Here is a 133295-nt window from a genome sequence, read left to right as displayed (position 1 = left end):
TCAACTCTAGCAGGCAAGATCTTACCTAGTTTCACACCCTCTGTTAAATGCCTTCCCCTCCCACGTTTATGAGAGGAGAGCTGCTCCGAAAACCTCTTTCCCCTCCTTGGGAACTGCATAGGAGCAAGCCCATCACCCCATCTGCCACATCCTTTTCAGTTTCTCCTTCGTCCTGTCACGCAAACATCAATGCAATAGGTCTGCCCAATGGTTCACTCGCTGAGGCTGTCTGTATCTTCTGTTCATTCCATCTCTCGCACCGAGATTGCTAGTAAGTGTTTAGCAAAAGGAGTTTGGGGATGTCAAGACAGAGGCTCTAATATGTCAAAAGGAAACTGTTTCCCTGGGAACGTTTCTTCCTTCTCAAAACCAAGTGAGAAAATGGTCGTTTTGCTTTTGCTTCAAGGCTCACTTGGATGGCCCAATAGAAGGAAGGTGGCCAGCTTCCTTTTTAAAGTGCTGACCTCTAGTGGCCAGTAACAGTAACTACTCTACTAGAGAACAAAATTCCAGTGTGAGCTTGGGGCGGCTTTAGAGATCACCTTCCCCAACTCACTCCAGGTTCCGGAAGAGGAAAGAGATCCATGCAAAACGAGGAACTTCTCAGTGGTCACGAAGATGGGACTGGAGCCTGGAACTGGTTTGTTCTTTCAATCATTGAACACAAATGTACTGAGTGTTTACTGTGTGGCAATAATTGTTTTTATTGGGGGGTGAGGTATGGGAGGCCCTGTCCTGTGCATTGTAGGAGGTTAGCAGCATCCTTCGTCTCTAACTACTCGGTGCCAGTAGCATGTCCTTCCACGTTGTGACAGCCAATAATGCCACCAATCTTTGCTAAATATCTCCCGGGAGGGAAAAATGCACACTGGTTGAGAAGCACTGGAATAAAGTGAAGAGTGTAACCTTAGAATCTCAAATAGGAGGGATCTGGGGTGAGCATGGAGACTCCTAGGCCCATCAAGGCAGCGTTTCCTGCAGTAACCAGCTGGATACCTGTCTGTCACCATTGGCATTTGGACACAGAACCACCGTGTGATCTGAGTAAGCCTCAAGATTTATGAACAACGCCAGGTGAAAATGAGCCCTCCAGGGGGAGACACTGGGTGCCCTGCTAATAAAAGCAAGCATGTTTTCAAACAAGTAATTAGAAAATGAACGCATTGTGATGATATTTGTACTCTATGCTGGTGAAGCAGGTCACACCAATGAGACACACTTACTAGTAAGGGAAGCAGCTGGAGAGAAGAGAATGAAAAGCTTGTAAAAGAAGAACCTTTCGGCAAGAAAAATATGAGAATCCACTCCTCATACTAGAGCAGCAGTTTCCTCTGCATAAGAGTGTCTCCAGATATTTCTAATGATGACATGAGTCCCTAAAGAAAATGAATCTTATAGCATTTTATTCTCAATAGCTCAGGCAGCTCTCAGGAGGCGAAAATGCTGTGAAATGAAGCAAATGAGCACAGTTGTTGCAAATGAAAACAGGTTGACAGTCATAGCCCTGGACAAGAAAATTAAATGCCTTAATATGGATCATATAAAAACAGGCTACACGGCCAATATATCTGAGTCAGTAAGTGTTTCTCTCCATTCACTATAGAAACAAGAGGTTCAAATTTGCTGGAATTCAAGTTCCACTTCAGGGGAAGATGCATATAATTCAGTAAACTAAGAAATATAAACCAACTATTGAAAAGCATGGTTTTATCAAATTCATGATTCAAAAGTGATTCCTCAGCTTCCAAGTAGAGCCTTATTTTAGTGATGTGTTTTTCCTTGTGATATGTTTGTTTTTTATGGAGAATGAATCAGCTACAACAAAAAAAATATTATAAAATCCCAAGAACCGAGTAAGAAGAACACATTTATCTAAAGCTGCAATTGTGTTTCATGTGATCAGGTGTGAAAAGCATATTTTTAACATTTACTGACCTAAATAACATACTATTGCAGCTTTCCTCTGAAGAGAATACAGCATGGTAGTCTCATTGCAGGTCCTACAGTTGTCCCATGTTTATTCTAGTGTCTTAATCTCCCATCAAGGCTTCAAATGCATCATGCTTTCGGAACATTGCCATCGAAGGCATTAAATGCATTTGCCTATTTTTTTTTTTAGCAATACATGTAAAAATTAATATGCCTCAGAGTCCTGTGTAAAAAAAAATAATGACTATATTTTATTCATTCACATATTTATTAATTTATTTAAAATGTGACTGTGACAGTTATTATTGCTGCATAATAAATGCAGTGGCTTACACAATCATTTTATTACGCACATGGATTATGTGAGTCAGGAATTTGAACAGAGCACAACTGGTTGACTGATCTCTATTCTACCATATCTGGGGCCTCAGCTGGGAAAACTTGAACCCTGGGCGGTAACTCAATGTCTAGGGGCTGGAATCATCCAAAGGTTTGTTCTACACCTGTCTGGAGCCTTGGTTAGGATGACTCAAAGACAAGGACTGTGGCCCTAACTGGTTTGGCTCAGTGGATAGAGCGTCGGCCTGCAGACTGAAGGGTCCCAGGTTCAATTCCGGTCAAGGGCATGTACCTTGGTTGCGGGCACATCCCCAGTAGGGGGTGTGCAAGAGGCAGCTGATGGATGTTTCTCTCTCACCGATGTTTCTAACTCCCTAGCCCTCTCCCTTCCTCTCTGTAAAAAAATCAATAAAATATATTTAAAAAAATAAAAAAGACAAGGACTGTGGAACAGAGCGTGTCCACTTGGCCTTTCTGTGTGGCCTGCCTCCCTCACAGATGGTGTCCTTCAGTAGATCAGTGGATACACAAAAGTGATATATCCACACAAGGGAATGATGTACCAGCACAGGCTACAAAATGGATAAACCACAAAAACATGCCGAGTGAATTAAGTCAAATACAAAAGGAAAAATATTGTATGAGTCCACTTACATGAAATAACTAGAATAAACAAATTTATAAAGACAGAAAGTGGGTTAGAGGTTGCCAGGAGCTGAGCTGGGTTACCAGAGGGAAGAATGTAGAGTTACTGTTTAATGGGTACAGAGTTTCTATCTGGAGTGATGAAGAAGTTATGGAAATAGGTAGTACTTTGGGTTGTACAACATTGTGAATGTTCTCAGCACAAAATAAATAATCTGTAACTATGTGAGGCGACAGAGGTACTAGTAACTAAACTTATTGTGGTAATCATTTTGCAATATGTAGACATATTAATAACTAAATATCAAATTTTTATGCTGTACACCTAAAACTAATACAATGTTATGTATCAATTATATCTGAAAAATCATTAAAATAGCAAATGTTATGATATATGTATACATATTTCATCACAATAAAAAATCTAATCAGATCCACAGTTTTATAGACAAGTTCACAGTACAGATTGTGTGTGTGTGTGTGTGTGTGTGTGTGTGTGTGTGTGTGTGTGTGAGACAGAGAAAGAGAGAGAGAGAGAGACAGAAGGATAGAGAGACAGAGGGACAGAGACATAGAGAGGGATAGAGAGAAATTAGTCTGCTTTTTGAAATTGGAAATATCCTTTATGCAGTACTAAAATAAAATAAGAGCAATACAAAACAGGAAAAGGCAATAGTGCAATCTCAGTTACAAGCATAAAGGCAAAAAATATCTAAATATTTAAATAACTAAATCCAACAATTATTTTTTAATATTTCAACCAAGTTTAGTATACTCCAGAAATGCTAGAAAAGTTTGACTCGAGAAGCCTAATGTAATTCACCACATTAAAAGATGAAAAAAGAAAAATCATATTTGATTCTCTCAAAAGCTGCAGGGGAAAAACTTGCGGTATGTGATTCAACACTTGTTCTTCATTTAAAGTTCTTTCGCCAGCTAGACAAATATACTATAAGAATGAGAATTTTGCATTTTGATTTAAAACAAATCTGCTAGATTTCATTTATTTTGCTTGCATGAGAATTTTCACAAGAAATGATGTTTTTGAATTATGCTTTTTAATAACTTCAGAAGATTATGAGGCAATGTATAATTCTTATGAGCTGGTTTAGCGAAATGTTGAAAGATAAAGGAGGTTATAATCAGAAGGTTAATTAGCACACAAGTGGTGAACAAATTCCACCTCTTAGGACAGTTAATCACTTCAAGTGACTGATCTCTTACAATAAACATCTGCTATACACTGAACTGTGCCCCCGCCCCCCAAATCTCACAGGTTGCTGCCCTAACCCTCAATGTAACTATATTTTGAAATAGGGATTTTATGAGGTAATTAAGGTTAAATGAGGTAGTAAGAGTTGAGTCCTAATCCAATGGAGGATGCCCAATAGGAAGAGTGATCTCTCTCTCCATCTGAATGCATCAAGCAAAGGCCATGTGAGGACACGGCAAGACACAAAGAAAGCCCTCACCAAAAACTGAATCAACTGGCACCTTGACCTTGGATTTCCCGCCCTGCAGAACCGTGAGAAAATCTATTTATATTGTTTAAGCCACCCAGTCTATGGTATTTTATTAAAGGTGTCTGAGGTAAGACAACATTCAATTTTTTTTTTTTTTTTAGTAAAACCTATGGCATTTGCTATCTACCAGGACTTGATAAACATCATTAACTTAATAAATCATCCTCTGTAGTAGTTACTATTTTGTTGTTGTTGTTGTTACTCTTCACCCAAGGATATTTTTTCCATTGTTTTTTGTTTTTAGAGAGAGTGGAAGGGGGTGGGGAGAGAGAGAGAGAGAGAACATCTATGTGAGAGAGGCACATTGATTGGTTGCCTCCCACACATGCCCCAACTGGGGCCAGGGATAGAACCTGCAACCCAGATATATGCTCTTGACCAGGAATCAAACCAGAACAGTAATTACTGTTATTAATCTCATTTTATAGATGAGAAAATTGAGACTTAGGGGAGTTAAGGAAGTTGACCAAGATCCCTCAATTTTAAGATCCAGCATTTATCTTCTTTTGCTCATATCTCTTCCTGAGACTCATAGATCTCCTTGATTTCTCCCCTAAGACTTTCATCCACTCTTTTCAATTTTCCATATCTCTGTGCCACATTTTAATTCTATTTTCTAATCTTTATTGTTGAAAGTATTACATATGTTCCCCTTTTTCCCCCAATTGACCATCTCCAGGCCATCCCTGTCCCTGCCCCAGCCCCAGGCCCTCGCTGCTCCATTGTCTGTGTCCATGGGCCATGCATATATGCATGCAAGGTTCTTGGATGATTACTTCCCACCCACTCACCTTCCCCAGCTTTCCCTCTGAGATTCCACACTCTGTTCCATGCTTCCTTGTCTCTGGATCCACTCCGTTCATCAGTTTATTTTTTACTTAGATTCCACATATGAGTGAGATCATGAGATACTTGTCTTTCTCTGACTGACTTATTTCACTTAGCATGATACTCTCCAGGGTCCTCCATGCTGTCTCAAAGGGTAAGAGAGTCTTCTTTTTTACTGCAGCATAGTATTCCAAGGTATAAATGTACCACAGCTTTTTATCCACTCATCTACTGATGGGCACTTGGGCTATTTCCAAATCTTACCTATTGTAAATTGTGCTGCTATGAACATAGGGGTGCAAACATTCTTTCTGATTGGTGTTTCGGTTTTCTTAGGATATATTCCTAGAAGTGGGGTCACTGGGTCAAATAGCAGTTCCATATTTAATTTTTTGAGGAAACTCCACAGTTTTCCATAATGGCTGCATTCCCACCAGCAGTGCACCAGTCTGCATTCCCACCAGCAGTGTACAAGGGTTCCCTTTTCTCCACATCCTCACCAGCATTTATCATTTGTTGATTTGTTGATGGTAACCATTCTGACAGGTGTGAGGTGATACCTCATTGTCATTTTATGGTAATTTGCATCTCTCTGATGATCAGTGACTTCGAGCATTTTTTCATATGTCTCTTGGCCATCTTTATGTCCACTTTGGAGAAGTGTCTGTTTAGGTCCTTTGCTCATTTTTTAATTGGATTGTTTATCTTCCTTTTGTTAAGTTGTATGATTTCCTTATATATTTTGGATGTTAACCCTTTATCAGATGTATCATTGCCAAATATGTTCTCCCATAGAGTAGACTCCCTTTTCATTTTGTTGATGGTTTCTTTTGCTGTGCACATTTTAATTCTTCAAATCTCTTCTTTACACCATTAATTCTCTTTCTAGCTTTTCCATCACAAATTTAATGTATGCTTTGCTTAAAAAAATGTAATTCATACCTGTATTATTCATTTCTGAAAGCCCTAGCTGATTCTTTCACATTTGCCTGCTCTTGCTGATGGTACCTCACTCTTCTTCATATTTTCAAATCCTCCTTTTAAGTTCTTTTTGTGGTCATCATTTTTGTTACATTCTCTCTCTGGTCATTGTGTCATCAGAAGTTCTTGGGAATGTAGCAGTGCCCTCCTGTGGCCTGCAGATCTGACTGTTTCCTCAAAATTAGGCTGTGCTGTTTAATTTTGGATTGTGAGCTCATCTTCAGCAAGATTTATCTTCACTCACCCTGAGCTGACTACTTGAATGTGTATCTCTCCGGAAATGTTTTCTATCTACTCTTGCCCGGCACCCCCTAGGGATACAATAGCCTGAGTCCACTTTTTAAAATGTGTCACATAGGGTGTTCCTAAAAGATATAACATAAATAAGACAGTATAGTGCAAGCCATAGTTATGAATTCCCTGGAGAATATTTTTCTCACCACATGCGGAGCACAAACTGAGACAGACAGAAATATGTTTGTTCTCTCCTAGTGCCAGCTTTCAATCTAAAGACGTATTCTTGCACTTTTGAGAGTTTTTCTTATATTACCTGTTTGATAAATTTTACCTTTTCATTCTTTTCGTTCTTTCTTTCTATATCAACAAGTGTGGAATTTCTTCCCCCGAGATCCCCTTACTTTCTCGGGGAGGTTTTTTGCAAGGGTGATGCGCTAATTTCTTTCAGTGGAGGATCCAAAAATGTCAGTATCTGCGATCTGTTCTTTGTGAACATTCAGTTTCCCCAGAAAATAATTTCCCGTGTGTTCTAATTTGACGCTGGTGGAGGTGGGACAAGGGAGCCAATGTGATATTTTTGTTATCTTCGTTCTGTGAGGAGAGCACCCTGTCCACCTCTCCACTTAGTCTTCAGTTTTCAACCCTGAAACACACCCACCCTCTGCCATTCCTGGGGCCTGGAGACCAGAGTGGCTGGTTCACCTTCCCTAGAAGCCTTGACTCTCCTACGTGGCAGAAGAAGAGGGGGTGGGAGGAGGCGTACCGTTCCTCAGGCTGCAGGAGTGAGGGAGGGTCCTGAGGATCTAGCCCCTCAGTAAGTAGACTTTCAACTCTCCTTGCATTTCAGCCCCATTTCTCTCTGCGCTCTCCTTGGTATCTGACTGTATTCGTTTCCTGAGGCTGCTGTAACAAAGTACCACACGGAGTGGCTTAAAGCAGCAGAAATGTATCGTCCATGATTCTGGAGGCTAGGAGAAAACGGGCATTGGCTGGGTGGTTCCTTCTGAGGGCAGTGAAGGACACTCGGTCCCTGCCTCTCCCCAGCTTCCGGCGGCCTCAGGCACTCCTCTGCCTGTAGATGCTGTCCCCCACCCCATGTCTTCTCACGGTCCTCCTTCTGCGTGTGTCTGTCTCTGTGCACTGACTCCCCTTTGCCATAAGAACACGTGATATTGGATTAGGTCTAATGACCTCGTTTTAAATTGACTCTCTCTGTCAAGTCCCATCTCTAAGTAAGGTCGCATTTTGAGGGACTGGGGTTAGGGCGCCTGCATATCTTTTTTAGAGGGACACATTCAGCCCATCACATGACTGAGCCCCATCCTGAGCCTCTGGAGTTCTGCAGAGTGACCAACTCATTTCCTCATTCTTATGCCTACCTGTCCCACACACAGAGGCACATGTATGTACACAGACACACACACACAGAGATAAACACACATGCAGAGATATATACACAGATACACAGAAACACCCAGAGAGACATGCATAGACAGAGACACACAGACATAGCTACACATACAGAGATACACTCAAACACACAGATGCACATGTATATACATGTACACATGTGGAGATATATACAGATACACAGAGAGACACGCATAGACACAGACACACAGATGCACACAAAAACACAGAGAGACCCACAGACACAGGTACACAGACACACACAAACACACAGATACACGGAAACACAGAGAGATACACGTAGACACAGACACACAGAGACACACAGGCATAGATACACGCACTTGAACACGCACACACACACGTATACTTGGCATGTGGCTTTCTTTGGTCTGTCCACTCCATACTCTTGCATCTGCTTTGCCTCTGCTCTCATTCTCTCTGCTTTTTTGAGCCATAACAGTTATATCCTCGTTCAGTGATTTCAGTGGGATTCGGAGAATACTGGGAGATTAATTTTGTACATTCACTGCCCACATTTAACTGAAACCCCCCAGAGCAACATTCCTGGGGGCCGGAGCACCTCTAGGGACCTTTGCTACAAAGAGACACCCTCACCCTGCAACGATGGCCTCTCGGGATCCTAACCAGCTGCTGTGGGCATGGCCTGTCTTTGACCAGAAACACCAGTGACCCCGGGACAAGAGGCCCTGCAGCCTGACCTAATTTCTGCCAGCTCCTCCCCCAGCTGATTTCTCTTTGTCCCTGTCCCACGGGTTGTGCCTGCCGTTCAGCGTGATTGTGTTCCACTGCGAGGATTAACCTGTCGCTTTAAAAGAAAAAAAAAAGAAAAAGAAAGAAAGCCACCGAGTGACCTTCCTTGGGAACGGGTTGCTAAGTGGGTGTTTTTGCTGGAGACTGGCTGCAGCTTCCCAGGGAGCCGCCCCGGCCCGCCCCACGCTCAGCCTTTTCCTTCGGACCCTTAGAAGATCCACAGTAAGAAGGGCCTCCTCCCCTGCCCTCCGTCCCAGAGAGCAAGCGGAACCTGCCAAGTGCTTGTAAAGTTTCTTCAGGTAAATCAGTTCCTGGGGAGCGGGGCTGCAGCGGTGGGTCCTGCTCCCAGTCCCCCCCCCCCCACCCCTCGCCACCCCCTGTGGGGTTCAGCCTCCCCCCTGGGACTGAGCAGATTTAAGGAAGAGCCAAGTTAGGGGTTGTCCACATTCTACTTTCCGGAATGGGGAGCAGTGCCCGGCTGCTTTGATTAGAGCTGCTGCCTGGAGCCTGTTTGCAGAAACGCCAGGTCAGCTCACACAGCCCCGGGTGCACTCCTCCAGTCAGGCAGCCGCTCTGCCTCCTCCTGGGACACCCAGGCCCGCCTGCTGCTTTCCAGCCCCCGGAGACATTTGCTGCTGCACGTTGCATTTCTGGGCCTTTTTGCTCAAATTGGTTCAAAGGGCTAAGTGGTAATTATTTCAAGCTTCCCTTTTCTTGGCATTAGACAGAGAAGGGCCCGCAGCAGACAGAGGGCTGAGGATTGCTGGTCCTCCCTCCCCCTTCCCCCCAAAAAAAAACACACACAAGAAAATCTGCAAGCTGCGATGTAGACGGATTGCTTCCATCCACTGCAAAGCGGTGCTGTGAGAAGCTAATAAAGTCTAATGGGAAGTACATGTATGATATTACATTTTCGGATAACTTCTGCAAATAAACTGCACCAGAAGGAAGCGTCTCTGTATGCCTCCTGGAGCTCATCTGCAGAATCATCCATTCAAACATTTATTGAGCATGAACTATGCGCCAGGCAGGTGCTGAAGCTTAAAGCACACCAAGTGATTCAGGTCAGGTCAGGAGCACCGTTTAATAGTGCAGTGAGCTAGGTGCCAGGAGAGATTTGTAAAAGGGACTCCCTGCTTAAAGCCCAGGAGGCCCCTCCAGGAGGGCCTGGGGGCACTCGGTTCATCAAGCCGGTGCACTGGGCACATATCACATAGCACAACTCAAATACTTCTATGCACGCTTTGAAGGTAATACATGTTATACCGAGCTGATTACATGATTCTCTGAAGCTATTTGTTACTAACCTTATACCCCGGGAAGCTGTGGCTGGAATAACTCATAGAATTAGGTAATGAATTAAAGAAGGGTGCCTGTGGCACCTACCTGCCCAGGGCTCCAGGCCCAGCTCTGGCAGGAAGGTCAGCACTGTCCTCAGGGAGAAAGTGCTCAGGTGTGTGAGGGCGGGGAAGGCTTCAGTCAGGCCGCCCATGGAAACAGAAAGGAAGCTGTCTGTGTGGACGACGCCTCCTCCTGCACGTGCCTTACCATTTAGCCCTAATGAATAATCTCCCATCGAGGTAGGAATTATGACCACATGTTCACAGACGTAGAAATGCATCTCAGAGAGGCGAAGGCATTGCTCCAAGGGAACACAGCTGGTGAGTGGGGCTGGACTGTGAGCGCAGGCCCATGTGATTGTTTATGGAGCCCTCACTCTTCCCGAGAGCCCGCGTGTTCCCTGTTCTGGAGCAGGATGCACCTATCGGAGCAGATTTTAAGCAGCCGAGGTTGAGATGCAGACAGTTCTGCCCTTTTCTTACGCCATCCCTTTCTCCTGCAGCCTGTTGAATATGTTCCGGGTCCTCTTAAGACTGATCCCCTGAGGACGCTCAGAGATGGTCCATTTGTCTAGATGAAGTATCAATACTTTTCCTTCAAAAATGTGTTCAGTCTTCTGCACTGAGTTAAATAAATCTTTAACCTAACATAGCCAAAGCCCTTTCTCACTGGGGCAGTGCTCCCCAGTTTCCAGTTGTAAATACTTCCAGAAACTTGGACTGGCAGAACAGTTACTGATGTTATTGAAAAACTAAGAATTGCCCAACCAATGTGGTTTAGGGGTGAGTATCCACTTAGGTTTGACTCCCAGTCAGGGCACGTGCCTGGATTTTGGGCTCGATCCCCAGTAGGGGGCATGCAGAAGGCAGCCAATCAATGATTCTCTCTCTCTCTCTCTCTCTCTCATTGATTTTTCTATCTCTCAATCCCTCTCCCTTCCTCTCTTTTTAAAATCAATAAAAACATATTTAAAAATAAGTAAAAATAAAAAAGAATAAATGATGAGGCAGACAGAGACCTAGAGTAGCTGTTGGCGGGAGGGGGGGTGGGGGGCGGGCGGGCAGGGGGAAGGACCTCTGGAGTAGCCTTGAGGTCAAATTCTGGATGTGACACTTAATACCTATAATCTTGGGCAAATCAAGTAATCTGTCAGAGGTTGACCTCAGAGGAAACCTCAGTTTCCTGACATGTGAACTGAACCAGGTACTACTAAGCCAGGAGTGTTGTAGTGAGGCCTAGCGATAACATGTATCCAGAGAGAGCACCAAATAAGTCTGCAGTAAATCATGGCTCTTGTTTTGCTATTGCCAATAGAAACGTATTAATAAGCACTCAGTGCGTATGCTGACAAGCTGTACATTGAAGCTGGGCAGTATTGATTTATCGTTTCTTAGCAGGAAAAGAAAAAATAAATTTTGTTGTCATCTGATTTCCTTCGAAACTCATTCAAAGGTAATGATCAGGAAAGAATGAGAAGAGAAGATCAACCCCGTTACATTTTTCATTTTCTATTTCTTTTTCACGGATAACATTTTTTAATTTATTGAGAACCTTTACTTAGTTACCAAAATATTTCACAGTCCTTTTTTTTTCTTTTTCCTGGTTCATAATTGCCAGTGTTGTTTATTAGAGTGTGTTTGTGTCCTTCAGAATTTCATTTTTATCATCTGCCCCTTTGTGCTCCCTCGATGACCTCCCCACCCTTTTATTTTCTTAGCTGCCGTCATCATTCCCCTTACTCTATTTGTTGCAGCCTGTGAGGAGGTCTGGGTGGGAGACCATCGAATTTCAGGCGCTTTATTTCCCTTTAACATGCTCATTCCCCAGCAGGGTCAGTGAAACCTTGAGTGCCTAGATGAACGGCTTAAATGACCAAGTCTCAGTTAGTATGTCAGGGAGGGCTTACAATTTGTCAGCCCTGATATTTCTCCCCATGTGCTCATCTAATCTTCACAGCAGCCCAAAGAGGACAGTGAAGTGTTGATGGGCTCCAGAATGTGGCCATGGACACGCAGCCAATAGTGATTTAAGTCATTCATTGGAAAAATATTTATGAAGAGTCTACTGTGTCCCGTAGTCCTAGGCTCCTGGGGTAAACAAAGAGCAAATGTTCCTGTGAAAATCAAGTTTCATCCTCAGACGAGAGGTAAAGAAGGAAAAGTCAGCCAGCTGATTTTGTTTTTAGCTTACTGCTGTCCTGGTCAGAAGAAATTATTGGCCTGTTGTTTAAATTACTAAAGACAGCAAGATAAACAACTTACAATTTTTAAAAAAAAGAACAAATGTTCCTGTCCTCTTGTGGCTTATATTCTAATGAGGAATGGGCAGACCATCACAAGTAAATATGAATGAATGTGTATGTCGACTGGTGATAAGTACCATGGGAAAATAAATCATTGTAAGGTAGTTAGCAAGTTCCAGAAGGTGAGGATAGAAGGTTATCACTGAACTGTGAGTGTTCAGGGGAGATCTTTCTGATAAAATGAAATCTGAACAGAGCCCTGAAGGAACTAAAAGAGAGAGCCACACAGATGTCTTGGGAAAGAGCATTCTCTGCAGAGAGAATAGCATGGGCCAAGGCCCGGAGGCCAGAGGATCCAAGCACAGAAGAGATAGGGCCTTGTTGTAGGCCATTGAAAGAATTTTGGGTTTTAGCCTGTTGAGAAAGGGGAGTCTTTGGAGGATTTTGTGTGGAGGAATGACATGCTTTCAGCTAAATTTTACACAATTCTGTCTGGTTTCAATGTAGAGACTAGACTGTAGGTAAGTACTAGTAAGGTGGGAATCAGAGGAGTTAGGAGGTTCTTGCATGAGGCCACATGAGACACAGCAGTGCTCAACCAGAGTGACATAGTGCAGGTACACAGAGGTGGCTGAATTATTATTATAATGTGAAGGCAAAGCCAGCAGGATGTCTGATGGGTTGGATGTGGGGTGTCATGTGAGAGTCAGAGCAGAATCCAGAATGACTCCAAGGTTTCAGGCTGAGCAAATCGAGTTCTGTTTATTAACAAGGAAGGCTGCAGGACAGGCAGGTTGGAGGTCAGGACTGGGAGCTTCAACTGGAGCATGTTAAGTGAATATCCATCTAGCACTTGGACATCTGAGTGTAGAGTTCTGGGAATACGTGAGGGCCCAGGATGTAAACTTGGAGAATCTGAGTAGATAGATGATATTTAAAGGGAAACCACAGGGTGAGACCGCCAGGGTACTGGGCAGAGGCAAGGCTGGGCCCAGGCACCCACATGGGGTGGTCGGACAATGAGGAGGCACTAGCCCAGGAGTTTGAGAAGCAGTAGCCAGTCGCAGGCCGGGGAGGGGTGGGGGAAGAGGGGGCGGGGGGGAGGTACCGAGAAGAAACATGTCCCAGAAGCCACATGAAGAAAATATTTCGAGAGAAAGAAAGCAATGGGTCACTGTCATTACTACATGGCTCTGTCGGGCCATATAAGAGGAGGACTGAGGACAGATGGTGAGATGTGGCAGCACAGGGTCTCCTTGGAGACCCTGCAGGAGCAGTTGCAGGAAGGCTGAGCTCCAAGAACTGGTTGGAAAGAGAGGGTTTGAGGAGTGTTCCTGCAGAGGGTGGAAAAGTTGAGTGGTGACTAGAAAGAAACATGAAGTCCAGAGAGCCTCTTTTTAAGGAAGGGGGGCAGTTTCAGCACTTTGTACACTGATAGCAATGAGCCGATAGAGCAGGAAGAAGTGACTGTCCAGGTGAAAGGGAGAAATGGTCCTGATCACGATGGGGGGGTGAGGGGGGGAGAGTGCAGGGCAGAGGCCCTGGCCCAGATGCCAGCAGGGATAGGCCACAGTAGCAAGTGGAAGCAGAGGAGGTGACAGGATCCAGTAGGGAAGGAAAGAGAGGTGGAAATGCTCTCTCAGTGAAATGAGGACCAAGGTCAAGGGTAGAGGCTAAGTGGGAAGGGGGAGGTTTGAAGGGAGAGAAGAAGCTGTGACGTAGCCTCCCAGAGCTGGATTCCAACCCGGGTCTTCTGACTCCCAGAGCAGAACTCCCACCTGCTGCCCAGTAAAGCCGGGCTCATTGCCAGGCTAATGGGGACAAAGGGTCTGGCATCCCTCCCTCCTGTTCCCCACGGGCTCATTGCCACCAGTCCTGGGTCTGCAGGAACCGATTCCTTGTGAACAGGACACCTACTCGGTTCAAGCACTTCTCTAACCACGGAGGTCAGTTTCCTACTTACCAATAGCAAGAAAGCTGTGGCACTGATGTCCAGAGGCCTGACTCTTTGTTCTTTGCCTGGCAGGCAGGAGCCATCACAGCAGAATGGATCCCAAGGAAGAAAAAGTGAAAATAATTACAGAGGTGAGCGGTGGCTGAGATACCCCCGAGTCTGTGCTTGTGTAGGCAGGGCACTCGGATCACACATGTTTGGGAGTGAGGGAGCTAGGCCCGCAACAAGCATCAATTGCTGGGCCACTGCACACAGAGGGGGCTATGTCAGGTGCATGATGGGGAGGGGGATGGTGAATGGAAATGCAGCTCTGAGGGCACGCTGGGGTGCCTCTACTTGTCATCTTGCCCTGAATTCTGACACAGCAGGTCTAAGGTACCACCTGCAGCTGCATCCAGCTCAGCTGAAGCACATAGAATGCTAAAGACATTCAGAATGAAGAAGGCAATCGTAGATTATAACCACGAATCAAACCCTCCATCTCATGGAGTTCTGCAACTTCTAGCTCGTTGTGTACAAAATGTCATTAACACTGGCTAGCACACAGAAGGACAGCTGTCTCCAACTGGGAGACTGGAGCCCTCCAACCAGAGGAGACATTATTCCTCCCAAACCTTGCTTCTCTCTTGGCTCCAGGACTCACTCACTGGAGACCACCGAGGCAGAAATGGAGACAGTATGCTGTTTCCAAGAGCGATTCAAAAAGCCTGAAGGAACACCAGATAAAACCACATCAAAACACCAGATAAAACCACGTCATGCTACATTCGCTTATTCACTCAGGCAGCAAATATTTACTGTTCCTCTGGTCCCTGGGGATGCAGCGGTGAATAAAACCCTGTGCCCTCATGGAGTTTACATTCTAACTTAAAGTCCTACTGGGCCGCTTTTCATTGAGGAAGGATCAAATCATGATTGAGAAGCCAAAAAGAACCTAGACTTCTCAAAAGTCCATTGTAAGCCAATAAGGACTTAGACTTATCCTGCCCTGGGCGGTGCTGCTCAAAGGTAAGAGCATCAGCCTGCACACTGAAGGGTTGCAGGTTCACTCCCCACGTGTAGGTGCTGGAGGCAACCAGTCAATGTGTCTTTTTCACATCAATGTTTCTCTTTCTCTCTCTCTCTCTCTCTCTCTCTCTCTCTCTCTCTCTCTCTCACACACACACACACACACACACACACACACACACACTCTCCCTTTTCCTCCCTCGCTTCCACTCTCTAAAAAAGCAATGGGAAAATATAGCCTCAGGTGACAATTAACAAAGAAACTTAGACTTGTCTTAAGAACCATGCTTGCACACCTAGATCAGCATTGTGTATCTAATCCAAGTTGGTGAGGTCTTTTAGCTAAGAGCACTACCTACCTGGTGGGCACCTGAAGGACAAGGTCCAAGTGAGGCTTGCACCCAGAGGATGAGTCAGAGAAGAGAGATCCGTTGTGTGGACCAAGGGAAAGCCTGCACCACACCCATTCCCTGGTTGGGACCTCTGACCTCTTCTATAACTCAAGTTCCTGTCTTCTCCACCCCAAACAGCCAAGGGCACTCATGTGTAACTGGAACACAGCCCAGCAATCTCATGGCGTTCCTTTGAACTCTAATGCCGGGGTCTTTCCACGCATCTAGAAGGGTTCAGGAATCTGGAGAAGGCGCTGCGGCATAAATTAATAAAGAGACTAGAAATATAATATAAATTTGTAATCCATGGGGGAGCCAAAGGAGGGCTTAGCTTCAGTAACCAAGTTCTCTGAGTCTCTGGGCCCCTAGCTCTTTAGTAATACAAATTGCCCTAGAGCAAAGTAGATATACATATCAAAGGTAAATTTTAGTATACAGTAGGCATTGTCAGATTAGTATACAGTAGGCATTGTCAGATTGGGGGAACTGCCTTCGGCTGTTCAGGTGTTTGGCCAGCAGGAGGCAATAACATGTAGATTAAAATGCCCTCAGCTGCCCTGGCCGGTGTGGCTCAGTGGATAGAGCGTCGGCCTGTGGACTGAAGGGTCCCGGGTTCGATTCCCGGTCAGGGGCACATGCCCGGGTTGTGGGCTCCATCCCCAGTAGGGGGCGTGCAGGAGGCAGCCGATCCATGATTCTCTCTCATCATGGATGTTTCTCTCTCTCTCTCTCTCTCTCTCTCTCTCTCTCTGTCTCCCTTCCTCTCTCTGAAATCAATAAAAAAATCTATTTAAAATGCCCTCAGCTGTCTGGTAACTGGCAATAATATATGCAGTTTTGGGGAAATGCCTTTGGCCATTCCAGTAGGCAATAATATGTATTCAGCCCTGCTGAATATAGAAGCCTCAAGGTCCCATCAACCTGCACATGCTGGAATTAGCCTCCAGCAGAACTCTTCTATATTAAAATCCATGCTTTGAGTTCTGGGTTTGTTTCTGTATAAACATTTTTAAATTCCCAATTTTAGAGAAAAATTCTAATAAATTTGTTGTACCAGGGAGAAGTTCTGACTTTATCTTGCAATTACTTTTACACCCAGAGGTGCTTGCTCCCAGTTTGAAAAATTTTAGGTCTAGAAAAGTTGAAAGCTTGATGTTTGAGAGCATTCAGCTCTCACAATTTATGACTAAACCTTTAGAAAATGTAATACGGAAGAAGAAAACAAAGTTGGCAATGTTAACGGATATTTCACTTTTCAAAAAGATCTGCTAAATGTTTCTTTAAGTCAAAACTTTCATGATGATTTAACATGTATCTTTGTTATTCTCTGCTTGATGGTAAGACTGGGAGCAAAGAAGCCCAACCCTCGAAACCCTCAGTATGGTTCTGAGGTGATCCTGTGCTGGGGTCCTGCCTCTGAGCTAGACCACCTGTCCTGGCAGATTCGCTCCTTAGCTGCTCTCTTTAGACTGCAACTTTTGAGGGCAGGGAGTATCCTTGTGCCACCAGGGCCTGGAACACAGTAAGTGCTCAATAAATGTCCTAGGCAGGAAGGAGCACTCGGGACAATGGGAGCGCCATCATCTCATTTACCGTGTTTCCCTATGGATACAACTTCGGAAGGACATACCTAGTTTGAGGAGAGTGGATGAGGATGGCTACGTTGATTCCATCCACTCACACTCAAACTCAGTGCACGGTGGCCCCAGGACAAGATGGTGATTGTAACACCCAAAAATCACACCCCTATTTCTTTTAATGACAACTCTTCCATTGCATTTTAACAAAGGAGTTCATTGAAAATGATGAGGATGCAGATGTGGGAAGAAAGAAGAAGACTTCAAAGACTCAAAGACAAAAAGGAAAGAAACAGGTAGGGAGTGACAAGAAACATGGATCTGTCTACAACCCCTGGCACCCACAGGGAACACATCCTCCGGGAGAGGCAGGGATGGGGTGGGTGGTCCCGGTGTAGCACCTTGTGTGGGACAGATGCCCTTCACAAGGAGACCCTGGTTGGATGGGAACATTTCTTCTGTATGGTTTCTCCTGTTCCCTGGGAGAGGAGTCTAGAAATGATGGAAAGAACCCTTCTAGTGTTGTCATCAAAGGTCATAAGCTAAGACGGGCGATAGATGGCAGTGCAGGATTACAAATCTTAGGGAGCCCCCCTTCTTTCTCCAATTCCCAGCCCCAATTCTGCTTCAGCCCAAGCAGCAGGCAGATTCCTGTCTCCCGGGCTGCTGGCAGTCCCTCCCGCTCTCCTCTCCCTGGAGTGGCTCTGCTTAGCTGGGAGCTTTCCTGCAAGGTCAGCTGCTCAAGGTAAATAGACTCCCTGGGTAAGAGTCCCTGCCCTGTGGAGGGAGGATTTGTTTGGAAGACTCAGATGCCAGCTGGGAGGGAGGAGCAGGAGCGCCATTTTGAGCCAGCAGCCACGTGAAGTGGCCCTGCAGGAGGGGGCAGGGGAGGTGGGGAGATGGGAGGATCCCGGAGAGCCCAAGGCTGGAAGAAACCCTCCTCTCAGCTCCCCCCTCCCCAGCACACTCCAGATGGGATGAGCTGGGCCCAGGAGCAGCCTTCCGGCTTCTGGCTTCTGCAGCTGAGATGGAGCCGCCCAGGGGAGGGCACAGGGGATGGGAGGTGCTGCCCAGCCACGTGGCTGGTCCCTCTGGCCACTCGGAAGCTTTAACCCCTTCCTGCAGGGTGAGTGATGGCTCTGCAGCCAGGGGCAGGGGAGCCCATGGAAGCAGCAAAGGCCCAGGGCAGATAGAAAAAGTGCGGGTCTTTAGATCAAGGGCCACCAGAAGTGGTGAGCAAGGCTAGGGGGGTGTGAGATGGAGAACAGAACCCAGTGTCAGGCATCACACTTCCTAGGCATCATCTCATTAATGTAGCAGGCACCAGGGCCCTGATCACCTGATCACATACGGCACAGCAGTCTTGGGCGTTACAGAAACCTAGCTTAATGTTTCCTAACCCCAGTGGCACTTCAGGATCACTGGGGATTTATTTTTAAGTTGATGCCTCAGATATCCCCAGGCCATGCATTTAAGCCAGAATCTGTGCTTTGCACAGTGATTGATACAGAGCAGCATCCCAGTGAATTCCAACTTCCTTTCCTTCACAGGTGAGGAGGGAAGGATGTTAGGAAGTCCCATAGCCCTCCCACGTCTCACGGTAAATCTGAGTTCCAAGGCCAGCGTTTGTCTGACCTTATAGGCTGTCACTCGACCATGGCTGCCCCTGCCACTCTGCTCACCTCTTTCCCTGAGAGTTTGGAGAAGAAACCCGAGGCTGTTCTTTGCCCTGGATTATCCAGGGACACAAAGAGCTGTTTCCAAGAGTTGGAGTTGGGCTCAAACAGTTAGGTTGTGACTTTCCTTCTTCCCTTTCTCTATACATCTCTGCAGAGCTCTGTACATTATACCTAGAAGAAGAGAAAATATTCACCTTGTTTTGGGGTGACTTAGTAATTTCCTGAGACACCTCAGAGAAACTCGGGGTTGGCACCACTTCCCTGGGGGGTGACCACAGTGGCATAGATAGTAGGGTCTCAGGTCCTCTAGATCTGAATACTTTAGGGTCTAGTCTCTGTTTAAGTGATGCTCCTCATCCTGAGATAGGATCTGAGTCAACGGAAGCCCTGAGAATCACAGCCTCCCACCCTCTGCCTGCAGCTGCGCACTGCTGACCCCGAGGAAATGGTGTCTGGAAAGCCCGATGGTGGCAGCCAGCAGGGGCCTGCGCAGGAGGATCCCGACCCCGACACCCACCTTCTGAGCTTGCCCGCCCGACGAGGCCCACGGAGTAAGTGTCTCTGGGTTCCGTTCTCTAAAGATTAGTGATGCTCAGCATTTTGTCATATGCTTGTCGACCGTTCATATATGATGTTTGGAGAAATGTGTATTCTTTGTCCAGTTTCTAATCCGGTTATTTGTTTTGTTGCTATTGTTGTTGAGTTGTAGAAGTTCTTTATATATTCTGGATCACGACCCCTCGGCAAATGTATGATTTGCATTATTTTCTCCTATTTCGTGGTTTGCCTTTTCCCTCTACTGACGGTGTCCTTGGATGCACAGAGGTTTTTACGTTGGATGTGGTCCCTTTTGTCTCTTTTTGCTTTTGCTGCCTGTGCTTTTAGTGTCGTGTTCAAGAAATCACTGCCAAACTCAGTGTCATGAAGATTTCCTCGAAGCTTTCTTCTAGGAGTTTTCTAGTTTTAGGTCTTACAATTAGGTCTGTAATCCAGGGGTTAATTTTTCTATATGGTGTAAGGTAAGGGACCAACTTTATTCTATTGCATGTGGATGGCCAGTTTCCCAGCACCGTGTGCTGAAGAGACTGTCCTTTTCCCATTGAGTGGTCTTGGCATCCTTGTTGAAGATCATTTGACCAGACACGTGAGGGTTTATTTCAGGACTCTTGGCCATGAGGCCTTGAGCAACAACCAAATCCACCTGCCCCATAAGAGCCTCCTTTATAAAATGGGGATAACAAACACCTGGCTGTGTGCAGCTGTTGCGACAATTGAAATCAGGTGAGATGCCGAAAACATCCCTCATAAAGTCTGGCGCATACCTGGTGGCCTCCTCCAGGTGAAAGAGAAACTTGATGCCAAATAACTAACAGATAACTAACAAAAATAATTACCTTTTCCGCGGCTAGAACGCGGCAGGCACCATGCTAAGGTTTCTACCATGCATTCCATTCCTCACTTCCCAGAACAGTGCCATCATCCGGCATTGCTCTAGATTAGGAAACAATGGTTCAGAGAGAACCAACAGCTAGTGGTGGGGCCTGAGCACCGACTCTGGTCTGCAGGCTCCAATGCTACAACCAGCCCTGTCCACAGTGGCTCCCACGGCCCCGGGACTCTTCATACAAGGCACAGAGCCAGCTCAGAGTCTTCACAAGGTTGTCAGCCTGCTGTGGCACTCTCTCTCTTTTACCTATAGCGTGTCACTCATGTAAATCACACACCTTACTCTCCCAACCTAGACTAACCCCTTCTCTATTTGGGGTTTTTGTGTTTCATCCTAGCTCCTTACCTTTCAAAAATTAGGATACAGCACAGCTGGTATGGCTCAGTGGCTGAGCATCCACCCATGAACCAAGAGGTCACTGGTTCAATTCCAGGTCAGGGCACATGTCCAGGTTGTGGCTTGATCCCCAGTAGGGGGTGTGCAGGAAGGAGCTGATTAATGTTTCTCTCTCATCAACGTTTCTATCTCTCTATCCCAATCCCTTCCTATCTTTATAAAAATCAATAAAAATATGTAATTTTTAAAAAAATCAAGATACATATCACCCCCTTTGAGAAGGTTCTCCCCCTATCCCGTGTGGCCCCTGTGCCCATGTGAGTGTCTGAGGCCTCTTTTTATTGGTATGCAGCTCCCCTGTCCACTGAACTAGAGATCTCTGAGGGCAGAGGCTGACTTCCAGCTGTGGGTAGCACATGCTGGTATACAGGTGGCACTCAGCAATGCCCACTGACTGAGTGAACAGCTGCCTCAGGCTGGCCTTTCAGCCTTGGACTGGAGGCTGTGCTCTGGCTGAGGTATGCTCACTCACCACACCCACCTCCACGCCCACCGCACCCTTCCCCCCAAGTCTGCCTACCTGGGTGCACAACTCTAACTTTCCAAGCCTCTCGGGGATCTGGCCTCCCCTCGGAGCTACCACAGCAGCTCCTCACCTTGAACCTGCAACTGTCTCTACTCTGTGGCAGTCCTATATGGCTCCAAAAGTTGTCAAGGTCAGATGAGGTTCAGATACCAGCACCCTGATTCCATGGCCGCCCCCACTGCACCAGGCACATGTCCGGAGGTGCTACGTACCTGATTTACAGCAGCACAAATCTACGCAGTGAATGTTTTGGCTTCTAATTTGCTATTCAAACATGTACATAGTCAGGACATTCTGAACAAGGAAAGCGCTCCACTGAGCAGGCACTTGTTCCAAATCAAATAAACACAGAACAAAAGTACATTCATTCCCCCAGGATTCCAACTCGCATCCCCTCTTCAGGGAGTGACTATCACATGTTCCTATGAACATAAATTTCTTCATTACTGGCATCTGTTTTCCATTCATTCGTGTTAGTTTCTCTGATTAAAGCATCCTTTCAGAGCCAACTTCTCGGTATTGACTGAAAAGGAAGTTTGGAATCTGATGAAATTTGATGCAAATGAAAGGAAACATCATTTAAGTCCAGCACACTTTTAAAGCCATCAAGGCCTACAGAGACTGACCCAGGAAACAGATGTTAAAGGGACAGTATGAGACAGAAGGGAGAACTACCCAAAGGGGCTGGGTGTTGGGAGTTACGTCTGAGCCCAGCAGCTGGAAAAGGGAAAGAACATCCTAGTCAGAGGATGCATATTAGGGATGCAGGCATGCCAAGCAGTTCACCTATGCTGGAGACACTACCTTACATGGTGCTGAAGAGATAAGTGTAAGTAAATACTACCCTGTATTCTAAAATATTTTTATTTTCTGAATATTATGATGGAATGACTTGAATATCTCATCCATAAGTTTTTGCATAACCCCAAATCAAGTCTTTAATAATTTTAAAAATTGATCAGCCAGTGTGGCTCAGTAGTTGACCATTGACCTATGCACTGGGAGGTCCCCGGATGATTCCTGGTTGGGGCACATGCCTAGGTCTATGTTTTCTTTTTATTGTTTTTTATTATTATTATTATTATTATTATTTATTTATTATTTATTTATTGATTTCAGAAAGGAAGCAAAGGGAGAGAAAGATAGAAGCATCAATGATGAGAGAGAATCATTGATCAGCTGCCTCCTGCAAGCCCCCCACTGGGGATCAAGCCCGCAACCTGGGCATGTGCCCTTGCCTGGAATCGAACCCAGGATTCTTCAGTCCTCAGTCTGAGACTCTATCCACTGAGCCAAACCAACCAGGGTTTTCATTTTATTCTTAGTTACCCTATGTGAAGCTCCTGGCAGGACCCAGGCTTTCCCTGTTGATCTCAAAGAAGCCCAGACATATGGAGGGCTGTCCACAGTCTTTCCTGTTTGTTTATGCCAAGTTCTAAATCTGCAAAATAAAACTGCATTCTCTTGTTATTTTTAATCTAATCTTTCCTTTGGGGTGGGGGGGAGTATTGTTTTAAAGTAAATTTCTTATATTTTTTTAGGCTTACCGCCACTTCCTTCAGCTTCTAGAACGGGCTTTGCAGAATTTTCCATGAGGGAGCGCATGAGGGAGAAATTGAAAGCTGCGAGGGTAAGAGGGGCACGTGAATGCTTTGTTCCGTCCTCACGGCAGCTCTCTGGGTCTTGTCTCTAACTTGCTTTGTTTGTTCAAAACTGTGTGGATCGGAATAGCGGCAAATGTTTTTCACATGTTGAATGTTAATGTAGTATTTAACATGGGCGCAGACAAAAAATTAGCCTTGAGAAGCATTTATTGTTGTTTTTCTAAAGGACCTTGCTTGCTCTCATCACTTACGGAGGCGAAGCATGTATCTTTCACTGATTGTGCTCACCGAGAGGGTGACTGTGGTTTTCATAGCGTTACTGACCCCACGTAGCAGTAATTTGCTGTTTGACTTTTTAGTCCAAAGCAGAAAGTGCGTTGCTCCAGGAAATCCCCACCCCGCGGCCCAGGCGCTTACGAAGCCCCAGTGAGAAAGAACTGGAGACTGAATTTGGTGCGGAGGTGAGAAACGGACCATCTCTGCTTTATGATCGAAGACAGTGAAACAGAATGTAAACGTGCCAGCAGAAGTTCTAGAACAGAGCTCTGCACAGAGGAGGTGTTAAATGCTTATTAATAATGATAATAGCTACTACTTATAGAGTGCTACTCCGTGCCAGGCATTGTGCCAAGTCTTGTCCCCATGTTAGCCCATGTCATTACCCAACGCCCCTAGGGGGTGGGTGCTATTTTTTTTCACTCACATTTGACAGATGAAGAAACTGAGGTTCAGAATGGCTGCAAAGCCCTCCCCGGGTCACGAAGCATGTAGGTGGAAGAGCCAGGATCTGATCCCAGCCCTATCTCATCCCCACCCTGACTCATGGGTCAGAGTTGCTAGATCCATAGATCTTGCTGGGAAACAGAGAGAGAGAAGAGCAGATTCAGATGGTGGGGGCCTTGAACACCACACTAAGGAGCCTCAGTGGTTCTCTACAAGCCATGGAAATCTGTTGATGATAGGATGGGGCATGGTGTGGATGCACTGGGGTGGTTTTGTTCCAATCTGAGCGGTTGGTGGGCCATCTCCATGGCTGCTCTTCTAGAGAGGTCTGTAGGGGAGGGACCAAGCCTGGAGAAACACACTTAGGAAGCATTTCTTCTGAGTTTTGAAGGTTTGAGGTGCCTTTGCTTGCTGGAGGAAAGAAGACTGGATGAGGAGGGTCTTGCCACTTGGAGAAAAACTTACAGTAAAGGCCTACGAGGCAGAGAGGAAGCCAGTAAAAGATAGAAAGACTTGGCAAGGATGTGGATGAAGGACAAGCTGTAGGAGGGTAGAAGAAGGAATGGAAAAAAAACAACAGAGCAAATGATTCAACGAAGTGTGTTTGCCAGTCTGATCTAACTGTTTGTTGTTGGTGATGCTGATGTTTTGGTTGTTCTTCACCATGGAGGCGAAGAAGTACAGGCTTTGGGAATATTTCCGTAGCATAAGCACTGATTTCTTAGATGTTCCTTTTCCTTTTCCTGGGATGAGAGGTTATAAACATTTAATCTTCATCCATCCCAAGCAAACCAAAGATTCCATGATCATCAGGAAAGTTTCAACCCTGCTCGTGTGCTGTGGTCCAGGGTTCTTTAGTAGGAACACTCAGTGGGCCAACGAGGTGGCTTTTGGACACTTTGCTACTGTGCTCTACTGAGCAGACATTTCTTTTTCATTCATTCTAATTTATTTATTTTTTCCTTGTAAGAGCCACCATTTTAAAAAAATATTAGAAAATTCAGAAAAACTAAATTCCCATCAGCTTGGGACAAACACTTCAATTATTTTGGTAGGTGTGTGTCTCCACATCTGGGCAAGTGGGTTAAGTGATAGGAGGATCTGATCTTGTCTATCAGGTCTTCTCTATACCTTCTGAATGATGCTCTCAGCTTTCAACTTGTCCATGGGCCATGACTATGATATCCCCCCAAAAAAAGCTGGAGGTTCTAGAAGTACAAATATATTCCCTTGGTGTACGAGGTATTTATTTCTCCTTGTGAATAGATCCTGACTTACATGTCTATTATATTCCCCATTCCCTAAAATCCATTCCATGGAGTTCAGACAAACATCAACTACCTTGACTTTAGACCAGATCTCAAATTCCTAATGGAACATCTTGCCCATGAACATATCTCTTTATTTATTTATATATACCTCAACCCAGAAGGAATATCTAAAAAGTGGTCCATTTTTATCCTATGGAGCAAAGGGTATAGCACACAAAGAACCCAGCTGCCCAGTGCTAAATGCTGACAAGCTCACTCATCAGCTGTATTACCTTGGACGTGTAACTTTCCACCTCTGTAAAATGGGGATATCCCAGAACCTAATTCTTGGCATTGTATTGAGGATTCGAAGTGTTCACACATGTTACAGTGTTTCTAACAGTCCTGGCACACAGTAAGCCCTCTCTAAGTATGAGCTCATGTTAGAGGCTGTAGAATCAGAGAGAAGAGCAGAAACCAGTTGGGAATACTTCAGTCAGTATCTAAATTCACCAACACAGACCTGTGCTTACTCTCATCTGGATTTCATTTCACTTTATTCTCAGTGACTTCTGATAAAACAAAGCTAAACACAAATCTCCAAGAACCCTTAAACATCAAGGTGGAAATAACACAGAACATTTGAATACTCCACTAGACAGGACCAAAATTTCTCTATTTGGGGACCTGGGTCAGTATCCCAGGTTACCCAAGATCTGATCCTTTGACACACTCTCCCAAGTGTCCAGCCAGCATCTAGGGAGACTCCTTCCTGCCAGGTGTCCAATGGGCTCTGAACTCACAGTGGTGACAGCAGCCCGCCCTTGAGGAGCCCTGGGGATTCAGACATGTTCACAGACAGTGGAGATACAGGGTGGTTAAGCTCAGCGATGGCTGTTAGGTAGAGTAGCAGGGCTCTAGAAGGGGTGGGTTTGAAGAGAGATGAAGACAAGGTGGGAACAGCACCTGGTGGGTGGCTAGCAGAGGGAAGAAAGAACACCCATAATGTGTGTTAGCACAGTAACGATAGAAGGCTCAGCTTCCAGTGGACACGAGAAGGCCAGGCCCTGTGCCCTGAAAGGTATATGCCATATTTATTTACATTCAGACATTATTGATACTTTTCTTCATAGACTGTTTGGAAATGATCTCTTTGAAGGATATCTATTGATCTGAGGAGAAGTAACTCTTGTCATTTTAAGGTTTATGGAATATAAAATTTTAGATTTGTTTGGTCCTGAGAGAGACAGAGCCAAGCAAGACAATATTCAGCAACCTTAACCTTCAAATATATTTGACATTTGTTAGCATTTCATTCCTCAGGAATGGTGATCTGCATTAATGGTCACAAGATATGCCTTAGGAGGGTTAATGCTTGTTTTACAACATTCTTAGTTTTTTTATGTTGTTTTTTTTTATTTAAATGGTGTATCTATCATTTTTGACTCATCCAGCCAGGGAGAGAGACCCAAAGGACTGCACAAGACAATGACTCCCAAAGTTATTCAAGAGTCAAGTTCCGTGACTGTGTCCGAAAAATCAAGTCTAAACCCCCGGTGAGAAATCCTGTCTTTAAATCATGCTTGTTTTAAATCATGCATACTTTAAATCACGGTTTTTTGTTCATTTCTATTTTTCAAAAATATCCAATGAGAGTTGACAGTATACATGACCTGCCTCCTATTGCTGTGGAGAATGAAGAAAAAAGTATGAGAAATAATTCCTACTTTCAAAATCCTAGAAGCTAGCTTGATTTGGGGCAGGGAAATGCATTAAAGAGCAGGAAAGACTATTTGTTCAGCTCTGATGTTGCACCAGCTTTCCATATGGGAAAAAGGGGACAGTAACTCAAGAAGAACCAAAGCTCCCCTCTCCCCCCCAAAAATGGTCTTTTACAAAAAGGCTAACAAATCTTGTATTGCTCATGATTAAATAAAACCATCTCAGCATTGGCCTATAAAACAATGAATCCACTTTTTGGCATTTTAATCATCCTTTCTAAAGCTTTTACTGCTATTGATGATAAATTTATGTGATTGTGGGGGTGTGAATAATAGCCCGTTTACAAAAGGTAACTCATTAAAGGAGGCCACCAACTGCCTGTTGCCCTTGGTACAGCTAATTACCAGTAGTCTCGGACCTTCAGCAGAGGTAATATGCCTGATGCCATGAGCATGGAGCCTGCTGCTAGCGAACAGTGCACAGCTCACTCCAGCTTATAAACCCTGACATTCTGTTGCTCTCTGCTTCTCCTCAGCCTCCGCCTGGCTTCCCTTCTGCCGAAGAAGCCTATAACTTCTTCACCTTCACCTTTGATCCCGAACCAGAGGAATTGGAGGAAAAACCAAAAGCAAAACCTAGAGAGGGAGCCAATCAAGAGGAGGTGGAGGGAGAGGAAGAAGGGCCACCTGTTCAAGGAGTAAGCAAAACGGTATTTAATATTGTGATGGTGATGATGATGATGGTAATGACAATGAGAACCACAATGATGATGATGATGATGTTAACGAGGAGGAGGAGGAGGAGGAGGAGGAGGAAGTGGATGAGGATGATACCCTAGCCAGGAAGAAAGTGGCTGAAGGCAAAACTGCCACCGCCACACAGAACAGCTCATCCATGTCTTGGGTGAAAGAAAGGGGGTACTAGCTTCACATAACCTTCTGTAGCCTTTGATGTCACCCCACAATTTGGGTAGTGAGGGCCTTGAATTAAATCTGTCCATCTTCTGTGGAGAAAGAAAACAAAGCAGAACAATGTGGCTTGCAGATTTTTCTTGCCCCCACAACCTTACAGGCAAGCAGCTTTTGGTGCCCCGTGCCACACCCAAGCTACAACTCAGATTCCATAATTGTGAGTGGTATGTGTACAATAAAAGAGAGCATGCCTGTAAAAGTGTGTAAAGGACTTACCCGGCTGGTATGGCTCAGTGGTTGAGCGTCAACCTATGAACCAGGAGGTCACAGTTCAATTCCCCATCAGGGCGTATGCCTGGGTTGTGGGCTCAAGATCCCCAGAGTGGGGCATGACCTCCTGGTTCATAGGTCGATGCTCAACCACTGAGCTACACCGGCCGGGCAAAACATGCCCTTAGAAGTCATCTGCATGTGGAGCCCTCTCCTGTAGTCCATGCTCTGGCCTGCCCAGACCTTTGTTCACATTTTCATACTCAAAGTGGACTTAGTCTTTCTGGCGGGAGTTTTAGATCATCTCGAGGCCCTTTCACTCATTTCCTTTTTCTGTCTTCGCTGCAGTTTTTCCCAATCTTTGGTCTTTGCTCATCACAAGTGCAAGTAGGGCAGGAGCAAGAGACCTCCTTCCTTTTTTGAGGTGTTTGGCATTCTCTGTCTTCAAGTTAGCTTCATTACCACATAGATTACTTTTCCTTTCTTATTGTTTGGGGAGGAAATATAGGAGGCAGGTAGCTGGGCGGCTGCAGTGTCTTCAGCTACCTGCAAGTCTCCACAGGATTTTAAAAGGTATTGCTGTGTGTGTGTTTTTTAAAAAGCCTTGATTTTTAAAAAGGAGAAATTAGGAGGAAAGGGAGAAGAGAAAGAAAAAGAGAAAACGTGTGAAAAATCCTCAATTATGCAAAATTAACATGCTTCCATTAATATTTATAATTTCAGGTCCTGTGCTTAAGATTTTTAAATGGGTCATTTAATTCTATCCTCACAAAACCCTAAGAAGTCATCTCTATTAATATCCCCATTTTACAACTGAGAAAACTGAGGATCAGAAAAGTAGACAAGATCCCTGTGGCTGGGACTCCGGGCAGTCTGAGCAGAGTGTGTGGACCTACACTTGTGCATTTGCCTGGGGTGGGTGCCAGGTGGAAGCTTAAGATGCTACATACCTTATGAGTCCATGTTCTTTAAATAAGTGTCAACCTTCCAAGGAGGCCAGAGTTGTTGAGGTTTCATAGCTTCCCTTAGCACGTCTCTTCTGACTTCAGCCCGATCTGATTTTGACATTTTCCAAGTATGGGGAAGAGTGAAAAACAAAGAAAATCCGCTTGGTAAATATGAAAGGCCATGTAGCTTTATGCTTTTGTTTAAATAAACAAGTAAATAATAAGTAGGTAATACTATTGTAGGTGGTGCTATTTGGTGAGTTTAATATCATAGATTATTTTTTCTATAAAAACTGATCCTCTTGGCATGATTTTTGTTGTCATTTTCTTAATGCCATGCAGGATGAGGAAGAGCTGCTTAATGGCAGAGATGCGGAGGGTTTCCTCTTGGGCTTAGATCACGGGGCTGAAGATTTCGTGGCAGTGAGACCTGCCTATTATGAAAGCGTCCACGTTCAGCTGCAGAAGGAGAAAGAACTCCTATTCACACCCAGTAGGCGGACAGGTACCGGCTCTTTCTGTCTTCCCGCTCATCTTCCTTTTCCTTCCAGTGACAAGAGGATGATGGTGTCTAAGGACGCTAGATCTCCATCACTGATCCCAGTTTCTAATCTGATTTCATAATCAAGAAATATCTCCACACACCCACACAAAAAAACGTACAACATGGAAAAATATCTACTGAACAAGCCATCATGGACAGAATCACTGAAAAAAATCCCAGAATGCCATGGGAGCCCCTTCATCATATCAGTGACCATCCCTGGGAGCTCTGAGAGTCAACTGTGAAAAGGAACAATTTGTTTCACCCTCTACTCACACTCAGTGCTTCTAGAACAGTCCTGTGACCAGATGTGTAGGTTTTTACTTACACCAACCAATCCTCCCATGCCAGCTAGGTGTCCTACAATTCAATCCTGCTCTATCTACCAGTGGTGAGTGCAGACCCCACACATTAAGGGCTCAGTCCTACAAGACTACCTGCTACTTCAGACAGCAATTACCAAATAGCATGTCCCCAGGCTACACACACTTTTACTCGACTTTGCTGCAAATCAGGGGTTCCCCTGACTCCCTCTTCAGGTTTGATAACTAGATACAACAGCGCCTAGAACTCAGGAAAGCAATTCTATTTATTGGTTTATTATATAACGAGAGGCTCAGTGCATTGGGGGGGGGAGGGTTCCCCTCAGCTCAGCCTGCACCCTCTCCAATCCGAGACCCCCCAGGGAATGTCCAACTGCCGGAAATCCCTCTCACAATCCAGGACCACGGGCTCCTAACTGCACCCCCTGCCGGCCTAGTCGCCCCCAACTTGCCCCCCCCCCCCCTGCTGGCCTGGTCACCCCGTACTGCCCCCCATGCCGGCCTGGTAGCCCCCAACTGCCCCCCTCCCTGCCGGCCTGGTTACCGCCAACTGCCCCCCCTGCAGGACTGGTCGCCCCATGCAACCTGCTGTTCGGTTGTTTGGTCGCCCCTCACTAACCCCCCTGCCGGCCTAGTCGCCCCACGCAGCCTGCTGCTCAGTCGTTTGGTCGCCCCTCACTAACCCCCCTGCCGGCCTAGTCGCCCCATGCAGCCTGTTCAGTTGTCTGTTCAGTTGCGATGGTCACTTAGGCTTTTATATATAAAGAACATAGATCTCACAGGTGAAGAGATGCAGAGGGCAAAAGGTGTGTGTCACCAACCAGGAAGCTCTCCAAAACCGACCGATTGCATCACTGCCGTTGGTGATTAATTCTATCTCTGGTCCCTCTGTCCCTCTTTTCTCCCAGAGGTGGGAGTGGAGGAAGTGGATGATGAAAGCCCCAACTGTCTCCTCACGTGATTGGTTCCCTGGACACCACACTAATCCTGAAACCATTCAGAAGTCTTCTCATTAGCATACAAAAGGGTGGACAGTTATCACTTTGGAGATTCCAAGGGTTTGAGCAGCTATGTGTTTGGAAGCTGGCTGGGGGAGTTCCTTGAGGTGGGGAGTGGCCAGGTACTGGAGCAGACGGTCTGATTAACCCCTCATTACTGCTCCTTGCACTTAGGTATTGAATTATTTCATCTCTACAACATGGTATCGCAAGTAAACACATTTGTCTTTTCTTTCGTTCTGCTTCGAGAAGTTAATCTGGAAAATGGGCCTTTTTCCAAGACCAGAAAGGAAATCTTCGGGGGGTTGCTTTAATTCACCACACTGCAGTGGGAAACGTTGGGTGGGCACTGACGTGGCTGCGTTTCTCTGTGGACTGTCTAGTGCCCACGTATAAGAAGCTTCCTGAGAACGTGCAGCCCAGGTTCCTGGAGGACGAAGGCCTGTACATTGGAACCAGGCCCGAGGTGCCGCGGGCCATGCAGAACATCGTGGAGAACAGGCTGCTGGCGCAGGAGCCCGTAAGCACACCCCCCTCCCAGCGTTGTTCCAAGCGACCCAGGGGATCCCTTTCCCCACAGGGCAGTCACTGCACCACCGAACTCATTCCCCTTGGGGGTGTCCATACACAGCCATTTAGTTTTTTGTAACTTGTCTCAGCATGTTTAATGATCTAAAACGGCACACCCTCTCACTGCTGAAAACACATCTTCTGCCAGCTGCATTCCAGCTTCTGTAAATCAGATGTTGGCAACAATTTCCCAATTCATAGAAATAAATGTTCAAAGGTCCAAGATAGAATATTCTCTATTTTTTTTCTCCTTTTTTTTTCCTTTAAATTTTTAATGAATAAATACAAAATTTTCCATAGCAATTATTACAGCTTTTTCTTAAAGTTTTTTATTTTTATTTTTTGCAGGGGGAGGGGGTGGTAGTGAGGACTATATCTTAAATTAATTGTAGAGACATTCATGAAGACTCAATTTCTAATGGAAACAGAGACTGTAGAAGATCTATTGGGGGAGGGGGAAGGTACATGAGATGTGTGTGCGGACCTGGAATTTCTCTGCAAATGTTGTTTATTTTGTAAACCGTTTCTGTCCAATGAGAAGAAAATGTCCTTCCCTCTGCCTGCTCCCCAGGACAGAAGGTGGTTCGGAGATGACGGCAGAATCTTAGCCCTGCCCAACCCCATCAGGCCTTCCCCTTCCCGGCCGCCAGCCTTGACCCAGGAGCAAGACATTCACGCAGAGCTCGAAACGCTGTATAAGAAGGTAAACCTTCCTCTCATTTTTAATAGGTGCCTTTGCTTGAAAGTGCTTTGCTGCTTGAATCACTTGGAGTACTGAATTTGTAGTGTTCTACTTTGATTTATTTTTTAAATAATTTACATCTTACACATAAAGAACAGATAGCAGGCGTATTTATAAGGGAGTCCACTGTGCTCACCTAATCCCTTCTTTAACCGGGAGCAGGTTTACCAGGTGGGATGGCTGAGTCAGTGTCTTACTTGCATATTCAGGTTAGTTGCTCTTACTTTTCTTCTTTCCTTTCTGTCATCTTGCTTAAGTTGCTACTGTTTTTCCAGGGCAAATATGGACACTTGGATTTTAATCCCGCCAATAATTATTATTTTTCTGTACAACTTTATTATTTTCCCATGGGCATGCATCTCTACTCATGCTGAGAACGTCAGCAGATGGTCCATATGCACCATCGCTGCTAGTTCTGGTTTTCAGTTTTCAATTAAAGACTGAAGGATTAAATCAATTTCAAAATTAAAATAATATGCCCTATCAATGTTATTTATTCTTGGGAGAAATTGTAGCAAAGAAAGACAACAAACCAGGGGGTCTTCCTCCCCAATAGGAGGAGAGTTGGGGTCTTTGGAGTGGTCTTGCCCAATGACTCCCAAGAGTCCTGGGAGCTATTTTTACTTCGTTGAGCTCAGCTTACAGCAGAGGCCACCAATAATCACTTGAACACGGGCTAATGCAGATTTGGGGAAAGAGACACAAAGTACAGGTGCCCCAGGTAATATTTTAAGTAACCGAAACTATGCTGCCAACGTTACTTATTCACCAAGAAGAGTACAAGATGGAACCTGAGAGCCACACCTGAGTGATCTCATACCCCATGTAAAAGGAAAGGCAAGGCAAGACCCCGCCAGAGCCAAGCAATTAGGCAGGAATGTTCCTTTAAGTCTGTGGCAGGATGTTCAGTTGTACATGCCTTTGTGAGGTGGGAATGTTCTAAGTCACCCAGGTAGTCTGGGTGCTCACAAGACACATCGTGACCACACACAGAGTAAAAACTTCTAACGTGAATGCAGGTGATAATTGAATACTTTTACTGGAATAAAAGAGGAAAGAACTGGATCTCCACTGTTGCCATCTAAAGTGTAAGGATCGTAATGACCAGAACTAGGGCTTTCATAACATACAAACTATTGGTGGAATAAGACCCATGCAGGATGGGCTTTCTGCCCTGTAAATCCAAAGGGAGATGCAATTCAGCCTATTTTGGAAGGGACTGGGACATAGTCAATTCTTTCCTATTTGTAAACACATCCTGGTTTACAAGGACTTCTTTAAAAAACAAAATATCTACCGATCTTCTCATCAAAGACATTTTTAATGCTTTTTTCAAAATGCTATTTTTGAATGCTATTTTTGGAGAAAATGTGTTGTTTTATTAAAATAAATGTAGGATACACTCCATTGAACTCTTGCAGAGAATCCTAAGTCCTAAATATACATTAATAGTCTACTAACCTGGCAGAGGACAAAGTATGAGATTAAATGGCTAAAAAGAAATAAACTCATATATTCTTACCAGTGCAAAACAGACAGCAACACCAAGCCAGGACAAATTTACTGGTAAATGAAAGCTCATATGTACATGCTTTGCTGTAAGTGTGACTACCAGTACTATTTCAATGACTAATAGTAACTGAAAAGCAGATAACCTGTGGGAGTATACTTCTGTACAAAATTGCATGTATGTACACACACACACACACACACACACACACACACACACACATAAACAATCTTGACCTCCCTTTCCTATTCTTAGTCTGAGAGGGGAGAATGTTAGAATCTTATAATCATAGGAGTCCCCTCTACTGGGCTTCCCAGCCTCCCTGTGCACACCCCAGGCCTTATCCTTCCCTCCTCGTGTTATAAAGGTCAGATCCCAGTCCTCCTCCTAATGCAGTGGCTGCTTGGAGACAGGCCCAGCACATCGCAGACATCCACTCATCTTTGTGGAAGAAATGAGATGGTATATGTGAAGTGGTTGATATGCTGCCTAGTGATCTACAAAATGCTAATCTTTTCTCAGCCTTCCACTCCTACAGATGGAGAAATAGGCTCAGGGATGTGTAGCAACCTCACCAAGGTTCCAGAGCAAATTAGAGTTAGAACCAGAGCTGGAATCCAAGACTTCCCCCAGCCCAGCCTCTTTAGATGTTGCCATGAAAAGGAATTAAGTGAAGAGATTACTGAAAGTTACCCACAGTTTATGAAAGATAGACGCTTCAGTTCTCACTAGAGTTTCTACAACTTCCATTTAAATTCATAACTAATAAATAATACATTTATGTCGCATAAACTTGTCATTTTCCAGTTAGCATAATTAGGTTCCAAAAGCTTTATTCTGCAAAAACATGTGTCTCAATGCCCACTTCCTGATCACATTCAGTGTCTACATAAAGGAAGACAGAGAATCAAAAAGGTCTCCACCTTGCACCTTCCAACCTCAAAAGCAGTGGTGATCTGTGGGGCATATCTTAAAGATTTTACGGGATAAACACAGAAGGATTTATTGGGCTCACTATGCACGAAGCAATCGATGGATGTCTCAGGGGAAATTTCCATTCCTCAGCTGCTCCATCTCCCTCTTCTGCTGTTACTTTGTACATGGAGAGTATATCTATGATCCCAATAATGATCAGTTTGGACCAGAATCTATGCTTCTCTGGTCAAAAAAATTTCAAGGTCCCCAGAGACAAAACCTAAGAAACAGGATAGTCTGCGGGACAAATATTAGGACTGACTTGGGAGAGAGGAGATCTAAAAAACCTTGGAGACAAGATTAAAATGGTTTCCTTTCTCACTCTTGTCTTTTATTTTTACCTTTCGACTATTCAGAAAAGAGCAGGCCCCTAAAACCACCAGGAAAGGGGATGGAGCATCATTCTGGCTTGACCAGGGTAGGAGGTATTTTGCATCTGACTGTCTTTCCATTGCTGATTAGGTCATTATCTGGTATATGCCTTAACTGTGTTCCTCACCCCCACCCTCACCCCCCACTCTGCTCTCTTTGGCAGGCGGTCAGATATGTGCAGAGGACTCAACATATGATTGGATCTGGAGACCTTCCTGAAAATTTCCAATTGGACATTGATATTTCAGGATTAATCTTTACCCATCATCCGTGTTTTAGCCGAGAGCATGTTTTGGCAGCCAAGCTGGCCCAGTTATATGACCAGTACCTTGCAAGAAGCCAGAGAAACAAGGCACAATTTCTTACTGATAAGGTACACTCTTCCACACTCATTGTTGTTGGGGTTGGTTCTTCTGATGGGCCCAATCAACAGAAACAGGTCCAGCAGCAAATGTCCATGTGGCCCCTCTTTCTAGGATGTATGATATGTTGGTGTACCCGGAAACAAAAGGAAGGACATGACCATGTACTTGAACGTGTGCAAATTCAGTGGCACACACTTGGCTAAAAGAGAAAGATTTGTGCAAATAGTGCAAGCGATCTCACCTACCAGGGGTGGGTATTAGATGAAAGACGCTTGGCTGTGTCTTGCTTATGTGACCTCAGATGCTGAGGCTGTTCAAAGCTAGAGAATCTCTCCGTCCTTAGAAGCATTCTCATTTTATATATAATTCCCCATAACGTGGCACCTGAACACAAGTCAGTTGTTTCAACTGATGCTCAAAGAAATGGCCATCCATTTTAGAATGGTTTCCAATGTAATCCCATCCTGTGGAATTTTCATGGATAATTTTGAATATGGGAAATTTTAGTCTGCTACCCTGATGTTAAAACATACTACCTCCAAAAATAGATAACTCCATGATACCTTCTTTTATAAGTCTATTATTTTATGTTCTCTTCACATCACAAAAATATCAGTGTAAGTCCAAGATCCAGAAGGAACCACTTTTAGCCTTGGAAAAAACCTTGTGTCTGAGACACACACATAAAAGCAACATATCTCATGAGCCTTCTGATTATATGGGCCACAGAACAAGGACCGACATGCAATGTTCTTTACTATTCCTTATTTTTTTTTTTTCAAGAATAGAAGAAGGAGTCCATCCCTTCGATAGCTCAGCTGGTAGAGCAGAGGACTGTTGTTTGATTCCCAAGAATAGAAGAAACAGCTCTTTGTCAAAGTTCATTTTGGACATCCATTTACATGATGGATCCTTGGGTCATTTTGTGGATGGGTCATTTTATATGTGGGTCCAGGCACATGACCTGCAGTAGGGAGGACAGTGTCTAACTCAAAACATGTATCCATGTCTTTTTAAGCTCCAAGCTTTAAGAAATGCTGTTCAGATGGGCCTTGATCCAGAAAAATCTCATAGGTCTGTTGATATAACCCCAAAAGCCATCAATGAGTACAAATCTGAAATTCGGTGAGTTAAAGTCTATAATTGTAACTTTTTTTTCCCCGGTTTGATGTGCAGTTGTTGAGAGCTCAGTTTTTTCAGTTTTTCTGATTGCACTGAATACATGTGAAATTAAGCCAAAAGAAGCAATGAGATATAGCCATCATATTAACACCAAATTGGAAGCCCAACAAAGGAATGAAGATGTAGGATGTTGTGACTCGCACGCTCTGCTGGTGGAAATAAATACTGCTGCAGCCACCCCTTCAGGGAACAGCCTGGCCAGAGACCAGCAAAGTGAGGAAATTCCCTTCAGCTAAGACCCAGAAATTCTGCTTCAGACGTGTGTCCTCCAAGGAGCCATGCACACATGCACCTGTAGGTGCCTGCAAGGATTTCACAGCATCATTTACAAAATCAGAAACTAGAAATGACCCCATAGCACTGAACACATCCGCTAGAGTTACATGAAGCATCTATACCACGGTCAAAATGACTGAATTAGCGCTGCATGTATCGATATGGATAAAATAATGTTGAATTTTAAAATCCAGGCATAAGAGGATGCTTGCTGTGTGATATCATTTACTAACCCTACAGAACACCTGACACAGTACTCATTTGTCCTAGGTACACACATGTGGGACACATGGACAGAAAAGACACATGCCAGCTAGTAAACAATAGGAGCAGGATTTACATCTGGGGAGTGATTCCCACATTTGTGTCCTTAACCGTAATGCCTTGCTGCTCCTCAAGAAGAATGCTTCTTATTCTCGTTCACTGCATTCTTGCTTTTCCACCTTCTGCAGAGAGTCCGGACTCTTGGCCACCCAATCACTAACTGGCTGTCATCTTCCTTTTCCACGGCCACCAGTCGAATGATTAGAAAACCATCCCTCTGTGCTTCTCTGTATCTTCTCCACAGGCTTAGTCATCACAAGGACAACCCCAGGCTCAGGCCTGCCTTCTGGGGGTCAAGCTCTCTTAGGCCAAGCTCACATTGGATGTTCCAGTCATTTATCTATGTGCCTGTCTCCTGAGCTAAACTTTCTGACGACAGGGACACTTCTGAATCCCCTGACATGGCACCTGGTACTTGCTCAAGACAAAAACCTGTCTAATTAATTAATGGCATAATAGAGTACATTTGGGTTCTGGATTAGGCTATCAGTCATAGAGAGCTTAAAGTAAGGCACTAGATAATTGGCAAACACTTTAAATAATGGAAATGAAAACGGAAGCATTTCCCAAGGATACCTCTTCAAATCAGGCCAAGAATACCTTTCCTCTAGTTAGCACTGAAAACTCACCAAGGCACCCACTAACATTACTTCGTCTCCTACTAAAGGGAGAACTGTGATTTGTGCTAACACAGACTTGAATATATTTGTTGTTCACTGGGACAGCAACAACCGCCCCATGTTAACAATAATTTAGTCCATGAAAACTGCACATATGGGGCTCTATGTTTATAGTGTCAACGGTGGCGATTTGTTAAAGGTACATTGTATTAATAATAATTTTAAAAGTTAATTTAGTTAAGTTGAAGTCAGATTCACCTAGCAAGAAGGAAAGAAAAGACCTTCTCAAAATATATCAACATCCTATTGTATTCAAATTTGCATTCATAGTTTTGGTTTTCTATATTATAGCTCTTAAATATGCAATCACTACAGCATTATTAGTTCTTTTTAATTTGCAAACACAGCTAAATAACTTTATATATGTGTGTGTGTGTGTGTGTGTGTGTGTGTGTGTGTGTGTATTATATCTTATAGGCAAACAAGAAAACTCCGTGACGCTGAACAAGAAATAGATCGAACGTTGCTTAAGACCATCATAAAAGTCTGGAAAGAAATGAAGTCCCTGCGAGAGTTCCAAAGGTTTACAAACACGCCCTTGAAACTTGTTTTGAGAAAGTAGGTTTTTTCAAAAATTGTTTTATTGGGTTATATCATAGAGAAAAATGTATAAAGCACAGGTACAGTTTAAAAAATCATCGCAAAAAATACTTACAAATGAATAACCATGTAACCACTCCCCAGATTCAGAAATAAAACATAACCTGGCAGCCCCCGTGTTCCTAACCCCAACTCGACCCCCCTTGTTCCGGAAGTAACCCTTTTCTGGACTTTTCTGATCAGTGTTTACTTGATTTTATTTATAGGTTTGCCATTGATGTATAATCCCTGGGAACATATAGTTTTTTACTTTTCCGTAAATAAAAGTATTTTGTGTGTATTCTTTAGCTAACACACAGTGGTTTCTTTAATACTATGTGAGATCCATCTACTTTTTGGCACATAGCTGCAGTTTCTTTGCTTTACAATTCTTCATTATATGAATATCATAGGATTTCTCCATCTTATTGTTGGTGGACATTGAGTTGATCCCATTTTTCAATTGTTATAAACAGCACTTCTGTGGACATTTTTGTGGACATGTCTTTTAGGGTTCGTGTCCCTAACCTTCCAGAAGTATACCTGGAAGTGAAATTGTGGATTCTTAAGGGGGCATTTTGCCAAGAATTTACATTTACATGCTGAATCCAGACATTTTTGCAGACTGATTGAGCTGATTTGTACTCTGACCAGTGTCCCCATAGGTCCAGGTCATATCCATCTCGCCTGATGTCCAACATGAACATTGTGCTAATCTAGTGATGGCATCTTTTAATTTTTATTTCCCATACCTGAGTTGGCCACCTTGGTTTCCTCTTCTCTGTGGTGTCTGTTCAAGGCTTTTGTTGATTTTTGACCTGGATTGATCGTCCTTTTACCGTTTTCATAATTCGTAGGAGTTTGGCACACACCCTGCTCACGAGACCTTTGTGGATGGTGCCTGTCGCAGTGGCCTCTCCCATCTGAACCTGTCTTTTTACTCCCTTTCTGCTGCTTTTTGGTGAATAGTTCTTAACTTTGAAAAGGATATTTTAGACTTTTGTGATTGGTGCTTTTCATATCTGCTGAAGAAAACCTCTGAGTCATGAGATAGTCCATGTGGTCTATATATTGTCTTCTGCAGTCTTTACAGCTTTACCTTTCACATCCATCTCCAGCTCACTTGGAGCTGCCCAGGGCATGGTGTGGGGAAGGTATGCTTTGATAGCACTTATGCTAAGGAGGCCTCATTCACTAGGCTTTGATCCATGAGCAAGAGCGCAGCTAGCACAGCAAAGCCGTGTTCTGTGTATTGATTCAAGAGTCTCTCTGCTGGTGTTGGTCCCCTCCTGATGGTTTCTTCTGAATGAGTGTTGTGTCCGTATACCAACACGAAAGCGACCAGTGTGGGCAATGAGCTGATGCTTGGCTTTGAAATCAGCCATGTTTTAGCCAAAGAGAGCTGCGGATGGTGATTTTGGGGGGTTGTAGCCATCAGAGGCTGAGAAGACATCCTCCCAATGTAAACTGCTCTGTGAGGTCAGGGACCCTGTCGCCACTGGAACTCTGGTCCCCAGCAGAGCACCTGCCACTGGGTGTGTGCTCGTTGAATGTTAGTTCCTGAAAAACAAATTCAAAGAGTTTCTCCCACAGAAACTGTGGATGTCTCCCAGAAATTCGGTGTTTCTACTTCTAAATTCCGTCTCCCAGGCTACCCTTCTAACTTCAACGGAGAACATGAATACTTATAAGATTGTTTTCTTCTTCCTTGCTTCCCTCCTAAGTTTAGGATAAACTGAAATTTATAGCAGATTTGCCCTTCAGGTCACCTCTAGGTTGTCACTTTCATAAAACTTGGGCCCGGTTTCTCCCTAAGTGCTTCTTCCTAACTTCTTCTGGAGTGCCCTTCGTTCACATCCGTGGTTCCTCTAGCCACCTTATGATACAGCATAACGTTTTTCCTGCGCAAGTTCCCAATTCCCACCAGCTCATTCATGTTTCCGAATAACAAGGAGGAAGGGAATGCCTCCTTATATATCAGAGATGGAACTACATTTTTGAGCCAGACTTCCCCAATGTTTATAAATTTGAGGTGTCACTGTGCTTCCAAATGGATTTCTTAGGTAGAATCCTAGAAATCTGTAAACGTTCGTGCCTTAGGGCAGTGGTCGGCAAACTCATTAGTCAACAGAGCCAAATATCAACAGGACAACGATTGAAATTTCTTTTGAGAGCCAAGTTTTTTAAACTTAAACTTCCTCTAACGCCACTTCTTCAAAATAGATTCACCCAGGCCGTGGTATTTTGTGGAAGAGCCACACTCAAGGGGCCAAAGAGCCACATGTGGCTCGCGAGCCGCAGTTTGCCGACCACGGCCTTAGGGGATTGCTAATTGCTATTATTACTCTATTACTTCATTTCAAGAAATAACCAAGGTACTGTAAATTATTTTAAAGGGAAAAAGTGGACCAAAAAGCAGACAAAGAAGCATATGAAGCAGAAATTCAAACTGAAATAAGCGAATTGCTGGAAGAACACTCGGAAGAGTTCGAGCAGAAGATGGAAGAATACAGAACCGAGTATCAGCAGTGGAAAGCCTGGAAGAAAGCTCAGGTTCGCACACAGAGCCTCAGCCTTGAACTGGGCTGACCTGGGGGAGGGGCAGGGTCTGGAGGGCACCCCATGAGACAGAAGGAGGGAAACTGGGTAAGCCAGACTGGGGTTTCCTGCTGGCTCTGCTCTGTCTCTCTCCTTGCCGCCTTGCCAGAGAACAAAAGAATGAGTGAATGAACTGGCTAATGAACACACTTATTTAAAAAGCTGCAGAGCTAGCTGAAACCAGAGAGCCAGAGTTTTCCAACTGTGTGTTTTTGGGAAAGTTACTCTTGCTATCACTGTTAGCTCTCTGTTACCACTCTGTGGCTATCTCAGTGAACAAACAAGTCATAACAGTACTGGCTCATGTATGTGTCAGGCATGTTACATGCATCATCCCATTGAATGGAGGGCATTGATGCTTTGGGGTCTCCCTCAGAAAACTACATAACTTTGTACACATGAGCTGCAAAATTGAATCCAAGGGCAATAAGTAATAGATGAAGGGGACCAGCAGTGCCAGTCCTGCTCACAGCCTCACTTTAAAAAATATATATTTTTTTAATTGATTTCAGAGAAGGAGAGGGAGAGAGAGATAGAAACATCAATGATGAGAATCATTGATAGGCTGCCTCCTGCACACCCGACACCAGGGATCGAGCCTGAAACCCAGGCAGATGCCCCGACTGGGAATAGAACTATGACCTCCTGGTTCATAGGTCCATGCTCAACCACTGAGCCATGCCAGCCAGGACACAACCTCACTTTAATTTCAAGATGTGTCCTTGGCCTTGAGAATCTATATTAATAATCATTTAAATAGCTAACTTTTTAAAGCTCTTTCTAGGGACCAGGCACTGTGATGAGTGCTTTACAGGCATTAATTACCCCGTTTCATCAGCCCTGAAGGAGTTTCCCATGATTGTCCCCATTTTGTAGAAGAGAAAACCGAGGCACGGAGAGGCCAGGTAGCTTTGTAACCTGCCTGAGCGCACACGGTTATCTGAGGGGGAGCTGGGTTTGCATCCAGGTCTATCGGATTCTGAAGACTGTGTTCTTCAGTGAAATCCCAACATTTCTGTCTGACATAAGGTTGCCTCTCACCCAACAGAGGGCCAAGAAAAAGAAAAAGAAACAAGCATCCGAAGAACACCATGAGGAGGAGGTGGAGGAGCCATCTCCTGGGGAGGGTCCCATGAAACCCATCCCCCCAGAGCCCACCCGGCAGGCAGTGCTGGAGCAGCAGGTGCGGGAGAGAGCAGCCCGGAGCAGGAGGAGGCCCGGGGAGCCCATGCTGGTCCCAGAGCTGAGCCTAGCTGGGAACGTGACACCCAACGACCAGTGTCCCAGGTGAGGTTGACAGGTGACGCACAGACATACCGGTGCACATGCACACACATACACCCGGTGTGGAGTGTGCATCTCCTGTACACCCCCTGACCGACACCATGCAATCAGGAGAATCGTTAACTCTCTGCAGACATATATTTGATTGAACCACATGAAATTGCCCATATTTGTCCATAGTTTGGTGACTCCCTGTGGTTCACCTCCCTAGTTAATGCATCCCTGCTGGCTTCCCAGGAGCCCAGTACATGAATCTGCCTCTAGAGGGCACTCTTCACAGTTGCTGCCTGCATGGCTTTTGATCTGGAGCCTTTATCTATAACTTCACTGTGTGTTTTCTTTTTTTTATTTTTTCAATTTTTTTTATTAAGGTATTATATGTGTACATATCTTACCATTGCCACCCCCCACCCCACTCCCATATATGCCCTCACTCCCCAGAGTTTTGCATCCATTGGTTATGCTTATATGCATGCATACAAGTCCTTTGGTTGATCTCTTATCTCCCCCACCTCTCCCTAACTTTCCCCCTGTAATTTGACAGTCTGTTTGATGCTTTACTGTCTCTGTATCTATATTTTTGTTCAAGTTTATAATGTTCTTTATTATCCATAAATGAGTGAGATCATGTGGTATTTTTCTTTCATTGACTGGCTTATTTCACTTAACATAACATTCTCCAATTCCATCCAGGTTGCTGCAAATGATGAGAATTCCTTCTTTTTTATGGCAGCATAGTATTCCATTGTGTAGATGTACCACAGTTTTCTGATCCAGTCATCTGCTGACGGGCACCTAGGCTGTTTCCAAATCTTAGCTATGGTGAATTGTGCTGCTATGAACATAGGGGTGCATATATCCTTTCTGATTGGTGTTTCTAGTTTCTTCAGATATATTCCCAGGAGTGGGATTACTGGGTCAAATGGGAGTTCCATTTTCATGTTTTCTGTCCACCGGTAGCACCCCTCTCCCAGGCACAGACACCCAGGTCTCCCCTCAGCCCTTGATTTCAGCCACTCCAGAGGCCAGCTTCGCCCTTTGCTGAACTTGCAGAGCCTACCAAGGGAGTTGTGGATACTAAGTCAGGCATCTGAAGCCTCGCCTTTCCTTAACAAGCTTGAGTTGCCATTGACTTAACCAACAATCGGAGTTTGGGGTGGGCATCTTTGCACATATACATAGTAAAGTGAATGGCCACTCTTGTTGGTTTTGATATATTTTTTTAACTTCCTGGCTTTAAGAATAATACTTCCCAAGGATACCTTTGTTGGGGATTCAAATGACCTTTAAAAATAAGGGACATTTCTCAATCCCCTGCATGCAGAGAGCCATCACTCACTATTGGAAAGTGTTAAGAAACAAAGCAAACTAAAACAAAACAAACAAGCAAACAAAACCAGCTTGAATCTCAGAGAAGCCAACATGGCCTAACGGCTACGATATGTGTTATATTTTCAGGATAAAAATGTCCCACCCAAATATAAATCACTACTGCCCCTTATGGTTTGAATTCTCTCCATTTAAGAATTGATGTGTCTGGTCACTTAAAGCTTTGGCACACAAATGTAAGGCTTGTTTGAAAAACATTAAGGAAACTGTTGTACAGGATGCTTGGACCCAGTTCTTAAATCCCGATGGCCTTTCTGGCCTCTTCCTCCCAATCACAATCTTTATTATAGAAGCTCAGTGAGCTATGGAGTCCTTTGGGTTCCGTGAGGACTAACATGACTGGCAGCGTCACCTCCAGCATATCTTGTCCTGTTCAGTGTCCATCTGCCAAGCACTCAAGTTATCCTCAGTCAACAAACACCAGCCTCACCTGCCAACTGTCTCCCTTTGCAGGGCAGAGGTCTTACGAAGGGAAGATGTCAAGAGGCGCTCGGTGTATTTAAAGGTGATCTTCAATGACAAGGAGGTGTCCAGGACCGAAGGGCGGCCACTCGGGGCAGACTTCCGAGTTCACTTTGGACAGATTTTCAGTTTGCAAATAGTCAACTGGCCAGAGAGTTTAACGCTGCAGGTACGCATTGTAATGATGGTCACCGTCCTAGGAATATCTTGGTCATCGCAGGAGCAAGGCGGTTGGCTGTCACCCATTGGCTATGCCAGCCTCCTGGTAGGTTCTCAAGGGTCAGCCTCCTCCTGGACATGTCTGTGCGTAAGGTTTGGCAGAAGGAGGTCTGTTACCCCAACTCGCCTCCTCAAAATGTGGACAGAGTAATGCTGGCCACAGTGCTCAAGGGTGTGCTTCGAGAAAAGGGAGGCGTTGAGGGAGGGTGGAGGTGGGGAGAACCTCTGGCTCATTCATCAGAGGAATCAGTCTCCCCCTCTACCAGGACCCTGGCATAATGTACCAGAGAAATCAGTTATGCTATAGTCACAGGTAGTTAAGAGAGGGGTTGGGAGAGGAGTTACAGGTGTTAGGACACCCCCAAAAAAAATAAATCTCCCTACTAATTTAAATTCCACCATTAGCAATATGTTTATTTCTGTCTGTTTTAGTTTCCTAGGGCTCCCATACTAAGCAATGCAAATGTGGTGGCTTAGAACAGCAGATGTTTACTCTCTCAATCCTGAAAGCCCTGAAGTCTGACACCCAGGGTCAGCAAGGCCACGCTCCCTCCAGGAGCTCCGGAGAGGCGGGGGAAGGGTCTTTCCTGGCCCCTTCCAGCTTCTGGTGGCTCTGGGAGTTCCTTGGCTTATGATGGCCTAACTCCAGGCTCAGCCTTCATCTTCACATGACCTTCTCTGTAGCTCCATGTGTCCTTTTGTCTCTTACAGAGATACTCATGTTGGACTTAGCGTGCACCCTGATCTCATTTTTTAAATATATTTTTATTGATTTCAGAGAGAAAGGGAGAGGAAGAGAGAGACAGAAACATCAATGATGAAAGAGAATCATCGATTGGCTGCCTCCTGCACACCCCACACTGAGGATGGAGCCCACAACTGGGGCATAAACCCTGACCAGGAATCGAACAGTGAGCTCCTGGTTCATAGGTCAGCGCTCAACCACTGAGCCATGCCAGCCGGGCTGAGCTGTATTTTTAATTTTTTGAGGAATTGCCATACTGCTTTCCACAGAGGCTGCACTGATTTACATTCCCAGCAACAGTGCACGAGGGTTCCCTTTTCTCCACATGCCCATCATCACGTACTTGTCGATTTATTGATGATGGCCATTCTGACAGGTGTGAGGTGGTATCTCATTGTGGTTTTCATCTGCATTTCTCTGATGATTAGGGACGGGGAGCCTCTTTTCATGTCTGTTGGCTGCCTGTGTATCCTCTTTGGAAAAAATATCTACCCAGGTCCATTTTTTAATTGGATTGTTTGCGGGGGGAGAGTTTTGATGTTAAGTTGTATGAATTTCTTATATATTTTGGATATCAACCGCTTAAAAGACATAACATTTGTGAATAGCGTCCCGTGCAGCAGGTGACCTGTGGCCGCTTTCATGTGGCTGTTTCTCTTCCTCGGTTTCAGGTCTATGAAACGGTGGGGCACAGTGGCACCACCTTGCTAGCGGAAGTGTTTCTGCCTATTCCTGAAACCACCGTTGTCACTGGGAGGGCGCCCATCGAGGAAGTGGAGTTCAGCAGTAACCAGCACGTGGCCCTGGACCACGAGGGAGTTGGAAGTGGTATGGGCAGCGGACTCTCCTCAGGAGCTCACAGCTCTACTGTCAGATGTGAACGCATCTTTCTTTTTTCTTTTTTTGTTTTCATTTCCCCGTCAACCCGATAATTCTGAAGTTGCTATCAGAAATTCAAATTGAAACAATAAATACATACAACTTTTTGCAAAGTTGTTTTTGATATGCTACTGGTGGCCAGTAAATTCACAGAGCTCTGCAAGTATAAAGCAATTTGGCAGAGTGAATTAAGGGCAGTTAGAATGCCTTTGATACCTTAATTCTACTTCTAGGAATCTTTCCTAAGAAAATAATTTGAAATTAGGACAGAGTTTCGTGCATTAAAAAAATGAACATTGTGGTATTATTTTAAAGCTGTAAAGTTTGAAATAACTTACATGCCTATAATAGAGAGATTACTAATTAATATTCTCTCTCATCTTTTCCTGCACTTCTGGTTAGATAAATGATGGGCCATTTCACTCTTTCCACTGTGTTGCTTATACTTGATAGCTTTCTCTTTCACTGGCACATTCTGTGTAATTTCTTTATATCTGTCTTCTGAGTTATGAATTCACACTGGCTGTGCCTAATCAATGCAACTCATTGCATTTCTCATTTCAATTCTTATAGTATTTTTTCACCTCTAGATATTCTATCCAGTTTTTTTCCAATAAGTCTGGTTAGGTGTGATAATTTTTTGTCCTTTTTTCAGACTCAGTCATTTTTTACTTCAGTCACTATTTTTTAAACATATTAAAAATATTTTTAATATACTGTATCTGATCATTCTAATACCTGCTTATTGGTCTGATTCTGTTGCCATTTGTTAAAGGTGATTTTTTAAAAATATTTTATTGATTTCAGAGATGAAGGGAGAGGGAGAGAGAGACAGAAACATCAATGATGAGAGAGAATCATTGATTGGCTGCCTCCTGCACACCCCGCACTGGGGATCGAACCTGCAACCCAGGCATGTGCTCCTGACTGGAATCGAACCTGGGACCCTTCAGTCCACAATCTGACACTCTACCCACTAAGCCAAACCGGCTGGGGCTCAAGGTGTTTCTTTATTGTGAGGTCACAGCTGGAGATCTGTAAGAACTCCGAGACCCAAACTCACTCACTGTCTAAAAGCCCGAAGACGGAGGGAGACTTTAGTCCCGGCTCTGACACTGAGAAGCCCTGTGATCCTAGCAGTTACATAACCTCTTTGAATATCATCTTTCTCGTTCATAAAGTAGATCTAATACTACCCCCTTTATAGACCGATAAGATTATTTGGAAGATCAAGATGGGATGTGTCATAGGTAATAAAAGTCTTGGAAAGATACAGAGACGCTATTACAGAGTTTCATGTTAATAACATCAGTTGGAAATCCAGCGTGTGAAGTTGCTCTATTTAGTGCTTGAAAATCTTTTCTTCCTCTGGTTGATTGAACTTACTGCCCAGACACTTCCTATCATTCATTTCCGTTCAGCGGGGGCCAAATCAGGGAGGCCGTACTGGGACCACAGAGCTTAGTAAGAGAAAACGTTTCTTGAGTGATCACTGTTTCCCAGGCACTAGCGCTTTGCCAGTGTGACCTCACTTAACCCGCTAATCTTCACCCCCAGCCTCTTACTCTCCCACCTCAGGGTTCTTACACTTGGTCCTTCTGCCAAGAAATGCTCTTTCCCAAGATTTCTACGTCTCACCGGCTCAGCTTCTTCAGGCCTTTACTCCAAAGTCGCCTCTCCTGGAGCCTCCCCTGGCCACCTGAAAGCTCAACCCCTGCCCACCCTCAAACACACACTTTCTCTCTACCATCCCTAATACATGCTTCGCTTTTGTACTTATCACTCTGTAACATACTGTGTATTGCATTTAACTTATTGTCCGTCTCTCCTATTCAAATATAAATGGCCTGATATCAGGGATTTTTATCAGTTTGGTTTCTTTACTGTTGTCTTCAGTGCCTAGAGTAGCACCTGGCCCGAGGTAGGAGCTCAAATAAGTGTCTTCTGAGTGAGTGAGTGAGTGAGTAAGTGAATGAATGTCTTCGAAATAACCCTTGGAAGGAGATGCCATTCTTATTCTTATTTTATACATGAAGAGGTTAAGTCATTTGTCTATGGTCACGTAGCTGCCGAGTGTCAGAACCAGAATGTACACACAGATGGCCCCACTCCGGGTGCATCATTCATTACAATGTCTGCACTCTGTTGTCAGAGACAGAGCCACACGGCGATTCTGAGCATCGCTGCCTGTCACCTGAAGAAGTTCAGTGATGCTGAATTATGTGTTCCACCCCTGCCACCCCCACCCAGTCCTTCCACTGTCTACTGCCTGCTTTCTCACCAGGACTGGGCTTGCTCCCTCATTCTAAACAACATCCTGTCTGATGTGGTGTTTCCCCAGGCGTGCCCTTGTCATTTGAAGCTGACGGCAGTAATCAGCTGATCCTGATGACCTCGGGGAAAGTGTCCCACAGTGTGGCCTGGGCCGTTGGGGAGAATGGGACGCCTTTAATCCCTCCACTGTCACAGCAGAACATGGGATTCAGGAGGTAACGTGTGGCTGGTTTATCCATCTATCTGTCACTGGACATTTAGATTGTTTCCATACTTTGGCTATCTATATATATATAAAAGCCTAATATGCAAAGTGTCCCCTTGGGAGTTCAACTGACTGAGCGTTCTATCGCTCGCTATAACATGCACTGACCACCAGGGGGCAGTGCAGAACAAAGGAAGGCCCTAGCTGGCAGCTGATAGCTGGCAGCCGGCAGCAGGAGAAGGGAGGCCCTGGCCAGCAGCCAGCAGCCGCTAGGGACCCTACCTGTGCACTAATTTCATGCACTGGGCCTCTTGTTATAAATAATGACAATGGGGGATACAGGTACCTCTTAGGGATAGTGATTTCATTTTCTTCAGCTCTATACCCAGAAGTGGGATTGCTGGATCACATGATAGTTCTACTTTTAATTCCTGAGGACCTTCCATACTGTTTCCCATGGTGGCTGCACCAGTTTACATTCCTATCAATGTTTCTTCTCTTGTTGATAACAGTCATCCTAATAGATATGAGGTGATATCCCACTGTGGTTTTGATTTGCATTTCCCTGATAATTAGTGATGGTGAGTACTTTTTCATGTACCTGCCAACCGTTTGAATATCTACTTTGGAAAAATGTCTATTTAGTTCCTTTGTCCATTTTTTTTATTATTTGGGTTTCTTTGCTACTGAGTTGTATGAGTTTCTTATATATTTTGGATACTAACCCCTTATCAGATGTATGGTTTGCAAATATTTCCTCCCACCATTCATGCTTATTTACTGCCTTACAACACGTTTAATGACAATCTTCAAGTAAGTCTGTTCTTGCCGAAGTCTGTTCTTATTATCAGACTTCCTGTGGTGCAGAATAGCAGCGTCCTAAGCCATGCATCCTGGGACTTTGTGGTCCTGATGCAAACTGCTCTGTGGTCAAGTCCGCCTCACAGAATGAACTTCTTTCCCAGCGCTTTGAAAAGAGCAGATGCCATCTCATCTATCGGCACCTCAGGACTGACGGACATGAAAAAGTTGGCCAAGTGGGCAGCAGAGTCCAAGCTGGATCCGAACGACCCCAACAACGCCCCTCTGATGCAGCTGATCTCGGTAAAGTGGCAGCAGAACCCTGCACCACACTGTGTCTGGACTTGGTGTGACAGGAATAGACCGGGCTCGGCCCTTCTCACACACTGGTTCTCATGGCGTGTTCTCTGCGGTGGTGCTTAGGAGCGTAAATGCTGAGAGAATGGCAGATTTAAATTCCAGCTCTGGCCCGGCTGGTGTGGCTCAGTGGTTGAGCATCAACCTATGAAGGAGGAGGTCACAGTTCGATTCCAGGTCAGGGCACATGCCCAGTTTGCGGGCTCGATCCCCAGGAGGGAGTGTGCAGGAAGCAGTCAATCCATGATTCTCTCTCATCATTGATGTTTCTCTCTCTCTCCTTTCCTCTCTGAAATCAATAAAATTTATTAAAAGATAAATAAACTCCAGCTCTGCACCCACTTGGCTGTGCGATCTGGGCCGCATGCCTGTGTCTGAGCCCTGAGATGCCCTCCCGGTGCTGTGCTGTCAGGATCGATGAGCTGCCGCGTATCAATACTTCGCTAGGCACACAATGGGCGTGCGGTAAATATTAGCTGCTGTTGATACTCTGACCTCAAACCTCTGTAAAACCCCCAAAGAAAGTTTTGATTTCACCCTTAGTTCCTTGCTCAAGGTCACAGTTAGTGAGGACTCAGATCCAAGTTCATCTGGTTTCAGAGCTTGTGCCCTTCCCATCTCACCTTGATGGACTGATGGGTCATTTTAACCCTTTGCACTTGCTTGCTTTTTTCTCGATTTCTTTATTCTACTCAAGATTTAATTTTTTAAATACCCCATATTTTACAAAGTGCGGCAGTAGAATAAAAAACTGGAGTTTCTTTTCATACAAACTTATTTATTTGGATTTTTTATATTTCAAATTATTGATACATTCAATACAATTCGACACATGAGCTGCTACCGATGCTAACCGTGTCGAGTCACACTCGACATCCGAGTGCAAAAAGTTAAAAAGTGGTGGCTTTGTTTGTATTCTTGTGTGACAATTAATTTGATTATTATTTAGGTTTCATTTAAGTACTTAAGGGATAAGCTGCTTGTATCTGTCATAACATTCAGAATTCTTCTTCAGTGAATTTATAAATAAAATGGGTCATTAGTCAGTAAATGATTTTTCTTGGTATCAGATATAAATGTTTTTACTCGCAAGATCATACTTCTCACAAAAACATCATAAGCGAGTAGATGATCCAGAAAGTGACGATAGCAACACATCCGATGATCATGTTTATGAGTATAGTTGATAAGTAGGGTAACTATAACTAAGATGAAAATTTCCATTTCTCTCCTGATATGTCTAAGTCCCAAAGCGAGCTTGTGACTTTTGTCTTTATAAACTGTCCTTGCAACATGACACCTTTAGTGTGGATATGAGAAGTGTTGAAAGAACAGGTCATATTACCTAGAGGGTAGTCTATTCCATGTCAACTTTTCAAATCACGGTTCAATTACGATCTTTAAATCAGAAGTAATATGGGACACGTGTCACCTTCATTTTCCCTGTCTAACTACTTGCCTTCAGAAGCACAAACACAGGGGTGCCTTCCTGACTGGTCTCTTCAGGAACCAGTATTTGCACGGCAGGGTCACCTCCCCATCACAAAGCCCAGCACACCCTGCGCCTGGCTCTCCTTCTGCCCCAGACGAGGTCACAGCTGGCAAAGGCCCAGCAGAGGGGCTCGGGGACACCTGGGCAGCCTCAGCCCACACCTGCTCGGCCTGCAGAGGGACGGAAGCCAGCTCTCTGTGCCACTGTACAGACACATTGGAGGTCGGCGCCCAGATCCATCCCTGGCTCACTTTCCCCAATGATCCAGGTTCAGGGACAGGAGGGCCTGGCCCTGGAGCTAAGCGAAGGTGATCAGCTGACTCTGTGCTTGTATCTACATATGGGCATAAGACTAGGAAAAAGTTGCAAAATAAATTTAAAACATGAGGAGGGTAAAGGGGGTCAAATATATGGTGATGCGGGAAGACTAGGCTGTGGTGGCGAGCACACAATGCAGTATAGTACAAATAATGAATTACAGACTTGTACACTTGAAACCTATATAATGTTATTAACCAACGTCACCCCAATAAATTTAACTAAAAATATGTAGATATTTAAAGCACATATATATGATTTTAAATACACTATGCATATGAGTAACCTTATTTACAGTTGGTACCTAGTAATACAATAATTTATAAATCTCTCATGTTCAGTCTGTATATTTTCATAACACCTATTAGGGGAACGTGCATACCAAAAATGCACCTTATCATTTCTATTTCTTTGAAAAGTATTTGTGGTACTTTTTATAGCTACTAAGTGATTTAATAGCATCTTCCTTATTACCATCACATTTTAATGTGCTTTGTCTTTAAGTGAAAGGCAGGACATATCCAGTCTCACTGTCTAAACCAGTTAAGCTTCCATTCCCAAACACTCAGTGCTGGCTTTCCTTGGCTGAAACCCGCCCGTTGTCTGGAATTTTGCATTCTCTGTTCTTCACAGGTTGCTACCAGTGGCAAATCCTACGTCCCCGATTTCTTTCGCCTGGAACAGCTGCAGCGGGAATTTAACTTCGTTTCAGATGAGGAACTGAATAGAGCCAGACGATTCAGGCTCCTGTGTCTCAGAAGCCAAGAGGTGCCAGAATTCCGAAATTATAAGCCAATCCCAGCATATGACCGAGAAATCATGGAAAAGGTATTCCAGGTAAGAAATGGCGGTAATAAAATATTGCTGTGCTTCTTGGTAAACCTTTCTCCATGAATCTTGCTGTTAATATGTTCTCGGTTTCTCTTTTGCAGCACTTTACATAACCTTTCCATTATTTTTCTTGAATCCAATGTTTAAAGTAACTCTTATCTCAATACAGTGAATGACATAAACTAAGGAAAATTAGAATTGTAGGGTTGAGAAATATCTTACATGTTAATGTGGCAAATTATCTTGCCTTAGTCAGGAGTTCAAGGCCATTTTAATCCAACCGGTTAAGCACAAGGCCCAGTGGTGAGCACTGTGGGGAAACAGGTGGGTAGGATTACAGCAGCCTTGGGCTGGGAGGGGCACAAAGGAAGTGGGGAGCAGGGCTAGCATCCTGGGCAAGGGTGGCAGGATGCACAGAGTGGGGGTTGGGGAAGTCGATAGCAGGAGCCATCTGAGGTCCGTGGAGGCGGGACCTTTGAGGGCTCACAGGTCATTGGCCTGTGCAGATGGGGCAGGCCAATGAATCCAGACAGAAGCAGTTGTATTTGATGAGGTAAATGGAGAGCCATTAGAAACTGGTACCAGTAGGACTTTTCATGCAGAAGCTGTTCTGGGAGAATATTTTCGGTTACTTGGTTCTTGTCTGCAGTGTCTGGACTTGTGATTGTGATAAAAATCCAACTTGAGCCTAGCCAGCGCAGTGGTTGAGCATTGACCTGTGAACCTGGAGGTCATGGTTTGATTCCTGGTCAGGGCACAGTGTGGGGCATGCAGGGGGGCAGCCAATCCATGATTCTCTCTCATCATTGATGTTTCTATCTCTCTCTTCCTCTCCCTTCCTCTCTGAAATCAATAAAAATATATTAAAAGAAAAAAACAACTTGAACTAGCTCAGGCTTCAGGGGAGTTTACTGAAAGATGAAATCCCAAATGGGGCTAAATACCTAAAGCTGTGTGAATGGCAGGAGTTTATCTGTGCCCTGGTGACGCCTGGATACAGGGCCTGAGTGCCACCAGGGCCCCTCCCCGTCCTGCCTGGGCTTCCCTTGCTGTGGTGGCTTCGCTTCCTCCCATTGTGGATGGACTCTCTCTGCTTGGCCACATGGTCCCCTTCATTCAAGTTCACATCTACCAATTTCAGCCCGAAGGGAGAGGTGTGTCCTCTTGCCCCAAGTCTAAAAATCTTGGGACCAGCTTGAGTTCCACAGTGTGGGGTAGAGGCCCCTGAGTGTACAGCGTGACCAGGAGAGGACTGAAGGCGACATGGCGGCTCCCTGGGCCCACATGGAATTTTATTAGTGGAAAAGAAAATGCAGCGGCCGAAGCAGACAGTACCCACTCCAAGTTGGTGACCAAGTCGGCTGCACGCCGATGCTATTTGCTGCTTTGTGATGCTTTACTTAAGTTAGAAAAAGGCAAAAATTAAGCAGAGGGGCCCTGTCTGGTGTTTCTAAATGGTTAGAGCATTGGCCTTCGCCCCTAAGGGTTCGATTCCCAAGGCCTGGATGGCAGGTTCAATCCCAGCAGCCAATCAATGTGTCTCTCTCATATTGATGTTCCTTTCTTTTTCTCTCTGTCCCCCATCCTCCATCTCTAAAAAAAAAAAAAAAAAAAAAAAGAAAAAGGAAAAAATATCCTCAGGTGAGGATTAACAACAACAAAAAAATACTAAGCAGAGGCTTTGGCAAAGTTGCTGGGTGAGCTTAGTGTCTTGAACCACAGCCACTGTTACTGCGTGGCCTCTACTTCTTCCCTCAGGAACATTTCAAATTATAATTACAGGGTGCTCTTCTCCTTCCAAGGCATCAACCAACTGTCTCCGAATTCTGGCTCCCACATCAAAGGCTAATTCTGAAACAAATGTTCAGAGGAAGGCAGAAGAAACAATTAGAACCTTTACGAACTTGAACCACACAAGATAAATTCTCTAATCTCAGGAGGGCACGAGAAAGGACTAATAGCTTAAAATCATAAAATTATTCCTTTTTAATCTTTAGGACTATGAGAAGCGGTTACGAGACAGGAATGTCATTGAGACCAAGGGCCACATAGATAGCCACCGGGCGGTAGTAGCCAAGTACCTCCAGCAGGTAAGGAAACCACTGTGAACGGTCCTTACAGGGAAATGGCCAGCACCCTGAGATGGGAGGGAGGACGTCCCCTTCTTTTCAATATCTATGTGGTGCTTAACCCCTGAAGGCTGATGGTCTCGTAGTCACAGAGATGAAATTGATTAGCAGCTCTCTTCATCTTGTGAACATATGAAAACATTAGGATGTATCTCAGCTTGTTGTCAGTGATTCTCTTAAGTGGGGTAGGATGACAAAGAACAGTATTTGACAGTATTTGAATGTTTGCATCATACTATCTTTGCAATAAAATAGAAGGTTTATAAATGGCATACTTCTGCCCTAGCTGGTTTGGCTCAGTGGATAAAGAGTCGGCCTGCGGACTGAAGGGTCCCAGGTTTGATTCTGGTCATGGGAACATGCCTGGGTTGTGGGCTTGATCACCAGTTGGGGACATGCAGGAGGCAGCCAATCAATGATTCTCTCTCATCATGGATGTTTCTTTCTCTCCCTCTCCCTTCCTCTCTGAAATCAATAAAAATATATTTAAAATAAATAACTAAGTAAATGAATGACATACTTTCTGCCCCAGGCACTAGAAACTTGAAGTGTCTTTTTGTCCTCTCTCTCTCTCTCTCTCTCTCTCTCTCTCTCTCTCTCTCTCATTCTTCCTTCCTTTCTTCAATAAATTTAACTTATAAGAAAGGCTACTATGACTACGGTACATTTTTCCCATCCAATTGATCTGCCTTATAGCTCAGGTATAAAACAACAACAACAACAGTTTACCACATTTAAGCGGTCCTTTATTTAAAGGAGTATTAGGAAGTAAACCAGCCTGAATAGGGGAGGACCTCCAGAATCACGTCGGAATTGCGTGTGCTCCGAGACGGGGCCTGGTTTTTGTTTGTTCCTCCGTTCAGCACGCTTTCACCCCTGTGTGTCGGACTCTTCCAGGTCCTGGGAATCGGGCGGGGAGCAGAGCAGAGGCCCTCTGCCTTAGGAGCTTGTACTAGTGAGCAAGGGTGGTGTACAGTCGGAAGTCATGCTGCGGAGAAAGTGAGGGTGCCGGGTGGGGGCTGCATGAAGTGACATTGGGGTGAAGAATCAGAGAAGTCTCGGAGGGACCCATGAAGGTCTTAGAATGAGAACATTTTAAATAAAACTGCTTTCTTTCCCCAGGTTAGGGAGTCTGTGTTAAATCGTTTCCTAATTGCAAAACACCATTTTCTTCTTACGGATTTGATAGTTGAAGAAGAAGTTCCCAATATCAGGTAAAAGCAAACTTTTGTTCCTTCTAAAAATTACTTTTATTGCTTTATGTTAAAAATTTCATGTAAATCTAAGATGCTTATCATTGTTTAGTGTGTATCTGGGCCACGAATAATGCTAGAAACAGATAAAGCTTGATTAATGCCTTACGGTTGCATTAGGTGAGGGGTCTCTGTTAGTCACACGAGATCCTCTCTATCACGGGCCCAGGAAACCTGTCTCTCTTCCCACTACTGCCACATCAGCTTCGCCAGTCTTTGCCATTATTTTTTAATATGTTTTTATTGATTTTTAGAGATCGAGGGAGGAAAAAGGAGAGAGAGAGAGAGAGAGAGAGAGAGAGAGAGAGAGAGAGAGAAACCTAGATCAGTTGCCTGTCTTAAGCACCCCCACCGGGGATCAAGCCTGGAACTTGGGCATGTGCCCTGACCGGGAATCGAACCAGTGACCTTTCGGTGCATGGAACGATGCTCAACCAACTGAGCCACACCGGCCAGGCCGAGCCTTTGCCATTGCAATCCAAGTCTGACAGCATTTCCCTTCTGCACACACTCCTCCCAATGCCAGCTTCCCTGACTCTCCCCTCGCGGGGCAGTGGGGTAGCTGAGAACAAGCCACGGAGGTCTGGGAGGCCAGGAGATCTGGGAGCTGGGAGGTCTGGTTCCAGCACTGCAGCTGGGAGGAGAGAGCTGCTGTGTTTGGTGAGGCCCAAGGGCAGCGGGGAAAATGGGTGTTTACATGGAAGCTGGAAATTGACTGTATATGCCTGATTGTCTTACTATCATTTGGAAAAAAATTTCCAATTGTCTCAACTTGGGGTGGATGCACAAAAGATGGAAGATAACTCTCTCCACTGGGGGTCTTGGGCAGTCCATTAATCCCATGACCCTTCCTGGGACTGAATCTCTTGGCCTCCTAAAAGGGTTATTTCTTATGCGTGTATTTCCTCTCCAACGTCAAGGTGGGAAGGAGACAAAACCTTGCACTGTCCACGGCCACCCCTGACATTGACCTTGCCTCCCTCCACGCACAGAAGAGAGGCTGTGCCCACATCGATTCATGCAAACCCATTCTCTGTGCTCCAGGCCCACAGCCTAGTCATCGAATGTTTTATTCAGTCATGAAAATTACACTTAGACTAGATGGTGATTTTTTTTTTCATGCTGTTTTTCCATTTCTTTTTCTTTTTATCTGCTTTACTTTCTGCATTAAGTTCTGAAGGCTCAGGGTATGTTCTTTCTTCTTTTAATTTTGATTTGTTCTTGGCTTTAAACTAAGATGTTTCTGTATTTCGTGGTCCCAGTCACCAAGATGCGCCCCTGCTGACTGCCATCGAGACTTTGGGAAGCGCCCTCGCGGGGGAGGGAGGCGGTATCAACAGAGGAGGGGATGTGTCCCGTTAGGGCCCCTGGCACAGGTATCCCTCTCCGGTCCCAGGTTTGGGTTAGGTCGGTCCTGGGAGAGCGAGCGCTGAAGAAGATGGGGTGTCATTTGTGGCCACAGGGGTGGGCCTAGAGGGCGCTGTGCCAAGTGAACTAAGCCAGATGGAGAAAGAGAAACACCATATGATTTCACTCCCATATGGAATCGAAAAAAGGGCTGAGGTGTAAGAGAACTGGGTGTAGATGTTATTTCAGGGTACACATTTATAACTAGTAGCTAAGTAAGTCCTGGCCGTCTAATGCCCAACATAGTGATTAGAGATAACAGTACTGGGTTATAAACCTCAACGTTGCTAAGAGACTAGATCTTAATTGTTCTCACCACACACAAAAAAAAGACATGACAATTATGTGACGTGATAGAGATGTCAGCTGATGTCATGGTGGGAATCAGACTTAAATATAGGAACCCATCAACCCAACAGGTTGTACACCTTACACTTACACAATATACATCCAATTGCATCTCAATAAAAATAAATTTGGAATAATGAAATGTAGGTAATTACACACACACACACACACACACACACACACACACACACACACACACAAGAGATGGGAGAAAATGTAAAATAATGTCCCTCTTCTCACATTTTGTTTTGGAGAGGAGAGCGAGCCTTCAGAGTTGTACATCATGTTAACATGGAATGGATGGGCTTGTTCTTGTTTTACGTGAGTTAGTAAATAATAGATGTAAATGTTTAAAAGGAAGAAGGTGGGCTGTGAGCCAGAGTGACCCCAGGCTGAACCCCAGCTCCCTGCCCCTAGTGAGGAGCTTTGGCAAATCCTGTCACCGCTCAGAGCCTCCGGATTCTTCAGATGAAAAATGGGGTAAACGTTATGTCTGTGAGGATTAGAAATATTCTGTGTAAGGCGCCTCGCACTGTGCCTGACTCACGAAGGTGCTGATGAATGGTTGCTGTTCCGTGGGATAGAGACCCTGGGAAGGACGGAACAGCAGTTGCCGGAGCCCTTGAGAGCCGCACCTCCCCAGCTGGCGTGGGCCTCCTGGGCAGAGGGCTCCAGCCCTGCTCAGAGGGAAGCAGAGAAGCAGAAGAGTGGGTGTTGCAGCCGGAGGCCAGCTCCTCACGGCCTTTGTTCTGTGCCATCTGGTGTCGTCAGCTTCCAGATACAGAGCCACATCTGGGCTTCTGTTTAGTCTCTGGGCCCAACTTAATTATTGGCTCCAGGGCCCTTTCTCCCATGAGTCACTGAGCATGTTGCTTTCATCTTCCAGGAAGTGTTTATGTGACATCATCTCGGTGAGAGGTTGGGAGATGTGAGATCCTTGAGCTCCCCCTGCCATCTCCCTTCCTCCTCCAGCATAGTCGCTGGCGTCATAACTACTGTCATCACCCCACACCTAGCACTTCACCTCTGCTTGTACTGGATCAGAGCCCCGGTCCTCTGCAGGCACCTCCTTACCTAATCCTCTCAACAACCCGGGAGATAGCGTGGAACCCCATTTTACAGATGATAAAACAGAGGCTTAAAAGGGTGAAGTCATTTGCTCAAGGTCAAAGAGCAAGTGGAGCCAGGATTCATTCCCAGTCTTGTCTAACGCCAGAGAGTGAGGTATCCCAGGAAGTGCCTGGAAGGGCAGTAAAGTCAGCTGCCAGGAAGATGGGGCATCAAGGAAGTGCGCAAGGGGCTCAGGAGCGGGAGCCCCTTCTAGCTGATATGCCCGGGGCTCCTAAAGGGGAGATCCTGCCCTGAGAAGGAAGGTGGAGGGAGGTGCCCCTGTGCAGGGACCAGGACAGGCAAAGGCAGAGAGTAGGAGAGAAGGGGATGGTTTGAGGGGCTGCAGGGTAAGCAAGAAGGAAAGCAAGGCAGGAAACTCAGGGAGGGCCCAGAATACCCTTTTCTTCCTCTGATCAGTGGCAGCTACAATAAATGTTAATAATCCATACAGTAGGATCGCTCCCATCTTAGGAGAATTTCTTGATGATTTCCACGATATTTAGAAAGACAGTTTTCAGGGGCCTGTAAGGGAGCTTGGGGCAGAGCTTAAGTTGTCTGGTGACTTTCCAGATCTTTCTTTTCCTTGGAGTCCTAATTCTGTTCTGTAATCATTAGCATTTTGGGCCTAAGCCTTTTCAAGCTGGCAGAACAAAAGCGACCCCTGAGGCCAAGGAGAAAAGGTCGGAAGAAGGTGACAGCCCAAAACTTGTCCGATGGAGACATAAAGCTGCTGGTGAACATCATCCGGGCCTATGACATTCCTGTGAGGAGACCAACCGCAAGGTGAGATCCCTCAGGCAGCCCTAGATGGACCGTGTGGGGTCCTGGCCACACCCGTTACTTCTCTATAGCACGCTTTTCCTGTTTTTAACATAGTGTTATTCTGTGGGGGCCAAAGTCAGACTCACATTAGTTGCAAGTAATAGAACCAACTTGGTCAATTTAGGCTAAAGAAGGAATTATGGGACTGTCTCACGGAACTCAAGGATAAGAGGTGCAGCTGAACTAAGGGTAGACTGTAAAGATTAGGATGGCTCTTCTGAGGCCCCATCGTCTCCCTTGCTTGCTTCCCTCTTTGGGTTTGCTTCCTTCTTCGCCATGTGATGGAAGTGGTCCATCCAGCCAGGGTACCACCCACCAAGCATCAGCTTCTCATGGGAGAGGAAGGGAAAGCTACCTAGGTGGAGCTCTCTGGAGATGAGTTTCATTTCTTTAAGAATATCAGCTCTTGCCCAGCCGGCGTGGCTCAGTGGTTGAACGTCAACCTATGAACCAGGAGGTCATGGTTTGATTCTCAGTCAGGGCACATGCCCAGCTGTGGGCTCGATCCCCAGTGGGGCATATGCAGGAGGCAGCCAATCAATGATTCTCTCTCATCCTTGATGCTTGTATCTCTCTTTCTCCCTCTCCCAAATCAATAAAGACATGTTTTTTTTAAAAAAAAAAGAATAGCAGCTCTTTAAAAGAGAAAGACAAGATCCATGGCTCCTAACTCAAGCTAGGAATCCCTGACCCCACCCCTTTGCCAGTGAGGCTTGGGAGGTCCAGAGAAGTGTTTACTTAGGATTTGTAGCTCAAGGTTCCTGGAGAAGGCAGGTTCAAAGAAAATACAGTAGGAGAGGAATTAGATCGAGACAAAGAAGGCTGGTCAGGAAGTTTTGGATGCTGCTACCTAAGAGAGATTGAGGTTCATTTATGGGGAAAGGGCAAGTTCTCACTCAGGCACCCCCTCGCAGAGGAGAGAGAAGAGGACTCTGTCCTCTGTCCTTAGCTATCCAGGTGGGTCTAGGGATAGAAGTAGGGGAGTCTGTAGTGATCACTGAGTGACGGGGATGATCAGAGCATACTAAAAGCCTTCCAAAAGGGTCAGCAAGCTTAGAGAGAATGTCTGTCACCAGAGCCATACATCTTTGGAATAACCATCTGTTCAATATATAATTAGTCTTTCCCTGTCATTTATTTTTTTCATACATTTTCCCTCCTAGCAAATTCCAGCAGCCATCAAGGTCTTCAAGAACTTTCAGGGAAAGGCACGCTGCTTCCCCAACCACACACAGCCCAACCCACAGTGCCGACTACCCCCTCGGCCAGGTGAGATGCCCCAGTGCCGGGTCTCTGCTTAGAATCTCACCCCTTATGTGTTTAAGAATTGCCTGGAAACTTCCTGGCCTGTTTACTGCTTCTTTTTTTTTTTTTTTTTTTTTTGATATATGCTATCTAGCAAACATATTCCACCTCCGCAAAGAGCAAAATAATTCAACTAACTGTATGGACTCTTACAATTTGCTTTTGATTTTAAGGTTTTAGTACGTCCTTTTGTAGAAGTCTCTTTTCAACGAACAATTTGCCACACCACGACAGCCGAAGGACCAAACCCCAGCTGGAATGAAGAACTTGAACTTCCATTTAGGTAAGCACATGGTACTCTTTAAAGCACTGGAGGATATTTTGAAGAGATGGGAAGGAAACAGAGGCTCAGAGGGAAATGGCTGAGGTGAAAGTTTGTGCAGCTAATGAGCTGAAACAAGAATAGGGAGTCCTGACACCAAGTCCCTTGGTTTCTCTCGTGTGCCACAACTGACTCCCGTCAAGAATAAAGTGGGGCTCTGGCCAGTTTTGCTCAGTGGTTAGAGAGTCAGCCTGTAAACCAAAGGGTCAGGGATTCAATTACTAGTCAAGGTCACATACCTCGGTTGTGGGTTCCCCAGCCCTAGTAGGGGTACCTGCAGGAGGCAACCAATCGACATGTCTCTCTCTCTCTTTCTCTTCCCTCCTCCCTCCCTTCCACTCTCTCTAGAAATCAATGGAACAAATATCCTTGGGTGAGGATTTTAAAAAATAATAAAGTGGGAAAATGTCCAACTTGTGAGACTCAGGTTCACTGCAGGACACCACCCTCCTCTCCTGGCTCTGCCTACTTATCGCCCAAGCCTCCCCTCCCCTTCACCCACGACCCCTCCACTGCTTCTCCTTTCTTCCTTGTCTCCCCAACTCTGGAAGCTTTAAGTAAATTTGAGACTCTCCCATCTTCAGAAATTATGCTTTTCTCCTACCAGAAATACATAGGCATTTAAAAAAGAAGGAAATCTTACCCTTTGCAACACCGTGGATGGACCTGGAGAGCATTATGCTAAGAGAAATAAGCTAGTCAGAGAAAGACAAATTCCATTTGATTTCACTCCTGTGTGGAATCTAATAAACAAAATGAACTAACAAAGAAAATAGAAACATACTCATAGATACAGAGCACAGACTGACAGCTATCAGAGGGGAGGGGGTGAGGGGGGGGGGCTGGGTGAAAAAATTAAGCAAAAAAAAAAACATATACAGACAACAGTATGGTGATTGCCAGCAGACAGAGGGTTTAGTGCCCTTTCTGTGTGGCTGTATACGGGCATTATGTGATGGTGTCTACCCTGTGCAGACAAACCCTTTAACTGAAAGCACAGCTCCTAATCCTCACATCCGTGCTCATGTTTGAGCACTTTTTAAATGTTGACGTTTGCGTGCTCATTCTTTCTATTTTTCCCATTCCCCTGTCCCCTGGTCACGTGTGCCCACCTGCAGGGCCCCAAATGGGGACTACAGCATGACCAGCTTGCAGTCAGTGAAAGACGACGTGTTCATTAACATTTTTGATGAAGTGCTGTTTGATGTCTTAGAGGTGAGTTCACCGTTCCGGAAAGATGTCTGCACTCATTCTCTCATCCTCCGTCCACCACCTAAGACCCGAACCCATTGTCCGTCTTTCTTGTATTTTGAATGTCTGAAACTTGACATTATACATGGGAAAGAGAAAAAGGGCGCTAGCTTTGCTTATGCCGATTGTGTTCCAGGAATTGTACCAGGTGCTCTTCATACATCTTTTCTTATTTAACTCTAAAATAATGCTCTGGCATAGACTGTTCAATCTCCAACTTATTCGTGAGGAAACTGAGGTTCAGACTTTCTTTGGGTCATAAAACCATTAAGCATCTGAGCCAGAATGTGACTTAGGTCAGTCTCACCTAAGCCCACGTACTTTCAGTCCAAATCCTGCTGCAAAATTCACCAAGTGCGCGTCTGGAGTTCTTAACCGATCATTACTACCCACCCCTCCTTTAGGATGACCGGGAAAGAGGAAGCGGAATCCACACGCGTATTGAGAGACACTGGCTGGGATGTGTGAAAATTCCATTTAGCACGATATATTGCCAAGCAAGGGTAAGCATCTGGCGTTGGAATGCCATGGGAATGGGGAACTGCTCTACCCATTTTCTGGTTAAACTTTCTCTGTGGGTATGTACCGCCAACTCAGAGAGCCTCTGTGCCAGCCCCCTGGGGAACATAAAATCCACTATGTAAAGGCATTGATTTTCTGTCATATTCACCCCACTTATTAAATACCCATCTTCCTTAGAGTTGTTAATATATGACTGTTCCAATCTGAGATTTTTTAAAACATTCAAGGAGAAGTGAAGGAGAAGGTGGAACAAGGTGGAAACTTGTAAAAGCGACCAAGTGGAATGGACAGATGCCGGGAAGTAACTTGAAGAAATCAGTCAGGACACTGGATGGCCCATTGAGTCAAGTGCATTCATGAATGTTTCTAGAGTCCTCACCATTTCAAACAAGAAGAATGGTTAGTAGCGATTTGCTCAACTAAGACATCCTTCTTCAGAGTTTAGCAATTTTTCGAGAGGGGTCCGTAAGGTTAACAACTCTTCCATGACCTATTGCCTCCAATCTAGGACAGTTAAAGATTCTGAAGTGGCTGTAACGTCCCAGCACCGAGTCCACGGTAACAAGAGGCTTTGAGCCATGAGACTGTGGCTAATCTCACACAGCTAAGGAAGGAGGCGTTAATTCCCCAGGCGACGAGGTTGCAGAGCAATGCTGCCTGGGCCACAGAGTCCAGCACGGCCAAGACCAAGCCTCAACCCTGAGAGGCCCGGGTTGGTTGCAGTCTCATAGGTCATTTGGAAGTGCAGTCCTCTCCAGAAAAAAGGGACAGTCTGCAGGTGACGCTGCCAAAAGAATTCACATTTCCTTCTTCGAATATATTTTAAATGACAAAAAAAAAATTAAAGCACGTCATTTTGCAACCGAAATTGCCCATGTGATTGGCCACTGTTGAATTTCACATTCAGAAGAGTACTCAGAAGAGAGTATGCTAGCCCCTTCCTGATGGATGAATCTCCTTGACTATACCCTGGTAATGTCCCTTCCTCCCTGGAAGGCATGTCCACTTCTAATTTAAGACCTTTCCCTATTTCTCCTGAGACACAAATGCCACTGAAGAGTGAAACAAAAATTTGAGCTCATACCTTCACATTCCATCCCTGAACTGGTTTGTAGCACTAAAATCCTACCTAATAATAGACAAATATGCAAATTGACCGCACCTTCACTACGCCCAAGCCACTCCCAGCAACCAATCAGGACGAGTATGCAAATTATCCCAACCAAGATGGCGGCTAATTTGCATATCAAGACAGCGTGGAAAGAAGCCAAGAGCTGCAGAAGGGAGCAAAGCTGCAGAGAAGCAAGCAAGCTGGGAGGGGCGGGGGGGGAGAGGAGAAGGGAGGAGCGGAGGCGGGGCAGGGGGAGAAGGAAGGAGAGCAGGCGGGCTGGTGGAGAAGGCAGAGCGGGGAGAAGGGAGGAGAGCAGGCGGGGCGGGGTAGACTGCAGCAGGAAACCCTATTGCAGGATTTTTCCTGCAACGGGAACGCTAGTAGTCTAATAAACATACTGTCGCTTTGACTCTGCAAGTGGTAAAAGTCCTGCCCTTCTGAATCTCTGCACGGTTAGATCATGTCATAAAAGTGGCTTATAATCCATTCAGCCCACATTTACTGGGTATCTGCTGTGTACACAAAACACTGCTGTATATCGGAGAAGGGTGATACACAGGAAGTAGATTACGGATTCTGTTCACGAAGAGCCGTCATCTGGAGGAACATCGTAAACATGCACACAGCTATAAAGTCTGACAGAATGTGCCTAGGTAACAAATGAAGAAAACAAACTATCTGTGAGGCTGGTGGTGATGACAAAATAATTCATGAAGGCGATAACATGAAATCGTTACAGTTTTGCAAGGTGGAGATGGGAGCCTAGGGCATCCGGAAAAGGGGGGTGGCTGCTAGCCAGCACCTACTGAGCAGTTCACCACCCGCCAGGCATTCTTGTCGATGTTGTACATCTATTAAAGCATCCGGCACACGCAACTGCCCTGCTGACTAGGTACTGTTACCCTTGCCCTTTTACAAATGCATATGTTGAGACGTGGAGTGTAATTCAGGATGTGAACCCAGGACTTCTCGTGTTCGTATCAACATGTGTAACTAGTCCACACTCAGCTGAACCAAGAAAAGGTGAAGAAAAAGGGAGCCCTTTCTGTGAACCCTTAGGGAGACCGGCTGCTAGAGCGTCGGCCTGGGGACCGAAGGGTCCGGGGTTTGATTCTGGTCAAGGGCACATACCTCGGTTGCAGGCCCTCCCCGACCTGGGCCCTGGAGGTGCAACAAATCGATGTGTTTCTCTCATATCGATGTTTCTCTCTGTCTTTCCCTCTCTCTTCCACTCTCCTGAAAAATCAATGGAAAAATATCCTCAGGTGAGGATTAGAAAAAGAGAGAGAGACTGGCTGGAAAGATGGGAGACCCTGAATGCCAGTCTGGGCGGTCCTTAGTGAATTCATCAGACAATGAATCGACACTTGCTTTGAGCGTCTGTTGGGAAATGACCGGGATGTTTACCAAGTCGTGTTTTCTGCACAGATCGACGGGACGTTTAAAATAGACATCCCCCCTGTTCTCCTGGGCTACAGCAAGGAGCGGAGCGTGCTCGCCGAGAGGGGCTTTGACTCTGTCCGCAGCCTCAGCGAAGGCTCCTACATCACCCTCTTCATCACCATCGAGCCTCAGCTGGTTCCCGGGGAGTCGGTGCGAGAAAAGGTAAGTCTGGCTACACGTCAGTCATGTCTGACATGGGCAACACATGAGAAATGCCCGCTAGGCCATGCTGGGGTGAACTGAGACCGCGGGGCACAAGCTGAGGTTTCTTTTCTCCAAATCCACTCAGTGCTCCGTCTGCTTGGACAGAATGAAGGGGAGAGAGCAGCCATGCGGGTCTGCATTTCCACCCAGCCAACCATTAGGTCAATCAGCAATGTCAGCTTTTAGGCAAAGCAAGACGAATATAAACATGCTCCCCTTTCAGAATTTTCTCAGTGGGAGGGAGACGAAATAGGACTCTTCAGCTGGACATGTTTTGGCAAGCACGCTGACATACATCTGCATGACCTCACATCCCTGGCTGTGCTGTGCACTGAATCGATGCATAGGATTCTAAGGCTAGGTGACCTTCAGGGGTGACCTCCATTCATTCCAGTGCCTCCGGATAGAAATAAATATGTGCACAGGCACTCTCATTTTGCACAGCTCTAGAAAAAAAAGAGCTTCCAGAACTTTCATTTGTTAGCAGCTGTTTCCCACCCTTCCTAGCGGGGGGTGGGGTGGGGGAGGCAGGAGGGGAGTACTGTGTTCATGTAGCATGCCCGTGCGGCCTTGAGGCGTGCCACCCTCATTGGATTGGGGAGAAAATATTGACCATGACCTCTTATCATTGTGAACTAACAGTAATAACCACCACCACAACCTGAGTTCTTCCTCTGTCCAGAGCACTAAGTCAGGCATTCTCCCCTTTAATAGTCCCGCTGTCATGTGAGGTGGGTCTCCAATGGGAGATGAGGAAATAAAGCTCCTCTTATCCTGGTTCACCCAGGGAGTAAGGGCACAGCTGACAACAATACGTCTGTCCAACTTGAAACCTGATCTACTCACCATTTGCAGAGAATCTTCTATGTAGCAGGTGCTTTTTAGGCACCACGGATACAACTAACAGCCTAGAAAAGCAGATAAAAATTCCTTGGCGCTTCCAAGCCCAAGCTGTCAGCTACTAAGCTGTACGGCATCAATCACTATGCCGACTCTGTATCCACTGTCATTGGACTCAGAGGGAGGTTTTCTTAAACGGGCGCATTCCTCTTTCCTTTTCAGTACCACAATTTGGTTCACAGAGGAATATACTCTTGTTATTCCCCATTTGTAAGGCATTTGCAGAAGACATAAAGGATGATTGGAAAAACAAATCTACCGAAATTCAAATTCCTCTTATATGCTGGCCTTTATCACCAAAGTTGTAACAAGGATGCTGTATAGAAAGCATGTTAGAATATGCATGCATTTCAAGAGAGTTTAGAAAAGGAAGCATATTCAGAATGTGTCACCTGGAGAAAATGCCAGCAGGCATGTTTACACAGGATGCTCCCAGTCAGGATGGTTTCACAGTATCTGTGTATTCTATCAGGAGAGAACATAGTCAGCTAGTCTCCCCGCGCAACCCTACCCCCCGCCCCCGTAGGTGAGCTCCAAACCCTGTGGCCGATGTCCACCTGTGACTGTGGCTAGAAGGAGGACATCAGAGACCCCCTGGCACGTGGCGCATTCAAGGGCACTGGCCTCCTATCATAGAATGTTCCAGGCCTCCGGGGCTCTGAGACCGAGTTCCCATGTCCTACAGCCTTCCTTCCTCAAAGCAGATAACCGGGCTGCTTTTGGTAGCAGTTCGCTGCCCCGCTGTGGCTGCAGGCAGCATTTCTCTGAGACCTCTAAAATGAGGCCACGAGAAACCCCTGGGAGCCCAGGTTCTCTGATGCTTTTGGATAAGGAAGGTACCTGGGCTGACAGCACCCTCATGGTCCTAAACGCACAGAGGCAGACAACGTCCCTCAGGACCTCCCTGTACTTTATTCAGGAAAGAGCAGCTCTCCCTAAAATACTAGGGACCCACACCTGGAAACTTTTTCCCACTGACTGCAACGTCCAGGATTCGGGGATTAGTCTTCCCTCCACCATCATTCCATACGGAGCCATTCCATGGGATTTTTTTTAAGTTATTTACTCACACGGAATTTTCTAAAAAATCAGTAGCAAATCCTGAAACTCTCATTCCAACATTGTCTTGGTAAAAAAACAGGTTTTTGAAAATAGATTGTTTCTGTTAATGAAGTCTTTCTCTTGTTTCTTTCCTTCTTTCTTTCTTGCCTCTGAGAGATGAGTGAGATGCTTAAAAAGGTACCACGTCTTTTGTGTTTACCCTTCATCAGTCAACAGTTCCGAGGCTTTCACTTTCATTCTCTGCTTTGGTCCCTGCCCACTTTCTGGCGTCTCCTGGATCCTGACGTGTGTGTGTGTGTGTGTGTGTGTGTGTGTGTGTGTGTGTCCCCTTAGCAATGACCTTCAGATGCCTGCAGCTCCACGGTGAATGTCCAGCTTTGTCTTTTGGCCCATTTCATTTTGTCAGGGTTCTTATTTAGCTTTGAATCTAGGAAGTCATGGGCCTGAATGTCACCTGCATGCTGGGCGCTTCCTCCCTCCAGTGTTTCCATGGCTACAAACCCCAAAGCTGCTTCTTACCGAGACAGTGTGTCCGTGACAGTTATTTCTGACCAGTGGAGCTGTCAAACTGTAGGTATTCAAAGGGGGGAAAACCCATTCAGCTTCCTGTAAGTATTTATATGAACCTCGAGGCTAAAGAATTGAGCCACTTCAGGATCTCCCAAGTTTCATGTTGAATCAAATGGTGAAGTTGGCAGCTCTACCTTAATTAGTTTCGTGACAAATGATCCGAATTCTTCCAGCATGGAGCTTTTGCTTGGCACTTCTTAGATTACCAACATAGCATCCGACTCACTCCTTAAATTACCATTTCACGCCATGAAATGGCATCCCAGTGGCCTAAATAAGTATTAATGACCATTGATACTTATTAAGTGTTTACCTTGTACATGCTCGGTGCAGAAACGAACAAAGAATGATTCAAACATGGGCCCCACCGTCAGGAAGCACTCGTTACAGAACCAAAATAGAACACGGAACATCCAGGTCCAAGTGGCAGAAAATGTTTGAAAGACTTTTTTCAACTTGGAAGCCCATAGTCTTGATTCAAGATTGTTATTGTCCTTTCTGGACAGTGCCTGTGCCTGCTTCTTCAGCGCTCCCAGAGTGCACTGTTTATCCCCACACAAGTTCTGATCAAGTATCCTAAGCACCTGCTTGCTCATCAATGTTCTCCCCTGGACTAGAAGCTCCTTGAGGGGACTATTTCAAACTCATTCACCCAAAGTGCCTGGAATCTTGCAGACTCTCAGCAACATGTTTCAAATAACCAGATGGATCAATGAATAAATGAATGAGTCTGAAGGAAACAGGGATGAAATTTTACTAGGTGCTTTTTTTAAAAAAATTTTTTTTAAATTATTTCAGAGAGGAAGGAAGGGAGAGAAACATCAATGATGAGAGAGAATCAGTGATTGGTTGCTTCCTGCATGTCCTCCACTGGGGATCAAGCCCACAACCCGGGCATGTGCCCTGACCAGGAATTGAACTGTGACCTCCTGGTTCATAGGTTGACGCTCAACCACTGAGCAATACCGGCCAGGCAAACTGGGTGTTTTTATCCACACCACCCTTGTTTCATAATTCTCCATCTTTCTAAAATTGTAATTCTTTCTGGCCTGGCAGTTCTACCGTAGGAGCCCATGACACAACTATATCAAAGCCTTAGGAGCTCACCTTTTCCATTTATCTATGTATTCACCACAGGACCTATTAAATAGCTGCCATGCCTTGGCACTGTGCTGAGTTGTAGGTGGTGATGATGATGACGATGATGCTGCTGTCAAGATTCCGTTAACAAGGGAATATCCCATGGGAATATATAGGAGGCCTTTGGAGATACCTCTGTCCTATGGAAACCCACAACTGCTATCCCAATATCTCAGGGTACAGAGACCAAATTAGAAACAGAAGCCATGGCCTAGCTCCAATATAAAAGAGTCAAGAATAACCAGAATACTCGATTCTAGTTGAAGTCCTAAACGGTAATGTGAGAGTTTCCATTCACTCATTCATTCACTGAGCAATATTTGTTAAGTATTTACTATGTTGGGTAGCATTCAGTACTGGAGATAAAAACCAAGATCAAAACAAAATCCCTGACTTCAGAAAACTTATACTATAGAGGAGACAGAGTAAATAAACATATCATGTAACAGTGATTTTAAATGCTAAGAAAAGTAATATAAAGAGAGATGAGGGGGATAGCAGTGAATGAGGGGAAAAGCTGGATGCATTTTCATCCCCAAAAAAAGAAAACCATAAAAACAAAATGAAAAGCTTCAAGCACTGCCTAGAATCTAAATTGAACTTAAAAATTAATTTCCCCAATAAAACTGTATTTGTGTTTGACTCGAAATTCTTTGAAGTGTAAGCAACAATGCATATATTTTTAGACTAAGCAACAAACTTTTTTATAAAAACATTTAAAGAGCTGCTTTTTATGCTATATTTTTGCAATGGCTTGAGGGGAAAAGGCAATTGAAATTTGTTCTGTTTCATCTGCTTTGAGTTACTTTCAAAAGTCTGGGAAATGGTAGCTCATCTTGAATCAGAGAACCACTAAAATAACTACTATAATGTGATGTTTCCAGTTCTGCTCCCTTTTCCTTGAGAACATTCCTGTTATTATATTGATTATGGATTTGAAACTTTTTAGTACATCCATATACTTCTGTAAATTTGTTGGCCATTTAATATAAGTTGCTTACGCTTTGCATTTGAGATTTTAGACTGCTGAGCCCTTTTTGCCTCTAAAACCCACATCAAAATACACATCAAACTATTGCTTGGTCTCATCAATCAGAATTAGTACCTCATCGTTTACGTTTTAGAGGTTGTTTTATTAATCCCATAGGGATGCTTTGTCTGTGAACTAACTTTCTTTCAATCCGTTAAGTATATTTTAAGTATTTAATGAATCCATCTAACTTGAAGATTATGAAGCGTCAGGGACACGGGGCATGGTGGTGTTGGAAGGGATCACTGAATCCTAATTCCTGGAGCTCACATTTAGTTTGGGCTGACTGTGAGATCTGAGCAAGTTCAACTGTGTCTCCTGTAATCACATACAAACTCCATGGAGTCTTTCTCTTTGAAGTTTGATTCTCAGGAAGATGAGAAATTGCTCCAAGCAACAGAGAAGTTTCACGCTGAGTGCGCCTTAAAGTTCCCAAATCGGCAGTGCCTTACCACAGTGATCGACATAAGTGGGAAGACGGTTTTTGTTACTCGTTATCTCAAGCCTTTAAACCCTCCTCAGGAGCTTCTTAATGCTTATCCCAACAACCCACAGGCCACCGCAGTAAGTATGTCATGACCAATCAAACCTGGGGCTAAAAGTGTGTTAAAGTTTCAATATATTATCGTCTTAACTATCATATTTCATAGTAGTTAAGAAAGTAATGATATCCCTGGCATAGGATGATAGTTGGGCACCATCCTATGCACTGAAAGGTCACAGGTTTGATTCCCAATCAGGGCACATGCCCAGGTTGTGGGCGTGATCCCAGGACTGGGTATGTGTGGAAGGCAGCCCATCAATGCTTCTCTCTCCCATCGATGTTTCTCTCCCTCTCCCTTCCTCTCTCTCTAAAAAAAATAAAAATAAAAATAAAAATTTTTAAAGAAAGTAACTAAATTCAGATCATTAGTGATTAAATAGTGATTAAAACATTTTTAGGACCATGAGGCTCGTGTTCTTTAGAAAAGTTTGAAGGTTCCAGAGAGGATAATAACCCTTGGTTGGTTCTTTCAACACGTATTAAGTGTTTACCGTATCCCTGACAGGATACCGGTGCTGGGAAATGGATGTTTGGGAGATGCTCTACACTTTCAGTGTCTTCCATAAATGTCTTCATCATGTATTCTTGGTAGCTTCATAGCATCTGAACCCAGGCCCTGGCTTCAGAACCCTGGCACTTCCCTCTGTACCAAGACAGTGTTATACCTAACGTTACAAGCATCCCTGAATTCCAATTAAGCAAAAATGCCTTCCAGTCTTTGAGTACATACAGCACGTGTGCCATCAACACCAAGCACGTCCACAGTGGCCCGTTGAAAACGCACGCGCCTTCCTCGGCTCACGGCTACTCAGCACAGCTCCCAGGGACAGAGCCCGTGTGGTCAGCAGGCTCTTCGGTGAGCCCTGTAACCCCTGACTGTCTTTAGGGAGGGGATGGTGTTGGGAATAATTTCTGCTAATAAGTTATTAATTGGTAATTTAGTAATATAGTCATTTAGGAACAGGATAATGAGATATCTATTTGCAGATATAAGTACATTAAAAAACACCTTGTATTCCACATTTCACTTACTTTTTTTATTCATCGACTTTTATTGAAAACCATAAAGGGACTTCTATTGTCTCTAGCATAGTAGAGTAGGAAGAAAACTTCTCCCAGCACAGAACATTTAAGAGTGATGAATTAAATATTGAAAACATTTTTTAAATCATAGCTGAAATAGGAAGAGACAGGAAACAGCAAGAGAGCAAGATCCCACAAGGGTGAGGGCTTGAAATAGTGTTTGCCCTGAAGGCATCGAATAATTCCCAGTGTCTAGAGCTGGGTTTTCATGGGCCACAAGGCTGCTGGGGGTGGGTGGTGGGAGGGGGTGCTGAGCAGGCCAAAGGCTGAAGGAGAGGCTCCACTACAATTAGAACCCTTGATAGGTGACGCCAGTGTGAACTAGGAGCTACCCTGCCCTGCAGGAGGAAGCCTGCCTGACTCAGCCTTGACTCTGGACAGAAGAGAAAACAAGGAATTGTCCCCTAGGAATTCCTAATCACAAAGCTGTATTTATTCACATTCAGTACTGGAATTTACACAACCAGTAAGACCCAGAAAAACTCCAACTGAAAATTTAATGGAAAGTACTCCTTATTGGTAGTACCCCTAGATCTCTGTCAGAAGCAACCCAAATCCTTCTAGAAAAACACCCTTTAAAATCAGCCTCAAAAAAATTCCACAGAAAAAGTTCCAAGCAACATGAATATATATAAAAGAGCCTCAGTGGAGAAATAAGTCACTATGAAGAAGGGAAGAGTTAACAGAAACAACAGACTATAGAATCGGGCCATAAGCACTGAAGAGATTGTAATGATCAGATTCAGAATATAAAATGGGTATGTTTCATAAGTTTCAGAAGTCTAGGAAACTGAATATATAACAAAAGAACAATAGACTGTATGGCTCAATTGGTTCGGTGACATCCTGTGCACTGAAAGGTTGCCAGTTCGATTCTCAGTCGGGACACATGCCCCTGTTGTGGGCTTGATCCCCAGTAGGGGACATGAAGGAGGCAGCCAATCGATATTACATTCTCACATTAATGATTTCTTTTTTTCCTCTCTCTCCCTCTCTCTTCCTCTTTCTCTAAAAATCAATAAAAATATTTTTGTAAAGAACAATAGATTATCAGAATTGGCAATCAGATGTTAGAAGTACACTTGTAGAAATAAAAGACTGTATAGATAACATTAGAAATGAAACAAGTTAAACAAAACATTAAATGGAATTAAATACAGAGTTAAGTAACATACAACTACATACAGAGAGAATTAGTGAATTAGAGTGCACATGCAAAGAAATTATTGGGTATATAGCACAGAGATTTTTTTAAATGGAAAATGTAAAGGTTAGGAGACATAGATGGTGGAGGGAGGAGGACCGAATTGTATATAAAAGGAAAAAAGCAATATTCAAAGAAAAAGAGCTGAGAATTTTCAAGATTTGATGAAAGACAACCATCTAATTCAGGAAGCCCAGTGAACCTTGAGTAAGATAAATAAAAAGAGATGAAAATCTAGTCATATCAGAGGGAATTACAAAGACAAGGAAGATCTTAAAAGCAGCTCAAGAGAAAACATAATCTACAAAAGAAAGTGGTTAGACCAGTGGTCGGCAAACTCATTAGTCAACAGAGCCAAATATCAACAGTACAACGATTGAAATTTATTTTGAGAGCCAAATTTTTTTAATTTAAACTATATAGGTAGGTACATTGTTATTAACTTAATTAGGGTACTCCTCCAATCGCACTGTACGTGCGCGCCCGCACGTGGTATTTTGTGGAAGAGCCACACTCAAGGGGCCAAAGAGCCGCATGTGGCTCGCGAGCCACAGTTTACCAACCACTGGGTTAGACCAATAGACTTCTGAGATGCACAAATGAAAACCAGAACAGGAATAATATCTTAAAAAAACTGAAAAATTAGCCATCAAACTAATAATTTATAGCCAGTGAAACTATCTTTCACACAAACATTGGGAGAATTTACAGCCAAAAAACCCTTTAGGTAATTCCTTAAAATATATATTTCAAAGAGAACAAAGGTTCTCAAAATCCTAGATGAACCACATAATGCTAGATAAGAAAAAAAAAGAAAGGAAATTAAAAAAAAACACATTGTTTTCATAGAAATCATAATAGCAATGTGGAAAATACTGGGTGGAAAATCAGGATAGAACAAAAATCCTGAAAATAATGCATATATGTCAGGACAGGATTGGTAAAAATATTTTCTTTTTTCAATTTATCCCCCCTTCACCCTCTTCTACCTCTCTTTCCCTCTAGCCATCACCTTACTGTTTGTTGTCTATTGTTTGTTTTTTGTTTTCTTAATGCTTCGAGTTTTTTCTAGCAGCCCCCCCAACACCCCTCCCCTCTGACAGCTATCAGTCTGTTTCATGTATTCATGCCTCTGGTTCTATTTTGTTCGTCAGTGTATTTTGTTCATTAGATTCAACATATAAGTGAGATCATATGGTACTTGTCTTTCTCTGACTGGTTTATTTCACTTAACTTAATACTCTCTGGGACCATCCAAGCTGTCACAAAAGTAACACCCTTATATTTTCCGAGATGAGGACAAATATATTTATTGATTTTTGAATTTAAGTGAAATTTTCATGTTGAAATTTCTATATTAAGCACTTAAAAGAATAAGAAAAGTGAATACTATAACTTCCAAAATAGCAGCAGAAAAAAAAAAATAATGAAATAGCGTGAAGAGAGTGGGGAGAGGAAATATATAAGAAATTAAAAGCACAGAATAAGGTAGTAAACATAATCTAAATATTTACCAATAATCACAATCAAAGCTAAGGGATTAACCTTCCAGTTACAAGACAAAGACTGTTAAAATAGATTTTGAGTTTTTAGTGGAACTTGACCAGCTGATTCTAATATTTCTACAGAGTGCAATGTGTCAAAATAGCCAAGACAGCCCTGCAGAGTAAGAACTCAGTGGGAAGATTTGCATCTTCATTTAAATGAATGTAATGGCAAAATAAACTTATGTTCTTAAGAGGAAAGACAAGAAAGATTTGTCATCCCATACATCCAGACTGCTGATGAGAACAGAGTGATTAAGGGAAAATGGTATTAACACATTTAGAACAAAGAGAAAAATAAAAGAGAATAAAAACTCCAGACTAGATCCACTCAAATATGACCCACTCAAACCTGGTATGTGACCAAACTGGCATTGGAGAGGAATAAAGAAAAAATGGACTGTTATATCAATGGTACCAGGATCACTGACTTTTCATATGAAAAAATAAAAACAGATTCCTGCTTCACATCATTCAGTTGCAGATAGATTGAGGACTCAAATATGATCTGAGATAGAAAGTTTTTCTTCAACAAGACAGAAAAGTACAAACTATAAAAAGAATGATAAATTTGACCACATTAAAACTGAGAACTTGAGTTTATGAAAAGGCACCGTAAAAAATTGAAAGGACAAGTCACAAATCAGGAGGGGATATTTGCTACATGTATAACAGACAAAGGAATAGTAGCTAGAATGTGTTAAAAACAAACAAACCTACAAATCAATTAAAAATATGCAGAAGGGGCCCTAGCTGGTTTGGCTCAGTGGATAGAGTGTCAGCCTATGGACTAAAGGGTCCCGGGTTCGATTCCAGTCAAGGACACGTACCGGTTGCAGCTTGATCCCCAGCCCTGAGCAGGGTGCATGTGGGAGGCAACCAATTGATGTCTCTCTCACATCAATGTTTCTCTCTGTCTCTCTCCTTCCTTTCCACTCTCTCTAAAAATCAATGGGCAAATATCCCGGGTGAGGATTAACAAAACAACAACAGAAATATGCAGAAGTGAAAACATGAGAGGCCATATGAAAAGATGCTCAAGCTTCTTAGAAATTACATAAATCTGAGTTACAACAAAGGTGCCCTGACCTTGGTTGCTAAATGCTATTGCCCTCTAAAAGGAGAAGTGGCTGCTTTCAGGACTGAGCTAGAAAAAATACAAGATGATCCCGGAAAGCCTCTTTTTAGCAGAGAGTAAGGAAGTGGGGGTGGGAGAGGGCAGGAGGGAGGGCGAGTGGGGGATGACAAAGACATTTCAAAGAGACAGAGGAGCCAGTTTCTTCATCTGTAACAAATGGGTAATAACAGCGACCTTCTTCATAGGATGCTTGGAAAGGGGGAGCTGAGCATTCCTTGCATTGTGTACACACGAACATTTGTGATGTATGAAACTTCTGCAGGCAGTGAGGCACAGGATCCAGCCTTCTGTTTGATAGAAATTATTTCCCTAAAGCCAGCTTTGTTTAAACAGGAACTGGTGGCTCGGTATGTGTCACTGATTCCCTTCCTGCCGGACTCGGTTTCGTTTGCGGGCCTCTGTGACCTGTGGAGCACGTCTGATGTAAGTCGTTCTTCCTCGCCGCGTGCTGGTTGGAGCCGACTCCTCGGAGTGTGGGCTAAATTTGCATGACTTTCAATTGCAGCATTCATTAGTCATTATCAAAATCTACTGTCACCTGTTTCCAAGATGGGCTGAATTCTGAAGTATTTTTTTCTTTCTGGATTCATCTGCCCCAAAATCAAAAGTTTAATTGTTTTTATTTGCACAAAGAAATTAAAAAAAAAAAACACTTCAGATGCCTTAACTCTAATTTATCATTCAAGTATTGCCTTATCAACATCCCAGTTTTAGTCATTAAAAAATAACAGCCACAGCCTCTGTTACAGTTGGAATTGTATATTCCTTTACCTGTGGGCTTCTTACGGCATGCCATGTCATTATTCGTTCAGCATGTATTTCTGGGCCACCTACCAGGTGCCAGACACTGTACTGGGCTCTGGCTACAAGCAAAGAAGCGTGGCCTCTGCTCTCAGGAGCTTACAGTCCGTGTGCCACTAACTTCCCCCGGATCTTCTGGAGGGTAAACAAACATGTACCGCTGGTATTCATTCTGTTTCTACATCCCGGGTTGTATTGTGTTTGCATAAAATTAAACTATGTTATACAACGCCCTTTGAAGGAAAGCTCTAAGCCGAAGAAATGGAAGTGCACTTAAAATTTTTTGTTCCCCAATGCATTTTGGCAACATAATGCTGACAACTTTAGAGAGAAAAATTTCCACAACCTGGAGATGCCTCTAAGAAGATATGAAGAAACTAGTCCATGTGCCCCAGAGCCAGAGTGCATTCCCACCTCCTAGGTCTTACCTCACCTCTCTCTGTCTCCACCTCCCCTCCAAGGCTTGCTCTGGGATTAAATGCAATGTGTTTAAAACTCTGGGGGCAGGTGGGGAGACATAGATGAGTTAGTGGAGCACAGAGGATTTATAGGGCAGCGAAAATGCTCTGTGTGACATCATAATGCGGATGCACGTCATTATACATTTGTCCAAACCCACAGACTGTACAACACCAAGCGTGAACCCTAACGTAAACGATAGACTCTGGGTGACTATGATGTGTTGATGCAGGATCATCAGTTGTAACATATGTACCTCTCCGCCGGGGGGATGCTGATGGGGAGACTGTGCATGTGGGGGTCAGGGGTCATATGGGGAATCTCTGTATCTTCCTTCCGACTTCGCTGTGAACCTAAAACTGCTCTAAAAAACGGACTTTAAAAAAAAAAATGTTTGGGCCCTAGCTGGTTTGGCTCAGTGGATAGAGCATCGGTCTGCAGACTGAGGGGTCCCAGGTTCAATTCCGGTCAAGGGCACATGCCCGTCTTGCGGGCTCGATCCCCAGTGGGGGACATGCAGGAGGCAGCCATTCAGTGATTCTCTCTCATCGTTGATGTTTCTATCTCTCTCTCTCTCCTTCCTCTCTGAAATCAATAAAAATATTTTTTTAAAAACGTTTGGTACACAGTGAGCTGTCACATATAAATTCAAAACAAAATGGAAAACATTGAGATTTGTCTCCCTTGCCCCATAGTGCTAATTGGTTCTAGAAATTCATGTCATTAATGTCTGAGAAAGCACCCTGTCCACGAAAAGTGGTTTTTTTTAAAAAAAGAATTAACATGATACCAAAATGTGAGAATAGATGTTTAAAAATAGGTCATATATTGCACTAATTTTAACAATGATGTTTTAAACCCCTGCACAGCCCATCCAGAATAAAGCAGTCAGTCAAGGCAACGTGATTTTTTTTTTTTTTTCTTTTGCTCAGCAATTCCTGGACCTCCTGGCAGGAGATGAAGAAGAACATGCAGTATTACTATGCAACTATTTTCTCTCCCTGGGGAAGAAGGCCTGGCTCATGATGGGCAATGCCATTCCCGAGGTAGGACCGGTGGGCTAGCTCTAACAGAGGCACAGGGTTGCTGGGCTGATTCTCATAACCGTCTTTCGAGTTGTAAGGAAAGTGGCCCAGAGATTCCCTAATAGGCAGAGAGAACCAGTGACAAGACACAAAATGGTTTTCAGCCGTACCGAGTACCAGGCCCTGCACAAGACTTCAGATTTTTTGGCAAATCTGTATCCGTGCCCAAGCAAAGCCCCGCCAAGCTCTGCCCTTTGAGTATGAGCCTCTCCTGCCCTTGTTACTAAGAATTCTGACTCCCTCGGTGACCTGGTGTTATCCATGCTGAGGAGGGAAGGGGATCAGAGTGTGGCCAGGCTAGAGACCTCTCCTTCCACTCTTGCTGCTTCTACAGGCACCTGCTACTAACCACAGGCAAAGGGAGCAAGGCAGGGACCACAGGAGCAAAGAACGTGAGCAGCTATATTTTGATATTGCCATTGTTTTTATTAGACTGGAGACTTAGTGATTACAATTTGTTTCCCCAGCCCACTGCAAATATCCCCACACTCAGAGCACATTGGGGTAATTCCGGGTACAAGTTTAGAAAATTCACAGGGACTGAAGCAGTTTATCCAAAACATGTTTCAAAAAGAGGCTCTGAGGTCTTAGGCGTCCTCTAGGAATTCGATAGCACAGATTGCTGCCGGGCAGGTAGCATCGTGCCTGAATCCTAATCATTCCCCATCAGTATCTTCCAGATAAGATAGCCTGGTCCCAGGCTGGGAAGTCACAGGGCCTGGCTTCGAGGCTCTGCACTCCTCCTGGCTGTGTGACTGTCAGCAAGTCACTTCACAACTCTGAGCTGTATAAGGAAACTGTGAGCATGAGCTAAAAATGAATAAGTGCTCATTGTAAAAAAAAAATAAGAATTGATAATATGGATGTATTCCAGGCTCCAACCCCCAATCCCACACCTTCCTCAGGTGTAGTCACTGTTAAAAGTTTGATATTTATCTTGTCAAATTACCTTTTTGTATTATCTATACTAATAAAAGAGTAATATGCTAATTAGACCAGGAGACCTTCCAGACAAAGCCATGGTGGTGGGGCCGAGGCAGAGGCAGTTAGGGGAGATCAGGCCGGCAGGGGAGGGCAGTTGGGGGCGATCAGGCTGGCAGGGGGGGCAATTGGGGGCAATCAGGCTGGTGGGGGAGCAGTTGGGGGCAATCAGTCTGGCAGAGGGGGACAGTTGGGGGCAATCAGGCTGGCAGGGGAGGGCAGTCGGGGGTGATCAGACCAGCAGGCAAAGGCGGTTAGGGGCAATCAGGCCAGCAGGCAGAGTGGTTAGGGGTGATCAGGCATGCAGGCAGAGTGTTTAGGGGCGATCAAGCAGGCAGGCAAGCGGTTAGGAGCCAGTGGTCCCAGATTGCGAGAGGGATGTCCGACTGCGGGATCGGGCCTAAACCAGCAGTTGGACATCCCCCAAGGGGTCCTGGATTGGAGAGAGTGCAGGTCGGGCTGAGTGACCACCCCCTCACCATGCACAAATTTTGTACACCGGGCCTATAGTATAATTATAAATGTGTATCTAATGTTACTTAATGTATGAGAAATAGAAGTAGTATTCAGAATGATCAGTCTTCTAAATACTTGAAAGGCAATCTTATTGACTAAAAGGAAAATGCCGTGAGTGCTTATTTCCATTAATAACAGTTATTCGGCCAATCTGAAGCTATATTGGTTGAGCAACACAACTAATACTCTATTTGTTCACTAAATTACTCTAGTAACAGATGCGAGAATTCTGTAAAAATAGGCATTCATCTTATTTCTTAAATCTAGTAAGACCTAGAACTTCAAACTAATTTTTACCATTAGCCATGGATTTTGAATATAATAAATTATTTGTAGGAAGTACTCTCGACCTTAATTGCATAATTAGTTGCACTCTTCTAATGGCTGTTTTCCTTCAGGGCCCAACTGCCTATGTGCTAACTCGGGAGCAAAGCCACTACTTAATATGGAACCCCTGCAGTGGACATTTTTATGGACAATTTGATACATTCTGTCCCCTAAAAAGTGTGGGCTGTTTAATAGGTCCTGAAAATGTAAGTATTAACATCTCTTCTTAAACACAGTTGGCTGACTGTTGCTTTATTTTTTTTTAACTGACCTATTTACTTAAATAATTATGTATCCAAATTTATATAAACATACACATATACCTTTTTTTAAATCCTCATCTGAGGATATGTTTATTGATTTTAGAGAGAGAGGGAGGGTGGGAGAAAGAGAGAGGGAGGAAGAGAGAGAGAAACATTGATTGGTTGCCTCCCATATTCACCCCAATAGGGGATCGAACGCATAACCTTTCAGTGTACAGGATATTGCTACAACTAACTGAACCACCCAGCCAGGGCTACATATATACCATTTAAAGAAATGTAGCATCAAGCACAGTTACACAACTCTCTTAAATAAAAGTTTTGGTTGAATTAGTCACCTGACCTGCAAAGAAGCAGAATGCTAAAGAAATAATATAGGATTCGATTCAGAGGAGCCAAGTTTGTATCCCCACTCTGTCCTGTTTATTCTTCCAAAACAAGAGTTCACAACTCCTGACTCATAGTGCTTTGATTTATCTTCTGAGAAAATTGAGTCTCTTTCTTTTTTTAAGAGAGATTTCCAAGTACTACCAGGTAATTCTGGCTGCGCCCAGTTTGAGGGCCATTTAATTTTGGAGGGTACTGTATAAAGCAGGTATCTGCCTCTCTGTACATACATGCACACACACACACAATGTGTGTGTGTGTGTGTGTGTGTGTGTGTGTATTAATGGTGATCTTGTCTTTTTTAGATTAATGTGGTCTTGTCTTTTTTAGATTTGGTTTAATATTCAACGATATGATTCCCCACTAAGGATAAATTTTGATGTCACCAAGCCCAAGCTATGGAAATCTTTCTTTTCAAGAAGCCTTCCATACCCTGGCCTTTCCAGTGTTCAGGTATAATTCTTTTAATAACAATTACGTGTAGACAAAGAAAGTGAAGAATTTGAAATCACTGTACTGGGTAGCCATATACTTTTTGACCCTTAATTTGAACCCTAGATATTTTTTTCTAAAATAATATTTGTTTTATAAACTTAGTTGAGCCCATCTCACAATAAGACATATACCATCATGTCATGAACCAGTATACACATATGTAAAAGAAAACATTTTGACGTAAGGAGTCCCGTGACATAAGAGAGTATCACAAAAGTTATTCTGTGTAATTTTTAATATTCTGGTGTCAATGCACTAAATTAATTTCATAGCATGATCCACTCATATAATTAATATAAACGGGTCCTGGTAATAGATTGCAAGTAGTAAGCATGAGAATTGTTTACTACCACTTTGGTTTGAGAGCTAGATATGTATGTGTATCCTGGGTGTATAATATCAAATGTATTTTTTACTGTGATCAAACCTTTTAAAAAAAGACTTAATAAACCCTGCCCTAGAGAAATTCTCCCATGTGTACAAAGTGACATATACAAGACTTTTCATAGAAGCAATGTTTGCAATAGCCTAAGAATTGGAACAGCATAAGGATAAATTATGGTACACAGTGGAGTAGTTTATAGTTACACAAATGAATCAATATTAATTTTAGCAAGCATTCTAAAAATGTGTGTTTGCTATTATTTCTAAATATAATGTTAAGTGAGAAAAAGCAAGTTGCATACTCACAGTATAAAATTATCACTTAGTTTAAAAAACATGCAAAACAATACAATAGATCATTTAGGGATCCATATGTCTGTAGTAAAATCATGCACACATTTTATTAACTTGCCTATCTCTACTATAATGTAAATATCATGGGGGCAGAAATGTTTATTCACAGCTATATGCCCATCACCTGCAAAAGTGCCTGACACACAGTAGGTACTTTAAGTATGTGGAATGAAAGTGCTAGAAAACAAATTTCAGGTCATGGTTACTTCTGTGACGAGAGAAAGGAAACTGAGGACGAACTATTATTTATTGGTGATGCTTTACTTAAGATGGGCCACGCATACATTGGCATCGGTTATTCTCTGATTGATTGTCTAAGATTTCATAAATTTTTTTAAACAAAAAAGGAGTTAGAAAAGGATGGGGAGTATTCAAATTAGGTGTACAAGATTTCTAGAATTTCTGAACTTCATCTTTTACAGCCGGAAGAGCTTGTTTACCAGCGCACAGACAAGGCGGCCGCAGCCGAGCTACAGGACAGGTCACGTGGTACCGTACATGCACATGCACTCTGTCCCTGGGCATGTAATCCCAAGCTAGACGATTCTCAGCCTAGAGCCATGTGAAATAATTTGGGCAATTACATTGTAATCCCTGTTTATAGACCCCAAATACAGACGTGATCTCTAAATCCCCTGGCTCAAAAGGAGGCTTTAGCCTCAGCATGGTGTGGGACAAACAGAAGTGAACTCCGGGACGCCAGGCAGTCCTCCAAAATTCAGCCTCAGATTAGAGTTCAACATCATGTCGTTATGGGTCTTGTTCAGACAGATCACAATCCCCAGCTTATATGCCTCTTTTGTCCAATTAGTGGCTTACTAAACTGCAACCAGTTTATAAACCTAAAACGTGGCCTGTAAGAACCTATTTGAGTCCCTATAACCCTTATAATCCTACAAAATAGAACATACTCTCCCAGTTTCACAAATGTGGAAACTGAGGCTCAGAGAGGTCCACATGCTGTTAAGTGTTCGGGGGGCTAGAGCTCCGCCAGCTGTTTCTGACTTCAAAGCCTGTGTGCCCTTTCTGTGGATCGAGCTCTGAGCGGCAGCATGTCAAATCACACAAGACTAAACGTAGCCCGGTTTCAGGTGTTACTACTAGGAAACACCAATTCACTCTCAAGTTCAAATTTAGATCAAGTCTTGTAAGGGATCCCCACATAGAACAGCTAACTGCCAAGAAGTTCCTTATCTCTTCTAATAGCTCCAGGGTACTGTGGATTAGCCTCCCATCATCTGTTCCTGCAGGACTGATGAGAAGTGCAAGGCAGTTCTTGCTCAGACCATCTTGAAACCCTCCACAGAGGTAGTGTTCTGTGCCAAAAGAGAAAGGGATCCCAGAGCTCTGAGTAGTAGGAAGCCGGTGGGGTGCTCACACCTGTGTGTCTGGTTAGGGGTGCACAAGGAGCTTTAAAACTGGAGGGGCCTCAACTCAAATCCCAGCTCACCTGCCATCATCCTCCTTTATCCTATCTCCCTGACCCCTCATAGGTAAAATTGTGACAGTATTGCCCTACCTCATAGGGTTATTGCTAGGATTACATAAAAATGTATGAAACGCACTAGCACAGTCTCTAGTGAATAAGGGATCAACAAGTGGTAGCTATTTTCTTTCATTCTGTGTTTAAGCTTCACATCCTTTGGACCCAATACCCATCACATCCTATCTAATAAAAGAGTAATATGCAAATTGACCATACCTATGCTACACCCACAAGCCACGCCCACCAGCCAATCAGGAGTATGCAAATTAACCCAACCAAGATGGCTGCAGCCATGGAGCAAGCAGGAGGCTTGGGTTTCCCCAGCAATGGAGGAAGCCAAGCTTCCCGCACACCCTGGCCTGCCCTGGCCTCCACTCAAGGCTACAAAGTTTCAGTTATAGAAGATAAATAAATTCCAGATACCAGGGCCTCCGCTTGGGTCGCCAGGGAGCGTGGCCGGCCTGCAAACCACCACAGGCCACCCCTCGCCCAGGCCACCCCACGCTCCAAGGGAACCCCCACCCTGATCTGGGACACCCTTCAGGGCAAACCTGCTGGCCCCCACCCATGAACCAGGCCTCTATACTATCTAATAGAAGAGTAATATGCAAATTGACCATCACTCCAACATGCAAGCTGGCTGCCACATGTGGACACAAGATGACCACCACAAGATGGCCAGCAGGGGAGGGCAGTTGGGAGGGACCAGGCCTGCAAGGGAGGGCAGTTGGGGGCAATCAAGCCTGCAGGGGATGGCAGTTAGGGGTGACCAGGCTGGCAGAGGAGGGAAGTTGGGGGCGACCGGGTCTGAAGGGAAGGGCAGTTGGGGGGACCCACGCCTGCAGGGGAAAGCAGTTGATGGGCACTAGGCCTGCAGGAGAGGGCAGTTAGGGGTGACCAGGCTTACAGGGGAGGGCAGTTAAGTGTGACCAGGCCTACAGGAGAGAGCAGTTAGGGGCAATCAGGCTGGCAGGGGAGTGGTTAGGGAGTGATCAGGCTGGCAGGCAGAAGCGGTTAGGGGCAATCAGGAAGGCAGGCAGGTGAGCAGTTGGGAGCCAGCAGTCCTGGATTGCGAGAGGGATGTCTGACTGCCCGTTTAGGCCCGATCCTACCAGATCCTACCGGGATCGGGCCTAAACGGGCAGTCGGCCATCCCTCGAGGGGTCCCAGATTAAAGAGGGTGCAGGCTGGGCTGAGGGGCACACACCCCCCATGCACGAATTTCATGCACCTGGCCTCTAGTTAACTATAAAAATGGTATCAAAACTTAAGTTGCACTGATGATGGATATTTTAAAGGCAGTTCTAAGGCAATTTAGAAAAACAAACCTCATAACTAGAAGGCACTGGGAAGCAATCAATATGGGGTATTTACAGCCCACTTGAAGTGCTCAGCATACACCCCACCCCTTATGCCTGGGTCTCATTTGTCTGTACATATGTTACCCATGAACAAAGTGATAGAACACTGCATGAAAAATCTTTTGCTGACTGTACTGAATTTAGCTGTCCCCCTTATTCAGTGCTCCCTCTGTTGTGTTCCGGTTCAAGCATCTGTTATGGCCCTTAGAATATCGTCCCAAAGTCTACTTCCCATCCCAACCCTATATGACCCATAAGGGCAAGGATCACTGGTGTTAATTTCTGAATCCTCAGGGATTAGCCCCTATTAGGTGCCAACTACTCCTAGCGAACAACTCCACCTACAAAAATGTGGTTATGTAATCACCTGAATCACCACTGCATGCAAACGGGATTTTTGTCTAAAAGGGAAAAGTCAAATCAGCAAAAAAATGGAGTTTATGTCTTATAAACAGGATTGAAAAAATACTAAAAGAAAAAGTCATGGACTGGAGGCCACGGCACCTGACGCGGTGGAACAGGTACTGCACCTCCACGCTGCGCCACTTCCTGCCTCTGTTAGAAAGCAGCCGAGGGGAGGAAGTAGAAGAGGACCACAGAGCGGAGCTGCTGAGACAGCTGGGGGACTACAGGGTAAGGACATGGCTCTCAACTGAGCCTGTGGATTCCCCTGTTTCAAATGGGAAATTGCTTCTTAATGGGTTTTTGTCATAAAAATTCCTATAATGGCCCATCAGATGAGTGGACAAACAGCTATGGGACTTTTTTTTTTTTTTTTTGTAATTTCAGGGAGGAAGGGAGAGGGAGAGAGAGAGATACAAACATTAATGATGAGAATCATTGATGGCTGCCTCCAGCATGCCCCCTACTGGGACCACGACTACAACTAGGGCATGTGCCCTGGCCTGGAATCGAACAGTGACCTCCTGGTTCATAGGTCAACCCTCAACCACTGAGCTACACCTGCAGGACAGGCTGTGGGACATTTATACAATGGAATAACACTTGGCCACATAAAAAAAAAGGGGGGGGGGTAAATCTTACCTTTTGTAACAGCATGGATGGACCTACAAGGTGTTATGCTAAGTGAAATAAGCCAGGCAGATAAAAATAATATCATAAGATTTCACTTATATGTAGAATCTAATGAACAAAATAAACTAACAAGCAAAATAGAAACAGACTCATAGAGACAGAGAAAAGACTGACAGCTGTCAGAGGGGAGGGGAGTTGGGAGATGGGTGGAAAAGGTGAAGGGATTAAGCAGTACAAACTGGTATTTGCCCAATAGTCACAGAGATATGGATTGCAGTGTGGGAATATAGGCAATAATATAGAAATAAATGGGCATGGGGCCAGGTGGGTACTTGGGGCAGTGGGGGGACCCTGTGGGAGGGAGTGTGGTTTTCTGACCACTTTACTGTGCATCTGGAGCTGGTACAGAATGGTATTAAATGTAGACTAGAATTGAAAAGTAAAAAGAAAAATATCCTCCATTGCTCTACGAAGTATATGAAGTAGCACAGACTAAAAAATGTCATTAACAGTTCAAATCTCAGTAACCTATCATTAAGTAGCAGAATACTTTTCAAATAAAAATACCATTTTATAAGATGACCCTATAAAAAAATAACTTACAAAATACACTGCCAGTAAAATAAAATGAAATCATCTGGCTAGTTCATGTTAGACTCAACTATGCATAAAGGTGAGACCAACCACTCTCAATCAGGTTTCTTAAAAGGGTATGGTTTTAGTCTAATTGTTTTTCATTGCTACGAAAAGTCCTCATTAATAGACAACATATCTTCTCTACTGCCTGTTGGTAGTGCTGAGTGTTCACAGCTGAGCAAGAAAACCTAGCAAGCAGTCTCAAACGGAGGCGTACGCCTTGCTGGACACACAGGGTGAAGCTGGACATTTAGTTCTAGTCACTGACTTAAACATATCCTTTAACTTTTAAGGCCAGGTTTTCAGCCAGATGTTCTCAAGTAACCGAAAACTTAGTTCAAGCATCCTTGGGCATTAAAAATAAGTTATTGGCTTATTTAAGTAGAAGAGCTGAGTCCTCCCTGTGATGGCATCATCCTCAAGCTGGCTTTTCTCATGGTAGCACGTGGTTGGAAAGTTCCAGGCAGGGCTCACACCTATTGACAACATGCACACATATTGACAAAGCAGGAGAGTGCCTCTGAGGGCCAGTATTCCTAGCAAGTTTCCTGAAACTCACGTTGAGACTCACTGATCCACCCCTCAGAGAACCACTGTGGCCTGGGGGATGGAATGCAATGATTAGCTTAATCTGGGCCGCTGGAATTGCATGGGTTACTGGGCAAACCAGGGGCTATCAGGAAGAGGGAAGGGAACAGCAGAGGGTGACCGACAGGTGTCTTATATACCAAGTCAACGTGCTAGCAACAACAAAGAAGACATTTAGCCCCACTCCATTTTCTGTATTGCTAATATACAGCTAATCAGAAAGACAGAACTAAATAAACGACTTTGCGATCCAGAGGAAGACTTCTTATTAAGAATAATAAGAATGGCATATTAGGAGTAAAAAATAAAGTAAAATCTTTAAACTTCACTAATGTCTTCAAACCTTGTTTTTTTCCCTTTAGTTCTCTGGATTTCCCCTTCACATGCCCTATTCTGAACTGAAGCCTTTAATTGAAGCTGTGTATAGCACTGGAGTGCATAATATTGATGTTCCTAATGTTGAATTTGCTTTAGCTGTATATATCCACCCATATCCCAAAAACGTTTTGTCTGTTTGGATCTATGTTGCCTCCCTTATACGTAACAGGTAATTTTTTCATTGTATACTTTTTATATCATGTAAAACTGTAATTAGGATATGAGAATATTTTTAAGTGATAGTGATCAATCGCATCAGAAGAAAATATAATTTGCAAATGAAATAAAAATTTCCAACTGTACCCCCAAAAAAGTGTTATTCATTAGTCGGCCTTGTCTCTGCCACTTTGACCCTAAATTCAGCGACCCTCACAGTTCCCCCTTACACTGTGAGCTTCATACCACCCTGTGTTGTGCTTGCTCACCTCCTACTTGCCCTTCTTTGCCCTTCTTTCCAGCAGACTATCACTCATACTTTTAAGACCCAGTAAACAACACAACTTTTCTGACGGAAGGAGGAACATTGCAATATATTATTTTTAATGCTGAATATGTCATAAGACCATACTCTAGAGAAATACTGAGCAACTAGACACATGCATACCCATGCACGTACATATACAAACATACATACACCCATTGGTTATAGTATTTTACGGGAGAAAGGGGAATTTTTTTTTAAATATATTTTATTGATTTTTTACAGAGAGGAAGAGAGAGGGATAGAGAGTTAGAAACATCGATGAGAGAGAAACATCATCGATCAGCTGCCTCTTGCACACCCCCTACTGGGGATGTGCCCGCAACCAAGGTACATGCCCTTGACCGGAATCGAACCTGGGACCCTTGAGTCCGCAGGCCAACGCTCTATCCACTGAGCCAAACCGGTTTCGGCAGAAAGGGGAATGTTTTTAAATATTTAACAAAAGGGTAGTTTTAAAAATTAAGACTTGCAATGGTTTTTTAAAAAGGTATGATTTTATCCTAATTGTTTTTCATTGCTAAGAAATCCTTATTAATAGACAATATATCTTCTCTTACTGCCTGTTGGTAGTGCTGAGTGTTCACAGCTGAGTAAGAAAACCTAGCAAGCAGTCTCAAACGGAGGCAGTATGCCTTGCTGGACACAGGATGAAGCTGGACATTTAATTCTAGTCACTGACTTAGTTGGTCTCCCCCAGCCCCCAATTCCTATTTTGAAGTAGTATTTCCATACCCCTGTGAATGGTATTTGGAGATGGGGCCTTTGGGAGATAACTGGGTCATGAGTGGAGCCCTTAAGATGGGATTGGTGCCTTTGTAAGACAGCAGAGAGCTTGCTCCACTCTAGGCCATGTGTGGATACAGTGTGAAGATGGCTGTCTGCAAACCAGAACGAGAGCCCTCACCAGAAACCGATCAGCCAGCACATTGACCATGGACTTCCCAGCCTCCAGAACTGTGAGAAATGTCACTCAAGTCCTTCAGTCTATGGCATTCTGTTATAGCAGCCCAAACTGACTAAGACAGACAATACACATACTATACTAAAGCCACTGAAGAGGATCAAAATGTACCCACAATAGAAACACACAAAGCAGACTTCTCAGCAGCACTATTGACAAGTCGGGCCATGTATTTGCTGGGGGCTGTCCTGTGCATTGTAGGATGTTTAGCAGCATCCATGCCTGCCTTTACCCACTAGAGTCCAGGTGCATCCCTCCCCTCTGCCAAATGGTGATAACCAAGAATGTTTCCAGACATTGCCGGGATGTTCTTTACGATATAAATGGGCTCCAGTTGTGAACAACTGATGTACCTGGAATAGGATCTCACTTCAAAACAAAGTCAGAGGGACCAAATTAAGGAAAAACGTTCACCTTTAGCTATATTCCCTTGTGCCTTCCTCTGTCAAATTATGTTACAGTGATGTGTTTACATGCCTCTGATACTGCTATGACCTCCTCAAGGGAGAGTTCAAGGACTGACCCTTAACAGTCATTATCAGTGTAACAACATAGACAGAATGGCATAGTGGTTAAGAGCATGAACTCTAGAGAAATCCTAGTTCTGCCACTACTGGCTGGGAATCTGTGGACAAGTTATTTAACTTGTTACTTATTTTCCCCACATAAAAGATGGTGGTAATTACATTACCTGTTTCATCACATTGCTGTAACACACAAGTCGGTACATGGAAAGTGGATAGTAGCTGACCCTCACACAACACAATGATTGGGGCACCAACTCCCCCCTCTCCCCCCAAAAAAATTCACATGTAACTTTTGACTTCCAAAAACCTTAGTTGTCCCTCGGTATTCCTGGGGTATTAGTTTGAGGGCAACCCCACAAATACCTAAGTCCAAATGTTCAAATCCCCTATATAAAATGGGGTACATCAATGCACAATTAGCATTTATAGACTCCCAAATAGGGATCAAAAATCCGAGGAATTTATTGAAAACAATCCATGTATAAGTGGACCCGGGCAGTTGAAACCCAAGATGTTCAAGGTTCAACTGTCCTTAGGGCACTGCCCAGCCTGAGCCTGATGTTTGTCAGAAACCACAAGGTACTTTACATTGTATTCTAAGAATGAAGTTTCAATAGTTCATTAAATCATTCCTAAAACCCAAGATAAATTTAAACTAAGTGTATTTAGTGTATCATTATTAACCATCCCCTTAAGTTAATTATGGAACAGCTACAATGTATAAAAATTAAATGCACACTGCTATCTTCCCATGCAATTGGAGGGAAGGTGGACAATAAAAAAGTTCCCACATGACCAGTGCTGACCTGAAGTCAGTTTGGTTCAAGCTTGCCAAGTCCTACTGAATGGTTTGCTAACATCAAGCAGCATAGGACAAAGCAAAAGGGAGGCACCTCAATTACCTGGAACCCCTGGGGAAATTAGCTGCTCAGATTAATTAATTTAAAAGGATAACAATTAGAGCCAAGTCCTGAAACACCATTTAATCATGATTTTTAAAAAGTATTTATCATAATTTCCCCCCAAAAAAACAGTATACTGTCTCCTGCTTATATGGGAGAGAAACTTCAGTGCTGCCTTGGTAACTCAGGGCATGGTTATAGATGAGTCATTTCACCATGCAGTTCACGTAACTACAGAGAAGACCAAGTACAGGGTTGGATGGCACTCACTGAAGAAAAGTTCTTATAGTTTGTTTTCTTGAAATAGTCCCTGATGTCAACTATTCAAATAAATTTTATTAAGCATTTAGAGAAATAAACATATAGTAACCATAAAACAGTCAACCTTACAAAATAAAACTTCTGACCCTGTAACTGTTCAATAAGCTCAGATTTCCTTTCAAGTCCTCTAAGGGAATCGGAGTAGCTTAGGCCAGACTAAAGGACAAAGCAAGGCATAAGCAGTACCACATAACTGCTTAAGTTTAAGAGCTACAAACTCAAAAAGAAAGATGGTCACCTTACACTAAGCTGCCCTGCAAGTAACTTGTGGTGGGTCCATCATTTATTTTGCAATTGTTAACAGGAATGGAATTTCAGAGTCATTCGATATCCACCCTTTAAAGCTGATCTTCCCTCAGGATATTTAATTCAAATGTTAGTGAAATTTACAAGCATGTGTGAATTCTCCTTATTTACATGCCCATCAAATGATTCTTCTTTCACCTTTAGAAAACAGTGTCTAAGATAAAGTTTTCTCTTAGCCTGAACTGAAACCTGTCTTCCTAAAGTTTGTTTCTCTCCTACACCTCCTATCCCCCAATAAAACCAACAATACCTGGGACCACAAACAGGACTACACGACTACTTCGTCTTTCACAGCGTTTCACCTATTTATTGACATAGAATTTCATATAGCGTTATATAAAATTGACTCAGCATGCACCTTTCTGAACTGTAGGTCTCCACTCCCATTACCTTTGCACACAGCAATTCAAATTTTGACTACGGTATAATTAATTAAAAATAAAAACACCAATTCAGCTCAACAAAATTAGATACCTGTCCCAAACTGCTTATCAAGTTCAGGATTTCATGGGAGCTAAAATATTTAGTCCTATTTTACCCCCAAGTAAACCTGCACTGAGATTTATAATGAAATCAAAACACAAAAGACACTTGATAAACTCCTCAAAGTAGATTTTATTTATACATTTCTTCAAATGATTGTAGAATTTTTAAAAATCCCTCCCAAATTTGACAATTTAGGAACAGTGGTAGGAACTAGGGTTCTTTGAAGAAAGCAAATACAAATAAATTGGTGCTTTGCTAGCTCACTGAGCAACTGCCAAGAAGCCAATTTATTCTATAATCTTAAAGAATCTTGTATGTGGGTATGTTTGAATTGGCCCTCTGAGAATTGTTCAAATAAAGGAAACATTATGGAAAGCAGGTTGGTTTCCAAAATGTGCCGTCTTTGAAAATAAAACTTCAGAAGTGTTTGTTTTGAAAGATCTGCAAAGCTTGGTACAGTGTTTATATAGAAAGAGAACCAAAAAGCCCCACTGAGTTTAAAACTCAAAATAATCTAAAAAATACTTTGAATGGCAAGGCATTAGTGACATTATTTTCAAAGCATTCAATTTAAAAGAAATCTGATAAAACTGTTCTCATCCTCATGAAAAGACCTAATCCCTTTCTAAAACAAAAATGTGATTTGCAAGAGATACAACACTGTACAATTCACTGGTAAATTTTAAGATTTCTGAGACTGTAAGGATAAGGCCAAAACAAGTCACACTCAAAAAGGATGGTTAACACAAGAAATGTGCTACAAGTAAAGTGCATGAAAGGAAGCCTGCTCAGCTAAATGAAGTAGACAAAGGTCAGAAGTCAAGGGTCATTCGCCAGAGCGGCAGCAGGCTCGAAAACCACACTGCAAATTCTGGCATCCGCTGGCGGTATCAGCATGAGGACCTGTATAAAAACAGAAAAGTGTGAAAGGAGGAATTTCTTAAGGATCACATAAAAATAATCTAGCTTTTATGAGAGAGCTTAAAACATTGATTTTTTTTTTTTTACCAGCAAGCAATGCATTTATAACATAGAAGTAAAATCTCACAATGAGTGTATAAAAATTTATTCTGACACAAACATTGCCAATAGTTTGACTTTAACTAATGTATCCTTCATGGCCCAAAAGCTAAAGGAAAGAAGGAAAATAATATTTTGGCAATATTCTTACAAAATAAAAATCTAAGAAGAAAAAGAGATAACCCACAGACAAGGCTGACAGACTAGCTTAACGGCTTTCTTATACTCTGAACATCCTTCCGGGAAATATAATAAAGGCAAATACAGCCTTATCTGTAATAGATCAGCTAAAGAATCTAATATTAAACAATTATAATAAACATTATATCCAAAAATTTTAAAAACTGTGTAAACATAGGTTTAACATGTTTATCATATTTTTATCTAACGTCTGCAGCCAAAATAAATCATATGATTGGGTTAAGTGAAATTATCTTCCAGAATTAAGTACATAATGAGTGGTTAACTAAATAAACATATTAATACATAAAAAATGTGATTCAATTACAACAGTAAAACACTTGTGGAATAGCTGACATTTTATCACAGTCACATTATGCTACTCAAACACTAGATAAAAAGACCATTAGGAAACACAGCTGTGAATTAGGGAATGTCAAAAAGAGGTATCATAGAACATATTCAAATGTTAATTACTTTGAATTAATCAGTTTCATAAAGGCAGGAAAATGTGGAAAAGGATGTCTTAACTAAATTGAAGCCTTTCAGTATATCTGCACTATGAACAAATAAAGAGTAGTTAATAGTTCTTTAATCATCAATCAGAACCAAAATATTTGCAATTGTGATATGTAAGGATCATAGGAAAAGTACATGAAATGTAATTTTATTATAGACTTTGTCAAAGGGTTATAATTGAAATATTTCAGTACTCTGGATTGACATCTAGCTTAACCAGAAACATATTTTAAATTAGCTTTGTTTTGTTTTTGAAAATAGCGACCTATTGTGAAAGGCCATAGTATGCTAATACCAACCTAAGAAAATAACTACTTGCAACTGGACAAGCAGCACACACTTATTTCCCAGAATTTACTTTTCCTCATATCCCTGAAATGGCATATACAAAATACAAAGGGCAAATTTCTTAGGCTTATAATCAATGAAGCATAATGTTCATATATTTCACTACTGAAATGATAATGTAAGTAAAAAAAGCAAATACTGAACTTTACAAACATGTGGAACTGCAATAGTTTATCATTTCATTTACTTTCACTTATGTTTAACTTTAGAATAGATGTGGTGCCTGGGGCATGGGGAGCAGGTATAAAAATGGGCAATGGTATATGAAAGATATCGGGCACAGGTTTATAATTGCTAAAGTCAGTTATACACAAATGCTCATTATATCAGTCCATATTCATAGGTTTAAATTTTTCTAAATCTAAATTTTTTTAAACCTAAAATTATTTCAAATATAAAACTGAATTACCACAAGCCCATTTTCATTTAACCAAAATTAAAATCTATTCTATTTTTAAAATGAGAAGTTGAATGTGTCAAAATTTAAAATTCACAAAGTAGGAATTTTGATAGGATTAGTTTCCCTTAAAATAAGACACAAGGTTAGTCATCTTAACCAAAATCAAAATCAAATTTCTTAGTACATATTATCAAGTATTAGAAATGCCCAGATAAGGAATCCTATAGTTTGAAATCCTTCTCCCACTGTCAATCTTTCACCTGGTTTTCCAGAAGCTGATACATTTTCAGCTTCTACATTATAACACCACCCAACCCTCCATGCCACCCCTTCTTGTCTTGCCTCACTATCCTCGCCCTCCTATGGTTACTCTCCTGCCTACCAATCACCCAGTGCCTTTCTTCAAAACCCAATCCCTGGTTAGGGCACATGCCTGGGTTGTAGGCTCGATCCCAGGTAGGGGCTGGAGACAACAAATTAAAGTTTCTCTCTGATCAATGTCTCTCTCTCTCTCTCTCTCTCTCTCTCTCTCTCTCTCTCTCTAGGGGCTGGAGACAACAAATTAAAGTTTCTCTCTGATCAATGTTTCTCTCTCTCTCTCTCTCTCTCTCTCTCTCTCTCTCTCTCTCTTTCTCTCTCTCTCTTCCCCCTCCCCCTTCCCTCTCTCTGAATAAAAACATATTAAAAAAAAAAAAGATCCAATCCATCGTCCTGCTCTGACACTTAGTACCTGTGATGAAAAGCTTGAACTGATGGGTTTGGCAAAAACGTATCTGATTATCATTTTCTCAGTATGTAATTCTATTCCAAATTTCTAAAAAAGGAGAAATAAAGAGACATGGAAACTTCATATAATTCTCCAAACTAAAATTCTTCCTAAAATACTTCACCACAATGCCTTTATAGTGAATTCAACAGTGACCTAGAAAAAAACATCATAAACAATGACTGAAAGCAATGAAAAGTGAGGTCTGCTACTGGTTTTCAAGGGAGAAAAGAAAGGGGAGCCTTTGGGAGCTAACTGGACTGAGGAAGCTATTCTAAAGATCCCTATCTTTCCAAATCCACACCGGTTTTTACCATCCACCCCAAAAGACAGAGGGGCCCAGCATCCTCAGTCTCCACACTGGGTCACTCTTTGCTCTTTTTTATTTTTTTTTTTTTTTTTTTATTTTTTTGCTGATGATTTCACCTTTATTCTTACTTTCATGGAAAATTGTTTAGACCCACTGGTGGTAAATCTCGCTGATAGTTTATGATATTTATGCCTAACTAATGTTAGCTGTGTATAATAGCACGTATTTATTTTCCTAAGTCTACACACCACTCTTTGCTCTTAAAAGCTACGGGATTGGTAGCAGGAATAGTAGTGAGAGAAAAAATTTGCTAGACAGTAACCTAATCCTATTGTCAACTTCTCCTTATTCATCACAAAACAAAGTTCTCACTCACACTGGTGTAAAATGTGCCCCTCCTTCAAATATTTTCACTAGAATATCTGTTTCAGTGGGATTCTAAGTGAACAGAGTAAATAGAGGGAATTAATATGTCAGTGTTTTCAATGTTAAGGTAGGAAGCGTATGGGAACGTAAACAATAACTGTAACAGTAACTGCAATCCCATCATAAGGTCAATGACAGAGCAGGTGTCTGGTCCTAACAATCCATCAAAGCGATGCCATCCATGAAGAGACTGTACGCTGTTGAGGGCCTAGAGCCGTGGTCCGCAAACTGCGGCTCGCGAGCCACGTGCGGCTCTTTGGCCCCTTGAGTGTGGCTCTTCCACAAAATACCACGGCCTGGGCGAGTCTATTTTGAAGAAGTGGCGTTAGAAGAAGGTTTAAGTTTAAAAATTTTGGCTCTCAAAAGAAATTTCAATTGTTGTACTGTTGATATTTGGCTCTGTTGACTAATGAGTTTGCCGACCACTGGCCTAGGGCAAAGCAAAAATGAGGACAACCACCATCTTTAACTTGGGTTAGTCTCATATTGTAGGAAAATGGTAGAGTAACAATTTCCAAAGCCTGGAAATAGTAAGCAATGTTAACAGTAAGACCTTTAAGCATCACAGAAGAACTGTTCAGAAAGGGAATAAATGGACAACAGAAAAAGTGAAGCAGCATTGGAAAAAAACATGACTACGGTATGTTATGTTAGCTGTAGTTATTTACCCAAACTTTTTATTGAGTGATTTGTTTTTCCTTGATATTAAACATCTTACTTATACTGTATATCTGCACTTACCTTCACTTACCTTTAATTCCTCTTTAACTTAAATTAGAAACATAAGAGAGCAAATCATCTGAGACTGTCACCTCCAAAACTATAATCTAATCTATCTTAATTCATAAATTAGACATATATTGAAATGCAAATCAATACAAAAAGTTTATGTACTATCATTGTTCAGAGTTCTAAAACTATGCAATTCCACTTAACACTTCTTAAATGACATCTTTTAAATATTATGGCTAAGAAGCCTTCTTTTATATTTAAATCTTAACTTTATCAATCAAATAAATTTAAATATGAAGAATCATTCAGAAGAATAAAAAATGGCATTTTATAGCAATGTTTAGTACAGTGTCTGTCTCCCAGTAGGTATTGTTTAAATATTTGATTGCTAAATTACCTTCCGCAAAATCTCTGCCTGTGCTTATGAAACAGATCATTCTCTTTTATTCATCACTTATTATTTAGATAATGAATATCACTTATTAGTATTTACTTCTTTTAGTTAGTAACCTGGTATTTATGCAAACTTTCTTTTGACAAAATACATTATAATTAAATGTTGCTCTCAAATATTTAAAACATTTGTCATCTAAGTATGTTCCTTATTGTTCTAAGATTATGTATAAGCATATTAGCTACTTTGAAAAATAATAATAAAAAGGGGCCCCCTAAGCAGTCACTATTTACTGTACAAGTTGGGCTATAGTGAAAGATACTGGACCATCGTGTCATCCTGCAATACTGGATGCAATGTAACTTTATTCTAACACTTTCTAGGTTGTCCGTGTCTAATTTTTAAGAAAAAGATTACATCAGAGCAGCTGGCTGGAATTCTGGAATACAAATTAACATGACAAGTCACCCTATTATCTTTAAAAGGTTTCAATTTCCCCACATCATGCTCCTTTTAAGAAGATGTAAAAAGATACTTAATATTAGATTATATAAGCACTGTTAATTTCCTTCCACATCTTTCAAAGTCAGATGCCTTCATTAAATTTCATTTATTGAAAATTACCACTCACTTATCAAAAAAAAAAAATCTAAAATTCAACCAAGAAATGTAGCAGTTCCTTCGGAACATTTTAAAATGTATATATTCAAAACCAGTTGAGATTAAAGGAATTTTAACATCCTAACAAAGAGCAAAATATTTTAAATATTTTATCCCATCATGTAAATTATTTCAAAAAGTTTATAAAATTACACACAAAAAGCAAGTAGGCAGATCATAAAAATGAACTGAGACCAATCTACCCCACCCCATAACTTCTATATGCCCAAATAAATTAGGTTGTGAGATTCATTCCCACAAGCATAACCTATGCTGAAATCATTATGGACAATTCCAGTGCAACATACATATGTTTTTCTTATAAAAATAATTGTTTATATTATATTTCATAGTATGTCCTATATTATGTACTTTAGGAAGTACAATACTGTACCTACAATAACATAACTGTACATTTAAAAATATCTCCCTTCTCAAACTCACTGCATCCATACAAGAGGCAAGTCCTTCACTATAGCAATCATACTTTGTTTTTGTACACTTGGCAGGTTGCAACTAAAATTTTCACCATTTCTTGATTATACACCAAAGGCAACAAAGAGCCAAGAAATGCTCCAACTTGGTGTTGCTATTTCAAGACATGAAAGGTCATCTCCTGCATCACCAATGTGATCCCAGAAATAAGAGAGCTGCTATCTCCTGTCTCTTCATATATATTTTAAGGAAAATAGCAGATTTGCTAACTTCTCTGCCTACTGGTATGTAATTAAAGAAGAGACCACTCCTCTAGCCTTCCTAGCTCCTGTCCATCGTTCTGCCTGAGAGAAACTCAGTTGATCTTCCCATCATCTTAAGATGAATCAGGCTCAGACAACAGTATATGGTGTAAAAAGACAGGTGCACAGGAGAATTTGAACCATCTAAATTTTTTCCAGTTATAAATACAGAAAGCTAAAATGTTTACTAATAATTGAAGAGCAGCTTTGTATGCTTCTGGGAATTTCAGTCTCTACGAGTGAATATCATCAAATGCTCAAAAGGGCACTGACTATACTTTGCAAAAGCATATGGAACAAGCCCAATGCAGGGTAGGGTTAGGCTTAAAAATCAAAACAAAAATTAAGATGTGTTTACCTGATGATTGTTAAAAGTAGGTTTAGGAATCAATCTTCAAAACACTATGAGAATTTTAGTCATGTCTAAAGCACCTCAGCCACTCTCACTACCTCCTGTCTTCCATGATCTGTTTGGAACCAAACCCAGGATCCCTGAGGAATTCACTTTACCAATGTCCTTTTCCTACTGCATTTTATAAACCTGTCCCACTAGAAAACTGTCTATCATGCCTAAGAAATCACTGTATCTAGAACATCAATACATCCAAATTGTTAATGAGTGCTATATCATTCTAGAGGAAGTACCCAAAACTTTATATGACTAAACTACCACAAACTCAAAAATATGCCAGAATGGATATTTGAAATATCTGTAAAACAAATTACTTTTAGAGAAGCTAATTAAGGAAAACGTGTAATTTTTAAAATTTTATCAAATATAAAGGACTAAATCTGAAAATAAAACAGTTTGGTAATTAGAATCTAGAAAACTAAACAGAAACCCTAAAAAAGATCCAAATTATTAAAAATTTTAAAATCAACTACTTCAAAATTATCTCATTGATAAAAGGCATTACCGTTAATGTTGTCACAGTAGTAAAAGTATTCATCATTTAGAGAAGGACATGCTGAAACCAAATCCTGCAGGCCTGCACCAGTTACAGTAAGACAACCAGAGAGATTAAGGTGCTCCAAATAAGGCAGCCCTCCTCCCAGAGTCAAAACCCTGCAAGAGAAGCAATCCAGCATTAGAATATGTTAATCTATGTAAACAAGTGTTCCATTCCAATGGCACACTGGGCCTCTATCAACAGACCTTTCCATTTGATAATGAGAAAAATTAAAAATTTCCATAAAACATAACTAACCTCATTCCTTAGGCAGGGATACATTGAACTGTGTGAGTGTTTGAATATAACTGAAATTAAGTTGGTTGTCAAAGTAGGCTGTTTTAAATTCTGTTAACTATATCTCCAAGGTAACAACTAAAAAAATAACTATAAAAAAATACAGAGAAGGGGAAAAAAGGGAATCAAATGGTACATTATATACATAATTTTAAATATAAATCAAACACTCCTATTAAAATGCAGAGATTAGCAGACTGGATTAAAAAAATATGATGCATCAATATGCTATCTATAAGAGACCTCACTTTAAATGCAAAAACACAAAAAGAGGTTAAATGTAAAAGTATGAGAAAACACAATCCATACAAAAAGTAACCAAAAGAGAGCCAGGTGGCTATCCTATTGTCAAACAACAGAGACCTAAAATTTTAAAAAAAGGTTACAAGAGACAAAGAAAAATATTACATATTGATATAAGGTTCACTAATCCAAGAAGATAGAACAATTATAAACCACACAAATACACACACACACACACACACACACACACACACAACTGAGATGAATAAAAACAAAAATACAACAAACCAAAGCTGCTGGGATGCAGCAAAAAGAGGGCCAAGAGCAAAATTTACTGTTGTAAACACCAACATTAAACATGAAGATCTTGAACCTAACTGAACACCTTAATAAATTAGAAAAAGAGCAAACATAAGCTAGTAAAGGAAAGAAATAATAAAGACTACAGCAAAATATTTTTTTAAATAGAGAATCAATCTATCTATCTATCTATCTATCTATCTATCTATCTATCTATCTATCTATAAAAGCCTAAGCAACTGAACGACTGAACGACCGGTCACTATGATGCATACTGACCACCAGGGAACAGACACTCAACGCAGGAGCTGCCCCTTGGTAGTCAGTGCACTCCCACAACAAACCTCCTGCGGCCAGCCAACCTCCCATGGTCCCTCCCCCTGCCGGCCGGCCCAGATCACCGGCCAGGCTGAGGGACCCCACTTGTGCACAAATTTGTGCACTGGGCCTCTAGTACAAAAATAATAAATAAATAAAAATCAATGAGAACAAAAATTGGTTCTTTGAAAAGGTCAATAAAATTGACAAACATTTTGTAAGACTGCCTAAGAAAAAAAGAAAGAGGGCTCAAATTATCAGTCAGAAATGAGAACTGGGACATTACTACCAATTTTACAGAAATAGAAAAGGTTATAAAATAGCACCATAAAAAATTATATGCCAACAAATTGTATAACCTGGAGAAAATACACAAATTCCCTAAAAACACAAGAAGTAGCAAATTGAGTTAAAAAAAGAAAATCAGAGCAGACCTATATAACAAGGAGACTGAATATGGTAGATATATTTTCTTCTCTATTACAAGTAAAAATTCTTATTTTATTCATGTTTATATCCACTAAAACATCACAGAAAATGTGTTGTAGGCATTTGCTAAATATTTATAAAACTTTTAAATTTATGTGCTTCCAATATATCTCAAAGTATTTGAACTGACTGAAATGAAACTTCATGCTGAAGTTATAATGTTCCAACACTTTAAAGTGAGACAAATCTTGGTTAACTCTTGGATAAACCAGCGAAAAGGCATGACACTTAGATTCAAAATTTATATTCCATTTGAGAATGAGAACATGTCCATTTCCTAATACTTAGCAATTGATTACTTACCTGAGACCATGGTCTGTGATCTGATAACACCCGGATAGACTGAGAAACAGAAGTACACGTCCAGTCTCTTGATCAGATTTTTCACTCCCAGAGTAGATTAAGTCCTTTTCCCTAAGCAAGCTAGTCCTTGATGCCTTTCCACACAATGCAGAAGACTCTGGGAGTGCTGACATAGTTCTTAGAGCTGTCCCTGTACAACAAAATGAATGACCACAATATGCAAAGGCTGGAGAAGCACACTGCTGCTGCCAACAGACACTAGTCCTTAGTCCAACAATATCTTTACTGTAACAGCCAGAGGAGGAACAACTCAAGTTGGATGCTGTTTCCATTACACAAAGACTTTCCACATTTCTATGTCTCCATTCAACAGCATCTTCAATATCAGCCAGGTCTTCAGCATCTAACATCCACACATAAGGAGAAGTGAAATTCTCAGCAGAAACAGGCTTATTAGTCCAGGGGTTTTCATTATCTATTTCTTCTCCAATAGCCTTGTTAGTTAAATCTTGCAAACAAGCATACTGTTTGGTGGACTGCATGTTAATGTCTTTATTTTTCCATGTAGTCGAAGTAATTTTGCTTGTAGACAAAAGGCCACTCTGATGAGATGTCAGAATTCCAAGAGCTCTAGAAATCTTCTCTAGAGCCACATCTGTGATTTTTTCACATCCAGACAGATCAAGATGCCGTAGACTCTGGCAGCATCCAAGCCAAGACCAACTATAATTAAGAAGGTACAAGACTATTAGTGGATATTGTTAAATTCTTCAAAAGCATTTGACTATATGTAAGTATATAAAAAACAAAAGAAAGACTTCAATATAATCAAACATTTACTGAATATATATTGTCAGGCACTATTTTAGATGCTAGAGATAAAAAAACACAATAAGGGAAATAAGAGTACTTAACCTAACAGAAGGTTAGGAAAGGAGAAGACCTAGTTTATTTTACTGAAAAGTAACCAGTAAATGAGAGCTTGTACACACATAAAAAAAAGAGAGAGTAACTAATGATTAATGCAGGAAGATCCAGAAGAAACAAGCTCTAGGAAATGGCAGAGCATTAGCTTTAGCCAGAGAAGAATACACCTCTCCCTCTGAAATGGAAAGAGAGGTGCTGATATAAATGCTAGGATAAAAAAAAAAAGGAAAGTGAAGAAGAGGGAGAAGGAAATTGGTAGCATCCAAAGAAGTAAAATCTGTGAAAAGTGTACCTTGAAAGAAGTGTTACAATTTCAGAATAAATATGAAGAATTGTACGAGGGAACCTTGCCAAATGTTACTAGGAACCAACTAAAATAGAAAACATCTTAAAAACAATAGAGCACAGCAAGGCTCAGAAGTCTAGACAAAGCGCAGGTTTATAAAAATGACAGGATGATGCAGACTGGAGTTTTGGATCAACTGGAACCTGACAAAAGGCAAAGAACTGGAGGTGCTATCAAATTACAACCATTTATCACTCAGAGTTGACAATAAAAAATAATAGTATGATTAAACTACAATTAGGCAAATAAGGAACTACAGAACAATTCTATAAATTCATAGTTATAAATCATAAATATTTAAAAACAACTAACCTGTCAAATGCAGCATCTGAAATGTCAGTTTGGGTAAGATCAAGATGCTCCAGATTAGGACAGAGCTCTAAAATCTGCCTCACCTAAAGGAGAAAAAAGTCACTATGAAGATCTACAGACTTTTCATTAGACAAGAGGCAGGTGACTTTTAGTAAGTGACATAGTCCAAAGGTTCTCAAACATTTGTGCATGGAAAAATCACTTCAAATCTGCATTGCCTGTTCATGGTGACCAGTGTCACCCCAATCAACTTAATACATATTTTTTAAAATCTGCATTGCCAATATATATGTTGGCTCAAACCCCAGAAAATCTGTTTTAGTAGCTGTGAGTTTAGACCCAGGAAATTTACATTTTTAAGGAATACCCAAGGAGATTCTGATGTAGGATGTCACAAGATACATTTTTATAAAACAGAGATTTAATCTCATTGGCCACCTGACCATGACTCACATACTATAATCATATAAAATTGAACTTCATCACTTAACATCTGTAAAACTAAATAAACTGTTTAACCTCTACTAGTCTCTGCATCCTTTTGTAGAATGTGTAGGCAATGATATCTATATGCGAAGATTAATGTGAGAACTGAAATGAAATCATGTAAACATCAGCAGTGTATGCCTACTCATGGGAAGGAACTCTCATGGGTAAGGTGTATTTTCTCCTTAATTAAACTCAGGAATAAACAAACCAAATTTAGATCATTGCTAGTTTTTGTTAATACCCAACTAGTGCTAATTTATACATACCATTTTGCTGGAAACTGCAGAGCTGTATGCTAATACTAGAGTTTTTACCGAAGTACCAACGTATGGCAGAACATTATGAATTAAGCCATGGAGTAAACGTTTTTCCATTTGTGCAATGCTGATAGCAATTGATTCCTCTGCAGACTCTTCTGTAAAATGAATTCAAAAGTCTAAGAACTTGATATACTAATTATAACTAGGCTACTCATGGCATCACCAACATTAAATATGAAATACTCTTAAACTCCCCTATGTATGCAAAGCAATTTAAATGGACAAAGTCTCACTCCCCAGGACTTAAATGTTTAACTGGTCTGGCTTCAATTAAAAAGAGGTAAAAGAAGAAAAATAAAAGATTTACAAGGAGAATGAAGGGAAGGTGTGTTTTTTTCATATACGGTATTTCAAGATTGAAGGTAATTTTGATATCAAGATAGACAGCAAAGGAAACAAAAAAAATAACTTCAGTTTCAGGCACTGAAAACAGTTTTAGAAAAAAAAACTTTGAATACTTGAAGAATATTAGGAGTTCTTTAAGAGAATATAGGACACCAAAAGAAAAATGAACCATAATAAAAGTAACATTAGTTATTTTACCCAAATAAAAGGGACATAGAGCTGGAAGAGATTTGAAACAATTAAGTTAGCCTGGTCATAATAAATCAAGCAAAGTAAAGTACCTTAGGGTTTTTAAGAAGTTAAAAATGAACATGGCTTTTGCTTTTTGCTTAATAATTTCTGCAGAACTTGGATGTTTAAAACAGGATGCACTACTGTAACAACAAACACAACAACAAAAAACTGCAAACTTCAATTTGATATAAGAAAAAAAACACTACAATAAAAAGAATAAACTAATAATTTTATCACCTTTCTCAGGGTCCTATTGTTATTATGCTTACCCGAAGACCTAGCTTAAATGTCTCTAAATAAAAACCAATTATATATATATATATACATATATATATATATATATATATATATACATATATATATATATCTCCTACCTAGTAATAGACAAATATGCAAATTGACCATACCTCTGACACACCCACAAGCCACGCCCACCATCCAATCAGAGCGAGAATGCAAATTAACCCAACCAAGATGGCTACAGCCACAGAGAGCAAGGTTTCCTAAGTAACAGAGGAAGCCAAGCTTTCCGCCTGGTCCCAGATTGGAGAGGGTACAGGCTGGGCTGAGGGACAACCCCCTTCCGTGCACGAATTTCGTGCACCGGGCCTCTAGTACACACACACACACACACACACACACACACACACACACACACATATACATTAACCGAATAAGTTAAGGAAGTATCATTAAAACAAACAAACGAAAAACAATGTAGCTGACAAAAGAAATATAAGTAGAAAGGACAAGTCTGAATTTGTAACTAATGGTTCCATGTTTACAGATATTATCCTAAATTCTTCCTTTAGCCAGACAAAATATATGGATAAAAAATGACTTTTAATTAAACCTATTTATTCTGCTATACTTTTATTCACAAATGAGTCTTCTTTCTGTTGCCCTCCCCATCTAAATGTGTATTGTTTACTATGAAATCTTAAAAAAAAATTAAACATACTACAAAGAACATTAACTTCTATACAAGACTGGTAAGGACAGCTAAGCTGAAAAAGTGCATATAAATGGCAGTTTAGTCTTAGATCCACTAAATAACTGAAAAGACGTATTATCTTAAAAAGGGCTTGACCTTACAGCCTTAATTTTTCCCTTTCAATACATAGGAAACAGCCTTCACTTTAGCTATCTTCAAAGGTTGAAGAGCAAACAGTTTGGTAAAGCCTTTAAAACTAAACATAAAGTTTTAAAGTTTTAAGCCTTTAAAACTAAAGCCTTTAAAACTAAATTAATTTTCTAGGACAGATAAATAAAGTTTTCCCTAAGGTGACATCTGCGTGAAGACCTTACATGCTTGAGGTCTTTGCTCAAATTTCTCAGGGGACCTTAATTAATCACTCTATTTAAAATCATAACTTCTTCTCTCTCTTCCTGGCACTCTTGCCTTTTTTATTTTTCTCCACAGCATTAGGAAACTATCTAATATAGTATATATTTTTGCCTGCATTTATTATCTGCCTACCCTCTCCAAATTTTATCCTAAACAAGGCCAGAAATTCCCCGCCCCCTATTTTGTTCACTATTAACCCCATGCTCAGGATAAGCACATCACCAAATCTAACTGGAATAGACCGCTTTCTCCCTTGTTCCTTATGTTGTACCTTGCAAATGCTCAAAACTATACCAAAATGTGGCACCTTCATTTCATAAAAATTAACTTGCTGCTGAAAGCTTAACTTTATAGTCCTTACTTTCCACATTTAGTTCTTTTGCCAGACAAGCTTACTATTTTTTAAGTGGACAACTTATAAATAAAAATTTCCTACAGGTTCAGTTTTACCAAGTAGAACAGTATCTTATCTGTTATTTTTTTACTATTTCATCATCTTTTAGTAATTATTATCTGAATAATATCTAAGACAAACTTTATGTTTTTCTCCTTTCCCAAATAGCATATTACTGCACCTCTATTAAAATGCAGTTTTCGCCCTAACTGGTTTGGCTCAATGGATAGAGCGTTGGCCTGCAGACTCAAGGGTCCCAGGTTCGATTCCGGTCAAGGGCATGTACCTTGGTTTCGGGCACATCCCCAGTGGGGCATGTGCAGGAGGCAGCTGATAGATGTTTCTCTCTCATTGATGTTTATAACTCTCTATCCCTCTCCCTACCTCTCTGTAAAAAGTCAATAAAATATATATTAAAAAATAAATAAATAAAATGCAGTTTTCATTATTTACATTGAATTAAGAATCATGTATTCTAAGTTCTCACCTCTGAGTACTTTAAGGGTAGAAAATAAAGTCTTATTCACCCATGAATTCTTCCAGTGCTTAATGAATGACTACACTAGTCCCTTAACCATTTGCAAAGAATTTTTACAGATTACTTTACAATTCTACAACCATGTGAGGCAAGCAGTATAACTATTTACAAATGCAAAATATAGGTTCATATAGGTGGGATAAATGGTGATGGAAGGAGACTTGACTTGGGGTGGTAAACATACAATATACAGATGATGTATTATAGAACTAATAATATAGTTATGTTAACCAATGTCACCCCAATAAAGTCAAGTAAAAACAGATTCAACAGCTTCATGCTCCTTCCTCTGGGCCACAGATGACTCAATAAATACTACTGAATGACCAAATGAGCACATTTAAAAACACACATTGTAAACTTCAAAGCATTATCATAAATGTACATTATTTCAATAAGAAGAATAACCAGCATTTTCTGATTAAGGTATTTAAATATAAAAACATACAAAACACAATCTTATACACACTAAAAAAATTACTTCAAACAGAATACATTTAAAATTTGCTGATTATTCCTTCAAATTTTAAAAAATAGTAGGCTTAAAAATAAGTTTCTGTAGAAAACACAAAATACATAAACATTACCATGTATTTACTCATTTAATATAATATTAATTATTAAAGCACCATGTAATAATTTTATTTCCAAACAGAGCTTACCAGATTCATCTATATCGGCATCTTCATCCCATTCCTGAAAAGCACGACTTTCATCCTTCCTACTTTTCACCCATTCCTCATCAGGTTCAGTATCAAGTTCAGTTGCAGGGCCACTATACCAGTCACCTATTTAACAAATAAACAAGAACAAAATAAGATTAGATTGACTACCATTACAAAAAAATAACCTATTTATAACAAAAATCTCTGCACACACATGAGCCCTAGGCAATGGGCCAGCTATTGTTAGAAATATTCAATTATGGCTAAAAAAATTACACTTAAATAAGCAAAGAATTCGATTTCAGACATGCTAAAGAGAACAATGAAAAATAATTATCAATAATCACTGAAAACCACCTAACTTTTTCCCCTATGGAGGCTTCACACTGGCTCTGGCAATATCTCCATTATAACGATAGCTAATAAACAAAAGGAAGCAAGACTTTCTGCTGAGTAGTGGATTAGTCAGCAATTCAGGAGGAGGTAGGAACTGAAGTAAACGGGTCAGATTAAGGTAAAGCAAGCCATAAATTTAAAGATCCTGGAGAATATACTGCATTTAAACTACATGATTGTGAAGTGAGAGACAATGCATAATTAATTTACTGAACTCCCCACATTACATCTAAATTATTAGATGTAATTTTCTCAACCTCAAGACTACTGATATTCTGGGCTAGGGAATTCTTGGTTGTGGGGATCTGTTCTACACATTGTAGGGTGTTTAGCAGCAACCCTGGCCTCCATCCACTGAAGACCAGTATGTAAATTCCCCCAGACTGGACAAACAAAAATGTCTCCAGAGACATACCAAAATGTCCCTCAAGGAGGGTAAAATCAATTCTGAGTGAGAACTACTGGAAACAAATACTATAAATGCATAAAAACCATTTCTATTGGAACTTTTTAAGCATATTGAAACAGAAAAAAACAAAAGAAACATTAATATCCACTTAACTTCACAGAAGTCTAGCATAGCATCATCACATTCGATCTTTTTATTAAACAGTACCTACATTATATATTAATTCCTAATAATTATTCATAATTAAAAACATAGCTAAGCAAAAAAAGCATTTAAAACATCCATATTTGTCTTGCTTGACTTTCATTATACTACAACTAATAGAAAAAATTATTCCACATAAAAAATAGTAATTCTAGATCATTTGGATCATACAAGCCCACCCACTACTCAAAAAATGTTCAATATAAAACTTACTAAAATCATATTCATAATTTAATTATGTGAGAAATATATATTTCCATGTCAAAGTGACAAATTACAGGAAACTAAGAATAATTTAATGTGAATTTTGAGGTTAATACTCATCTAGAAATTATTTTAATTCAGTGACAAAAAAATTACATGCAATAGTAGCTGTATTTATCCCATGACTGCATTATATGCTCATGAAAAGAAATTTTCTTTAATTGTTCACATGTAAAAAAGTAACTTAACACATGAATTAATATAAATTTTTAATTTACTGAATGAGGCATTACTAATCACACAAAAATCAAAAAATATGCTGGAGACAAAAACAGATTCAGTTATTTTGAGCTACTACCAAAAGGCAGCCATATAGCATCTCATCTTTATATTTAATTTAATTCATCCTGTATTTCTTAAATACACAAACAATCTAATTATTTAAAGCTGTTCTGACATCCTCTCAACTTGATTTCTAACTTTTTGTTATGGAAAATTCCAAAAATAATTTAAAAATAGGAAGAAATTGCATTAAAAAAGTAGCACAATGAATACCCATGTACTCATCACCTATCTTCAACAATGACCAAAATTTTGACAATTATTTTGCATTCTCTCCCCAACAATTTTCTCCTGATTGTTTTAAAGGAAATGGCACACATCACATAACTCACTCTAAAATGCATACAAAGAACACAATCTAACTATGACATCTACTTTTTACTTAACCTCTCAGTTTCCCAATTCTAGATGAGTATTAACCTCACTGGCCTTACTTATTAATGTCTATGAGTATTTCTTTTAAAAAACAAACAAACAAATAAAACACCAGACTGAAATATTTTTAAACAAACTAAAAGTCCCATTTACCTACCTCTGGCCCAATGAACAGGGTAAAGATGCTTCCAAAGCGATCCAGTCTTCGCCAGCTGAGACCATTTGGTGCTTACTTGACTGCATCGACATAATTCTTGAGGATTAAGATAACTGAAAATTGACAGCATTACCTCAGGAGGAAGATGGTTTATACCTGTGGATCGTTCTGACACCTCTGCTTCTGAAATAAAAGAGAAAGCTTTACCATTAGATGATATAAGAGTAAATGCAATAAGAAATTACAATCACATTTCTATAAATAAAATCAAGTGCCTAAAGTCCACTCCTTCCTGCTTGCAAGATGTGAAAAGGAAGTAACATGGATTAGAGGTAACATAGGGATGTTAAACTTGTTAAGAATCCGTAGGGTTAAACTATCATGGCTCAAATCATACTTCATCAGTGGGAGCTACAATAGCAAACACAGAATCGACTTCCTCTTACAAACTCGTCACAGAAAAAACAATACTCACTTTGTAGCATAAGCAGCATCATTTGAAAAAGAAATCCAACAGGTTATACAGCTTTAAATCAACAAGTGTGGAGTCAACTAGATTATGAGATCTCCTAGGCATTTTTAATGACACACACAAATCTCATAACATTTTCCATTCATGCATTATGACTCCTGTGAGTATCTTCCGAGTTTCCCTTCTTTTCACATTTCATATAAGAGTCTGTGGAATCTGAATTCTTTAACCTATAAATAATACCCTAATATACTTATATGTCTATATTTATGAGCCAGTTGAGACAACATAGTAAGTATTTCTAATGCTGACATACATTTATCAGGAATCTTTTGTCAGCAACTATTGTAGAAATTAGTCATTGGATGTCTAATTTCTTATAATATTAATTCAGTAGCAATTTTCGGCGGGGGGGAGCAAATTAGGTATACAATAAGGAATATAAAATATAAAAGATTCATTGCTGAAGTACTAGGAAGAATTTGAGGATTTTTTATGATTTGTCTTCACAAAAATATTGTAATGCTATGAACAAATTACTTACACCCTACTCTTTTTAAGTAACAAATATTTTTAAAATAATGCAGCTATAATTTGCTTTGAAGGAGTGGGAAAATTAAATGTAATAAGTGTGATGCTTTTAAATCCCATGTTATATACTACAATTAAACCAGACACAACAGGTCTTGGCTTGGTGTTTAAGGCCCAAGTTGAATTTCAGAGTGAAGCACACAAGCTTTATAGGTTTAATTATAGCTTAACCTACAAAAACATTTTTGTTTCAACATGCATCTCACCTACTTTGTTAAATAAAAATAACAGAAAAGGAACAATTTCAAAAAAATTTTATTCTATTTTAACAGAAATGTCACTGCTACTGCCCATCTAGAAGAATCAAAGGAATTTTTACTAACCTAAGGATGCCAATTTTTTAAAACGATGTTTTAAATGGCAAAGCTATCAAAGACAAATAAAAATAAAAAGGAGGAAGTAGTCTAAGAAAAAAGTAGGCATATTTTGCCCTGGCTGGTGTGGCTTAGTGAGTTGGGTGTTGTCCTGTGCACTGAAAGGCTGCCTCAAACCCAGTCAGGACACATGCCCAGGGTGTGGGCTCGATCCCCGGTGTGGGGCACGAGGCAGCCAATCAATGATTCTCTCTCATCATTGATGTTTCTATCTCTCTCTCCCTCTCCCTCTCTGAAATCAATACAAATCTTTGGATGATACTGCAAAAGTGCTCTGTATATGGTAGTTTTCAATAATTTTGATAGGCCAATTATTATTAGTTTATGTATATATCAATCCCTTTAAGAAATACAACATTCATGTGGCCCAAGTATATGAGATGCTAAATTATCAAAAAACACTAAGTTCTAAGATAGAAACTAATGTTTTCAATTAAATTTATACTTGAAATTAAATGACTTAAATTATTCCTCAAACAAAATCTAAAGTTCATATCAACAAAAGCAAATGGTCTTGAAACTAATAAATCACTTGCTATCTACAGATGAATCTCACCTTTATCTGACTTTTCATCCACAGAATATTTGAAAAACTTCTGTCGCTCCTCAGCTTGATTCCACAGGCTAAGACCTCTAAGGAGTTCTGCGGTATCCTTTTGAGAGCAATGTTGTGCAATCACTTTCTTTTTAATATCCTTAAGCTCTTCGTAGGTAAAATATTCCATTAACATGGGCTGAAAAACCTAAACAAAATAGTCATAAGGAAAGATGCTTATTTTATTTTACTCTACACCTTTTAAATTATCAATGGCCATAGTATTATGAGCATCTATTTCAAAGAGATAAAAATTTTAGCTGTTACCACCAAGTTAGTTTATCCAAAAATAATAGAGAAGAATATTAGCAAAAAGATCCTTCTCTCTATGAATTCTCTGGCTAAGTCAATCCCTAAACAATTTCAAATCATCAGAATGAGGTCTTCCTGTACAGAGCTTATCCAACCCTCTTCACTCTTCTCTAGAGTTAGACAGTTAGGTCAGTTAACTGCCTTCTGCTAATACAGTAACTGGCCTCTACCCACCCAAACAGGGCTCTAAATCCTAGGAGAATGGGGCCCAGCTCTACTGAGACTTTCAACCATTCAACATTACCTAGATTTCTTCTTCAAAATAGATGCTTAGTCCCAACTGCTCATTTATACAGTTAGAACCTTTAGAGATGGAGGGGTTTTTTTTTTATGGTTCTACAGATAATTTTGATGTGCATCACAGGTTAAAAAACACTGCTCTAGTAACTCTGTGGTTTCAAATGCTGGTTGCTTATGATGATAATTTGGGGAACCTTTTAAATATACCCATACCGACATCCCACCTGATCTAACTGGTCTAGAAAGGGCTTAAAAGTATTTTGTGTGGGTTTTTTAAAATACCAATCTGATTATAAAGTGAAGTAATAACGGATTTACAGCAGTTCTTTATCAAATATTTTCTCTATTCCTTACCCTGATATTCATCCCACTTTAGTTTTTTATTGTTTTGTTTTGTTGTGTGTGTTTTTTGTTTTTTTTTTAAGTGAGAGTAAGTTTATCAAAGCTTGAAACAGTGAGGCAAAGGAAGGGCCCCTGGAGACAGGATCTGGGGGTAAGCCCAGAACCAGCTGCCACCGCCCAGTGCTTCCCTGGGTGCAGGCTCGTCAGGACCCTTCCAGCTTAGGCTAGAAGAAGCAAAGCACACGCCTAAGGAAAGGGGGGCGAGGGTGTGCTCAAAGAAGTGTGCCCATCCCACTGCAGAGAAAGAAGAGAATGAGAAAGTATTTTGCTCTTCCGTTCAGTGATATCCTAATACATGTATACCAGGCATAAGATTGAAGTTTAACCATCTTTTAATTACTAAAATCCACTACTAAAAAAAGAACACTAAAAATTCTTTATTAGCCTGGAAATACAGGAGAAGTTTAAAGCATCCTCTAAAGGTTCTGAAAATGCATTAGGGCAGTGGTCGGCAAACTCATTAGTCAACAGAGCCAAATATCAACAGTACGACTGAAATTTCTTTTGAGAGCCAAATTTTTTAAACTTAAACTTCTTCTAACGTCATTTCTTCAAAATAGACTCGCCCAGGCAGTGGTATTTTGTGGAAGCGCCACACTCAAGGGGCCAAAGAGCCGCATGTGGCTCGCGAGCCGCGGTTTGCCGACCACTGCATTAGGTGACAAAAAAAGTTATGAACATTCAATATAGTGCCATCTTCATAATAAGAAAATAAATATTGAATAAATAAATTAAATAATTCATTCAATGAAAAGCAACAACCTTTCTGAGGTTTTAAAAAAAAAAGACTGCCTTTTTCTCTTCATTTCTGAAAGTAAACTGGAGGCTTATCTTCCTATATTATTTTGAAGAATCAAAGGGAAAATAACATTTATTTATTTATTTGTTTGTTTGTTTATTTATTTGTTTATCTTTCAAAATATAAGAGAAAGTTTATTTGGAAAGTCACAGAAGTAACAGAAGTGAGCCAGCAGGAATGTGTAGGCTCAGGAAACAAGTTATAGAGGCAGAATAAGGGTCCTAGGAGCTTAGGAGAGGGAAAGGCAAAGGTAACACCCCTGGGAGAAGAAAAGGGGGAAGAAGGCATGCGCGCGCTCTGAGAGGTAGAACAAGCCCAAAATAACATTTTAAAAAATGTATAAATCAAAATCACAAGGAGGAAAAATTATGCTTACCTCCTCTTCCTCTTTCATATGAGGAAGAAAATCTCTTGTAAATGCCTCCAATCTCTCTTTCAGCTGTTTCTCATAATTTAACTGCTCATATTCATTCTAGAAACAAACAAAATAAGCATTCTGTAAAAATTCTGCTTCATTATTTCCACTGTACCTGGTCCTAAGAAGTCAGTTTAAAATGCAACATAAAACCTTAAAAAAAAACCCACAAACAAATAGCAAAGTGGTCTCTGTACTTTCTTAGTATAAAAGATGTCTTAAGGCCATCTTGAACCTTGAATTCCTTTAGTAATGGGATCTCATATTTCTTTTTTTAAATGTCATAAAAGGTCTAAAAATAGCAAGCATTTGCTCAAAACTTCTTTGATTTCTAATGTATATATTTATATAATTTCTGTGTCAGTTTTCTTAATATATCTCCAAGTAGTCCATAGGAGCCTGCGGGAGTCTTGCCATTACAGAATCCCTTTAAGACAGTGATTTTCAACTGGTGTGCCCCAAGAATTTTTAAACCGTGCAATACTTGACTAGTCAGAGGCACTGACCTCTTTTCCCTTAGATTGTCAAATGAAAAATAACAATAGCCAACACAAATAAGAGCCATCCAGTATGAATGAATCAAACTTATACCTATTTTCTATTTTTTTGGTGTGCCACAGAATTTTAGTAATTAGTTTGTGTTCCAGGAGATGAAAAAGTTTGAATAAAGTCATCTAGTGTATCTTCCACTAAGCAATTCAAAATAATGTTACATTATCCTACAGAAGACCATATACAGTTCCAAAGACAAGGTATCAATTTCTAAAGGCAAGGAGAGTTCACTACATTTTTCACTACAGTGAATTATTTTAAGTCCAGACAATTGCTAAAAAGTTCTTCCTCATATGAATTAAGATCACATCTCCCTGTGACTTATCTATCACTTCTCTATCAGCCCTCTAAACTTAAAATGTGGAAAATTTGTAAAATAATGGACTTTCAAAATGTAGGCATATTTTATCCCTTTGGAGTTCTCGCTAATCTCTTCTTTCTTCAACTAATGTATTCAATTGCTTCCTAATATTCTACCCAATGTATTATTTTCTTAAAACTTTATACATTTTCCTGCCCCAACTCTGCTTTTAGCTATAAATGCCCACTTGTTCCTTTTATATTCAGAGTTGAAACCCACTACAATAACCCTGAGTAAAGTCTTCTTTACAGTTATTAACAAGTGTCAAAATTTTTATTCTGTAACATAACATCATTTACTATAAAATGCTAACAAGTTTTACCAATGACATAGCAGAAGATGACACAAGTTGTGATAGTAAAAAAGCCATTTTTACAACTCACCTTAACATTCTTCAGTCCCTTTTCAAAGAGGCTAAGCATCTCAGAGAGTTTATTGTCAGAATGTACATTATAAATGGTCTGGCTGCGTTGTTGAAGCAAACCAATAATGTATTCATTTTCAATCTGCTCATGCATTTTGAACTCCTTAAAAGTAGCATACAGAGACTGCAGAAGAGCACGGAAATCATTGTTGTTGGAAAAGTTGGTTTTAGAAAGCTGAATAAAAATTTAAAAAGAAAGGCATAATAAATACACGTAAATATGCACCAATAAATATTGAAATGCATTATTTAGTTTGTACATAGCAAAATAGCTCTCTTATACTTGGTTAACTTACTTGATTAAATTTACAGTTTCTTTAAATAAAAGGGATTAGACTAGATTCCCGCCAAACCCAAAATTCCATTAGCCTATACATATGCTAAATACAGATACTCCTATACACGAGAATTAATTTAGCTTCTGTAAAAGGAAGTATGGATTAGGTATTAAGTCATTTATAGAAAACCAGACCTATGGTCAGTCTAAGATCAAATCCCAGTTCTACCATTTATTTAGCTGTGTAACTGTAAGTAAGTTAATTTTCTCCCTCCATGTCTTAGTGTCTTTTTGTTGTTAAATGGCAATAAAATGACACGTATACTTCACAAGGTCCCTGTGAGACTAAAATGAATTAGTGCTTAGTAAATGTTAGCTATCATCATTTTGAAAGTTAATCATTCAACTTTATAAATTCATGCATTTTTTTACTCTATTCAGACATTTAATGAGCAGCTACCATGAGCCAGCTACTATTTCTGACACTTGGGATACCTCAGTTAACACAAAACGACATCTCTGCCGTAATAGGGATTACATTCTATAATGTAAGTGAAGGGAAATAAGACAATGAATAGTAACCACAATAAGTAAGTAAATTATCTAGAAAAGGGGTTGGCAACTTTTTTTGTGAAGAGCCAAGCAGTAAATATTTAAAGTTTTGCAAAGCAATTCAGCTGTTGTTACACAAAAATAGTCATACAAATGAGTGTGGCTGTATTCCAAAAGAACTTTATTTATGGACTTAATTTGATTTTCATATAATTTTCACATCCTAAAATATTTTTAATTTTTTCAAATGTTACCTACTGAGCCACACAAAAACAAATGCAGACTTTTATCCCAAGAAATGTTGCATAAGATGACAACAAAATTCACTAGTGTCTAATTTCAGCAAATACTATCATGTGTCACTTTATTTTTTTTTTAATTTAAAATAAGTTAGTAGAAATAAGAGATAAATCAAAAGAAAGCATTAAAAATGGCTATAGCCGAAACTGGTTTGGCTCAGTGGATAGAGCGTCGGTCTGCAGACTGGGGGGTCCCGGGTTAGGTTCCAGTCAAGGGCATGTACAGTGGTTGCAGGCACATCCCCGGTGGGGGGGGGTGCAGGAGGCAGCTGGTCGATGTTTCTCTCTCACTGATGTTTCTAGCTCTCTGTTCCTCTCCCTTCCTCTCTGTAAAAAATCAATAAAATATATATTTTTAAAAATGGCTATAAATTTTTTAAAAACAAGAACAAAAGCATAGCAAAAAAAGTAAAAACTGCCCCACCGGTGTGGCTCAGTGGTTGAGCGTCGACCTATGAACCAAGAGGTCACAGTTCAATTCTTGGGCAGGGCACATGCCTGGGTTGCCTGCTTGATCCCCAGTGGGGGGCATGCAGAAGGCAGCCAATCAATGATTCTCATTGTTGAGTTTCTATCTCTCCCTCTTCCTTTCTCTCTAAAATCAATTTAAAGGTAAATGTCCTAGGCCCTGGCCAGGTAGTTCCGTTGGTTAGAGTGTCATCCTAATATGCCAAGGTTGTGGGTTCGATCCCAGGTCAGGGCACATACAAGATTCAACCAATGAAAGCATAAATAAGTGGAACAACAAATCAATGTTTCTCTTTCGCTCCCCTACTCCCCAGAGCATTCCCCTCTCTCTCAACTCAATTAAGGGAAAGAAAAAAAAAAAAGTCCTCATGTGAGTTAAGGAAAGTAATATCTTAAAACAGTGGTCGGCAAACTGCGGCTCAAGAGTCACATGCGGCTCTTTGGCCCCTTGAGTTTTTAGCAAAGGCCAGCTTAGGAGTACCCTAATTAAGTTAATAACAATGTACCTACCTATATAGTTTAAGTTTAAAAAATTTGGCTCTCAAAAGAAATTTCAATGGTTGTACTGTTGATATTTGGCTCTGTTGACTAATGAGTTTGCCGACCACTGTCTTAAAAGACATGCAGGAATTCTGCATATATTCTCATTGACCTATTAGAAAATCTTTCAAATTTAAAGACCAACTGCCCAGGTGCAGGATCCAGATTGAAACCAAATCACATATATAAAAGGACTCTATATTATATGTGGAGTCAATCCAGCATAGTGGTTAAAAGTGCTGACTCTGGAGCCAGATTCCTTAGGTATGAATCCACCTCTGTCAGCAAAAGCCATCAAACTGCTCTGGGCCTTGGTTTCTTCATCTGTAAAATAAGGCTAATAATATTAACTACCATATAGGGTTCTTGTGAAATTTAATAATATATTTAAAGAACACAGACTGTAACATATGCAAGCCTTACTTCGGCTTTTTTGTTATTTCTATAGTTAGTTCAAAACTATTATTGAAACTACCCGTTAGTTTTTCTCCACTTGAAAATAACTGTTTGAAAACTGTTTTAAAGTCAATAAATTTAGCACTTAAAAAAATAACCAGAAAATAAACTATTTAACTTTTATAAAATCTGTTTATGAGTTGTTTTTTAAAATATTGTTTGCCTCTGTAAAGTTATTCAAACATATAGGTTTGATTGAGAAAAAAAATAACCCATACACTAATAACATCTGGGACATATTGAGGCCTGTGCTGTGCTAAATATTATACAAAGTATTTTTAGATATTATCTTACAACAATTATAGAAAGTTATATTTTCCATTTTATAAGTGAAAAACCTGAGGCTCGGAGAAAATAACTTAACCCAAACCAGACAGGTAGTAGACAACAAAACAGAGATAAATCTCTATTACACTAAAATCTATGTTCTTTCCACAAGATATAATGTTAGTCCCAATCATAAAGTTATCTTTTCAGATCCAATAGGAATGCCAGCTCCCAAGCAAAATTTCTCCCTTGAGAGTTGATTTTGCCTCCCAGGAGCTAACAGGCAAAGTCCAGAGACATTTCTGGACTGTCACCACTGCAGAAGTGATACTGACCTCTAGTGGGTAAAGTCTGGGATAGGGCTAAACATCCTACAGGACAGCCCCCACAACAAAGAATCATCTGTCCCAAAATGTCAATAATGCTACAGTTGAGAAATGCTGCTCTAAAGAAGTGTTTTTAAAATATGTTTAATTGTTATCCTTAGTATGAAATACACTGCAATCTAGACACACACACATCACAAACATTTCAAAAAATTTCAGCAAACAATATTCCCTAACTTGTGATGTACTCTAATATTTACTTTTCCATTTCATTTTTTAATTCTGTTTCTGACCCACAAAATTGATTTAATGACCCACAAATGGGTCATAGGATACACTTTGAAAAACAATCCTATCTAATAAAAGAGTAATATGCAAATTAACCATCATTTCACTACACCCACAAGCCACACCCACCAGCCAATCAGGAACGAGTATGCAAATTAATTCAGCCAAGATGGCTGCAGCCACAGAGCAAGTAGGAGGCTTGGGTTTCCCCAGCAATGGAGGAAGCCAAGCTTCCTGCACACCCTGGCCAGCCCAGGCCTCCTCTCAAGGCTACAAAGTTTCAATTACAGAAGATAAATAAATCCCAACAAAAATGGCTGCAGCCACGGAGCGAACAGGGGGCTTGAGTTTCCCTGGTGATGGAGGAAGCCAAGCTTCCTGGCCAGTCCAGGCCTCTGCTCAAGGCTACAAAGTTTCAATTATAGAAGATAAATAAATCCCAGATACCAGGGTCTCCGCTTGGGTTGCTGGGGGGCGTGGCCGGCCCGCAAACCACCACAGGCCCCTCGCCCAGGCCGCCCCATGCCCCAAGAGAACCCCCACCCTGATCTGGGACACCCTTTAGGGCAAACTAGCTGGCCCCCACCCGTGCACCAGGCCTCTATCCTATCTAATAAAAGAGTAATATGCAAATTGACCATCACTCCAACACACAAGATGGCTGCCTCCATGTGGTCAAAGATGGCTGCCCCCATGTAGACACAAGATGGCCACCACAAGATGGCCACCAGGAGAGGGCAGTTGGGAGGGACCAGGCCTGCAAGGGAGGGCAGTTGTGGGCAATCAGGCCAGCAGGGGAGGGCAGTTGGAAGAGACCAGGCCTGCAAGGAGGGCAGTTGGGGGCGATCAAGCCTGCAGGGGAGGGCAGTTAGGGGTGACCAGCCCGGCAGAGGAGGGAAGTTGGGGGCGACCGGGCCTGCAAGGAAGGGCAGTTGGGGGGAACCCAGGCCTGCAGGGGATAGCAGTTGGGGGGGACCAGGCCTGCAGGGGAGGGCAGTTAGGGTGACCAGGCTGCAGGGGAGGGCAGTTAGGAGTGACCAGGCCTGCAGGGGAGGGCAGTTAGGGGCAAACAGGCTGGCAGGGGAGTGGTTAGGGGGTGATCAGGCTGGCAGGCAGAAGCAGTTGGGGCAATCAGGAAGGCAGGCAGGTGAGCAGTTGGGAGCCAGCAGTCCTGGATTGTTTAGGATCGGGCCTAAACAGGCAGTCGGACATCCCTCGAGGGGTCCCAGATTGGAAGAGGGTGCAGGCTGGGCTGAGGGACACACCACCCCCCCCATGCACGAATTTCGTACACTGGGCCTTTAGTGTTCTATAGTAGACTATAAAAGTTCCTAAGTGACCTATAAACTTGTATACTCTGATGCCTAGCAAATTCAACAAAGAACCTATGTAGAACACAATACACCTAAATCAACAAATAGTAATGACCGGTAACATGATATCTCCCATATTTTAAAAATTGAGAGCTGACTCTGTTTCAGGCACTCTACAACCTAAAATCTTAGAGCCTGGCTTCAAATTGATTTGAAAAGTTGTGTGTCACTTAAATACTAGATAGTAAGTTCAAAAATAGCTACAAAAATAGCATAACAAAATCCAAACACTATTATTACCCCAAATAAGGTTTTACTTTTTTGTCTACTCAGCCATACAATGCTGTCTTTTAGTCAAGGGAGATTTACACATAATGAAGAAACCCAACTATCTCTGGTCAAACTAACTCTACAAATAGAAAAACAAAACAAAACTGCGGTTCACTAGGAAAATGTTTTGCATAAAACCATACAGCTAGTAATAAACAGCAGAACCAGTAAGGTAATGCAAAAAACATGGGCTTCAGAAGTGAGAAAAATCCTAAGATTAAAATACAGGCTCCCCTAATTACTAGTTGAGTGAGTTGGGTAAGTTACTTAACCACTAAGTCCATTTCTTCATCTTTAAATGAGGGATAATACTTGTCTCACAGAGCTCTTGTGAGGATTTAAGGAAATAACATAAGCATGTAGTAAGAACTCATTGAATACCCTTTTCCTTCCTCTCCTAGCTCTCAATTCAACATTCTCTCAAATAAACCAATCTTCTCAATGCCAGTCAATAACAGTTTTTACAGGTATGCAAAGAAATAGAAAAACAAGGAAAACTAATTCTTCATAAAGCTATATTCGTTTAATTTAAAAAAATAATCTGTTCAAATTATTCTGAACTTACTTCCTCCTTAGTTGCTTTGGTCATAAAATGTCCTTTCTTTATAAAATGATAAAGTAGATGACACTTTTAATGTTCATACCTGAAAAACTTGGGCATTCCATAAAGCCTCCATCACTTGAATTTTTTATAACTGGCTTATGTGTAAGCCTGGGAATCTCTGACCATGCACAACTACAACCACCGCCTACTTTGTTCTCAGAAACCAGTCTGAAGAGACTCTAAGACCAGTCCCAACACTTTAATGTACAGCTGACCATACACCTCTTAGCTCCCACTATTGTGCATTTGGATTTCCATCCTACCATAAGGGTTTGAGTGTAAATTCCTTAAGAATTGGGACCTCATCTCACATCGCCAACACAAGTTACTATACAGCCAACTGACAGAAGAAACTCAATGCTCACTGGCAGAATTAATGTTGTTAAATTCTGAGGATTAGAGGAAAGACTGAAGAATTGGGAGTAAACTGGAAAAAGAATGTCAGTTGATGCAAATGTTCACTAAAATTATCCCAACTGGGAAGGTCAGTAAATTAGCAAAAAGATTTCATAAAAAACTGTTACCAAAAATTTTTTCCAGAAACTACTCTGATTTCATACACAGAAAATTAAACTAGGAATCATGATCTGACTTGGGTTTTCATTTGGATCTATTACTGTATGCTTATGTAAACTTGGTCTAGCTAACCTAGGCCTACAAGTCCCAGCTGCTTCTTTATAATTACTGGGCAGAGTCAACATTTAGAATACAGTGAAATAACATGCTTTGTATCTTTTTAGTTTGAGTATAAAAACTAGTTCTCATTTTGTAAAGTTTTAATGTAGGCTGTTTGGGTTGGATATCCCTGGTCTATGAAACCAAAAGATGGTGAAGGCAAAACTTGGGTTTGCAAATGAGTAAAAACAAATAGTCTATTCAGCCATTATAAAAAACTTACTTTTTCCAAGATAGTTCCCCAAAAAACGTCCTAGGAGAGTTCCATTAACTATTAGCATCAAGAAGAAATCCAGATGTAGAATTCTTATGTAGCCTCCCCTCCCCAAATCACCTTGGTCTCTGATCCACAGGTCAGAAAACTGGACTATTAATCTTCTTGATGACCTAATCTCATTAACTACCTGTAATTAGTTCGGAATTGGTGATGATTTTCACTTATGCTATATCAAATTGAAAATTATTCCACCATAGCCAGTTTGGCTCAGTAGATAGAGCATTGGCCTTGCGGACTGAAGGGTCGCAGGTTTGATTCTGGTAAAGAGCACATACCTTGTACCTCAGTTGCAGGCTTGATCCCTGGCCCCAGGCGTGTGCAGGAGGCAACCAATCTGTGTCTCTCTCACATTGATGTCTCTCTCTGTGTCTCCCTCTCCCTTCTACTCTCTCTAAAAATCAATGGAAATAATATCCTTGGGTCAGGATTAACAAAAAAGAAAATGCTTTTTAGTTATTGCAAGAGGAACATTTGACTAAAAAGAATCTTATTTGACTCAAATATTGTTTTTAGAAATGGCACTGTATTTTCCAAATTTGTCCTAGTGTTCTCAATCACCAGGCAATGACATACAAAACTAGTGATTAACTTTTTAAAAATTTTAAATAAGGTTGGTTAGTCTAGTACATAATTAAATAAAAGAGTAGCAAGCATTTAGAAATCCAATGAAGGCCACAAACCTCCTAGGGAAATGTACACAGGCACAAACATTTTCATAACCATTTCTGGTGATCCCTGGACTACATCTCCCCAAATCTAAAATGGAGAACACTTCAGAATCCATCAGTCCTCACTAACTTTTCCTTTCTGATTTTGAGAAAGTAAAAAACCTCCCCATTTTTTTCTTTGCTGCCATGAAAGGATACTGTCAGAGAAGCTAAAAACACTAAGTAAGCTAACTCAGAAAATCAGGGGTTACTCAGCTTAACTAACGGCTAACCCATTCTTGATGCTTCTCCTGCATAAGCAGTAGTTCTCACCCTTGGCTGCACACTGGACTCACCTAGGAGCTTAAAATTATACAGTCACGTGCCCCTGAACCATTGGGCTACATTCCGAGAACTTCATCGTTAAGCGGCTTCATTGTTGTGGGAACATCAAGCTAGATACTATCTAATATAGCCAACTAGACACCTCGGCTACATGGTATATAGCCTATTGCTCCTAGGCTACAAACCTGTACAGCATGTTACTGTGCAAAACATAAGATTAAATCAAGCACAAGAGACAATAATGCAGTCAAGAGATGTGCCATGACATGACGTACAGCAAACTTGTTTTATAAGCAGAAAAAGTACACTCAAAAAAAAAAAAAAAAACCGATAAAAAGTATAGTATAATAAATACAGAAACCAGCAAGAGGCGTTTATTATTATCAAGTCCTACGTACCGCGCAGAATTTCACGTGCTATACTTTCCCTCAACGGGCAGGGCCAGAGGTCTGTCCCCAGCAGCATCACCACAAACGCGTGAGTAATGCGCTGGGGACAAAGACTGCAATGTCACTGGGCCACGGGAATTTCTCGGTTACATTATAATCTTACGGGACCAAGGTAGTAGATGCGGTTCCTCCTACGCGGAAGTCAGGACGTGCACATGACCGTACAGCTGGTGCCTGGGGCCCACCCTCCGAGATCCTGATTTCACTGGTGTAGGCATCAGAACGCTGAACAGGCTTTTGGGGCGGTCCTCACCCGCAGCCAGGGTTGACAAGCACTGTCCTAGAATCCCTTGGTGTGGAAACCTAGATCTGAATCAGGGTTTTTTGTTTTGTTTTATTTATTTTTTAATATATATATATTTTTTATTGATTTTTAGAGAGAAAGGGAGGAGAAAGAGAAACATCAATGATGAGAATCATTGACAGGCTGCCTCCTGCACGCCCCCCCAACTGGGGATCGAGCCCACAACCCAGGCATGTGCCCCTTGACCCGGAATCAAACCCGGGACCCTCCAGTCCGCAGGCTGACGCTCTACCCACTGAGCCAAACCGGCTAGAGCTGTTTTGTTTTTTTTAATTTTCAAAACGAAGGGAAGGGAAGGATGGTTGTGGGTGCCCTTTAAGTGGCTGGTTTTGAGTGTGGCCTAGCAATGAACACCCTGGCGTCCTCCCAACCACTTCACTGGGCTGTGAGAACTCCTGTCTTAACGGTGGTTCTGCTTCACGCTGTGTAACTTCTGACAATTCCCAAGAGTTGGTTTCTGTGCTGAAACAATACTTTAAAATGTTGTTGTTGTTTAACTTGGTTCATTTCTAACGCGAAACACAACTGCCCGGAGATTTCAGGATATCCACATGGACTTTGCCCAATGTAAACTGGCAAAAAAAAAAGAGGACTCTTACTATTGTTTTAAAATCATGAGCAAAGGGCCCTGAACCATCTCCACCCAAGGGCTCGCTCAAGCTTAGGCTGCGCCCATGAAAAGAGTCCGAAAAGGTCCTCACGGGTTAAACCAACTTTCTCCGAGGCCCCCTTTACCCGAGCCCACGTCAAGAATTCCAAAACCCACACAAGGCGTTAAGACCTCGGGGACGATCAGAAGTTGCCACGAAAAAAATAACCCCAAACGAAGAGTTCCGAAGCCAAGAGCCCTGGGTTTTCTCCCAAATCCAACCAGTGAAAAGCTGGGGCTTCCATGAACGGGGGGTTGTTGGAGAAGCTGCCCCGGGAGCCAGGAAGCAGGCGCGAGGTTCGGAAGATGGATGGATGGGTGTTTGCAAAGGGACTGGGGAGGCCCCCCCCCAAACCGGCCGCGGGGATTGCGGGGGCAGCGGCGATGGGGGAGGCGGGACAGCGGCGGGAACGGCCTCCCCCCCGGGCGGTGGGGGAGCCCACCGCAGGGGGCCGCCCCGTTGTCCCGGGAGGTCGGTGCCCCTCTCCCTCCGGGCGCAGGAGCAGGAGGCAGGCGCGGCCGCGGGAAGCCGCCCCCCGCCAGGAGGACCCCGCCGCCCGCCCCGAGGACACGTCGGAGGCTGCGGGGCGGCGAGCGCGGCGCTGACAGCTACGCAGGCGGCGACCGGCGACGGGGGCGGCGCGGCCCGGGGGGCGGCGGGCGCGACGCAGGCCAGGCCGCCCTGGGACCGGCCCGCTCCTCCCCGCCGCCCGCGCCGCCCGGAGCAAGCGGCCCCGCACGCACGCACGCACGCCGTTACCTTGTCGCAGTACAGCCCCACCAGCTGCTTCATCCGCCAGTGCGGGGCGGTGAACACGTCCACCTCTTCGGGGAAGGGCGCCATCGCCGCTGCCTCAGCCTCCGCCTCAGCAGCCGCGGCTGCCGCCTCTCCATAGACTCCCTCGCCGCGGGGCAGAGGCGGCGCGCCCCCCTGCGCATGCGCCCGCCCCGTCGGCGCGCGCACCCGGGCAGCCCGGCCGGTGGGGGCGCGGGGGCGCGCGGGCCGGCGCCATGCGGGCCCCCCGCCCACGTGACGCGGCGCATGGCGCAGGCCGAGCTCCCACCTCCCTCCTTCACCCTGTGCGTTCCTTACCCTCTTCGCGTGTCGCCGAGAGGAACCGAGGCTTATTCTTGTTTGTTTTGCAACATAAAACACACGATCTGTAGAGACGGGGTGTCGTTTTTAGGGGCGCTCTCGGCGCATCTCTGACCCATACGCCCACCAGACCTTGAGGCCAAGGCAGCCATGCACAATGGTCGCCGCAGGACAGGGAGCGCTGCCTGCCCGCCTGGGCCCTGATGCCCGTGTGCCAGGGTGACTGTGCTGTGCGTGGCCCAGCCCTCCTGAGCCGCCCTTTGCCTCCTGCCATTCCCAGGTGTGGGTCTCCTCCAGCCAGGGCTGACCTCCCAGTGGCCGGGCACACACCCCAGTGACCCCAGCAGGCAGCTCAGGGCAGGCGCTGGGTCTGGGCTTGGGTCTGGGGGCAGGGCAGGGCAGGGATCAAGGCCTGGGCATCACCTACCATCTCCTCCGGGGCAGGAGGGAGGGAGGGGCCTTGGAATTCTGGAGGCTCCAAGAAGGGGAAATTTTCAGGGCATGGAGGAGGCAGGAAGGCGCCTCAAGCACTGGAATGGCAGGTCAGGGATGTCAGAGAGGCCCTGGGCGGTGGGGGACGGTGAATAGTCACAGGAGAGGAGTGCGGTTGAGAACCTTGAGGCATGTCCATTTTAAACAGCAGCTCTGAAAGAAAGGAGCCTCAGGGAGATCGCTATTGTCAACCTAAGAAACGTTCAAATCTGTGAAGAAGTTTTGTGAGTTTGAGTCAAACGGTGGACAAATGCTGGAAAGCAGAATATCCACAGGTTGAGATAATGCTGGAGAATGGCAGGTTTGCACCTGTTGTGTACAGTACAATCAAAAGAGGAGATGTAAGTGGGTTACGTGAAATCCATTGGCGATAGATTAGGGAGGTGGAAGAAAGCAAAGCCGGGAGACCGCTGGGATTGGATAAAAAGTAAAAGGATAGGCACATACTTCTTTCACTTAGGTGGGTGCAGGGTAGTTAACAAGTCAACAATTAACCCAATAACAATGAGGGGATTTGTGGTCTCTGCAGGAGTCGTGCCTGTGCTTTGAGGGGTCCAGGGAAAAGGAAAGTTACTTGCACATTCCAAAAATATGCTAGTGTAGATGCAAAAAGACAATAGACAGGCTCAGTTAAAGTAAAGATTGACCTTTGTCAGGGAAGATACCGGCCTAGGACATGACTACCCACCATAAAGTGCTTTTGTTTTGAAAAAGTTTTCATTTCAAACCACCCTTTGGGTTTCCTTTGGGTCTCTGAGTTTGCAAACCTGCCATGCAGCCTTCCCTGAGCTAGTCAGGTTAGCATGTGGCCTATTCTCGCCCACATTGCTAAAAGAAACCTCTATGTCTGTCTCCCACAGGTCACCTGGTCCCTACCCCAGCCCTCCAGACCAGGAAGCCCAGTTTATGGGCACCATTTCTTACCTGAAAGGGGACCTGGCCCAGACAAGGTCTGCCTAGTGCGGCTGGTAGTGTGTGGGTTCTTGACTTTCTGCAGGAAAGTTTCACAACACGAGTCCTGGCGATGTTGAGGGAAAGTTTATTAAAGTTGGGGAGAGTGAAACAAGGAAGGGTGTAGGATAGAAGAAGCAACAGAAGAGCGGGTAGGTGGGGCTGCTTTGTCTAGAAATGTTACAGCAAAGAAATGAGCAGAGGAAAAGCTGCTTTAGCTCACTGCGAAGTCAGAGAAAAGGGACCTTGGGGGCAGGTTTAGGGGGTTCGCTAGGGACCAGCTGCCACTGCCCATTGTTCTCCTAGTAAGTCTCCAGGGGTCCCTTAAAGTTTAAGAGATGCACGCTTGGGGGAAGGGGCATAAGGACACATATGTAATACCTTAATAAAGAAAATTAATATTCATCAGTTTTCCAGATGTGACCTTTAAGGGTTGTGGTCTCTTCTGATTGGTCAGCGCCATTGCAGCTGGTCCTGGCATCGTCCACCTGGTTTTGCTGCTTTTCTGGGCCTGGAGCTGAAATATAACTGAGGCCTAGATGTTATCTCTAGGGACGTGACCTTCTGTATCTGGCTGTAAATTTTTTCAGCCAGTGTGTTCAGCTGTCTGTTTCCCCATATTACTTGCCAAGGAATTTTTCTAGCTTCTTACTATCCTGCCTCACATTTACCCTGATCAACTCTCCACTGGTTGGCTGGAGGACCAATGTACACACACACACACACAGACACACACACACACACACACACACACAAAAGGGGTGGAGAACAGGAAAGGCTGAGAACCTGGGAAGGGTTATGTTACTTGCTTCATGGTGAGTAAAGAGTGAAGAAATAAAATGGAGTCACTATATTCAAGTGTGACTCTGTGTGTTTGGTTGACAATGACCATAACCTTCAGGAGGGCAAGAACCAGACATGTTCTGTTCACCTCTTATATGCCTGTTATCCATCACAGTTCCATGACACCATAGGAGTTTGATCAATATTCTGGTTTTGCCAGATACTACTTGTATGACTTTTGGTAAGCTACATGACTTCTCTGGGCCTCAGGTTCCTCATGCATAACATAATTACTATGGACTAACCCTGAAGAGGGCCCTCAACCATGCTGGCATCCTGATCTTAGACTTCAAGCATCCACAACTATAAGAAATAAATTTCAGTTGTTTATGAGCGCCCCGGTCTGAGCTGGCTAAGACAAATACTTACCTTATAAGATTGTTGTGAGGATTAAGAGAGTGCATCTATGTCTGTCTCCCACAGGTCACCTGGTCCCTACCCCAGCCCTCCAGACCAGTATACTACTTATACTAGTACCTGGGACATAGTAAGTACTGTCTGTCAGCTCTCATTATTTATTTTTACTTTATTTTATTGATTTTTTAGAGAGAGAGGGAGAGAGAGAAATGTCAATTTCAGAGCAAGACATCATCAGCTGCCTCCTATACTCTCCCTACCTGAGATTGAGCCCACAACCCAGGCATGTGCCCTGACCAGGAATCAAACCAGCCCAACCAACTGAGCCACACTGGCCAGAGCTAACTAACTTTTAATACACCATGTTTTATTTCCCAATGCCTGTCTGTGTCTGTGTTGTTTGTCTGTGTACCCCCTAGAACCAGGCACATGAGATGGGCATTGAACAACCAAAAATCCATGAACACAGTTTCACGGTAACCCAGAATTTGAAGCTGTGTAGTCAGCTGAACAATAAAAACAGCCACTTTGGACTCTGGCCATTTCAGGGAATTAGTTTAAGATGACAAAATGAAAAAATAACAATAAAGTAATAAATTATAAGTCCTATGGGTCATTCTTCCCTTTGAAAGAAGCTATTAACATCACTTCCATATGCTGAGTAATGTAGCAATTAATAACCTGATACATCCAGACAAATGATTGATTTACATTAAACTTTAGCCCCAGAAAAAAAGACATTGATCAATTTAGTATCATTATTGTAGGTTATTGCAACTACAGCAGATCAGGAACTCTTACTGAGGCCAAGGTTGTTGGTTTAATCACCTCCCTAGGATTCTTTCTGGTATAGGAGAGCAAAGAAATTCTAACTGACCACCTAGCTACTGGCCAAGGAGACTGGATAAAGCATATGAACGGAGCAGTGAAGATCTGCACTGTATAGTGAGTACTTGGAGGACATGTGGTTTCTTCTTTCTCATTCTCTCTGAAAAACTGCATGCTACCGGGCAAACAAAAGATGCCAAGTCATTCCCTGGTGACCTAAAAATACGACACTAGGTCACTTCTTCAGTGTTTTTTCATCCTAGCTTGAGGGCAGTGGAAAGGGTTACTGGTCAGGGAAAGTCAACTCCAAGACACTGAACTCTGTTTATTTGAGTGTGTGACTCAGCACTTTCCCCAACAGGGGGTTAGTTGTGAAAACAAGCAATGAAAGAATGTTGCTATTGTAAAACAGCTGGAATTCCATTCCTAACTCCTACCAGAGTTAATCCTCCCTGTCAGTTAAAATAGCCAATCAACAACTGTTACAGAATTAGCAGGAAAGCTTTTAGTAGGGATGATGGCATTATTAAAATAAAAGATAGGCACTGAGTTAAAATGCAATGCCAGATGCTACTTTTTTTTTTTTTTTTTCTCAAATTTTTAACAAAAACTTTCCCAAAATTCTGTAGTTGAAAAACAAAAATTATTTTTTTTAAGATTTCAGTGTTATGCCTGGCCGGTGTGCTCAGTGGTTGAGCATTGACCTATGAACCAGGAGGTTATGGTTCAATTCCCAATCAAGGCTGGATCCTTGGTAGGGGGTGGTGCAGGAGGCTGCCCATCAATGTTTCTCTCTCGCCATTAATGTTTCTATCTCTCTCCCTCTCCTTTCCTCTTTGAAATCAATAAAAATATATTGTTTTTTTTTAAAAAAGGAAGATTCTAGCCCTAGCCGGTTTGGCTTAGTGGATAGAGTGCTGGCCTGTGGACCAAAGGGTCCTGGGTTTGATTCAGGTCAAGGGCTTGTACTTCAATTGCAGGCTCCTCCTGGGCCCAGACTCTGGTCAGGGCATGTGCGGGAGGCAACCAATCAATGTGTTTCTCTCACATTGATATTTCTGTCTGTCTTTCCCTCTCTCTTCCACTCTCTCTAAAAATCAATGGAAAAATATCCTCGGTGAGGATTAAAAAAGAAAGAAAGAAAGAAAGAAAGAAAAAAGAAAGGTTCTAATTTTTAAAAAAAGATTTCCGTTTTATTGACATTAACCACCATAAGATCTATAATACAGGTACTCTCTGCAGTCCTGTGGAGGCCATTCTACCTCACAGGCATATAAAGAGAGGCCTAGGAGGCTTCTTGTACCTGTGCCTAGAGGCCTTTGCCTTCGTCTCCTGCCACATGGCCTCATCCTTCTGGCATGGCACTTTCTCAGCTTGTCACTAGGCCATTCCAGCAAGTTCTAGCTGAGTTGTGTTCCTGAGATGACCAAGCCCCTGGGGCACTTCCTACCTGACACATACAGGACCCTTCATCGTGGCTGGGCCTCCGTCGCCTGCCAAGGTTGCCACCAGCTCTTTTCAAAGTCCACAGAGCCCTAACCAGTTTGGCTCAGTGGATAGAGCATCGGCCTGTGGACTGGAGGGTCCTAGGTTCGATTCCATTCAAGGGCATGTACCTTGGTTGCGGGCACATCCCCAGTAGGGGGTGTGCAGGAGGCAGCTGATCGATGTTTCTCTCTCATTGATGTTTCTAACTCTTTATCCCTCTCCCTTCCTCTCTGTAAAAAATCAATAAATATATATTTTTTAAAATAAATAAAAGTCAGCATAGTTGCTAGAAAGTTGGGGGAGGGGTGTCTATCACATTGGGTATTTCCCGGCTCAGTGTCCCTCTGTATTCACAATGAGTCTCAGTGCCCCTTCCTACAACTTTAAGGTGGCATTTTTGGAGCACATGCTTCCTATTTGTGACTAACAGGGTCATCAGATTGGAGTACAGCTGCTACTTACTGTGCCTTTTTGCAAGGTGTGAAGCTCTTGCCCCTACAAGTGGCTCATTGATGCCCCCTCACACAGGAAAAGAAGAAATGCTTGGACATATGCAAAGGCGGAGGATAACGGAAGAGCCAAGGCAAGGAAGAGGCATAAAAGAAAAAGGAACAGATAGGACAGAAATAAAAAGATGAGAAAAAAACAGAGTGGGGAGAGGAATAAAGGAAAGAAAAAGGATATAGGTGGAAGTAGAGAGAAGAACATAATAATTATAATGTATCAAAGGCCTTGCCATGCACCAGGCACTATAAATGCTTTACGTGGAGTATCATGTGTAAGCTTCACAATTACTGCATGTGGAAGGTTCTATTTTTCTCACTTGGCAAAAAGTGAAATGATGTTTAGACAGAGTTATTGATTTGTCCAAGGTCTAGAGCTAGTTAATGGAAAATCAGGGAGATAAAATCTGTCTTTCTCAGCCTAGAACAGATACTTAACCCTACACTGAAAGACAATTCTCTGTCATTAATTTTTATCAACAAACTATATACCTAATATGTGCTACTAACCGTTGAGCTGCGGTCAAAGGTGACTGAGAAGAATATAGGTCACACCACAAGCTACATAATTGTCCACATACATAGTCCCATTCCTTAGATTACCTTTTGAAGAGAAGTCGTTTAGATAATGCTAAGACCATAGTTTACTTCAATACAAATATGGAGCTGTAATGTGCCAAGTGCTTCATAATGTTACTGTGCAAAAATTCCAAACAGAAGAGAGCCTTTTACTTCCTAAACATGCCAGTGTGTCGCTTATCTTGTTTTTAATAAATATTGCCAAGTCTATACCAACTTCTGACTTCCCATCAAAGGCTCTATTATGGGCTGACTTGCATGGAACGAGATGGTACAGTGTCAGTGTAGGTGGCCTGAGGGGAAGGTGGCTATTCCCAAGGCAACTTGCCTGAGCTGTTCGCACCATGTATCAAGGAAAACTATCACAAGCTGGAACAGAAATGAGTGATAAGCTTCCTGTAAAGTGTCGGCTTGCATTCCCTGCAATGATGAAATCTGGCAGGCGGTTGCTTAATTCCTGCCTACAGAAAGGGAAAAGAAGCGTTCAGGGAAGTATCAGCTGTTTCCTTCCTCCCAACCCCTGACACTAAACAAACAAAACAAACACGCACCCTCAGAAACCCAAAACACAGCACAAAAAATATCCCTGATTCCATAAGGTTACTCCCAGAAAAATTATAAAATGCTGAGAGCTACGCAGGCAGAAAGAAACAGGAGTGTCTTACACACCTTTGATTCCCATTAATTGACCAATAGCATTTTTGGGAGGGAACAGCCTGGTTACAGAAAACATTGACCTGAGTGCTGATTCTACCTCCGCCACTACCACCTACCCAAGGGGTCGTGGGCAAATCTCTAGCACATTCTAGAGCTTCCGTTCCCTCAGTCGTGCACTAGGTGCGGTCAGGGGGCCTTTGAGAGTGATAAACAATACATGTTAATGAATCTACAACACATGTAAACAGGACTGTCCCAGGCAAGAGCTTACCTATTACGGGAAGTCAGTCACCAACTATCTAGATAAGGCCATCAAGGCCTACTTGCCCTTCAACCAAACATTATTTTCTCTGTGTAACGATTTAACTGTGATTTGATCCACTCACTCTTCCTCAAATGTCTCTACCATGGTGATTATTTGGATACTACAGGTCTCTTCCCTCACGTGCAAGATTGTATTAAAACATTGACATATGCTTCTCATGGAACTGCTTGAAAAGTATTCTGTAACATTAGAGAGACAGGAAAGGAAAGTGGTTGGAGTGCTGACCCGGCTTACTCATCATAAAATGAGTTAGTATCTACCTCACAGGATGTCCTGAGAATTACATGTTTTGTGGAACATAGTAGAGCCCAACATAGGAAGCTCTTAAGTATTAGCTTTCACTTTTGCCTGTGAAATGAGCAGATTGGGCAAGATTCTCTCTCTGGTCTCCTCCGGTTCTCAGTTTCTGGAACCTACACACAGCTTCTTGAAAACTGTTTTGTTGTGTTGTGTTGTGTGTGTGGGGGGGGGGGGGGTGGGGGGGTTTAGGTTAATCCTACACATTAACTGTTAAAGGGAGGGTCTCAGAGTTAGATGTGGCTGTTATGTGACAGGAAACACAAAATGTCATTGGCTGAAGGAAGAGGATTTTTTTTTCTTCTTCTCATAACATTATGTATCTAGTGTTGCATAATAAATTACCCCAAAACATAGTGTCTTAAAGCGTTCACTGTTTCACAGTTCCTAGGGATCAGGAATTCTGGAGTGTCTTAGCTGAGTCTGTCTAGCTCAGGTTCTTTCCTGAGGGTACAGTCAAGCTGGCCGTCTAGCCCACTGAGTGGAAAAGTTAGTCATGTTGATCTAGTCTGCAGGATGAGCGGTGAATGAGATGGTTGTGAAATATGTACCGAATGGGAACGTCCAATTAGGGTCGGTTGAAATAAAAGAAATGTTATTATTCATACGGAATTACATATTTACACATGTTTAATCTTGCCAGTCTCTAGCAGAACATTCCTAAGAAATGCTATGCCTCCTTTTACATGCAGCAAAATACTTCTGTGATCTTCCTCTCCGAATGGAAGGGTGAATTATGCGTTGATGATAGCCTTCAATGACTGCAACTCAAAGACTAAGTATATACATTATCTCCCAACATTGTGAAGCAGGTGCTGTCAACCCGGTTTCACAGATGAATGAACCAAACAAAGCTCCAAGAAGCCCAAGCAGGATTTGAAGCCAGATATCATGTTTTCACTGCCCTGCAATGCTCTCTCTTTCCTGTATGTCTGTCACACTTGACTTTCCACTAAACACCTGTCCTACCAGGTAGCCTTGCTAGGAGCTCCATCAATGCAAAGGGCTGCAGAGCGGGAAACAGGATGTGGGCAAACAGGAGGCAGGGGACACACTACTTCAAGGTTCTTAGCTAAGTGCTTCTCTCAGCTACATTAATGATAGATCAGAAATAATCATCAAGAAGCAATAAACTATGGCCTGGCAATGCAAATGCAATGACTTCAACCAGAGAGTGCAGAGGCCCAGGGTACCTGAACTAGTCCCATCCCTGACAGTGTTCTTCAAAAATGGCCCTCAGGGAACCTGATTAATGTCCCATCAGGTCCTTTTAAAGATAAGCTGCTTTCTGAGACCCACCCTTGGAAATTTCATTCAGTACACTTGGGGCAAGGTCTCATGATTCATATGAAACTAATGTTTGACAAATACTATTCTGGCTACTAACTTGGTAAGTTGATTGTAGAATTCATGGAACTCATGGTATCACTTATAAAACACAATGACACAATACACTAAATGTAATACAGCTAAATTTGGAAGCTAGATTACTGTAGAAAGTGTATAGACTTTAGAAATAAACAGACCTGTACTAAAATCACTCTCTGCTGCTTAGTAATTATGCTACTATGGGGAAGTTCTTTGAACATCTCTGAGCCTTGGTTTCCACTGCTGTAAAATATTGATGATGATACCTTGATGGTTTTTTGTGAAGACTGAAGATAAAATATGTATAATGTCTAGCACATAGTAGCCATTCAATAAGTGATCGTTTTTTTTTATTATTAAATATCAAGCACTACAAAATAGGGCACCATATCTTACAAATATGGTATTAAGAGATATTAGGGGACAGAGGTTTCAAAACACTTCATTATCTGGGTTCAAATTCCAGCTGGCCTACTTTCTTACTTTCCACCAGCAGAGTAAACCAGAACTTCGTTCACCTTCTAGATAGGAATGAAGCCTTTGTCAGTATTGTTAAGCCACAAACCTGTTCACTATTCTGCTAAAGAAACGGTGAAA

At 42.4% G+C, this 133295-nt stretch overlaps 2 protein-coding genes and 1 long non-coding RNA gene across 7 annotated transcripts; 1 reads left to right on the top strand and 2 right to left on the bottom strand.

Annotated features, from left to right (window-relative positions):
- Positions 1-13038: 13038 nt before the first annotated feature.
- LOC129147138 (uncharacterized) lies at positions 13039-18985 on the bottom strand. Its single transcript, XR_008554477.1, has 3 exons — positions 18863-18985; positions 14213-14268; positions 13039-13164 (listed from the first exon to the last, which is right to left on the bottom strand). It is a non-coding gene; the product is annotated as an uncharacterized LOC129147138 (long non-coding RNA).
- CC2D2A (coiled-coil and C2 domain containing 2A) lies at positions 14296-87226 on the top strand. Its single transcript, XM_054708080.1, has 36 exons — positions 14296-14334; positions 17393-17476; positions 19260-19410; positions 22770-22858; positions 23192-23293; positions 26260-26361; positions 27063-27254; positions 28998-29160; positions 30904-31040; positions 31662-31793; positions 34853-35062; positions 36073-36179; positions 37934-38074; positions 40492-40648; positions 41742-41980; positions 43820-43997; positions 45464-45620; positions 48013-48160; positions 49116-49254; positions 51752-51955; positions 53947-54039; positions 55201-55292; positions 58812-58979; positions 60182-60287; positions 60497-60606; positions 61764-61860; positions 62301-62399; positions 64958-65134; positions 70239-70442; positions 75725-75814; positions 77584-77697; positions 79632-79766; positions 80541-80663; positions 81866-81924; positions 84746-84923; positions 86912-87226. The coding sequence occupies exons 1-36, from the start codon at positions 14296-14298 to the stop codon at positions 87098-87100; spliced, it is 4905 nt and encodes a 1634-aa protein (XP_054564055.1). The 3' UTR covers positions 87101-87226.
- Positions 87227-91023: 3797 nt separating this feature from the next.
- FBXL5 (F-box and leucine rich repeat protein 5) lies at positions 91024-124299 on the bottom strand. 5 transcript variants are annotated; one of them, XM_054708055.1, is made up of 12 exons: positions 124008-124299; positions 122740-122837; positions 113808-114023; positions 112473-112568; positions 110305-110491; positions 108312-108494; positions 106222-106347; positions 102647-102795; positions 101892-101974; positions 100307-101029; positions 98324-98472; positions 91024-91817 (listed from the first exon to the last, which is right to left on the bottom strand). In XM_054708055.1, exons 1-12 carry the CDS (start codon positions 124282-124284, stop codon positions 91741-91743), a joined length of 2364 nt encoding a protein of 787 aa, XP_054564030.1. In that variant the 5' UTR covers positions 124285-124299; the 3' UTR covers positions 91024-91740. The 5 variants fall into 5 exon arrangements, 4 of the variants coding, with proteins under 4 accessions (XP_054564030.1, XP_054564045.1, XP_054564048.1 ...); XM_054708070.1 differs by lacking the exon at positions 124008-124299 and adding an exon at positions 123675-123732; XR_008554467.1 differs by lacking the exon at positions 91024-91817 and adding an exon at positions 98615-98743 and having other exon boundaries at positions 98423-98472.
- Positions 124300-133295: the final 8996 nt, after the last annotated feature.

The sequence above is a fragment of the Eptesicus fuscus genome, chromosome 2 (assembly GCF_027574615.1).
Source record: "Eptesicus fuscus isolate TK198812 chromosome 2, DD_ASM_mEF_20220401, whole genome shotgun sequence".
NCBI lineage: Eukaryota > Metazoa > Chordata > Mammalia > Chiroptera > Vespertilionidae > Eptesicus > Eptesicus fuscus.
Note: the sequence above shows the minus strand (reverse complement) of the source record. Positions and strands in the feature narration are given on the sequence as shown.

Bases quoted from the DNA above. Each gene is read 5' to 3' on its own strand.
- CC2D2A (XM_054708080.1), top strand. From the start codon at position 14,296: ATGGATCCCAAGGAAGAAAAAGTGAAAATAATTACAGAG. The intron at 22,859-23,191 runs GTAAGAGGGGCA...TTGACTTTTTAG, and splicing joins AGAAATTGAAAGCTGCGAGG to TCCAAAGCAGAAAGTGCGTT. The intron at 84,924-86,911 runs GTAAGGACATGG...TTTTCCCTTTAG, and splicing joins GACAGCTGGGGGACTACAGG to TTCTCTGGATTTCCCCTTCA.
- FBXL5 (XM_054708055.1), bottom strand. From the start codon at position 124,284: ATGGCAGGAGGCAAAGGGCGGCTCAGGAGGGCTGGGCCACGCACAGCA. The intron at 106,348-108,311 runs GTAGGTAAATGG...TTTGTTAAATAG, and splicing joins CCCTGTTCATTGGGCCAGAG to GTGACTGGTATAGTGGCCCT. The intron at 101,030-101,891 runs GTTAGTTGTTTT...TCTTAATTATAG, and splicing joins TCAGATGCTGCATTTGACAG to TTGGTCTTGGCTTGGATGCT.